We start from the raw sequence: 144179 nt of genomic DNA, 5'->3' as shown, positions 1-144179 counted from the left end.
AGGGTATCTGAAGACCTTCGTCTTGCCAGCTGAAATAACTGCATAGATCAATAAATAATTAATGATAATAATGAGTGCCAGTATATATCTTCCAGTTATCGTCCACACTGTGGTGTTGAAACTTCGTTCTGTCACACCAGTAGCTGCATGGGAGCGGGGAGGGGAGGGGCAGAGCACCACTGCCTTCACAGGTAGGGAGATCACAAAACTCACACTGAAAACATCATTGCACGTAAGGGTTTGAAGTACATCCCACTGACGAGATCACGATACGTCACGTTCAAATTACATGTCACACTGCCGTGAAAACATTCGTGCCACAGGTTTCCTCTGGTGATCACATCTAAGGCAGGCAGCTTTCGCCAGGAGCAAGTCGCGAGGTGCCTCAGTACTCGCTGGGTACTCGGATTGAGTAATCGGAGAAAGGCGGGCCTGCCACCAAGAGGGCGGGCGTCTCCCGCAGACAGCGCAGCGGGCGTCCACATCAGCGTTACGCTTGCCACCCGCTACATGTAATGTTGTCACCTCGTGCCGCCGCCCCACCCTCTTTTCCCTCGAGAAGAAAACACCGGACACCGTGAAGGCTACGCCACAAGAAAAAGAAATGTGGGCCGTAAATGTCCGCTGTGATGTTTCTTTATAAAGTATACATTTTTTTCTTATTGAAATTAAGGGCAGAGCCTAACGTTACTACGTTTGTGCACTATCCTTCTTTAATTACGTATACACAAATTTCGTCTAAATCGCTACTGTAAAACGCAGATATCCCAAGAAAAATACCAATGATCTGTAATTTCAACTTCTTACAAAGTCAGAGACAGGCTATATAACTTTGATAAAACAAAAAAAGTAAATGTATTTCTATGTTTCTATTGTTTGAACGCTAGCTCCCTTCTACCTTTTCTTCCGTTTTCCGCGATACAGAGTTTAGTTATTCTGTAAGTTTCTGTCCGTGTAGGTATCTTTTGCTTGCTTTAAATACTAACTAGTATGTGTGGCGTGTTCTACTGTTGTCATTTATAGAGTACTTCCCTTTCCTCGAATTTTGACATACATATGCATTCATTCACTATTTTCCAAAACATTCAACGGCTGGAACAGCAAAGTCGATGCCGAATCGTAACGACCGAACACATACATCATATAAATACATAATTTGTCTTTTAGCAAAGTACAGACCAGCCCTGAGATACACTACCTGTCATTTAAAGTGCCTTGCACTAATTTTTGTGCAAGTTTTGCTGAGAATGAATCACTCACTAGTCTCCAAACAACGACGTCGCCGATCTTCAATACCAGTCAGACACAGACTCCCCCTTTACTTGTTCAATCGGTAGTGGTAAAGAAAGTCAAGTATTCTCATACTGCACTCTATACTGAACGTATGTACTTTTTTTTTTCTAAGCACGAACCTTGTGGGATAACAGACTCACGTACCGCCATCAAATAAAGTGTTGGCCTCTCGTAGCGGTTGTTCTCTTCCTGTGATACATACATGTTATTTAATGTAATTCAGTTGAGTCGCGTCTCTGAAACTTTTCCCTGCTTCATAGCTAGGGAATAGAGCAAACACTTCACCATTACTAACACAAATCAATCTTCATAGGCATTGTGAACGTTTGCAGAATGAATTTTGACTCTGCAGCCTATTGGCGCTAATTTAAAACTTCCTGGCTCAAGTTACTGCGGAGAACTTTCAAATCAGTGCACACTCCACTTCAGAGTGAAAATTCGAGTTGAAAAGAATCCCTTAGGTTGTGACTAAGTCACTTGTACACTATATTCTTCCTTCTAGCAGTGCTAGTCCCGCAAGGTATGCGTAACACTTCTGTGAAGTTTGGAAGTAAAGAGGTCTCGGCGATAGTGAAGATCTGTGTGCAGATCGTGAGTGGTGTTTTGCTCCCTCAGTCGGTATAGGACTTATCGGATTAAGGCACAGGTCTCAGATTCGAGTCTCACTCTGGTACTGTTTTAACCTGCCAAGAAGTTTCGTCCTGTCTATCAAATATCGGTAAACTTAACATCGAAATTGTCGACTACAAAGAATACGAAGTTAAGTAATTGTACTACCTTGGAAGTAAAATAACAGTTGATGGACAAAGCACGGAGTGCATAAACAAGTAGATTATCATAGACGCAGAGGCAATTCCTGACCAAAAGAAGTCTACTAAACATTGCCGTTAATTTGAGGAAGACATTTCTGAGAACGTATATTACCAGTACAACTGTGGACGTTAGTGAGTCATGAGAATCGAAGCGTTTGAAATGTGCTGCTATATAGGGGTGTTGATAAGTGAATTGGTAGGATGAGGAGTCAAGAGGTTATCGGTTTCTCCATGTTCGAAGGGTGCTGTTATTCCGCACCTTTATTCAATTAATAGAGCCGCTTCATTTGCTACTAGGTACTTTATTAAGTCGACTACTGGTTCCGGCCCTTACTTCAGGCCATTTTCAAATGGAATTGAAAACTGTGTTTTTCATTGACTGAACGAAGAGCTTCTCCATAGTATCAGCTACGAAAGGAAGATACGAAAAACATTGACAAGAACACGGGACAGAATGAGAGAACACGTGTTAAGACATCGGGGTATAGTTTCCATGGCACTAGATGGAACTTGAGATTCTAAAACCTGCAGGTGAAGACATAAAATGGACTGTCCAACAAATAAGTGAAAGTGTGAGGTTACAAGTGCTACTCTGAGATGAAGGGATTGCCAGAAGGCACGAATTCGTGGCGTGTCGCATCAAACCTAACAGAAAAACTAACACTCAGAATAAAAAATAATAATGGCAGGGTTTATTACTTGATTTGCAGCGCCAAGAAGTCACGCCGCACAGTAGCTTACAATTGTGGTTACAAATAGACTTTAGATGGTTCAAAATAGCTCTAAGCACTATGGGACTTAACATCTGAGGTCATCAGTCCCCTAGACTTAAAACTACTTAAACCTAGCTAACCTAAGGCCATCACACACATTCATGCCAGAGGCAGGATTTGAACCTGAGACCGTAGCAGCAGCGCGGTTCCGGACTGAAGTGCCTAGAACAGCTCGGCCACAGCGGCCAGCTTAGACTTTAGAGACAGGTCCTTTAGTAATAAATAGCTGGCAGTATAGACTAATTCGAATAAAAAATTCTATAAACAGGTGTCCAGCTTTAATCGATTTCGGAGATACAGCTGGTTACAAAGATAAGTCTTCGTTTCACGTGTTGGTATTCAAGTTGCTATGGGTTCATTTAACGACTGTCATTTTTGTATTGAAGTTCCAGTTGTCAACTGTGATTGTGCCTGTGTTTTGTTGGTCAGTATAACAGTATTGTTGAAGCATGCACCGAGCGAGGTGGCGCAGTGGTTAGCACACTGGACTCGCATTCGGGAGGACGACGGTTCAATCCCGTCTCCGGCCATCCTGATTTAAGTTTTCCGTGATTTCCCTAAATCGTTTCAGGCAAATGCCGGGATGGTTCACTTCAAAGGGCACGGCCGATTTCCTTCCCCATCCTTCCCTAACCCGAGCTTGCGCTCCGTCTCTAGTGACCTCGTTGTCGACGGGACGTTAAACACCATTAACCTAACCTAACCTTGAATCATGCATCACGTGTTGACAAATACTGTGGTATTTGTATACGGGTTTTGTAATGGAAACTTTGCTGCAGCTTGTAGGGAATACAGCAGCCGATTTCCTAAGTGCAGAGTATCACATGTATTAATGTTTTGAAATGTTATTACTAAACTGCGTGAGACTGGCAGTGCATTCAGCAATGCAAAAGAACGGACATGGAAGGTATTATTCAGCTGGCAGAATTTACTCCTTCAACAAGCACACGCAGACTCTACAAGTATCAGTGCTCCACATACAAGAATATGGCGGTCATTTCGTATGCGCGGCCTCTATCTTCATCATTCATAGTAAATTCATCACCTTCAAACAGGAGTTGAAGATAGACAATTGAATGTTGTCGTTGGATAATTTAAAATCAGAGGGTAAATCCAATAATACCGTGTACTAATAAATGACTTTCACTCCTGACAGTATCAACAACACTCGTAATTCACATCGGTGGTTCGACGAATACCTAAATGCCTCTCTGTGCACACATTTTCAATAACGTTCTCCCGCAAATCTGCGGTATGCTATGACAGAGAGTCAGTTGATTGAGACTGTTTTGTTACAGCATCATTCTAAGGGCCACTTTCCCTGACTTACTTGATAACTAGTTTCCACTATTGTTGGAAAGGGCATGGATGTGTGTGATGTCCTTAGGTTAGTTAGGTTTAAGTAGTTCCAAGTTCTAGGGGACTGATAACCACAGATGTTAAGTCCCATCGTGCTCAGAGCCATTTGAACCATTTTTATTGTTGGAAAAGGTTCCTTTGGGTATAAGGATGGTATGTTCTACCAGCGTGACGGGGCCTCTGCACATTCTTGTCGTCATGTGAAACACCACCTAAATTTAACGTTCCCTGCAAGATGTATTGGCAGAATTGGTCACTAAGGTCCGTAGGCCTTGCCCCTTTTGACTTTTGCCTATGTGGATAGGTGAAAGACGGTATCTACAAAGAAAAGTAAACAAATGAGACGAACCGGTGATTCGCATCACGAATAGTACTGTACTCACACTCTGAAGCGCCAAAGAAACTGATATAGTCACGAGTATTCAAATACAGACATATGTAAAGAGGTAGAATACGGCGCTGCGGGCGGGCGGCAACGCCTATATAAGACAACAAGTGTCTGGTGTAGTTGTTAGATCGGTTACTGCTGCTACAATGGCAGGTCATCAAGATTGAAGAGAGTTTGAACATTGTGTCATAGTCGGCGCACAAGCGATGGGACACAGCATCTCCGAGGTAGCAATGAATAGGCGATTTTCCTTGACGACCATTTCACGAGTGTACCGTGAATATCAGGAATTCGGTAAAACAGCAAATCTCCATTATCGCTGTTGCCGGAAAAAGATCCTGCAAGAAAGGGACCAACGACGACTGAAGAGAATCATTCAATGTGACAGAAGTGCAACCCTTCCGAAAATTCCTACAGATTTCAGTGCTGGTCCATCAACAAGTGTTAGCGTGCGAACCCTTCAACGAAACATGATCGATATGGGCTTTCGGAGCCGAATGCCCACTCGTGTACCCTTGATCACTGCACGACACACAACTTTACGCCTCACCTGGGTCCGTCAACACCGACGTTGAACTGTTGATGACTGAAAACATGCCTAGTCGAACAAGTCCCGTTTCAAATTGTATCGAGCGGATGGACGTGTACGGGTAAGGAGACAACCTCATGAACCCATGGATCCTGCATGCCAGCGGAGGACTGTCCAAGCTGCTGGAGGCCCTTTAATGTTGTGGGGCGTGTGCAGATGGAGTAATATGGGGACACTGACTCGTCTAGATACGACTCTGTCAGGTGACATGTAGGTAAGCAGCTTGTCTGATCACCTGCATCCATTCATGTACATTGTGCATTCCGACGGACTTGGACAGTTCCAGCAGAATAATGCGACACTCCACATGTCCAGAATTGCTACAGAGTGGCTCCAGGAACACTTTTCTGAGGTAAAACACTTACACTGTCCACCAAGCCCCCCAGACATGAACATTATTGAGCATATCTGGGATGCCTTGCAATGTACTGTTCAAAAGAGATTTCCGCTCCCTCGTACTCTAACGGATTTGTTGAGAGTCTTGCAGAATTCATGGTGTAAATTCCCTCCAGCACTACTTCCGACAATAGTCGAGTCCATGCCACGTCGTGCTGCGTCACTCCTGCGTGCTCGCGGGGGCTCTAGACCATATTCGGCAGGCTTACCAGGTTCTTTGGCTCTTTAGTGTAAAAGAACGCAAAGCCGTTCTAAGAAAAGACAAAAGTAGCTTCTTCAAGAAAAAGCGAAAGTGCCTTAAAGGTAGATGTGCAATTTATAAACGAGAACTTTGGGCTTAATCATCTGTCTTTGTTTAATGTCTTCTGTGCGCATTTGTTTCGGTTACATTCTAACAGATGCAGCTCTGTAACCAAAGAAAACTGGATAGTTCTATATGTTGTACGGAATGCTACACTCCTGGAAATTGAAATAAGAACACCGTGAATTCATTGTCCCAGGAAGGGGAAACTTTATTGACACATTCCTGGGGTCAGATACATCACATGATCACACTGACAGAACCACAGGCACATAGACACAGGCAACAGAGCATGCACAATGTCGGCACTAGTACAGTGTATATCCACCTTTCGCAGCAATGCAGGCTGCTATTCTCCCATGGAAACGATCGTAGAGATGCTGGATGTAGTCCTGTGGAACGGCTTGCCATGCCATTTCCACCTGGCGCCTCAGTTGGACCAGCGTTCGTGCTGGACGTGCAGACCGCGTGAGACGATGCTTCATCCAGTCCCAAACATGCTCAATGGGGGACAGATCCGGAGATCTTGCTGGCCAGGGTAGTTGACTTACACCTTCTAGAGCACGTTGGGTAGCACGGGATACATGCGGACGTGCATTGTCCTGTTGGAACAGCAAGTTCCCTCGCCGGTCTAGGAATGGTAGAACGATGGGTTCGATGACGGTATGGATGTACCGTGCACTATTCAGTGTCCCCTCGACGATCACCAGTGGTGTACGGCCAGTGTAGGAGATCGCTCCCCACACCATGATGCCGGGTGTTGGCCCTGTGTGCCTCGGTCGTATGCAGTCCTGATTGTGGCGCTCACCTGCACGGCGCCAAACACGCATACGACCATCATTGGCACCAAGGCAGAAGCGACTCTCATCGCTGAAGACGACACGTCTCCATTCGTCCCTCCATTCACGCCTGTCGCGACACCACTGGAGGCGGGCTGCACGATGTTGGGGCGTGAGCGGAAGACGGCCTAACGGTGTGCGGGACCGTAGCCCAGCTTCATGGAGACGGTTGCGAATGGTCCTCGCCGATACCCCAGGAGCAACAGTGTCCCTAATTTGCTGGGAAGTGGCGGTGCGGTCCCCTACGGCACTGCGTAGGATCCTACGGTCTTGGCGTGCATCCGTGCGTCGCTGCGGTCCGGTCCCAGGTCGACGGGCACGTGCACCTTCCGCCGACCACTGGCGACAACATCGATGTACTGTGGAGACCTCACGCCCCACGTGTTGAGCAATTCGGCGGTACGTCCACCCGGCCTCCCGCATGCCCACTATACGCCCTCGCTCAAAGTCCGTCAACTGCACATACGGTTCACGTCCACGCTGTCGCGGCATGCTACCAGTGTTAAAGACTGCGATGGAGCTCCGTATGCCACGGCAAACTGGCTGACACTGACGGCGGCGGTGCACAAATGCTGCGCAGCTAGCGCCATTCGACGGCCAACACCGCGGTTCCTGGTGTGTCCGCTGTGCCGTGCGTGTGATCATTGCTTGTACAGCCCTCTCGCAGTGTCCGGAGCAAGTATGGTGGGTCTGACACACCGGTGTCAATGTGTTCTTTTTTCCATTTCCAGGAGTGTATATTGGAATTAGTCTATAGTACGACCGGCTCCAAAAATATTTACTGTCCCTGTTGAAACGTCCTGCATATGGAGTGTAGAAAATGACAATAAAAAAGTAATGACAAGCGCCATGTGATCACCCGGAGAATCAATCGAACACATACACACGCTGTTAATGACGGTATCTGTGAACCCTACAGAAAGCGAATGTCCTGTCTTTACGAAGTTCTCTGAGACAGAGTCTGGAATGAATGACTCTGGGCAGCAACAAACTTGTCGAGAGTATTCAGTACATCTTCACCGAGATTCAGGTAAGGTAGTCGAGCTGGCCTATCTGTCCACTGAATAGTCTGCTGTTGAAAATATACACCGATGAGAACTGTAGTTCGGCCATTGCCGTATCGTTCCAGGAAATCATCATCATCATCATCATCATCATCATCATCATCATCATCTACAATAAGAAATACAGATTCGTTAATGGTATCATCTCTACATACATTTGCAGTTACATTTCCACTTCATTTCAGTCTGCACGGTCACTAGAAAAACACACACTGATGACCATAACATACCGCGAGGTTGAATGCAGCTTTGTGGCATCACATCAGTGAATTTGTTGTAACTAGGAAACAATTCGAAATAGGGCATATCTCCATATGAAGTTTTTAGTTTAGAATCGCTAATGCTGTCACCCCTCAATACACCCCGGCTCACTCTGTTATACGGAGGATAAACGAATGGGGAATCATTCCCGTGTCTGCAAATGCGGAATCCACTGATATAAACGATTTTGGAAGAGCAGATTATTATGGCCCAGCGCTTGCGGACGAGCATTCAGGATTCAATTTATCTAAAAGTTAATCATTGTCCTGAGATTCCGAGCGCTAAAGTTCAATGAAACTGTCAGTATTATAGTTTGTCATGGATGCACCACAGCTATAAGAAGCCAAAAATAAAAATTCCCTGGTAAATTTAAGGTACCAGTATAAGAATCATAGACAGGACCCTAGAATTTACATATGTCTGCACTCAGTACAATGTTCCACCGCTATGGGTGCCGCTAACAAAGCCAAAAAATACCAAATGTAAGATAAACAACAAACAACTCCCTCAGATTTCGCAGCAATTAAAAAAAAACCGCACACTGTGCTCAACTGATTGCTGCTAAATAATCTCACTTTCACGTCAGTTCATTTCGTACAGGAAACAGCTGATCAATGAATTAAAATCTCTATTTTTTCTTCAAATAAATGTGCAGGTAACGAGCCTGTCTTCTACTTCTCCATCTTTTGCGTTTGTCCCACATCGGCGCTGATCTGACACTTAACTTAATGGATGACCAGATACCCACCCTGTCATCACCACTTTACTCTTCACCCAAACTGTCTGCGGTGCTTTCCATGTGAAAGTGTGCAAACGTTTTATAAATGTTCGTGCGAGTCGTGTAACTGAGGCACGACTTGGGTACCATCCCATTGTTCGCCCCGTTTGATGTGGAAAACCGCCTAAAACCACATCCAGGTTACGCGGCAGACCGGCCCTCGTTAATCGCCCATGCGAATTCGATCTGGGGCCAGCGCACGTAATCGAATCCCTGAAGTGGTATGCTAAAGCACTCGTCTGTTCGGGTGGGTCACTGGCAATCCGACACATAGGAATAATTTCCTAACAATCTTTAAGAAAATATTAATAAGAATTGCAATAGCTCTACTCTGGCGCAACAATAAACAGGCTAGAAAGAATGCAGTGCGAAGTCTAATACAATCTCCAAATTCCCTTGTTTCTGCATGACAACGACGAGTGGAGGATTCCATGGCCCTGGCGTGTGGAGCCGTTGAAATCCTGCCTAGAGTTGTGTAAGCCCCAGTTGATCCTATCAGTTCAATATTCGCATACAGTCATAAGATCCAGATTAACGAGACCAGAGATATCATGGAACGATAAACGACAATAGGATACGATCATTCTGCTGTTGTATTCCGGCAGACGATAGCGCACACTTCTCCATCTCACACAACGTACTTCTTACCCGAAGAATATCACAGCCTTCTCACAAACAACCAAAACTAAAATGTGATTACTGGGTGAGAAAACCGATACCTAATCTTTTGTCGTATTCAGTAGGTAGATGATGTTTCTCCTACCTACTTTTAGCAGCTGTGCTGAAATACTTATCATTTGGATATTTAAGTATCCTTCATACTAATTTGAGCGTGACACCTCCATAGTAGGAGAAACAAAGTGTTTGCGAAATGTGGCTCAAAAAGTTTGTATTATTGATATTGGTCCTAGTGATCCAAGGGAGTTACACATATTCATAGATTAGGTTGCGTCCTGCAGCTTCACCTTTGTGTACAGACCGCTGTATCAAATGTTGAGCCATTATAACCACAGAGCGAACAACATAGTGGGTTACCTAAAGTCTTCACAAACCACTGGCTGCCACCTGGACTGTGATCGAAAGTTCCAGTCAGCAGACTGTCTCTCAAACCTCACTGCTTTTATGTTTCAACAAGTGTTTGTTGCGAGCATGATAGTACGCAGCACAATCACTGACAGAGCGCCTTGGTAGTTTGGAGCAGAATCAAGAGGCAGCACTCTCTTGTAGCCCGGACAATTTGTCTGTATGCAGAGCCCGTTACGTAATACGGCGAAAAGCCGTTGCACAGCATTCACTCGCAAGTCCGATGGTTAATATTTAAACACAGTGCAGGTTGCAGCAACTTCGACGACGATGTACGAAAATTGAGGGAGGAGGACCATGACGAGAATCAAACAAGCAGTGTCCACGCTGAGGAGACAAAACTCACGGCACAGTGATATGCAAATATACATATGGCGGTAGAATCGAGTACACAATGTATAAAACGTCAGTGCATTGGAAAAGCTGTTATTTATACTTGGGTGATTTATGTGGAAAGGTTTTCGACGTGATTATGTCCACGACGGGAATATGAACGAGGAATGGTAGTTGGAACTAGACGCATGGGACATTAAATTTCGGAAATCGTTAGGGATCCACAGCGGTAAGAGTGTGCCGAGATTACCAAATTTTACGCATTGCTTCTCACCATGGACAACGCAATGTCCTACACTTAACGATCATGAGCAGTGGCGTTTGTGTTGAGTTGTCAGTGCTAACAGACAAGCAACATTGCATGAAACAGCCCCAGAGATCAATTTGGCGCTTACGACGAACATATCCGTTAGTGTGGCGAAATCTGCCGTTCATGCACTAGGGCAGTAGACGATCGACGCGAGTGCCTTTGCCAACGGTGCAGCATCGCCAGTAGCACCTCTCCTGAGCTCGTGACCAGATCGGTTGGACCCTAAAGACTGGAAATCAGTGGCCTTGTCATAAGAGTCCCAATTTCAGTTGGTAGCGGTTGATGGTACGGTTCAGGTGTGGCACGGACCCCACATAGTCATGGACCCATTTTGTCACCAAGGCCCTGTGCAAGCTGGTGGTAACTCCATAGTGGTGCAGCCTCTGTTTACATGGAATGGACTTGGTTCTCTGGTCTAAATGAACCGATCATTGGCGGTAAAGGTATGTTCGCCTATTTGGAGACGATTTGCAGCCATTCATGGACTTCATATTCTCAAAGAAGTATGTACCACGTCACTGGGCTACTATGATTCGTGAGTGGTTTGAAGAAGATTCTGGACAATTCGCTAGGCTAAAGCAGGTCCGGTTATTAGGAGGGATCCCATGACTTTTGTCACCTCAGTGTGTAGGTATTTTTGCAAGTCGTATGTACAGTACAGCTCTGGATGAGCGGAACTACCCAGTCACAAGGTTCTGCTGGTATGGAGTGGAATCCTCTTTGTTATGTTCACATTGACCGATAACTAAAACCAGGCCGAAGGCATCCTGCATGTTTTTGTCAGCGACTCCTGTAGTCAATTCCAAGTGTACGTCCAGTGCCTGTGCACCTGTCTTGGCAGCGCTCTCTCTGTTGTTTGTAGTATGACTTCCGAATTAATTCCATATTTACATCTTCTGGTCCTGGCTGCGATAGAAGATCCCTTTCCCAGTTAAGTCGCACACATAATTTATAATGTTCTATCCAGTGCATGTGCCTTGACGGCACGACAGAAATTGCTGGTGTCAAAGCTAGATTCTACACTGAAGTTGGAGCCATTCCAGAAGGCCCTTGAAGAAGCGTGACTGGAGTTGGTTGTAGTTAGATGATCCTCGCTGTTGATAACTGATTCTGGTTGGGTTTCATCGGTACTAGGATAGTGGTCTCCACACTGCCTTTGTTGGTGACTGTGGGACAGCTGGAAGGCAGGTAGTGCGCGATCCTGATGCCCTTTACCAGGATTAGAAAGAACCTGTACAGCTCAAGTGGCAACTGTGTCACTTCACTGGGCAGATTATGGTTGTGATCTCGCCATCCTCGGTACAGAGAACATACATGTTGCGCTCCTGACTCCAGATGATTATCATCAGAGTCCACCTGCGATGACACCATGTGGTAACCCAGGAACGTGGATTCTGCCTTTGTTGCAGGACATGGAAAACTTCAGCAGGGCTAAAAGCATAAAATGGCATCATCCTGTAAGTGCTATGAAACAATATTAACCCTACCTCCATTGATCTCTCTCCCATGGCCTTTGACCTTTCTTGACTGAACGTGGCCATTGTCCTTACAGCACAGACGTTAGATTATAGGTGTAAAGGTACCAATGTTATGTGCAGTACGCCATTCTGGGAGCAGAATTTTGTGAATATCTTCGTTGTATACTGAAGGACATTGTCTGTCACTGCGTTGCAGGGCAGGCCTTCTAATTATTAATATTTTTCTCAGCACCTAGAGGGAGGCTTCTCTGGTGGCTGACCTCATATGAACCATATACTGTAGTTTTACAATGCATCCCCCACTATGAGCGACAAAGAGTTTACGAAAGGCCCTACAAAGTCCAAGTGCATTCTGTCATACGTCACGTTCTAGCCACAGTGCGAAGTTTTATGGCGAGGCTGCTTGATATTCAGTGCACCTGGTATGTGCATGGGCCACACGGTGAACATCGATCTTCAGTCAATAAACATGTCAGCGCACTATGATATCCATGTAGGCCATTCCCTAGAGGACTTGACATAGACATTTAATGATTGGGAGCGACCAATGGGCTGATGGAACAACGCATTGGCGTTATCGTTGTTAGACACAATGAATTTTGTAGTTGGAGCTGCTGAGGAGCAAGGCACATCACTGTAGACGCTGTGCTCTCCGCTTTTATAGCCTACTAACTAAGTATCCAGCATTGCTCTGGTATGTATTTATTTCAGTCTTCTGTTAGTCCATTCCAGTCTTCCCTCTCTGTACACCTCCTTTCCTCCCTAATCTGCTCATCTCCTGTCCTTCTCCCTGTATGTCTGACCCTTCTCCATGTCTCTATTCACTAGATACTCCTCCGTTTATCTCCTCTTCCCCTCCTCTAAGTGACCTTTATTGTTTCTATCCATCTCATCCTCCTCCTCCTTCTCTCTGTCTTTGTCCTCCTTTTCCCTTTCTGTGTCCGCCTCCTCCTCCCACTTTTTGTGTCCATATCATCCCCCACCCTCTCTGTCGATCTCCTCCTACTCCCTTCTCTCTCAGTCACAAAGTTGTTCTAGCCTGCTATTTGTTGGGGGCTTCGTTGGCTGAAATCGATCCACAGCATAGCCAGAGTACGCACATATCACATATATTTCATCTAAACTTAAAATATTTCAGATATATTTGTACACGCATTTCTCCTGTATCTGTAGCCAACTCCACCTTGCAGTTTCGTTTACATGCAGATCCATCTTTATGATGTCATATATTCTGAACAATGTCTGGTACAATAATATAATGTTGCTGGTAAATTCAGTGGTGATTGTGTGAATACTGTCTGCAAAATGTGTCGTGAATGCCGGTAGTAGTAAAGGAGTAATGAATTAAAAGGTCATACCTGATTCGGACCGGCCAGGGTGGCCGAGCGATTCTAGGCGCTACAGTCTGGAACCGCGTGACCGCTACAGTCGCAGGTTCGACTCCTGCCTCGGGCATGGATGTGTGTGATGCCATTAGGTTAGTTAGGTTTAAGTAGTTCTAAGTTGTAGGGGGCTGATGACCTCAGAAGGTAAGTCCCATTGTGCTCAGAGCCATTTGAACCATTTTGAACCTGATTCGGCAGTTTTACTGCAAGAACAGCGAAAATTTATTGAGTGATAACCAATTTTTCTTTCATGTTCTTTTACACCCCCACCCCCTCCTTTGATAGGGAGGTAGTTCTTATCCCTGCAGTTATGTGTATACCAAGTTTGGTTGAAAGCAGAACAGTGGTATAGCAGAAGATGTGAAACATACATACATAAATTTTATAGTACATATGGATTACACTGTTGGAATATTGCCAGTAAGGGCTTATGGTAGTGATTGGCTGTAAGAATACTCAATATAGGTAGACGTGAATTTGATGATGCCACATACGATGGCTAAGGCCACTCATTCTCCAGGAGCAATTCTTCTGGACAGACATAAATGTTTTTGAAGCATACGTGATCGGCTGTTCAAACACTTAAGAGTTCTTTTGAGACAGTTCTACTCCATAGGATCATGCTACCATCTACGGTCAGTTGGGTCATATGTTCCTTTCTGCTTTTGTAGACACTGTCACCGCTATTTTCCATTTGTGCTATACTTCCTGTTTTCGTTGCTGGTTTCTAGTTTGAGCAGTGGTAGCTGCATGTAACATAAATTTCATGTAATAGTATTTTTGCCCATAATACTTTGCAGCTCTTTTACCCGTGAAAAACCGATGCAGGTGCTGGGTATGATGAGTGCCTGAAGACGTTACCAACCATCATGTGTATTGCCAACAATGAAATACAGGGGAGATAGTGCTATGGTATGGAGTTGGTATTCGTGGTTAAGGTGTTATCCCCTCAATAAAATGATAAATGTGTAAAGATGGGAGAACATTTTACAGTATTGTGTATTTCATACAGTAAAGGAACAGCTTGTAGACGATGACTGTATCAGTGTGTCAGTGCACCCTGTAATAAAGTAGAGTTTGTGAGCCAATGATAAGTGGACAATAACATTCGTGAAATGGACTGGCCTGCCCTAAGTCCTGAGCTGAACCAACAGAATATTTTTGGGATGAATTCGAACATCGACTTGGCTCCAGACGGCAGTGTTCAAAATCACTATCTTCTTTAGTTTTGGCTTCCATTCCTCGAAAGATATTCAGACACCCCACTGAAATTGTTCCTAGCAGAGTTCAAGCCATCATAAAGGCGAAGGGTTAGCACGCCTCATATTAATGTCCACTAATATGTGTCTGGATACTTTCTATCAATTAACATAGTTGCCCCAAATAGTCCATTTCGGCCTGAAAGAACGTCCTTTGATCAGCTTGCAGGATATCCTAGTCGCTAGAAGTTTCTTGAACAAGATTCATAGATCTGATAGATATTCCTGTTGATTAGCTTCTGTGATGATGAAGATGATTTCAAACTAGATTATGCATGATGGTGCGTTTCTTGTCAATTCTTCTAATATCTATGTAACACTGCTCGCACATTATTGATGTGGAAAGGCATGCACTGACAATGGTAGCGACTGAATGATGTAGTGATCACAGCTACTTTTCTAGATCCCAGGGGATCTGTAGGCATGCATCTATGAGATCAATATTTGAGAACCACTGGCCTCCAGAGAGCTTGGCTAAGAGTTCTTTGAGTTGTGAACTCTTAGCAAAATTATGTACAGTTAATACATCTTCCCAGGAGTTGTTTACACAGTTTGAAAAGGAGAGGCATCTTATGTCCATAAACAACCTCATACAGCGATAATCCTGTAGGCTGATGCACTTATGAGTTGTAGGCTACTACCACACACAGTAACAGAGCATCCAAACGAGTATGCTGACTGTTGACTTAATGACATTCTCCCTATGTTTCTATGCATCTACTCTGTCCTCCCATTAATTTGTGGATGTGGTACACTTGCCCACAGTTTCCAAATTCGTGAGAGTGGCCACAGCTGTTTCATTATTACAGCGGTAAAATTGTTACCCTGGTAACTTAACATGCTCTCTGGGTTCCCAACACTCAAAATCCGTTAGTTAACTACTGCTTGATCTACTATCTCTCCTTGATGATATGACACAGAAATCGAAGATAAATAGGGCAGAAAGTGATGAATTGTTATCAGAATGTAACAGTACCTCATCAATCTGTACGAAAAGAAGCCAAAAATAACCATACCAATTATTTAGAATAGACTGCTCGCCTTGATAATCTCTGTAATGAAATTTGCTGATGGCTTCGTTCAGGGTATGCAATTTTTAAAATATTTTTCCATATCACATCTACACATTTTCCATCAATAGTTTTCATCACGTAAGCTTACCAGCACAACTACACATTATTTGCACTTTGTTTGTTTGCAGAATAATCCATCATCAGCACAGAACCACTGAAAGCCTTAGGAGAAATGTCATCATATGCTTACGACTCGCTATGTTTGCGTTAACATGCATTTCCCCATTGTTGCGTATTATGTCGTAATTAATCTCACTAAGTCGTAAAGCGCATTGGGTTGAGCAGCTAGTTGCATATTTAGGTCCATCAGCCATTTTAATGCTGTGTGATGCGCTACAGCTTTAAAGTGCTTACCATGTACACTTATGAACCATGACATTATGACCACCTGTTTAATAAGTTGTTTGTCCGTCTTTGGAACGAAATACTTCACTGATTCTGCATATCAGGGATCTGACCGTTTGTTGCTAGGTTTGTGGAGGTATGCGACATTAGATATCAACGTACATTATGGGCTGCTGACTTGTGTACACGGTGATGGCACCTGTTAGCGACGCAGATGGGTTCCATAGGGTCCACATCAGACGAATTTTGCCGCTGAGATATCAATGTGAGTTCATTACAACGCTCCTCAAACGACTGTAGCACTGTCTGAAACATGTACAATTATACTGCTGGAAGATGATATCACTATCTGGGAAGACATCGAACATGAAGGGATGGAGGTGCTTTGCTCCTCTCAGTGTGTCTTCGATTAGTACCACAGGTACCCTGCAAGCACAGGGGAATATCTCCCATAGAATAAAACTACTCCCATCAGCCTACATCCCTGGCATGCTGCACATTTTAAGGCGCCATTCATCTCGATAGCGGCATTTGTGGAGATGAGCAGCGATCTAGTACAGAAAAAGTATGATTCATCCAAAGAGACGACACGTTTTCATTTATGGACAGACGAATCCCGATGGTGCTGTGCCCACTGCAGTTGTAACTGACTATGTCGTTGGGTCAACATGTCTGCTGCTGAGCTCCACGTTCAAAAATGTATGATGAATGGTGTGCTCTGAAAAACTTGTGCATGCATCAGCTTTCAACTCTTTTGGCAGACATGGCACAGATCACCATCTATCCTACTTTAGAGAGCAGACAATCAACCAAATCCCACGTTCTGTGAAGAGTCACGGATGTCCAACCAATTAGTGCCCAGTGGTAATTTCACTTACCTTGTACCTCTTTCCACAGACGCTCATGACAGTAGCACATGAACAGTCAACCAGCTTCACCCATTTCGAGATACACGTTCAGAGCCTCTGATTAATAATAATCTGCCCTTTGTCAAAGTTGCTTATCTTCATGGATTTTCCCAATTTGCAGCCCATATCTTTGGTAGGGCGTTCCGCTGTCTGTCTCTGCTATGCTTACATACTTTTGTTATCATATCATGTGTGCACAACGGTACTTGCAGCATCCAACATTGTGGTGGGCAGCAGTCATAATGTTTTGGCTTATCAGTGTGATTAAGAATGGAAATATGTAAGACTATAAATGAGACTAAGATCTCATTCTCTGTGAATGAGTAATGCTTTTATACCTAATTTAGTTGCCCAAAAGCATAGACTATTGGATGCTACACCCTGTCTGTTTCCTGGCTTAACGTGCACCCTAAGGTATGCTTGCTGGTATCACAAGATACCATGAATTGCTTGTCATAATCTGGGAAAGTGAAACCCGAGCTAGAGGTCACTAATCCTTCTTCACAATTCAGAGTACACTGAAACTTTATTCCCTTCTTTAATAGGCATTTAAAAGGGTTTGTTAATTCTTCAAGCTTTAACACAAATTTTCTGTAATAATTAGCGAAATCTGAAAAGGGCTGCAGGTATTTTTCTGTCTTGACAGCAATAAATTCCTGCATGGCTTGTAGGAGATCGGTGTCTGTTCGCACTTCATCCTGGATGATAATGTGACTCAATTAGTGAACTTCTTTCAATAGGAAATGACACTTTTAAAGACTGTCAGTTATACCACATGCAATCAACTAAAGCATGCCATATATGAACCATGCATTCTTGGATGTCTTTAGCCAATACTGTATTATTGTCTAAGTACACAATACACTGTCTCAGTATGAAGCTCCATAATACCCTGTCCAATAAGCATTGGACTGTATGGAACTGGAAATACAGTTTTGGTTCTGTCCTCATGCACTTCCTCCAACCGATAGTGTCCACTAACAACTATTGTTTTATTTCCCTATCAGTTACTTGCAAATTTGCTTGGTATGGTAACTTGCTGGTTATGGAGTGGCAAGCAGGATGCAGTACATAGGCAGGTCGCTTGTCCTAACCCTGTGCCAGCATATTACCACAAGTGGCTCTCTTACAGGAACTATCTCTTGCCCTTAGCACAAGCCGTTACAATGCTCGCCAAGACATACAAGACCAGTGGCCACCACAATCACCAAACATGTAAGCTGCCTATCTATCAGTGGTTGAGCTTGATGGGATCGGGTCTAGGTTAGGCTGCATTACCAGAAACATCCATTAACCACTGTGAGAATAGCAGACAGTAGTATGGAACACTATCCTCCAAACCCATCTGGTACATATGGTCGTTTCGTTTAGGGTACATAGCAGCTACAGAAAAGTTGCATAATATCAAATGTGCTGTACAAAAATATGTAAATAGGTGTATGACCTTTGGGTATATCATATACAGTATGTGAGTCAAGCTTCATGTAGCGTTGTTGCTTCTAAGAGTTCACAATTATTTTTTGTATTGTATTATACATGTGCCATTTGGCCAGCGCTGTAGGGTTATTCACCTCTTATATAAGTTTGCAATCTTTCGTTGCTGCTATTATTGACGGTCAGGTCACGACATAGTCCTCTTCGAGCTTCTTCTTTGTTTGACGTTCTTGTTCAGGGTTTCACTAGTGTTCCTGGACGGGTGTCGAAAGGACAGTGTTAATGGATAAAATATTCAAGCCGACAGTCGTCACTGGATGTGTGTTCAAAGCAAATATTGAAAGAGAGGGGGACTCTTATTATTTTTGTTGTGTCACCACAGTTTTTACTTTATGTTCCTTGCACTCCATGGCTGGGTGTTTAATTCTTTGATAGTGGGTAGCCACAAAGACGTAAGCCCGAGAGGTCGCCTCTGGTGAAATTTCATCCATTCTTCGGTATTTCGAATGCTTTCCTGAATTTCCTGCTATAAATATTATTAGGCTGGTGTATAAATTCCTAGCGTTTCTGTTTTGCATTTTGGTATTCCAGTTGCTATAGGTTTATTTACTGATTGACATTTTTTATTTGTAGTTCACTTTCGTTATTTGAATTTACATGTTGTCATCTTGTCATTTGGACATGGTGAGTGGAGCAGTGGACGCTAGAAAATGGAGTGCCGAGTCGAGAACTCGGAACAGTTCAGAAATATTGTTTCGGTTCAGTGGAGGGGTGACAGCAGCGGAGGCAGCCAGAAACATTTGAACCGTGTATGGGAATAGTGTCATTGGACAGAGAGGATGGCAAGAAAATGGTTTTCTCGTTTTAAGGAAGATCGTTTTGACATTAGTGACTCACCACGTTCTAGAAGCCCTTTGGGGATTGATGAAGATGATTTAAAAGAATTAATCCACAATGATGCACGTCATTATACTCGAGAAATGCAAATGGGATGGCCGCACGAGATTAGCCGAGCGGTCTCGGGCGCTGCAGTCATGGACTGTGCGGCTGATTCCGGCGGAGGTTCGAGTCCTCCCTCGGGCATGGGTGTGTGTGTTTGTCATTAGGATAATGTAGGTTAAGTTGTATGTAAGCTTAGGGACTGATGACCTTAGCAGTCAAGTCCCTTAAGGTTTCACACACATTTGAACATTTGCAAATGGGATGAACTGTGATAATTCCACCATCGTGCGATATTTGTATGCAGTGCGAAAGGTTCAAAAATCGGCTGTACTGATACCGCATGCTCTAAGCCAAAATCAGAAAAGGCAATGGGTGGTCATATGTGCATCTCTGGTAGCTCGTTATCAACTGGCTCGTGAATAACACCGACCATTTCCATAATGTAACGCTACTGGTGACGAGAAATTGTGTCTTTATGCCAACATAAGGAACATAAAGGACTGGTTGAGCCCAAACAAAGCGGCAACTCCCCGTACAAAGACCTGCGCGTATCTACAAAATGTAATGTTGTGCTTTAGGCTGAACAGCGACGGTGTGGTGTACTAAGATGTTCTTTTCCGAGGTGTAACCATCACTGCAAACATTTATTGTCACCAACTGAGACATCTGCAGGCGCAATCCGAGAACAATGACCAGGAATACTTCGTGAAGTGAAGCTACTTTACCATAACGCTTGCCCGCATTCTGCTAGACCGACAGAAAACACTGCACGTGTTGGGTTGGGAAGTCATTCCGCATCCACGTTATTCACCTGACCTTGTACCCTCAGATTTCAGCTTCTCTGCAATCTATAGAACAGCCTAGAAGGAACTTTCTTTCCAGATGAAAATGCACTCCTTCGCCTCAAAACTCGTGATATCTACCACCGCAGAATCGAAAACTTACGTCAGCGTTGTCAGACTCTTGTAAATAGTGAGGGAGAATACGTCTATAGCTTAAGTCTTTGTTATGTGTATCTGTTGTGAAAAAACGCTACGAACTCACGCACCAACCCAATAGTTTCTCTGGCTGGCAGGCTCATATTCTTGAGTTTCGTAATCTGGTCACGTTCTTCTTGATGCTTAACTACCATTGATTTTATATTTTTTGGCATTCGTACTCATCGGCCTGTTCCTTTATTGTCCTTTTAGTTTCATCTGTATACACCTTACTCCCGCTGTGTGGAGGTGGTTTTCTTGTATTCACTGAAATATGTAGTCTTTATACAATTCTTCTGAAGGCTTATGTCAATGCAGTCGGTTACTCTAGTGAGAATTGTTAACAGAACATAATGAACAGTAGGTCCTTCGTTCTTCTTGTTTACAATATTGTTGTTAGCATTTAGCTTCCATAGAAGTTGAGCATCAATGTTTCCCTCAGGACGTGTAACTTTGATCGCAATCTTTTGATCTTACTTATGTGGAGCGCACGCGAAAACAGAGTGCTAGGGGTGGCTTGCCTTTTGTAAGTCAGCGCCACATATTTCTAAATAGTGGGCAGCCATCCAGGGTCACCACTGTAATCCTGAAGGAGCGCAAAGCATTGAAGAAGTTTGGAAAGCAAACTGACGCGGTTAACGACTGGTAGTATTTCAACATCGATGTTCAATTTTTTGGAAATTTGTGGTAAGTTTATATGGGACCAAACTACTAAGGTCATCTTAATCTAACTTAAACTAACTTACACTAACGACAACACACAAACCCATGTCCCAGGGAGGACTCGAACCTCCGACGGAGGGAGCTTCGCAAACCGTGACAAAGCGTTCAGACTGCACGGCTACCCCGCGCGGCCATCGATGTTCAGTTCTTGTTGTCGTGGTTTGTGGAAATCTCACAACGCAGAAGAGTGAAATGTTTCAAAGACTGCATTTAGGAGTCGTAGACATCGAATTAGTCAACAAATTGTCGAAGAGTGGTGTGACGGAAAGGATACCGTTAATTGTACGTCTAGCTTATAAGACTTTGTAACTACAGCAAATCAATAGACATTTGATAAATGTTACCGATTATGAGAATATGAGAGGATTACACTTTATAAGAATTCGAACGTTCATACCTAAAAGAACATGATATTCGGAGTTGAAACGTCCAACAAAAATTAGAAACGAACAGAGACTTCACACTCCACCTCTCCACAGAATGAATCTTTTAAACTTTCCATATTACGACCATCATACTTTACTGGCATATCTGAATCACGTACTGCTCGTCTGTTTCCAGTACGGCAGCAAGCAGACCAAACTCTATAAGGCAATCATCAAACTGGGAGGAATTCCTGTAGCCACAAGCGTGACAAACCTTTTTAAGCTGTTATGTCTTCACATCGCAGTATCGCAGTATACGCTGTCTGTCAATGGAGCATCCAGGATGGAATGTAACAATATTATGAGAAGGAAAGTTGCTATTGGCCATATAGCGGCGATGCAGAGTCGCAGATAGGCACAACAAAAGGACTCTCACAATTAAAGCTATCGGCCATAAAGGCCTCCGTCAACAACAGACACATATGCACAAACACACACACACGCACACACACACACACACACAGGCGAACTGGATTCGTAGTCCACGAAAAACATTCGGACCACCCATAAGCTTTTGCTTATTAAACTGTCCAGCCAAGAAGCACTGCGCCGCCAACGGCGATGACATCCACGTCGCAAAGGCATTGCATAGGCACGTTAACACACAGTGAACACACAGACACGCACACACACACACACACACACACACACACACATACACACACACACACATAACACGCACGCACGCACGCAAACGCAACCCACACACTCGACGCTGACAAAGACGAAGCGCTTGAAAGGAGACGAGGAAACTAAACTTCAAACGTTGAGAATGTGTGTGGACGGTATTTCAGTGCTTACAAAATCGAGTCAGATGTATGAAGAACCGCAGTATGGGGCCAGTCATTAGTATGACGTTGCACATCTGGCCCGCATGTATGCACTGATTCGGTTGGCAGAGTGTCATATACAGGGTAATTACCTCACAATTGTTATAACTTTTTTATTTAACGAAGAGATTCGTCAAACAGTTCTGCAAATTGAGAAGTTATTTTATTTAATTTTTGCCACCATTTTCGGCAGTTCAATATGCACCTCTCAGAAATTATCGATATTGGCATACTTGGGCCATCTGTTTCGGAATATCGTGAATTCTTACCTCAATGTGCTTCCTTGGAAGACTTGACTGCGAGGAAGCACTTGAGGTAATAATTTACGACATCCAGAAACAGATGGCTCAAGTATGCCAATATCGATAAGGTTTGAGAGGTGTATATGGAACCTGAAGATGGCATATTGAATTGATGAAATCGGTGGCGAAAATTAAATAAAATGACTTCTCAATTTGCACGACTGTTCGGCGAATTTCTTTGTTAAGTATTTGACCAGCCGCTGTTCCACATTCGCAATGGATCAACAGAGACTGTTCTAACTGGTCCTTGATATTCTGAAAACTAATACTGGGACTGGGTTCACGTCCAAGCTGGATCTGTACATGTTCTGTTGGGGACAGATATGGATATGTTGCTGGCCACGAGAGCACCTCAACATAACCCACACAGTACATACTGATGTATTTCATGCGTGGACGAGCATTGTGCTGCTGGAAACAGCACTACGGTACTGCCGCGTGGACGTAACACGTGAGAATACAGGATGTCCAGGATGTACTTTTGTGCCATAAGGGTTCCCTCAGTCACTGTCAGTCGGGACCTTATAACACTTCCGTCCGCTACTGTTATACTATAACCTCAAAGCTGGAGGCAGTTTGTATAGTGAAATTATTTTTATTAAAGCAATTACAGTATAAAGAAGCAGAGCAGTGTCACCCTCTGAAAGGAATTTAGTTATGTTGACCGTGATGTACCTAACGGAGGTGGCTTATCGGAAGTGAAAGTCAGAATTACGTGAATCTTTAAACAGTAACAAACAATAATTTACCTATCCACAGTGTCCAGATGATAATAAAAAGGGTTGTCAGCCTAATTAGCATAAGAATGAGTAACATTCTTGTTCAAGAAACTGAAAATAAGTAACTTCAATGGGCAAACACAGCCTATACTTTGTAACACCTGCATATGTTCACGTTAAGGTCGGAGCTGACTGAGCAGAGAAAACTATTTGCGTAAGTATAACGGGTAACGATACACACTATTACCCTCAGAACTTAGTCAAACTGAATGGTGTCAATAACGTTACTATTAATATTCACTGTAGAATCATAAATTGGACATAGGTTCAGTATTACTTTTCAAACATTTTCCTATCTGACAAAAAATTGTAAATGTAGTTCACGGCATTTTTATGAACTGGATATAGGTTAAATCTCTCTCAGCTAAATACTTTTCTATTTAGAATGAAAAGTAAATGTACTTCACTAACAAACTACTTTCACACTGACCTTTGAATAAAAGAATCTACTGTTATCATAAATAATGGTCTTCCTATTAATCGCTATTTAGCTTAGCACAAGAGACAAACTGTGGGTCCTCTTACACTATTAATAAGCATGTTCAATACACACGAGGAACCCAATACTGTACAGAACTTAACAGGAATAGCATGAGTAATTGAAACTTTCTATAATTAAGTAACTTTGTGCATTTGGACTATTTTCAATGAGGGGGGGGGGCTGATCTTAACCACTGTAATAGAACAAAATAAACGCACATTCATTAATGAAACAAACGCTTAGCAAGCGTGAACATGTAACTCTCAACAGTTGCAGTTCTGAACTTTTACTGCAGTGAAACACAAAATTGAGATATTTGTAAGATCCTTTCAATAGCCGGCCGCGGTGGCCGTGAGGTTCTAGACGCTTCGGTCCGGAACCGCGGGACTGCTACGGTCGCAGGTTCGAATCCTGCCTCGGGCTTGGATATGTGTGGTGTCCTTAGGTTAGTTAGGTTTAAGTAGTTCTAAGTTCTAAGGGACTGATGACCTAAGATGTGAAGTCCCATAGTGCTCAGAGTCATTTTTTTCCTTTCAACAAACAATATCAATTTTAGCACACTCTATTGCCACATTAACTTTAATATGCTTGCAATAAAGGACACTCGGTAAGCACCTTAGCGTGGGAGGGACCCTAAATGGATATGTGACTGAGGATAAACCACGGTAGGTACAAGAGTGCAGTTATAATTTACCTTATATTTGAGTACACTATAACATCCAATGAGCTGATCCTTCACTGTACATTACTATAGTTCTTCTGTTCCATTACAGTGATTGCGCAATGTGGTGGCGAGTGCATGTTGGTAGGTAGATTTGCAGGTAGAATTGCTGGACTCTGTCATTTCTTGGTGGCGATGATAGATATCAGTTCCAACATAATTCCAACTAGTTACTGCATCCGTCCGAGGCTTTGGCACGTTGGAAAACGGCACAAAAAGCCCCTCTCAGCACCAGCACAATTCACAACCTTTTCGTGAGCTAGCTGTTGGTGGTTCCGTAGCTCATCCCCGACTGACGCTTAATCCATCTCTTCTATCCACGCCCATCACATTTTGCGCGCGCTACACAGTTCCGTTCCCGAGTGGAACCACACCACCTTTTACTTACAAAATAACTAAGAACTCTAAGTGAAGGTCAGCAGTTTTTATAACAGCAACCAAACATATTAAATAAAACAGAACATTTGCACATATTGACATTTCTACAAAATTATTCAACCTCAAGGATAACCAAAGAGATTATGTGATATGAAAAAACATATCATTTGCTCATATTGTGCATATTACAGAGATTACACTTCATTACAGTATTGAATTAATCATACACTAATTACAGAAGTTCAACGATGGGATGTTGAACAAAACAGAAAGCTAAATGAATCAACAAAAGGTATGTTGTGTATAAACCATGGTGTTACAACCTGAAGTCATACCCGGTAGCTCACCCCACTATGGCGCCGGAGTAACTCCTATATGCCTGTCCAAAGTATTGGAAGAATGGAAAATCTAGCCAGATCGCCTCCATACTAGTCGGTGATGGTCATCCGATGTAGTGCCGAACAGTGATTCATCGCTGAACATAATGCGATCACAGTCAACAGCAGTCTATGTTCCCGGTCACCGCATCACTGAAACCTCATCCCATTGTGTTGTAGCAGCCTAAACATGGAGTGATAATTCTCAAATTCGGGTGCTTCTAGTCTCCGACCAATGGTGTGGGATACCGGAATGTTGCAAGGAGCCCATTACTTGTTCTCGGGTGGCAGGTGCGTATATGAGGGGTTATGATGTTGTTGGTGCACAATAAAAGGATCCTACCTTGAGATAACAGACTTGTTTGGAACTTTAGGACATGTACATCTGCCCTCGCATCCTAAAACACAAAAAATCTGGATATTGCACGATTAGACCAGCCGGCCAAGTGGAGAATCACAATGAGGCCCCTATCAAACTCAGTCAGGTGCTGATAACTCACGAGTCTCTCACGAGTACTCTGGACCTGAGTGTTCTTCACAGTAATCACTAAACATCTGATGCTGCTCACCCCTATTATACTCTACGAGATCTGATAACAATACTAAAAGCGAACAGCTCTTATGCGCTCTGATAGCTGTTCTACAAGTCACACAGAAGTTCAAGCATAATTGTTTACTTATCCACCGACGGCGCATACATGTACGAAGTTTTATTGACATCCAGACACCTTTCTGGGTACCTCACTTTTTTGTTAAGTCATGTATTTTCAAGAGGCAGGCTCTTATCTCGAGATGTGAAGACAGCGAACCACAGTACCGCATTATTTGATTGACCCCACAGGTGTGCACTAGTCAACTGATGCCAGAGGAAGCAACCGCTTGGGCCGGCCGAGCGGTTCTAGGCGCTACAGTCTGGAACCGCGCGACCGCTACGGTCGCAGGTTCGAATCCTGCCTCGGGCATGGATTTGTGTGATGTCCATAGGTTAGTTAGGTTTAAGTAGTTCTAAGTTCAAGGGAACTGATGACCTCAGCAGTTATGTCCCATAATGCTCAGAGCCATTTGAACCAAGCAACCGCTTCCACTCATTTTCATAACTAGTGACTTTTCACAGCGATCTCTATCCCTGTTATGTATCTCCACAAATAAAACATGAAAATATTATTATAAATGAAAAATGATTTCCAGGCACTAAGAACCTGGGCTTAAGAATATTGTATCGGATGATAAAGAAATAATAATAAGAATGAGAATAAGGAAGTCTACATGTACGTATTATTCGGAGTGTCCATGCTGAAAAGTAGTGCTTCCCAAATTTTATGTGCAAGCTATTAAAGTTGTTTGGATAAAACAAAGGTTATTAACATTCTAAATCCTTGTTCTTTATGTCTACATATTTATTTCACAACACAATCACCCTGGCGACGAACACATTTCCCCCAACTAGAGATCAGTTTCTTGACACTGTACCGCAGTATTTTTGATTTTACGAGCTTGCAGCATGCTGCAAGTGAAAAATAGGTCCGCAATATCTATTGCAATTGAAATAAATTGTTGTAGTTCCGTCATAAGTTGCAACTTAAGATGGAGCTACAACCATTTATTTCAATTTTTATTGTGTTGTCGGAGCCACAACCTCACCTCTTGCACCGCTTCATCACAATCAAAGTGAACTTCTCGAAGAGCTTTCTTAAGTATTGGAAACAGATGAGAATCGGGTGGTGCCAAGTCGGACTGTATACAGGTTAGTCGGTAACAGCGAACCCAAAGCGTCGAATTTTTGCAGCGCTAGTGTGTGGTCTGGCACTGACAAGCTGAAGAAGAGGGTCTCCATGTGTAGACGAACTCTTCGAATTCTAAACTCGATTACAGGACGCCGTTTCTCACGCACCGACATAGTCACGTTATACACCGCAGTGATACACGCCATTATTCGGAGTCTTCTAGCGGCAGAGGGCTGCAGATACAGTATGTAGACATGAGGAGTAACTACGTAAAATGTTAATGACGTTTGTTTTGTGTAAAAAGCTTTAAGATTTTTCACATAAAAAAATCCGGAGACATTGCTTTTCAGCACGCTCTCGTAATTGAGAAGGAGAGTGAGTGGTATAGAAACTTTGGTGTAAACATGTCGAATGAATATATAACCTGTAAACATAATAACAGTGTAGAGTATGTAGCTGAGTAGTTAGAGGCGCGTGGAGTGGCCGCCCGGTTTGAGGCGTCATGTCACGGATTGTGCGGCCCCTCCTGCCGGAGGTTCGAGTTCTCCCTCTGGCATGGGTATGTTTGTTGTTCCTGGCATAATTTAGTTTAAGCAGTGTGTAAGTCTAGGGAACGATGATGTAAGCAGTTTGGTCACTTAGGAATTCACACACATTTGAACATTTGAGTACTTAGAGGCTAAATAAGCAAAATAAAAATTTATTCTCTTTACTTCAGTTGCTATTGGTTTTTCAGCTGTCGAAAGAGCAAAGCTCATCTTCAATACCACTTTTAGTGTCTCATTTCCTAATCTAATTCCCTTATAAGCACCTCATTTAACTCGACTACGTTTGTTGATGTGCTTCTAATAAGTGTCAATGTTATGGTTGTAACACCAATATCGATGTTACTTATCTCATTTAAGTTGTTTGTCTACTTATATTTAGTGTGAGTTCTGTATAACCAAGCTATACGGTGTAACATGCATGTGAATGTTTTACTCATCATTTACAACACTTTATGCCAATATAATGAATCTATGGCCGTAATTTTAAAAATAATGTTCTATAAAAGAATGGAAGTGTTAAAATTTTGCTTGTAATACTGCACGTAAAAAATAGGTTTGCAATCGTGTAAAACCTGGAGGCAAGTCCCTTCACAACGAAACTTCCTTGGCAGAAATAGAAAAGGTGGAATTGGTGGTTGAACTGCAAGGTTCCATTATGGAAAGAGTCAGTCGGTGGCAAGCAGGCAAAGCATTCTCATCTTGCGAATGGAACCAAGAAGAGCAAGAAAAATTATTTAATATAGAGCCTCGGATGTAAAAGTAACACTACTTGCATATATCTTGCCCCATGAGACTACAAAGAGCAATCAGTAAAAACAATATAATTACCTGGAAACCTTTTCAATGGCAGCATTTTCCAATATGTGAACTGAGAAAAGAACTTCATGTCCACGTTAGTGGTGCTCCATTACAAGCAAATACATATTTTACTTGTAATGATCATTGTTTTGATGCTTTATTATACAGATAGTAAGTCTTGTTGAGAGCCAGTGGTTCCAAAAACGGTTAATATTCCTGCTCTATTGTACATGCCAAACTACTGTTACATTGCTTGCTAAAGAGTACTATAGTCTCCTGTCATATTTGCAAAACAGAATTTCAGTATCAAGTATAGACAATCGCAATAGTTAACTTTCTTTATGAACGGCGCTAGGACTTAGTACAACTTTGCCTAATTCGCCTGGCGACCATTCTCTTTTACGTAACTGCAGTTTACTTATAAGTAATAGAATCTTGGCTCGAGTCCCGTTTGCTCTGCTATTGCTTCCTTTCAACAGCAATCTTTCGAGAAACGAAAAAAGTCTGATACTTTTCGTCATGTACGAACACGGTGAAATTAAAATCCTTTCACAGGAGTAACATTATCGGTCCACTGCTAATTTAATAGTAGGCGATAATGCTATATGTGGCTTTTCCCGTGACATGACTACGAGTATCGTAAGGAGGGACTGTTATGTGGTCTTTAGGACGACGAGTGGTCTCATGCAGGTCTCCACGCTAGTCTGTGCAGTGCAAGCCTCTGTATCCCTGCATCTCTACTTCAACCTGCAACCATCTGAACCTGCTTACTGTAGTCAGTCATTCATCCCCTTCTACAATTTTTATCCCCCACTCTTCACTTCGTTACGAAATTGAGGATTCCTCTATGGTTCAAGAAGAGTCACATCAAACGACCCTCTCTTTTACCCGATTGTGCCATAAAACACTCTTCTCCACAATTCGAGGCAGTAGATTGCCGTTAGTTATTCGAGCGCTCATCTCAGCATTTCTCTGTGGCAACACATTTTGAAAGCATCTATTCTCTTCTCATCAATACTGCATGTCACTCACGTTTCACTTCCGTGCAGGGCTACAGTCCAGTCAGTACCTTTTGCAATAATTCCTAACATTTAAATTTGTGTTAGGCGTCAACCAAGTTCTCATTTTCAGAAACCCTTTTCTTACCGTCGCCATTCTGCATTTTATATCCCCCTTACTTCGCCCATCATCAGTTATTTTACTGTCCAGTTAGCCCAAACGTCGATTGCTTTTACAGTACCATTGCCCACTCTAATTCCCCCCACCACCACCCGCTTTAAGTCAATTGCATTCGTATGATGTTCCAAATTCTTTGCAGTCTGACTAAAACGCAATGGCATCAGCCAAACTTAAAGCCTTTTTTTCCCTTTTAGTTCTACCTCTGCCCTCCACAAGCCACCTTACGATGTTTAGTGGGGTGTTCTTTCTTCTGGTACCACTACCTTTTTGCTGTGTTTTTCACCCTTACCTGCCCCATTTGCGAATGTAGCTTGGGAACAATTATCTCGTTAAATTTCTTTATTAGCCAGAATTTCTTTGATTTTTTCTGGTTTCTGACATTTCACTGTAGGTATGTGGTGGGAAGCAATATGTTGCTTGACAGTTCCTGAAACGTATCATCTCGTAATTTCAATAGCATACCTATCCTATTGCAAAAGACCTCTCTTGTATCGTCTGCCACGCTTTAACGCTGACTAAAGAATCATGTGGGGAAACTCTGATCAAGAAACCACCATGAAAACTCTGTATGCAGCAGCTAAATGGTTCTGGACTGAAAAAGAAACACGGCAAGATTGTATATTGTCACATAATTTGTTCAATATGTATGTAGAGCATGTCATGAGGAAAGCCGCATTAGATGAAGAATGAATCGGAATTAAAATAGGTGGGATGAATAAGGATATGTTCGTATTTACGAGGGGCAATGATTGTTCCATAAAATTTCGGGCGTGCAGGGGCATAAATCTCACATCTTCTTCTAATATTTCGGCTGTATTCCGTCCAGCCATCTTCAGACTGAGCCGAGGTTACTGACGCTCCAGCACTTGCTCCGTCCTTTTAAATCCACGGACCGCTCCACTGGGCATGCGGCCACGGAAACACAAGGAGCCATAGACGCTGATCAGCGGCAAAGAGGTATTACATACGCATGGAATTAGATCTATGGCTGCGCGGTCGATCCACGCGGTGCACCGTCATAACGTCTTTGTGAGTTTATTACAAAATCTGCCGGATTCCGTGATTGGTCAAAGATGGAACCGCTATCTCTTTTAATTAAAAAGAGTAGAGATAGCAGCTTTAGCTTGGACGAATCATGGGATGCGGCACTGTTTGTAGATGACGCAGGAGTTGTCGTCCCATGATGTCCCATGTGTGCTCGTCTGGATCGAGAAGGCCTAGGCAATATTTCGACACTCTGTAGCAACAGCGGTATGTTGGCCGAGCGTTTTCCTGTTGGAAAACACCCGCTGGCATGTTCATGAATGGCAGCACAATAAGTCGAATCACGAGATGTGCAGTCAGGGTGCGTGGGATAACCACGAGAGTGCTCCTGCTGTCATACGAAATCGCAGCCCAGGCCATAACTCCACGTGTGAGTCCAGTGTGTCTAGCATGCAGACACACTGGCCCTCAACTGCTCTCCTTGTAACCAACACACAGCCATATCAGTGGCACCGAGGCAGAACCAGCTTTTATCAGAAAACGCAAGAGACCTTCAACCTGCCTTCCAATCTTCTCTCGATGATGATGATGATGATTATTATTAGTGTTTTAGGGCGCACAACAACGAGGTTATCAGCGCCCGTTCCCAAAAGTTCAATTCAGAGCCGAATTTTGAGAGAATTGGTATCGTTCGAATTGCAAGATGGGACACAGCACATCAAAACAGGGAGATAAAACTAAAAATAAAATAGCAGTACAAACAGGTAAAAATAATTAACGGTGGCTGAGTGACCACTTGCAAATAATGGGTGACCAAACCACTGGACAGCACGTTAAGACTTCAATCCCAATATTTTGGGAAGAAGGCCAGACATCACACAAAAACGTAAAACACTAGCGCTCGACACCACTGAAGTCGCAAACGATGGTGGTTTGGGGTCAGTGGACTGCACGCTACTGGCCGTCTGACTCGGAGCTGTCCTTTAAGTAAACGATCTATAACAGTTCGTTGCGCCACTGTGGTGCCAACTGCTGCTCAAACTTCTGCTACAGATTGCGTGATTTCAAATAAATTAAATGATGTGCGGTGTGTTGGCCCTCAACTACGCACCCTCTGACTCAGAGTTGAAATATTAGAAGTTTTGGCTGGTTTCATTGTCTAGGGGCTGGGATACGTAGTAGCCGCATTACAAGCCAAGTACTGCTGAGTCTACAGTATACAATATGAATATGCACATGAATCGAATGGTCGTAGGTTCCTATCACTCTGCAACTGCGAATTTTGAACGTGACATACACATTTGTAAATGAAAGATTGCAATTAAATAAAATCTGCAGGTACTATTTAACGACTCTAAATCATGAGTACGATAGCAGAAGTACGAGGGCAGTTCAATAAGTAATGCAACACATTTTTTTCTCGGCAAATTTTGGTTGAAAAAACCGGAAATTTCTTGTGGAATATTTTCAAACATTCCCGCTTCGTCTCGTATAGTTTCATTGACTTCCGACAGGTGGCAGCGCTGTACGGAGCTGTTAAAATGGCGTCTGTAACGGATGTGCGTTGCAAACAACGGGCAGTGATCGAGTGTCTTTTGGCGGAAAACCAGGGCATCTCAGATATTCATAGGCGCTTGCAGAATGTCTACGGTGATCTGGCAGTGGACAAAAGCACGGTGAGTCGTTGGGCAAAGCGTGTGTCATCATCGCCGCAAGGTCAAGCAAGACTGTCTGATCTCCCGCGTGCGGGCCGGCCGTGCACAGCTGTGACTCCAGAAATGGCGGAGCGTGCGAACACACTCGTTCGAGATGATCGACGGATCACCATCAAACAACTCAGTGCTCAACTTGACATCTCTGTTGGTAGTGCTGTCACAATTGTTCACCAGTTGGGATATTCAAAGGTTTGTTCCCGCTGGGTCCCTCGTCTAACCGAACACCATAAAGAGCAAAGGAGAACCATCTGTGCGGAATTGCTTGCTCGTCATGTGGCTGAGGGTGACAATTTCTTGTCAAGGATTGTTACAGGCGATGAAACATGGGTTCATCGCTTCGAACCTGAAACAAAATGGCAATCAATGGAGTGGCGCCACACCCACTCCCCTACCAAGAAAAAGTTTAAAGCCATACCCTCAGCCGGTAAAGTCATGGTTACAGTCTTCTGGGACGCTGAAGTGGTTATTCTGTTCGATGTCCTTCCTCATGGTCAAACGATCAACTCTGAAGTGTATTGTGCTACTCTTCAGAAATTGAAGAAACGACTTCAGCGTGTTCGTAGGCACAAAAATCTGAACGAACTTCTCCTTCTTCATGACAACGCAAGACCTCACACAAGTCTTCGCACCCGAGAGGAGCTCACAAAACTTCAGTGGACTGTTCTTCCTCATGCACCCTACAGCCCCGATCTCGCACCGTCGGATTTCCATATGTTTGGCCCAATGAAGGACGCAATCCGTGGGAGGCACTACGCTGATGATGAAGAAGTTATTGATGCAGTACGACGTTGGCTCCGACATCGACCAGTGGAATGGTACCGTGCAGGCATACAGGCCCTCATTTTAAGGTGGCGTAAGGCCGTAGCATTGAATGGGGATTACGTTGAAAAATAGTGTTGTGTAGCTAAAAGATTGGGGAATAACCTGGTGTATTTCAATGCTGAATAAAACAACCCCTGTTTCAGAAAAAAAATGTGTTGCATTACTTATTGAACTGCCCTCGTACTTTTGAGAATGCCGTATATTTCTTCAAAACACTTATTGGTGTCGATGGTCCAGCAGTTAAATAAAATATAAGTTGAATAACAGGGAAACAATGTAATTAGTTATGAACGACAACATAGGTCGCTAGATATTCACTTCTAAACACATACTACGTCTTCACTGTAGAAACCGCGGAATTCTCACAAGTTCACAAGTCAGCACTGCGAAGTATTTCTATCCCTCGCGACCACATTCAAACCGCTCCACTCTCCAAATCTCTGCCCCGCGACTGTGCGTCCGTAATGTCGAGGACCGTCTCGTGTCCTCTCCCGTACTGTCCCTGTCCTGTGCCGACCTGCTCAGAACTCTTCTCCCGCTTCCATCCAGTCTCTGCATTCACGAGCACTGTGATTGGCTAGAGCGCTCGCGCCATGTCTTCGAGCCACGCACCCACACAAACATAATGAAACACATTCGAAATACTGGATTTACATTTAAATAACTTGAAATTAGATAAATATTCCTACGGCTGGACCATAAATACGCTCTAACACACATTATTAGATACATACACAAATTAAATAAACATATATCAAAGGAATAGAACAAGAGGTAGGCCAGTAGCCTAATGTCTCTGTGCTTTCTAAAACACAGTTAATATTTAACCAATTTCTTCAAGAATACTATATATATCGGATATAAACAAAGACGTCAACGAATAAATATATTTATAAGCATACTGCAACCGTTTCTTCGTGCCACTATGGAGTACTTACGACCTGACGCGATCGATAGTAATCGGCCACTTTAACCTCCAATAACTCATGTACTATTAAAGTTTCATGTCTGTAATTTATACCAATTTAGGTTCACACTAATACCTTTCTAAAGATACATCGATCGACATAATCGGATGAACCGTAGAGACTTTGGAAATTCGTTGCTGGATGTTACTTGTATAATTTACAGTCAGATACTAAACTATAAACTAATAAAGATATTGAAAATATGATTACACCATCAGAATCGTCGTGCAAATAATGGTAATGTACATGTTTCTTTTTGAGGTATCATGAATCCTCTGGCTACTATTAATTTCTATATGACCTGTGAAATGTCTGCCATAATGGTGTCAAAAAGTCCGCCATCTTTGGCTCTCTTGGCGTACAAGTCTCTTTCACCGAGACAGCGTCACCGAGGCATTTCCAGCCACGTGCTCGATGGACCACGTGGTCCGGCCGTTGTGCGGCATCACGTGCTTGCTAACGAGCAGCGGCTTGCCGAGCGACCCGAGCTGTGGCCGCCAACTTAGAATATTTCCAGGGCGCCACAAGATATAGTACGATCCGCCAGAGCTGTTCGCCGAACTCGATGGTCTTCCTACTTGGCAGTGCCACGTGGCCGTCCGGAGCCCGGTCTTTCTGCGACTATAATTTCTCGTGACCGCTCGTGTCAGCAATCATGTGCACTGGCTATGTTACTACCAAGGCTTTCTGCAGTATCGCAGAAGAAACATGCAGCTTCTCGTAGCCCTGTTACACGACCTCATTCAAACGCATCGAGGTGTTGATAATGGCGTCTTTGTCGCCTTAAAGGCATTCTTGACTCTAATCAACACGTCCTACCTCAAACGTAACTGACGCTCCTGACCTTTACAGCTTTACAGCGCGTATTTAAAGCAAATCTGATTTGCATACTGATAATGGCGTTGCTAGCGTCAGTCTTATGCAACTAGCGTGACATTTGAACAGACGTCATCTTTCAGAAGTACAAAGACGCCTACCAACTTTCGTTGATGTTGTACAACTCCTTTTTGGTGTCGCGATTTTTTGTCCGTCAGGGTAGTCAGGGTAGTAAGAACTGTGGTCTTTCCGATTGTGATGAACAGGTGTGCGACGTGGACCATAAAAAGGCGGAACATAATGTAATAGTTTTCTGTGAATTGTGAATTCGAGGTATTGAAAAAAAATGGTTCAAATGGCTCTGAGCACTATGGGACTCAACATCTTAGGTCATAAGTCCCCTAGAACTTAGAACTACTTAAACCTAACTAACCTAAGGACATCACACACACCCATGCCCGAGGCAGGATTCGAACCTGCGACCGTAGCAGTCCCGCGGTTCCGGACTGCAGCGCCAGAACCGCTAGACCACCGCGGCCGGCGATGTATTGCAAAGAGAGCGAATTGGTCAGTATTACAGATTGTTCTTGGATGGCCTGATGCTGCAGCAAAAACTGACCTACTTTGGGGACATTATGAGAGGACATGATTCTGTGGAAAGGACGTTAATGCTGGGGAAGATGGAAGGTTCAAGGAGAAGAGGACGGCTGAGGATGAGATGGATTGACTGACATCACAGAACTAATGGATTGCAAGCTCTAAGGTCTCCGATAAACAGTGTTGGGCGGAAGAAATTTACGTTCTTCAGTTCATGGCGTCTCGGATATGCAGAATCGGCTCAATAACGAGAAAGAGAGACAGAGAGTGATTCCCCTTTAAGTCGTTTCAGGTGCTTTTTCCTAGGTATTTTGCAGTAGTTTCTGTTTCCGTCGTAATGGATTAATAGTGGATTTACTTGCTTATATACACCGTACCATAAAAAATATGCAGACAGCCCTACGTTACGCGAAACTGGCCACTAGATGTCACTAAAGGTGCACCTGCCAGTATAAAGGGAGACAGGGAATATTGCGGTGCCAGTAGAAGCAGAATGGGGTGACCAGGAGAGCTCAGTAAGTACGAACGTGGAGTGGTAATTGGATGTTACCTAAGTAGGAAATATATCCCAGACATTTCAACCATTCTAAAGCACTCGAAGTTGAGGATGCGATGATTGTGGAGTGTAGACAGGAAGGAAGAACCACAGCTGTCAGGTCCAGGTAGACGTCGCGTACTGACGGACAGTAGCCGCCGAATACTGCCGAGGGTGCTTGTAAGATGTCGCAAGAAACCAGTGGAACGAATCACTGACAGGAGTGCTACCATTATTCCAGCTAACTCGGCGACTTTGAGCTGGGAGTACAAACATCGATAAGCTTCTCAAGAGACAAACACATTTCTGCGGTCATTTCTAAAGGACGCTTGAGGTTATGTAAAGGGCGACGCCACTGTACAGTGTATGATTGAAAAGAGTGTTCTGGAGAGATGAATGAGGGTATAACCTTGTGAGCCGTGGTAAAAATTGCTGTTTTGAAAAGTGCGCCGCAGCGCAAAGTGTGAAGTAGTCGCCTGCCGTTGCTGGCGGTGGCGCCGCTGTGGCAATCGCAGCTTTGGTGTCTCCCTCTGGTGGGAAAGGGGAAAGGTTGCATGTTCACGTGCATTTATGGGGCACTATGAGCTCGCCAGTCGGTCAGTTGGAGTCAGTCTGGGTCAGTCTCTCGTCCCCAGCTTGCTCGTCTGTCTCTCGTCCGCATTTGTTAGGCAGTTAGTGTCTGTCTGTCGTTCGGAGCTGCCTCTGTCATGTTTGTCGGATTTGGTGTGTTAACGAATTTATTGCTTGGATTGTAACGGCCTAATTCCTGAAACATGTTTTGATCTTGTCTGTCATCTTGAGAGGTGGTATCTGTGTACTGTAGAGCATATTAACTTGTTTGGCAAACCCTGTATAATTTTATATAAGATAAGATTGCATTTCATGGGCTTTTATTTAAATGATCATTTTAGTATATAAAGTTGCCATCCTTTCACCATAAGACTTTCTTAGAAGTTAAAATCAAGTTGCACCTTCGGTGGCAAAGTTAATATTTTAATTGTTAGTGTTTTGCACCATTTCTATCCCTCCTACGGGGGTGCATAGTTGGTGTGCTTGTGTAAATTGTTCAAACTTTAAGTTTAAAGTAATCTGGTGTGTTTCACATTTGCACCAGTGTAGTCTTTCAGAGGCTCTTGCGAGCGGTCGTAACTACGGCCGCGTCAAAAGGGAGCGGCAAGGTTCTCTGCCCGAAAGCTCATACAGTTAAAACTTGTTTCCTTCTGCCTCTGAATAAATTGTAACTTTATATTTAGAGGGTGCTTTGTGATAATAATTTCAAATTTGTTCTTAAAAAATGCTTTTAGGCACTATTAAAGTGAATAAAACCCCCATTTGTTAAAAGGAATTTGCTTATGATTTCATCAGTTACGCCCTGGCAACTACTTCCATGCTCACATAGTGTGATTACATGTGTTAATGTTCTTGATGAATCGCTAGTAAGTGGAAGTGTCTGGGTTTGGCATCAGATGTAGAGATAACAGTGAAATATGGGGAGACGACGTTATGGTGCGGGGGATTTTTTGTGGTGAAGGTGTGGTCCCCTTAAGAAAAAGCTGGCTGTAGCCGTGGAACAATATGAGAATAGCTTACAGCACTGTGGACTGAGTACAGTAGAAGAAGTTCCGGAGACGATAACTGCTTGTATTAGCATAAAGCAGCATGTGTGTGGCAAAAATTTGTGGACAGTAACAGTTCTGAAACGGACTTTCCAGCCCAGAGTTCTGACCTGTACGGAGCGGAACGCCGTTGAGAAGAGTTAGGACGTCGAATTCGCTCCAGACTGCTGCGTCCAACCTTCTCAGGTTTCGGCTCTTGAGCAAGAATGGGCGACCATTCCTCCATAGAGATTCAGACGCCTCCTTGAAATTGTTTCCAGCAGAGTTCAAGCCGTCATAAATGCTAAGGGTGGACACAACCCACATTAATGTCCGTAATAGGTGTCTGGATACTTTCGAGCGGGTAGTGTATGCACTATTAAATTTAATTTACTTTCGAAACTTGTGCTGGGTTCGGTTTCGTTAGTGACAAGATGTAAGGGCTGACCGACAGGAATTCGGTCTGCCTTTTGTACAGTGAGCGCTATAAGCCGTTAGGTGCGCTCAGCGGCGGGTCGCTCCGTTTGGAGGTTCGCACTCGACCCTCGGCGCGGTCCAGACAGCAGACAGGCGGGCGGCCACGCAGCCTTCGGCTGGAGCGAGGCTGCCGGGAACCGGTCTGCTCTCGCACACTGCTCTGGTTTCACTTTCGCCGCCCCCAGCTCCCCCTATAAGAGGGCGGCGCGCGGCCGCCGGCGAACGCTCTTCGCTCCGCGCAGCCTCCACTCGCCAGCTCACCTCACAGCTTCCTCCACCTCAGCTGACCAGGAGCACGCTACGCGGCGGGGCTTCGCCATGAACAACACGCTCAAGGTCAGTAGTGACTGCGCCTGTGTCTAAAATAGTGCCGAGTGCCCGTCAATAAGTGTTTTATCACCACTAGTATTTCAGAAGAGTCTTGGAAAAAGCACCGACGTGTGGCAGTACTCATAAAAAAGTACCTCCGCGATCAGATCCAGTGCAACATCTGCCGCCGCCGAAACATAAGCCAATATTATATGTATCGATCACGCACTCAGTTGTTGCAATACGTATTTGCTGCAGACTTATTTCCGCTTAGTGGGAGGAAAACAAGAAAAGTGTTACTCGCGAGGAGAACACGGCAAGTGCCATAACCCGATTTCCAAGAAACTTCGCTCGGTGGAAGAGGCATCAAAATAAGAGAAGGCGTGTCTCGGCTTATCCGTAGATACTCGACCGTTTCCAAGAAACCGACGGTCAATGTTTTCGAGGTACTTCATATATATATATATATAAGGCTCACCGGCCATTTGACCATCTTCTTCTGTGCGGTGCACAAACAGTGCCCGAACTCTTACGGGAATCGGCAAAAAGGGACAATAAATTGAGAATGTGGGTCTCACGGGAGGCGTGCCAGAGATAAGTCCCTGCAGTCGCGCTATCCTCTGTGTCCTCGGTGGCTCAGATGGATAGCCGGCACGGTAGCTCAGCATGTTCGGTCAGAGGGTTTAGCTATCTTCTGTAATAAAAAAAAAAAATTAAAAAAAACTGAGTGAACGGATCAACGAACAACCTCACCGAGTGTCATCGGACGTCCGTCACTAACAAATTCATCGAACAATATAGAACAAAATAAGATAAAGAAAGGATGGATAGAGCGTCGTCTGCCATCTAAGCAAGAGATCCTGGGTTCGAGTCCTGGTCGGAGCACACATTTTCACCTGTCCCCGTTGTCGTATCTCAGCGCCTGTATGCAGCTAAGAGTACTGATGTAATTGCAAATTCATATTTCATAAGTAGTTTAGCAAGGAAGTAGCTAATGGAAGCGGCGGCTCAGTGACTACCGTCGCAGATTCACTCTTTTGCACTCTGTGTTCAAAACGTGACTTTTTTTTTAATTTTTACTTTCATGTACCTACCCATATCCACAGAAGATTACTATACGAATGTCTTCAGATGTATATTGAAATAATGTTCTCCGTATTCGTCTGCCAATCGTATGGTGAATGAATTAAAAAAAAAAGGCAACAAATGAATGGAAAAATTATTTGAAGCTGTTTTTGGTGAAATTTCTATGGTGTATCTTGATTTATAATCAACAGCAAGAGTCATTTTTCGGAGAATTGGGCCGTTATGCGTGGTTTGCGCTAAATTAGTGCTGACGCGAGAAATCTTCAGCAATATTAACAACGTTTCTTTCCCGAGAGAGATTCATAGTAAATGTCGCTGTGTCAAACCTGCCTTCGCATGGTGCACGTGTTGGTATGAATTTATATGTTTTGATGATTTTACGATCGGTCTCACCCAAGAGAATGCATCAGATCCTTGCAGAATAAACATAACAATAAAATTTAAGAATTGATAAGAGAATGAAATATGGAAATACGAAAATTTAAAAAGATTTTAACCGCTGAAAATAGGTAACATATATTATTTAATCAATATATGACCCTATTGTCAAACACAGTTGTAATTTTACAATTCATATAACGCAAATCCATCCCCTAACTTTATAAGAAACATGGGTACATAAATGAAATAATAAACAAATAAAAACAATAATCGAGTTTCGAACACGGGACGCAAACAGTGAGAGGCCGTTTCGCAAACCACTGTGCCACGAGTTGGGCTGCATTCGTTGCCTCCTAAAAGACACCTAATTTGAAAGGGAAACTTTGACCGTCGTTTTTCTCAAAACCGGTCGAGTATCTACGGATAAGCCGAGACACGTGTTCGGTTATTATGACTTCTCTTCCACTGAGCGAAGTTTCTGGACAATCGTTTTATGTCATTTGCCATGTTCTCTTCGGCAATATTCTTGTTCTGGTAACAGCAGTAACGTGTGATAGCAAGTCAGAAGTGCGCTCGCATTCTGCATCTGATTTCCCTCAATATACAGAGTGATTATAAATTACCGTGATCCCCTATCGCGTGTCCACATATCCATAGATGGTCGCATTGTATTAATATGGAATCATGGCAGAGGACAACTTTGAGCTAGTGTGACTATTCTTTATTATTTGTTCCGCGGTGTCTGTGTATGCACCACCGTTTTCACAAACGAGTATGGTTCTGCTTTATGCACGATGTGAAATTCTTCTGAACATTGATGGCGTGGTGGCAGTAAATTCACACCGAACAGCATTCATAAGTTTGCCAACTGTCTCGTAACGTATGGCAACAACCTTCTGTTTTATGAACCACCATAACGCATTATCTCAAGATGACAGTTCAGGACTTAGCGGTGGCCACAACGAACATGCAGGCAAATGGACAGAATCACGTCCATTTACCTGAGAATAACTGTAATAGTACAATAGGCTGGTGCCCCATCCTGCTGGAACCATACACGACCGAGCAGACCCCGAGCTTGCAGAAGTGGAATCACGTAACATGGTGAGACGTGCTGTGTCATTCACAGCACCGTCAAAGAAATATGGACATATAAAGTGGATTGCAGACACTGCAGTCCATTTCATGAAACGGGGTGGGTTGCGTTCAAGTTCTTGATAAAAATATGGGTTTTCTTTACTCCATAGATAAACGTTTCTCGCTTTTGCACTGTGGTACATTACACAATTGCCCAAGAAAACACCATGCCTCCTGATGGAAAAGTTGAAAAGTTATCAAACATTCCCCAACAAGCCTGATGACGTTTTTGCTCGTCATTACCATTAATTCCGGTTACAAACGTACGTTTAAATGTCTTTAACTTCAAATAGTTCTTCGTATGTTTTTGTAATGTCGTGTATGGAACTCCCAAATCTTGTGACCGCTGACGAGTGGACGTTTTTGGCGAACGTTCGACAGACTCTGCAGCCGCCACACACGTTTCCTGTCGTGTTGGTGGTCGTCCTCAGCCGGGCTTGTCTTTTATGCAACCAGTTGCAAAGAACTTTTTCTCCCACCGTAAAACTGTTGGTTTTGGCGGGGAAGGTTTCTGAAACCTTGCAGTGAAATCATGCTACCTCTCATTGATTATTCTGTACAGGACTGTCCGTAAGACCATGTGCTCATTACCATCCGTACCTCCATGTTGTAAGTAGATATTATACCAGTAGATATTGTACCAGCTGATCACTCCTTCGAACGGTTGCTGCTCATTCGATTAACTCCTCAGTTGCTGTCACGAAACTTAGTTTTTCCAGTTCCAGCCCTTCCACCAATGCTTGACTCTATTAGGAATTGAACACGGATCTGCTATATGCCAGTCCGATAGATTTATCTATCGACAGACGACAAAACTCATAGGGGCTGAAAATTCCGCTGTTCGCGTGGTGCTGGGTTTCTTTTCTTTCTCCCGTCTCTTTACTGTGTAAGCACTGAAACAACTTTGTTGCCTCTAACGGTATTATGAGAGCTCTTAGAAAGGTTAACAGAGTGATATGACGCTACGGTCAGTTATTCCTAATAATGCGCAGAATGAGAGAGAGAGATTAACTAGCACGACAGCCCATTCTTACCGTACTGCCATGTAACCATCGCATAATGGAGCTCCACCTAGCTCCTTGTCCTATCTAGATCTAGCAACTGTGTATGCGACCTTCATGGACATTTTTATATTTTTTTTCCTGGGAGACATTAGCGAACATTGCATCGACGTAGTTTTCTTTTTCTAAAGCTTTGCAAAGACTTTACAACATTACACTGTTAGCAGCTCGGAAGCTAAATAAATTTTGTGTAATAAACATCATCCTTACAAATTCTTCTTTGAATACTAACGCTTATGGGGAACTTGTTTCGAAAATTTTAACCGTTTCCGAAAGAAAACAATTTCAGGTACTTTGAGCACTTGTAATCGTATAATTGGAAACTGCAGACTTATAAGTGCAGAAATCCGAACAGATAATCAACGCTTTGGGGAGCTATTCTCCTGTGAATCCAATATAATTTTTGCGCATTGCTGAGTGCCATTCTATAAAAACATCAAGTAAAACTATCAGCTGACTCTACGCGCAACCAAATATAATGTGGAGGCGCAAAGATTCCATTTTCATGGAATTCCCCTTTTGACATCCTGAAATATCTGGGGACTTGGAACACCCACAGAAGCCTGTTTGTGGGAATGAAGTTCTCTAATTGCGATTCATTGGAAGATTGTTAAAGGATTGTAATCAACTTATGGAAGGGATACTTCACGATACTGTCCTCCAGTCGACTGTGTAAAGTTCTTCATCACCCGGAATCCTAATCACTTTCCATTAGAGAATAAACAGGAACTTTTCAAATAGCTCGTGGTCTCGCGGTAGCGTTCTCGCTTCCCTAGCACGGGGTCCCCGGTTCGATTCCCGGCGGGGTCAGGGATTTTCACCCGCCTCGAGTTGACTGGGTGTTGTTGTGTCGTCTTCATCATCATCATTCATCGCCATTACGGTCAGAGGAAGGCAATGGCAAACCACCTCCGCTAGGATATGCATAGTGCAGCGGTGCGGGTCTCCCGCATCGTCCCCTACATTCTGTCAAGGACTATGGGACTTCATCATCATCATTTCAATCAAAGAAGATATCTGCGTTTCTTCACAGGTATACTTGAGAAGTGAGGGCGTGATATAAATCGTCAACAAACTCTCACGCGAGGCACTGACGGTAAGATACAGTGTTTCGCGGGGAGAGTTGGCCATAAGATTTGAGAATGCACGCTATGAGTCGAGATACGAATTACTTCCTCATATATGTCACACATATCATGAAACAACCATGATGACAATACCTTCGAGAGTTTCGGATAGCCAGGATGAGATAGGAGGAACAAAGAGAGGCGTGGAACACAAAGCTACTGACGCAATGAACGCAATTTCGCACACACTATGTGGCGAGCAGCGTAATAAAGATTTAAAATCTAGCTCTGACGCGTCCTGAAAGCGTGTCGTGAACGGAAATAGTCTCCTCGCTCATATAAGTACTACGCTTCACATGTACGACATACATGCTAAGAAAAAAAATTTAAAAACATTAAGATGTGGTGTCACGAAGAAATTATTCGAATGGAAAGAAAAGCGGTAGATGTGATTTACATGCACAGATAAACAAATTATTACACTTTCGTAAAAACTGAACGGTTTATTCGAGAGAAACAACCTCAAAAATTGAGAAACTCAATAGCGCGTTGGTCGACTTATGGCCCTTACGCAAGCAGTTATTCGGCTACTTAGTGATTGATAGAGTTGTCGGATGTGGTCCTCGGGGATATCGTGCCAGATTCTATCCAACTGATGCGTTAGATCGTCAAAATCCCGAGACCATTGGAGGGCCCTGCCCATAATATTTTTAAGCGTTCTCAAATGGGGAGAGATCCGGCGCGTTACTGGCGAATGTGAGGTTTGACTAGCACGAAGACAAGCGGCAGAAACTCTCGCCATGTGCGGACAGGCATTACCTTGCTGAAATGCAACTCTAGGATGGCTTGCCACGAAGGGTAACAAAACATCATCGACTTACCACTGTGCTGTAAGGGTGCCATGAAATGAAACGGCACACGAGACCGTCACTCCTGGCGTAGGGCGGGCGACAGATTGGTATCGCACCGCTGCTCATTGGGGTCAGTTCGACGCAGGACTTATCACTGAAGACAATTCTCATCCAACCAATGAGATTCCAAGCGGAATGTGCCCAACACACTGCAAATAGGCTTATTTGGTGTACAGAGACCAATGGCAGTCAGTGCAAGGGGCGCCATAACCTCAGCCCACTTACTGTGAGCTGCCTATTAACGGTCCTTGTGATCACTGAAGCACCTGTTGAACGTCGGATCGATGATAATGGAGAAATCGGGGCTCTGAGTGCCCCTCTGACCATTGCTCGATCCCCTCGTTCTGTCGTCTCTTTAGGTCGGCTGCTTCCCTCTTGACGCTGTATTCGCCCATGGTTCACTTACCCATCACTGAGCCCAACTAAACTTCCTCTTTCGAATGCCGACATCTGCGTATATTGTCCACGAGGTGTAGTTATTGTCCAACTGAGTACAAAATTCGCAAATACGTTATGCCCTGGTATCGACACGTCCTCTGTTTATTATCCTTGCCAACTGCGCGATGAAACTGCGCTGCAGCGTTACACATTCAATTTAATATTTTGTATTTTTCGTCGATACATGTATTAATATCAATTTGTCATCAATTTGCGTAAATCTTCCGTGGCACAACAAAGACACAAATTACGTTCTAAAGCTCTGTGCCTCAATATTTACTAACTTTGATTCGAGTGCGATTAATTTGCATGAGACACTGGATTTGTGTTATTAGGGAGCACGGTCCAAATAAGTGTAAGGCCACCCTTAATTAGTATTACCGAAGTTTATATAAATAACTTCATTGCAGTCCCCACGCGCCATTCGCGAGTGGAATAGGGTAGGGGGTGATCATCAGTTAGTGGCATCAGAACTACCGTCCGCCACACACCATTAGGTGGCTTTCGGAGTATGATGGAGGTGTAGATGCAGACGCAATTTCTTCAAGTGCTCACAGACGAATCATTCCTCATTTAAAAGGTCTAACCCTATAGTTCCTTTCGTTCCTTCTGGATGTTGCTTTTAGGCCATCTCCAGTCTTCCATTCAAATAGATCATTAACGCATTTAGCATTAAACGGTTTGTTTGTTTCCTCTTGATTCACATAAATTTCGAATCAGAAGCCGTGCTTATTACATAGTTTCATTTCAATATTCTGCCTCTGTTTTATAAAGCAGTAATTTTTTAATATTCTTGTGCCACGTTTACTCTCAGTAAACGTGTGTATTAAGTAACGTATAAAGAGGTTAATCTCTGCAACTCTACGAACTTCTGTTCATTTTCTGAAAGCTGAAGTGCTTTGGGAAGCATCCAATATAATTTTTGCGCCATTGCTGAGTGGCATTCTATGAAGTCCAAATAGTGTTACTTAAATCTAAAACCAGATCATTAATAGGTCTTAGTCTGTTCGATACTTCAGGAATCACTGTCGAGATGGGAAAGCTCATACTTCATTGTAAATTAGACACTGGCTATTTCGTCCTATGACGTATTTGAGTAAACTGCCACAACCAATGCAGTAAATAGACAAACCCCGATCCTTAACATTGTACCCCTAATTTTTTCCGTCAAAAAATTTGCTTGAAGGAAAGAGGTGGGGGTGTTGAAAATGAGCACTTACGATTTGTCTGTTGGAAGCCAAAGTTCAGAAATGACTACCAGAGTTGCCTCAATGCTTGACTGAACAACATTCGTTGTTGCTCCGCGAAGTACCGTCCACGTCTCTGCGAAGCGTAACGTGCAACTATGTGGCTGTGAAATTATGGTTCCTAACAATTCGCATGTTGAGCGCACCAGCAAATTGACAAGGAATTGCACAGTTACCAGATTGGAAAGCACAGTTTCATCCAGCAGTAGGCAAGATCGTAGGATATCACTCCGCTCTACTTTTCTAGCGGCCGCTCACCGAGTCGTTAGTGTAATTAACGTAAGTATAAATTTGAGAGATACAGTTATTGCCAAGTCACTAGATGGCTTTCAGTTGGCTGTCTAACAGATACAGGTATCCAGGACAAAGAGAGGGTAAATTCCGTACGCTCTAAACACACATTTAGACATTTCTTGTGAAACCCAAGTCTCAACTCGTGCTTTCCTCACATTGTTATTTTTCTTCGGACGGCAGAAGTAATTTGCGTAGTTGGTGAGCTGTGAATCCATTGTACTTATTGTGTCATCTCTGATTCTGTATCCTCTAATGACATTACCTAAAACAAACCAAGTCATCAGCTGATTGTAGTTTATCCATTGTGGAACTAGCTCAGGAATGAGTGTCGATACCGGAATGTTCTAACTTTACTGCCAGTTAAACAATGGGTGTACTGAACACCATGGATCAGAGTGACAGGAGGATGCAGTGTTTCTTGAATTTACATTCCACTTGACTCGGAACGACTTCAACGCCTATTAACGAAAGTACGATCATATGCAGTACCAAACGAAATTTGTGATTGGGTTGAGGATTTGAGGCTTTATTGGTAGCGAGGAAGTGCGTTGGTACCTTTTCCGTTCATGTTGTGCATTAATAGCCTGGAAGGAAATATTACTTGTTCCACAAGCTGCGACATGGTCGTGAATTGAACAGTGACTCGAATATAGAATAAATTTTCTTTATTCACATCTATGGTCACAAATTTTTGACATCAGACTACCGGTTTCGGTCTATAACAACCACCTTCAGATCTGTTTTATATAAACATGTTCTGATACACGGGAGCCATAGTGGCATCGTCAAACGCTAAACACAAAATCAGCGCCAGCACAGTCAAATATATATAAATAATAGTATACACAAGAGTCATATTGTCAGCAGCACTGATGTTCAAATCACTTACTTGTAACGTCAGAATTTTTGCACGTGATGAAGTTTCATTTGAAAAATGTTGCCCAAATATTCAGTCAATTCTTGACAAAATTTCAAAACAGAGCAATGATTTGCAACTCGCTTTAATGTTCAGAAATGTAGAAGTGTGCACTTCGCAAATGATTATAATATCAACGAGTCTTAAATGGAATCGGGCAACTCATATAGATACCTTGCTGTACCAGTTTGTTGGGATATGAAATCAATAATGACATTGGCCAAGTCTCGGTTCATTGGTAGAATACTAGGGAAATTCAGTCGGTCCACATGATTACTAGCAAAATATTAACGCGATCCATCCTAGAATACTGTTCATGAGTGTACTATCCATACCAAATTTTATTAACAGGGGACATTGAACGTATACAGGGAAGGGCAGCGCGAATGATGACAGGTTCATTAGAAACACAGGAGTGCGTCACGGAAATCCTGAGAACTTGAAATGGGATATAGACGTTAACCAGCCCGCGAAAGCCTATTTACACCGTTTCAAGAATCTCTATTGAGAAATCTAGAAATATACTACTACCTCAGACGCATCGCTGCCGACAAAATTAGGCTAATTATTGCAGCGCTTCGTAAACGAATGGCATAATACTTGGTACGATGGAAAAATTTGCGGAGCATAGATGTAGATATAAATGCAGCATTAAGCATGGTTACTCGAAGCCGTATACTCTTCATGGGTATGAACGTGTGCGGAAATGCCTTAACTGATCAGACACACACAGCGTCAAGCGAAAAATTCTTTTGGTTAAAAGCGCACTTGTTTTTCACAGTAGTTCTCTTTTGGGCCATTGCACACTGAATGGTTTTCCATTACCTGCATTTCATATACGACGTATCAGCTCGGAAGTTCTCCACAGCACCAATCGACGGCCACTGAACAATCATCATTTTCTTCAAATGTAAATCAGATGAAAGTCAGATGGCGCCAAATCAGGTGTACAACATCCATATCTAACAAATTCGTATCTAAAACCGCCCCGATTGTATCACTGCCAAAACATGCTTGTGCACAGATACGTTCCTCTCATGGAAGGTCATTACTTTTAATTTTGAAATTTAGACTACTTCTACGTGTTTTCCACCTAGTTGGTCCAGAAACTTTATATGGTAAAAATAATTGCTTTTGCATAATAGAAAACATCGGTCATAAAATTTTCAGTAAATGAACTCAGCTTTTCCGTTTTTGGTATAGACATCAAGAACTGGACCCACGGCTCCTTAACAAATCGAACAAAATTCACTGGTTGTATTTTAATCGTTCTGAATATAGACGATAAAATTCTTTTTGCACTTGGTTTTTCTCAACATAAAACAAATGCTGGAAACTTATCCGCAGTTAATTCTTCAGTTACTTCGAGCATCCTTAGCTGGTAATAGTCCTATATTATAGTATTCATTTTCCTAAGTTTCTCGTCTGAAGTTGCCGTCAAATTCAACATAAGTATGTTCACATTTTAATTGAGTCACCTGTTTCTGAAAGAGGATAATGAAGGAGCAGACCCCTTCTTAACTTTGTGACGAAACTCGGTTGGCAATATACTCTCCAAATCAAATTTACTTCGTTTCAGCGTAAAACAAACTACTCGCAGAACACGTTAATACTTGGCTTAAGCAACTGCGTTGCATTCATCAACGTAACCAAAACAAAATCTGATTGCTGTGCCAGGAAGAGATATATTCTGGTATGTGTTAGATCCTGTTTTCTTTTGATTGATGTTAACTATTCAATTTTTTTTCTTTTTTGTTTAGATTTGTTTATGCATGGGACAATTATGTTTTTGTCTGCTTGAAATACAATGCAGCTACAATCGTTGTCCCACGTTATTTGTTAACATGTTATCTGGTAAACCGGCCCTTTTCACCTTTCGTTTCCTGTGTTAAAGCAGCCAGTTTTTTACCCTTCTGTCGTCTGTTTCGTTATGAACTAACAAATTAGAGAGAGCCTATGGTTATCGATGTGTTACATTATTCAGTTACCTAGCTCAGTATCTAATGTGCTACCACATTTAAGGAAAGTAAGATGGCTGAATAGATAGTCTTGAACTGTAAAATATTTGATTTTACAAGAAGATTCATCCAAATTCACAAGCCTATACCTTCTACGTCAATGAAGATAGGAACTTGAGATAAATTTAATATACGGGTAGGACCAAAAGAAACATTCGATTTTACAAGGACATATCTTTCACATGCATGCACATACAACTTAGGATGCATTTCACGATTACGTTTAGATTATTTATTGTTGTCTCAATCGTATATAATCAGACTTGGTAACTAGTTTTGATAACATTTATAATCATCTTCAGATCTTATCTACCACGAGCTGTTGGAAGCATTTTTTTTTTAAAGAAACAACACAGTCATTAGCTGTAAATAATCGGAATAGCAGTACAGTCCACTAGTAACAACACAGCGTGGCATCTAGCATTTTACTAAACCCACATTGGATCATACAGATCCATGTGTCATGACTGGAATAGTCAGTGTAACTACTAAACCAACACGAGTTCCATGGCTGTCTCTATTGTGTAATATTCTACCACTATCAATTAGATGAGAAACAGAAGCTGCGATAGATTTCCAGAAGTGTACCGCTCATCATAACTCACTTCTGTATAACCCGCTACAGAATACATCTGCCACCAGACTTACGTCCAGGAAACCACCCCAGCCAACGCAAGATGCGCCTCTTCTTTCTAGTGCGTACCAAGAATGGAAAGAAGTTTGACAGAAGTTTCCTCCAGCACTTAGTCTCCCTATTAGTGATACTGAATGGATTTGGTCTTCACAGGAAACTACGGACATCTCTGAATCGATCCCATAGAGGGCATGGAAGGTGCGGTGCCTCTTTGTAGACGCGCGGGGTAGTTGCGCGGTCCTAGGCGCCTTGCCACGGTCCGCGCGGCTACCCCCGTCACAGGTTCGAGTTCTCCCGCGGGCATGTGTGTGTGTGTGTGTGTGTGTGAGAGAGAGAGAGAGAGAGAGAGAGAGAGAGTTGTCCTTAGCGTTAGCTAGTTTACGTTAGATTAAGTAGTGTGTGTGTGTGTGTGTGTGTGTGTGTGTGTGAGAGAGAGAGAGAGAGAGAGAGAGAGTGTTGTCCTTTTGTTTGTGTGTGTGTGTGTGTGTGTGTGTGTGTGTGAGAGAGAGAGAGAGAGAGAGAGAGAGAGAGTGTTGTCCTTTTGTGTGTGTGTGTGTGTGTGTGTGTGTGTGTGTGTGAGTGAGAGAGAGAGAGTGCTGTCCTTAGCGTTAGCTAGTTTAAGTTAGATTAAGTAGTGCGTGAGCCTAGGGACCGATGACCTCAGCAGTTTGGTCCCACAGGAATTTACCACAAACTTCCAAATTTCCAATTGCCTGTTTGTATGAATGGGGATCCAAGGACGCCCTGACGTGCGACTGTGGGGTTGCTGTGCAACGTACGCTACGTGTGGATGAAGAGTATTTATTACAAAAATTTCCCGGTGAACTGATATGTTGCATTTGGTAACAACAAGCTCTGTGGACTGGTTAAGAGATACAGATATTCAGTTACAGAATGTTGGTGTCTTTGTGTACGTTATGTTTTTACGAACATTTAACTATGTTGTATACGAAGTTTTTATATAAGAATGTAACATGTAAGCTGTACGATAGTAATAATAATACACCTTAAAATTATCTGCTTTCTACAAAAATTACTTTTCGCAACTCATGATTAACCATATGTGAAGATGATAATTAATTGTGATCCATATTATTTGTCAAGTGTGATTAATTGCATGTGACAGTATTACAATAAATATTTCGAAAAAAATTTATACGGCAGCTTTCGTGACAATATGTCAACATTATTATTACATTTACCATCCACAAAATGTTGAATTTGACCTCCACCGAACTCGCGACATACATCTAAACGATGACTAAACTCATCCCATACTTTTATAGGTATTATTTAATTGAAAACCTCTCCAGTCGCTCTGCAGAACTTCATTTAATACGCTACCGGTTTGTCTTCACCAGTAAGCCACTTTCAAGTATTTCTGAAAGCAGCAGTAAATATAATAGATGTATACACATGTAGATAGTGAAAGAAGAAAAACTGAAGTTTACATATGTGTAACTACAGATAGAACTTAGATTATGGTATACAGGAACAACATCCAAATGAAAAAAATATATGTCTGGTGGATTTAAAATCTTACATTTCCAATGGTATCATGAGAAATGTGGGTATCTTAACGCAGTATGAAATACAGGAAATAACTCCATCTTCACAGCTCATGTCATACAAGAGAATCACAAGGTGTACAACATCGAAAATCATCTCGAAACCCTTCGTAAAATGAAGAAGGGACACTTTATGGACATAATGAAGACACAGAAATGTACGGCCACCTGAAAAACTGCAAATCAAATACGCTCAATGAGCAATGCACACTTAAAAGCACGAGATTCTGAATATCTGCGGCCACGTTATTGATTACTTCTTTAATTCCACAAATTCTTAACTGTATCTAGATGTTTACCTAGACCTTTGTTAATATGCTCTGTAAGCAGTCCACGATCCATCATAGCTGCGCTACCGACCTCTGTAGTTCCCTGTAGCTCAACGTTTGCACCCTAGATAATTAACTTCTTAAATCCAAACTTCTTAAACGCAATAAGTGCTTATAATGTAATGAATTATGCAGTCTTGAGATGCACATATTTCTCACTATATCATTGGCCACGTAAGATTCTAAGCTCATTAGCCTTGTTCTTTTATCGTTTGGACGTTGCTTCTGTACATTATAATGTACGTCTTATGCTCTATCTGCAGTTACACATATGAAAGCATTACTTTTTCATATTCTATTATGTACATGTGTATGTGCCTACCATAGTTATGGCAGTTTTCAGAACCACTTGAAAACTGCTTAATAGCAAAGCCGAAATAGGTAGCGGACCAAATAAAGTTCTAAACAGCAACTAAAGTAGTTTTACATTAAATTAGCAAGCAGTTGCGGAACACGCGGGGAAACTATTAATTTTGTGAACATTTCTGGAGTGATTGTATTCACTGCTGCTGCTAGACGTCGCACAGTTTACACGGAATTGCTGAAAGCGAAGGCACATAGACAGAGTCCGCCGCAAACACACACATACACACACACACACACACACACACACACACACACAGAAAATCAAATACCACGTGATAGGGCGACCTTGGACGCCAGTGGTGCAACGCGAGTTGTACGCCCTTTACGGCTGATCCATTGTGAGGTCGTACTCTGGACAAACAGGGTGCCTCCCAGTTATAATTGAACTGAGTCTATCGAAACGGAGACCGCAAAACGCCTTTTGTTGCTATGTTATCGCAATCTGACCCAAAGCATACTGGGTAATAAACGAACGAGCTACACCTTAACAACATCCACCAGCAACCACATGAATCGGCAGCTTAAACTAGTGTGAAGGCAAAGTTTCGACGTGTAAACTAAAATTAACTCCAAGTTTTTACCTTTATTATGGACCACAAAATTCCCACGGTTAATTGTTAACATCCACTGTTAGTCATTAAAACTGCAACACTAAGGCAGCGTGTAATATACTTCATGTCGCCGCAAGTTTCACCATATGCTTGGATACGCAAGTAATTAGCCTTTCAGCGCAACCGCACAAAGAAGAGAGAAGCAATGCTATCTACTTTTTTTTCCCCACATTTGTGGTAAGACCTTATGGGACCAAACTGCTTAGGTCATCGGTCCCTAAGCTTACACACTACCTAATCTAAGTTAAACTAACCTACGCTATGGACAACACACACAACCATGCCCGTAGGAGGACTCGAACCTCAGACGCGGGAAGCCGCGTGGACCGTGACAAGACGCCCGAGACCGCGCGGCTACCCCGCGTATCTACGTTCTGTACTTCTGTACTTACCCAGTGGGTTTCTCACCCAGAAATATTATTTGACTGTTGTTTGTCCGTGAGAAGATCGTGGTATACCTCGTGTAATAAGTAGAATTCGCTACCAGTACACGTCGTAGGGGAGCAACGTATCCTACAGAGAATATGGGTTATCATTCCACGATATTGCTGCTCGCATTCGTCGTTGTGCTGCAAATATCATGCGAATATCCACTCAGTGGATTCAGGATGCTACGGTCGCAGGTTCGAATCCTGCCTCGGGCATGAATGTGTGTGATATCCTTAGGTTAGTTAGGTTTAAGTAGTTCTGAGTTCTAGGGGACTGATGACCACAGATGTTAAGTCCCATAGTGCTCAGAGATATTTGATTCAGGATGGGCATACTCAATGGTTTGCCAGATCTCAAAGACAACAAGCAAATAGCGCCCGATATGGCACGCGTTTTGTTCGCTCGGCTGTTTGTGATCAGGGACAACCGATAACTCATGGAACACTACGGACTGTCAGTACGGTATACTATCTGGAGGCTTTACTTGACGCGGCAGCAGTGAGTGGCGCGCCGACGTGCTGTGCCCAAGAACAACGCAGGACACACGAGTTGGCCCATGTCTATCTCCGTACACTGTGGCGATGGACGTGTCTGTGTGGCCATTCCTAGGAGGACGAATGTTACCAGATTGCATTCTTCATGGTTATATAGGCCCACCACTTCAGCTGATAGTATGGCGTGCCCTTGGGTGCACAACACGAGAACTTCTGGTTCGCATAGCCATTAATTTGCGCTGGAGATGTCATATTTATGGCGTGTTAAGACCGTTTGCTGTGTCATATTTTTCAGGTTATCGTGATGTTATCGTTTAACAAGATAATGCAAGACCTCGTGCTCCTCATGGTGGTCTGACCTACTTGCATACAGAGTATGTTCGACTGTTGCCGTGGCGCTGGCCTCAGTGGCCGAGCGGTTCTAGGCGCTTCAGTCTGGAACCGCGCGCCGCTACTGTCGCAGGTTCGAATCCTGCCTCGGGCATGGATGTGTGTGATGTCCTTAGGTTAGGTCGGTTTAAGTAGTTCTAAGTTCTAGGGTACTGATGACCTCAGAAGTTAAGTCCCATAGTGCTCAGAGCCATCTGAACCATTTTTTGTTGCCGTGGCCGACAGCTTCGTTAGGTATCTCACACATGAGAATCATCTGCTCATGGGTTCTCCATAGAGTGGCACAGAACCACACGCCAGTCAATACTACTTTTCAACGTTTGCATAGATTTAATCGTGATGGAATGTGATACCCGTATATTTCATCCAACCTGAGATCAGCTCGATACCCAAATGGGATAATCCGTTGTTGCCACCAAAGTGCGCACCAGTGTCTTAAATTTCGCATCCTATATACCCATAAATCACCTCAGATTTAGTCATTTATTGTTTCTACTAACCTTACACTAGTTAAAATGTAATTATTTGCTACCATTCCTGCTGTCGTCTTTAATGTTAGAGTAGCATATGAATTCTACACAACTTCTACATTCTATTGCATGTTCTTATCGCTGTCTCTCTTATATTCGCCTATGTACTCATAGAAATATATCGAGGATCTCATTAAAGAGCTGCGGGTGCTCCACTTGAAATCTTCAGCTTCTTCCATCGATCTCTAACCGTTATTTAATAGGTAGTCCGTGGCCAACAGAGAAGTAGGGGAATCGAAAAAACAACAATGTACTGTACAGACTTTTAAGTGTCACTTTGCGGAGGTACAGCGCCGCTTGTCGAAAGCAGCCGTTCCGTTAGCCAAGTCGAAGGTTCCAGTGGCACAAGTAGGCTGCTGCTTTCAAACGAAACCCGAGAAGGCGGTACGAAGCTTTTCTCTGGAAGTAAGCGAGGTCGTCGGATTACGCTCTCCATGCTACGTGCTGGAACGACTTTACATTCAGCAGAGGTATCGAGTGTACAGTCTGACCGATTCTAAGTGTCAAAGTGAAACGTGGGCCATTAAATACCCCTCGAAAGACATTACTCTGCAGAATAAATGTACTTTTTGTTTAGGCAGGTAACGTTACAACGTAATACCTGTTGAACACTGAGAATGTGCTAACTGTATTTATTAATATTTATTTATTCCGGCAAAAGTGGGGCCACTAGCAACCCCGCTCACATCTTACCATGCACTTTCCTTATAAACAAAAGAAGATTATGGTCTAACTCTGCTGTAATTTGAAACGGGGTAAACATTCGGTCTGATTTGACCAATAGTATCCGGAGATGTATTAGCGGACATTAAAATGGGGTATATTCACGTTTCTCCTTTATGACACTTTGAACTCTATTGGGGAAACGTTCAGTTAGATATCTGAATATCTGTGGAGAAATGGGAGTCCATTCGTCCTCACTATCCGAAACTAGAAAAGGTAGTGATATTGAATGCTAGGGTGTGGAACCAAAGTCGACGTTTAACTGATCCCAAAGTATTTCATTGTATTCAGATGGGTCCATTTCAGGAATATTATTGTGCACATACCATTTCCTCACAGATGCTACTTTAAGACTCTGTCTTAAAGTAGCATCTGTGAGGAGGAGGAGGAGGAGATTTGCGTTTAACGTCCCGTCGACAACGAGGTCATTAGAGACGGAGCACAAGCCCGAATTATGGAAGGATGGGGAAGGAAATCGGCCGTGCCCTTTCGAAGGAACCATCCGGGCATTTGCCTGAAGTGATCTAGGGAAATCACGGAAAGCCTAAATCAGGATGGCCGGAGGCGGGATTGAACCGTCGTCCTCCCGAATGCGATCTGTGAGGAAATGGTATGTGCACATTGTCATCGAGATACAAACATCCTCTCTGAGTTGTTCCTCTACTATACGCATTACATAATACTGTAAAACGTGCACACATCATTCTACGTACATATACCGGTTTCTTTAGGAGACCAAATCCTAACTACGAGGGACACCCACATACCGCAACACCACCTCCTCCATACTTCACTCTTGACAGTACAGACGACGCCTAGTAACGTTCCCCAGGCTTCCATCATACCCAGGACCTTCTATCGAATTACCACAGGCTACAACTTGATTCAGCATTACAGATCTCTTCTTATGATTCATGCACTGTCTTGGCTTCGCTCTTTATACCACTATAAGCGTCGCTTATCATTGACTATAGATGCGTGTAGCTTATGAGGAGTTGTACCCCACTCTTTTTAACTCCCTATGCAAAGTCATTACTGCTGGTAAGACTCAGGAGTCATCTGACTTTTTACAGCCTTGCCGTGCGGGATAGCAGTGCGGTCTCAGGCGCCTTGGCACAGTTCGTGCAGCTCCCCCCGTCAGAGGTTCGAATCCTCCCTCGGGCATGGGTGTATGTGTTGTCCTTAGCGTAACTTAGATTAAGTAGTGTGTAAGCTTAGGGACCGATGACCTCAGTAGTTTGGTCCCATAGAACTAGCCACAATTTTTCAAATTTTTAGAACCAACCTCCGAAATACTCAGTGACGTACATAAGTACTGCCTGGTCGTAGTTTGGCTGTGGTTGTTCTTTTGCATTTCCGCTTCACAATCACACCACCAACAGTCAGCTTTAGAGGGCCTGACTTGTCCCTGATCAGGTGCCACCCAGTGACTAGTCCACGTCAGAAGTCACTGAGCTATCCTCACCGACACACTCTGACGATGCTGTTTCTCTTCTGACAAGTGAAGATGCTCCGCGTTTATTTATCCTTGGGAGTCTGCCTGACGTTGTCAGTTTCGCGTAACATAAGGGTGTCGTGATGCTCTTCATCAGATAATGTAGATTAGAGGAAATCGGGCGTATTCTATCAAAAGTACTCCCGCGTCATTCGCATGAAGTGATTTAGGAAAATCATTGGAAAGTTCGATCAAGCTGATCAGATTGTGAATCCTGCCGTCCCGACAACGGCTCCAATTTCTTATCATTACGCCCACTTTTCTCGGTAGAAATTTATTGACACTTTGGACAGAACAGTTCAGAAATATTTAACAAAAGTAGCTTTTTTCCCTTTTGTAATTTAAGGCGGACAAACTGATACGTCACCAAATGAACACGTACTTACTGCGGTTGACCCGTCATCAGCGGCACTGCTGAAATTGCTGTAATGCCATAGTCTCGTTCATAGCAGATTTTGGAAATGTTAAGCCTCAAAGAAAACAAAGAGTCACCACTGACTGAATGCGAAATAATATTAAGTGTGTGACCGAGCGCAGCGGTTAGCACACTGGACTCGCATTCGGGAGGACGACAGTTCAATCCCAAGTCCGGCCATCCTGATTTAGGTTTTCCGTGATTTCCCTAAATCGCTCCAGGCAAATTCCGGGATGGTTCCTTTGAAAGGGCACCGCCGACTTCCTTCCCCATCCTTCCCTAATCCGATACTCGGTATTTCGAATTCCTTGTAACAAACATCTAGGAGTGATAGATCACGTGACGTGAAACAACTTTTGGACACAAAACGTTCGCTAACGCTTCCCGGGGATGCTAAACGTCCTTTAGTAAATTGTAAATTTGTGGTAAGTTCTTTGGGACGAAACTGCTGAGGCCGTCGGTCCCTAGGCTTACACACTACTTAATCTAACTTAAACTAACTTACGCTAAGGACAACACACACACCCATGCCCAAGGGAGGACTCGAACCTCCGATAAGGTTGCCGCCCGAAATGTGACAGGGCGCCCTAGACCGCGGGAGACCCCACGCAGCGTCCTTTAGTACTCGCCGCCCTGGGATGAAGAGGTTGCACCGAACTAACGAGGTCTCCTAATCAAGTGTGCCGCGTACTACGTGCCCCATTAAATAGATTGAGTTATTTTCTACAGGAAAACTATATGACTTGGTACCTCTAAGCGGAGAAAGATATTTTACAAACGAATCAGGTCCAGCATTTTTTTACGCCGAGCGGATGACTGGATTATAGACAACGTCCATTGCACAGGCGCGCAACACAGTGCCTACGCCCTGCCACCTATCAGGCGTTGTAGTTCTTGTGGTCTTCAGTCCGAAGACTGGTTTGGTGCAGTTCTCCGGGCTACTCTACCTTGTGCAAGCCTCTTCATCTCCGAATAACTACTGCAAGGTCCATCCATCTGAAGCTGATTACTGTATTCATTTCTTGTTCTCTACGATTCTTAGCCCCCCCCTCCCCACTCCCCCACACACACACTTACCTAAACAAAACTGAGTACTTCGTCATTAGTTGCGCTAGGTACCGATCTAATCTTCAGCATTCTTTTGTAACACCCCAATTCAAAAGTTTCTATTCTCTTCTTGTTTAAATTGTTTATCGTCCAAGTTTCACTTCCATCCATGGCTACTCTCCAGATAAATACCTTCAGAGAAGACTTCCTAACACTTGAATCTACACTCTATCTTAATAAAGTTCTCTTCTTTACAAACGCTTTTCTTGACATTAGCCAGTTTACATTTAATGTCCTCTCTTCTTCGACCATCATCAATTATTTTGCTGCCCGAATAGCATAACTCATTTGCTACTTTAATCGTCTCGTTTCCTAAACTAATTCCCTCAGCATCACTTGTTTTAATTCGACTACACTCCATTATAATTGTTTCGCTTTTGTTGGCGTTCGTCTTATAACCTCCTCTCAAGACATTGCCCATTCTTTCAAGTCATATTGCAGGCCCTTTGCCGTCTCTGACGGAATTACAGTGTCAGTAGCAAACCCCAATGTTTTTATTTCTTCTACTTGAACCTTAGCTTCCACTCCAAATTTTTCTTCCATTTCCTTTAGTACTTGCTCAGTGTACAAATTCAATAACATCGGAGATAGGCTACAACCCTGTTTTACTCGCTTCTCAACCACTGCGTCCCTTCTGTTCCCCCGACTCTAATAAATGCCGTCTGATTTATGTACATTGTAAGTAGATTTTCGAAACCCGTACTTTACCCTGAGGGGATAATCGATACGAAAGACTCCTAATGTCGCCGGGAAGCGTCAGCGCATATTTTGTCTCGAACAAAAGTTGTTAGCCGTTACATGATCTACCATCCTTAGACGTTTGATGCAAAGACTTTGAAAGATGCTAGCTGGACATGATGGTAATGGGGAAGGAAAATGGGGATTATGTATTCTCATGTCACTGTCATCAACTCAATATCCGCAAAACACAGAAAACCAGAGGCTTATAACACAAAACTCCGAACACTGTGACTGTCTGCTGTTTCATAGATGAACTACATATTTTCACAGATGAGCTTTGAAATAATGAGCAAATTTTGTCTCATTACTTCTAACGAAGGACAAATAGATCACCTTTATCTTTGGAGTTCTCCTCAGTGACTTATAAGGTGCTTGTTCGCCCGATTCTTGATTATTATTCGTCTATCAGGTAGGACTGATAGAGACAGAAGATTCAACGAAGAGCGGCGCGTTTCGTCACGGAATAGTTTAGCTGGCGAGACAGCGTTACGGAGATGCTAACGAATTCCACTGGTAGAGGTTACAAGAGAGGCGTTGTGCATCACCGAGAAATTTACTATTGAAATTTTGGGACAGCATTTTTCAGGATGATTCGGTCAACAGATTACTTCCCTCCACGTACATCTAGCGTATTGACCACGAGGACAAAATACGAGAAATTGGAGCCAATACAGAGGCTTAACGATAATCATTCTTCCCACGCACTATTTGGAACAGGGTTGGAAGGATCAGATAGTGGTACTGAAAGTACCCACCGCCACACACCGTTAGGTGGCTTTCGGAGTATGATGTAGATGTAGATGTAGATTATACTGCCGTTTTTGGTTTTAAGGAACTAAGTACTGAACGATCTAACCGATAGAGAGCTTTGTTGTTATCTCATGTGATAACATTGTAGCTGCCAAAGAAGAGTAATACAAAAAAAGATCCACACGAGCTTACATGTGAAGTGCATATCTCTTGTAACTAGTCTTTATATGGAACAGGGAACCATTATTTAGAAATACGAAATGTTCAAATTGGTAGGGGAAACTGCTGTATCTTGTGAAGCCTTCCAGACTTTCACACATAGCCAACTCTGTAACAGAAGTTTAATGTGTGTTCTTGTTCTATTTTCAAATGATGGTGTTTAATTTTTGTGTACTATATTCTTTTCTGGAATTAAAAAATTTCTCCGGTAAAGTAAGATTTAATTAAATGTGAAAAAGTGTTCCAAGACACAATATGGTCATGCACATGGAAACTGATAGCACATTGAAATTTAAAAATATTACAATGGATTTTGTCAACACTGTGTTTAATATTTCATCTGTTACATCATTAGTCTACTACATTCGAATAATCTGCAAGTGAAAACAATTTAGGTTCATTCATAAACCAAAGAAAACATTATGACCACCACCCACCGCGACGTTGGATGGCGTTGCGGCCAGGTGACGCGGTAGCAAAAATACGAGGGCTATTCGGAAAGTAAGGAACGATAGGTCGCAAACTGGAAACCACAGTGAAAATCAAAACTGTTTCATTTGCAACAGTTAGCTACAACTTCCAACTACTTATCTCCATAGTCGCCGATCCGACTTAGACGTTCGTCGTAGCGTTGTACCAACTTTTCAGTACCCTCGTTATAGCAGGCAGCCGCCAGTGCTTTCCGCCAATTCTCTACACTGGCCTACAGCTCATTGTCTGTGCCAAAATGTTGTCTTCATAGCCAGCGGTTCATGTGAGCAGAGATAAAACTCGGAGGGAGACAATTACGGGCTGTATTGTGGGTAACCAAACATTTCCAATTGAAAACGATGCAGTAGAATCTTCATTGGCCCTGCAGAATGCGGCTGAGAATTGTCTTGAAGAAGAAAGCGCACGACAGTTATGTAATGTTGGCTGCATAGCTTCAGGTGAAATTTCTCACCAGGCCCTCGTAATTTGCTGGAGACACTATTGTTCTAGGACCGAGCGGGATGGCGCAGTGGTTAGACACTGGACTCGCATTCGGGAGGACGACGATTCAATCCTGCGTCCGGCCATCCTGATTTAGGTTTTCCGTGATTTCCCTAAATCACTGCAGGCAAATTCCGGGATGGTTCCTCTGAAAGGGCACGGCCGACTTCCTTCCCAATCCTTCCCTAATCCGATGAGACCGATGACCACGCTGTCTGGTCTCCTTCCCCAAACCAACCAACCAACTATTGTTCTAGGTATGTTTATGTGCTCCCTGTGTGCTCAGAACTAAAAAGAACGACGTAATGCGATCGACAGGCCTACCAGAGACAGCACCCAACACACCTGTGCAAAACTTCATCCGACTTTCAATGTGGTTTCCATCTCGCGACCGATCGTCCCTTACTTTCTGAATAACCCTCGTATGTAAGCTGAATGGACACGGATGGGCGACCACCATAGCGTAGATATGGCCTGCAAATGGGGAAATCCTTGAGATAAGCGACTCTGACAAAGGCAGATTATTATTACGCGGAGCCTGTGAAAAAATATCTCGAAAACGGCGAAGCTGGTCGAATGCTCACTTGCTAATGTCGCGAGCATCTACGGAAAGGTAGGACAGTAAAACTACCAAAAGCCGCTAAATAGTTGGACGTCCACTACTCTTCACAGAAATTGGAGTTCGGGGTTTGTCTGCTCTGTAAAGAAGGACAAATGTTTATCTGTGGCACCTCTGCCGATAGAGCACAGTGCTTGCGCACCCACAGGTGTACCGGAGCACACCATTCATCGTACAATGTTGAACATGGGGCTCCACAGCAGATCACCCTCATGTGTTCACATGTCGACCCATCGACATCGTCAATGACGATTGCAGTGGGCACGGGACATCGGGATTCGACCGTCGATCGGCAGAATCGCGTCGGCTCTTCGGGCGAATCACATTTTTTCTACACTAGGCCGCCGGTCGTCTCCACAAACGCCGTCATCGAGGTGAACGGCGGCTCAAACCATGCAGCGCGCTAAGGACGCAGGCTAATGGTAGCAGTATTATGTTATAGGGGACATTCTCCTGCGCTTACATGAGACCTGTGGTACCAATCGAGGACACGCTGACAGCGGCGAATCACCGGCATCAAGCTGGATGTCTTTCCCGACGGTGATGTCATCTTTCAGCAGTATAATGGTCCGTGTTTCGGAACCAGAGCCGTGCTACAGTGGTTTAAAGAGCATTATAGTGAACTTACTTTGATGTCTTGGAGACGAGATTCGCCGGCCTGATGTACGAGGGCTGTTCAGAAAGTAAGCTCCGATTGATCGCGAAATGGGAACCACAGTGAAAATTAGAAATGTTTTATTTTTAACAGTTAGCTACACCATCCAGCTACTTCTCTACGTAGTTGCCGTTCTGACTAAGACATTTGTCGTAGCGTTGTACCAACTTTCCAATACCCTCATCATAAAAGACAGCCGCCAGTGCTTTCCTCCAATTCTCTACGCTGGCCTACAGCTCGTTTTCTGTGCCAAAATGTTGTATTCATAGCCAGCGGTTCATGTGAGCAGAAATGAAACGCAGGGGAAGTCAATTACGGGCTGTATTGTGGGTAGTCAAACATTTCCAATTGAAAACGATGCAGAAGCATCTTCATTGCCCCTTCAGAATGCGGCTGAGAATATTGCCTTGTAGAAGAAACTGCACGACAGTTATGTAATGTTGGCTGTATAGCTTCAGGCGAAATTTCTCACCAGGTCCTCGTACTTGGCGGGAGACACTATTCTCTAGACAACTTTACGCGATCCCTGTGAGCTCAGAAATGAGAGGAGTGACGTGATGCTATCTAGGGTCATACTAGAGACACTGCCCAACACATCTGTGCAAAGCTTTATCGGATTATCATAGTCGTTTCCATTTCGCGATCAATCGGAGCTTACTTTCTGAACAGCCCTCGTAAATCCTATGTAAACCACTAGCTCGCTATCGGGCGCCATAACCAAGTACACAAATCAGCGGTCCGTTATTTACGTAAATTATGTGACCTGTGCGTAGACATCCACTGCCACATACCTCCGTAAACCTACAAAAACTGTCGGATCTCTGATACGCAGAATCAGTGATGTATTTCGTTCCAAAGACGGAGAAACAAGTTATTAAGCAGGTGGTCACAATGTTTTGGGTCATTAGTGTAGAGGTATTACCAGAAACCGGTTAGAAGTTAAATACGTGTTGAAATCGAAAATATTGGAAACCCTCACAAATTTCCATTTCCAGAACAAGTAAAATTGTTTAGACATTACACCTTACATCCTAAAATTGGTCACTAGATTGAAACACCGAGTAGGAAATATAATGCGTCCCTAGGTGTATTTTCCTCAGGGTATAACATTCTCCCTTCCCTCTATTAGTTCTGCGTGGCCTGCGGAACTTTCTTTTCGCAGCACAAAAGCGTCTTGGATAACTCTAGAGACCAAGCCATGGAACTAATTACTGCGCACAGTGTGTTGGTAGACGTCTGGATCAGCCAGGAGGACTGGCACTGTCTACAACGGGGGCTATTGTAATTTAGTCGTTATTTACCAACTCTGCAACCAGCCAGTAACGATACTGATAATCAATAATTACATGAGAGTACTAAACGGATAGAATACATTCTACTCAAAATACAACATTAATACAGTTGTTGTTGTTGTTGTTGTAGTCTTCAGTCCTGAGACTGGTTTGATGCAGCTGTCCATGCTACTCTATCCTGCACCAGCTTCTTCATCTCCCAGTACCTACTGCAACCTACATCCTTCCGAATCTGTTTAGTGTCTTCATCTCTTGGTCTCCCTCTATGATTTTTACCCTCCACGCTGCCCTCCAATACTAAATAGGTGATCCCTTGATGCCTCGGAACATGTCCTACCAACCGATCCCTTCTTCTAGTCAAGTTGTGCCACAAACTTCTCTTCTCCCCAATCCTATTCAATACCTCCTCGTTAGTTATGTGATCTACCCATCTAATCTTCAGCATTCTTCTGTAGCACCACATTTCGAAAGCTTCTATTCTCTTCTTGTCCAAACTATTTATCGTCCACGTTTCACTTCCATACATGGCTACACTCCACACAAATATTTTCAGGAACGGCTTCCTGACATTTAAATCTATACACGATGTTAACAAATTTTTCTTCTTCAGAAACGCTTTCCGTTCCATTGCCAGTCTACATTTTATATCCTCTCTACTTCGACCATCGTCAGTTATTTTGCTACCCAAATAGCAAAACTCCTTTCCTACTTTAAGTGTCTCATTTCCTAATGTAATTCCCTCAACATCACCCGACTTAATTCGACTACATTCCATTGTCCTCGTTTTGCTTTTGTTGGTGTTCATCTTATATCATCCTTTCAAGACACTATCCATTCCGTTCAACTGCTCTGCCAAGTCCTTTGCTGTCTCTGACAGAATTACGATTGTGATGACTGGGTGTTGTGCGATGTCCTTAGGTTAGTTAGGTTTAAGTAGTTCTAAGTTCTAGGGGACTGATGACCGTAGATGTTAAGTCCCATAGTGCTCAGAGCCGTTTGAACCATTTTGAACAGAATTACAATGTCATCGGCGAACCTCAAAGTTTTTATTTCTTCTCCACGGATTTTAATACCTACTCCAAATTTATCTTTTGTTTCCTTCACTGCTTGCTCAATATACAGATTGAATAACATTGGGGAGAGGCTACAACCCTGTCTCACTCCCTTCCCAACCACTGCTTCTCTTTCATGTCCCTCGACTCTTATAACTGCCATCTGCTTTCTGTACAAATTGTAAATAGCCTTTAGCTCCCTATATTTTACTCCTGCCACCTTCAGAATTTGTAAGAGAGTATTCCAGTCAACATTGTCAAAAGCTTTCTCTAAGTCTACAAATGCTAGAAACGTAGGTTTCAAAAATGGTTCAAATGGCTCTGAGCACTATCGGACTCAACTGCTGTGGTCATCAGTCCCCTAGAAGTTAGAACTACTTAAACCTAACTAACCTAAGGACATCACACACATCCATGCCCGAGGCAGGATTCGAACCTGCGACCGTAGCAGTCGCACGGTTCCGGACTGCGTGCCTAGAACCTCGAGACCACCGCGGCCGGAATCATAGGTTTGCCTTTCCTTAATCTAGCTTCTAAGATAAGTCGTAGGGTCAGTATTGCCTCACGTGTTCCAATATTTCTACGGAATCTAAACTGATCTTCCCCGAGGTCGGCTTCTACCAATTTTTCCATTCGTCTGTAAAGAATTTGCGTTAGTATTTTGCATCCGTGACTTATTAAACTGATAGTTCGGTAATTTTCTCATCTGTCAATACCTGCTTTCTTTGGTGTTGGAATTATTATATTGTTCTTGAAGTCTGCGGGTATTTCCCTGTCTCATAATTCAGATCGTAGGGTTTTGTCAGGACTGGGTCTCCTCAGGCCGTGAGTAGTTCTAATGGAATGTTGTCTACTCTCGGGGCCTTGTTTCGACTCAGGTCTTTCAGTGCTCTGCCAAACTCTTCACACAGTATCGTATCTCCCATTTCATCTTCATCTACATCCTCTTCTATTTCCATAATACTGTCCTCAAGTACGTCGCACTTTTATAGACCCTCTATATACTCCTTCCACCTTTCTGCTTTCCCTTCTTTGCTTAGAACTGGGTTTCCATCTGAGCTCTTGATATTCATACAAGTGGTTCTCTTTTCTCCAAAGGTCTCTTTAGTTTTCCTGTAGGAGGGAACTATCTTACCCCTAGTGAGATAAGCCTCTACATCTTTACATTTGTCCTCTAGCCATCCCTGCTTAGCCGTTTTGCACTTCCTGTCGATCTCATTTTTGAGAAGTTTGTACTCCTTGTTGCCTGCTTCATTTACTGCATTTTTATATTTTCTCCTTTTCATCACTTAAATTCAATATTTCTTCTGTTACCTAAGGATTTCTACTAGCCCTCGTCTTTTTACCTACTTGATCCTCTGCTGCCTTCACTACTTCATCTCTCAAAGCTACCCATTCTTCTTCTACTGTATTTCTTTCCCTTTCCCCCATTCCCTTTCTTAACTAAACATTAACACATTACAAGAGTTGTATGTAGTAATGCGTTGATAAGGAAGGGGTCATCTGGAATTTCACGTTGCTGGTGTCGGCATCAGATCTTATCCTTCCCCAGTTCAGTCTAGTCAACCTGTGCAGGTAGTAGCGGAAAATCAGTATTCAGAAACTGTACATACTAATACGAGGGCCGTTTGATAAGTAATGCGACATATTTTTTCTTCTGTCAATTTTGGTTTAAAAAAATTCGGAATTTGTTGTGGAAAATCGTGAATTAGTTGCATGGAAGTAATAAATTAAAACGTTCGTGTTTCATGCGGCAACCTTACTGCATGAGCAGTGAAAATGAAGTAAGCGTTAAACTTTTTTACTTCCATCAGTTTGTGGAGGATGTCAGGGAAGAAAAGTTTCGTAAAGATTTGAAATTATGTGTAAGGTTTGTTGCAAATTACTACGTGCTATCATTCTTATATACTGGATGAAGGTATTCTGGGTATTAACGCGTCTTGTACTACTATTCCCATTCACCCCCAACCCTTTGATATATATGTGGTTCGTACCTCCACAGTGTTTCTTTGCTGACAGTGTATGTTGTGTGTACCAAGTTTGGTTGAAATCTGTCTAGTGGTTTAAGAGGATTAACATCTGAGATGATCAGTCCCCTAGACTTAGAACTACTTAAACCTAACTAACCTAAGGACATGACACACATTCATGCCCGAGGCAGGATTCGAAACTGCGACCGCAGCAGCAGCGCGCTTCCGGACTGAAGCGCCTAGAACCGCTTGGCCACGGCGGCCGGCGTTCAGAAGAGATACGCAACATACATATGTACATATCTATAGACACATGTACATGCATTATGGGAAAAAAATTTGAGATGGAGATGACATATAGTAAAATGTTTTAGATGAAAGATGTAGGTGGTAATGAGGGTGACGCATTGCCACTAATGGTCGTGACCTTGAAAGTGATTTTGAAGGTGATTTGAAGGTTAAAGTGATTTATTTAAATGGATACCCTAATGTTTGATTCAATATTTGAGAAGATCGGCGATTTTCACATCTAAAATAATAAATTATTCAAGGTCATGGCTAGTTCAATGAAGGGCAAATAAGCAAATATGTTTTATTTCTACTAGGGATTAACTTAGAAGATAGAAGGTATACAGCAAAATGCAATGTTAGATACAAATTAGAAGGGGCATCCCAGCGAATGAGAGTCGAGGGGACTCATTCAGCGACTTCTAACTTAATGATCTGGCTCGGATACACTGTGCGTATTTATTGTTAACTCGTTAATTACTGGTAATGATACGTGACTCCTTATGCCCCTTCCAATCTGCATCTAACATTGTATTTCGCTGTGTCCCTCTATTCTAAATTAATCCATAGTAGGACTAAAAACATATTTACATATTCGACCTTGATTGAACCTTGCCATGATGTTGAATAATGTATCATTTTATGCGTGAAATTTGCCGCTCTTTCCGAATCTTAAATCAAGTTTTAGACTTCGCATTAAAAAATCACTTTCACCTCGAAGTCACCTTGAAAATTACGTTCAAGTTCATGGCCATTAGCAGCAACGCGTGACCTTCTTTTCCACCTACAATTTTTATCTAGAACATTTTGCTGTATCTCATCCCCATTTTGTAGAGCAGGTGGATGTTATATGAAGTGCGTAACTGAGAAACGTGCTTTTCTGTGTTTTATAATCCTTTGACCTGGTTAATTTATTCAATTAGATTAGATTTACTTTCACTCCAATTGATCCGTAGTGAGGAGGTCCTCCATGCTCCATGATGTGAAACATGTCAGAAAAACAACAACGCATGACAAATATTTACAACTAAAACAAATAAGCTAATGTACCATTCGACAGGTCCCAAGTGGAATTATCATCATTTTTTAATGAACACTGTATGAAAGAGTCATTTTACAAATACTAATGAACTGAATTTAAAATTAAAAAGTTTTTTAATTTATTTATAAGGTAATTAACTTGTAATACGACTACTATAATACTTATTTACAATCAACACATTACTGCACTGAAATGGTGCTGAAGTTAGATTGTAGTTACACACACACACACACACACACACATTTACAATGAACACTTTACTGCACTGAAATTGTGCAGAAGTTATATATATATATATATATATATATATATATATATATATATATATATATATATATATATATCAGTTGCTTTTACTGAGAAATTCATCAATGGAGTAGAAGGAGTTGGCCACCAATAAATCCTTTAGGCTTCTCTTAAACTGAATTTCATTGGTTGTTAAGCCTTTTATGGCTGCTGGCAAGTTATTGAAAATGTGTGTTCCTGAATAATGCACACCTTTTTGTACAAGACTAAGTGAGTTTAAATCCTTGTGAAGATTATTCTTATTTCTAGTATTGATTCCATGAATTGAGCTGTTGGTTTGAAAAAGTGATATGTTTTTAATGACAAATTTCACTAAGGAATAAATATATTGGGAAGCTGTAGTTAGTATCCCTAGTTCCCTAAACATGCTTCTGCAGGATGTTCTTGAGTTCTCACCACATATAACTCTTACTACACGTTTTTGTGCCCGGAAACTTTAGCTTGGCTTGATGAATTACCCCAAAAAAATAATCCCATATGACATTATGGAATGAAAGTAAGCATAGTATGCCAGCTTTTTCATTTTTATATCCCCTATGTCTGACATAAGCTATGCAAATGTGTTCGTTTAGTCATCTCTCAACTTTGACACCACAGACTTCACAGCAGTGTTATGTTAAGCCTGAAGTGGAGACAAAGGAGATCCGGTGCCCTACTGTGTGCTTGTCACGTTGCAGGTGGTGGTGTGGGTGGCTCTGGCGCTAGCTGCCAGGGCGCGCGCCGGCGGCGTCACCTACGTGTCGGCCCCGCAGCCGGCGCCGGCAGCCGCGCCCCAGCAGTACCAGGTACCGGCGGCCGTAAAGTTTCTAACCAGCGTTCTGTAAACCGTGAACTCACTTCCAACGTCCCACTCCAATGCAAAAGAATTAAAATTCAGGCAGAAGAAGTAAAACGTTTGAGATTTGGTGATGATATTGTTGAGAGGCACCCACATGCCTTGCTCATACTGTGGCATCAAGCAGTCAGGCCTGCAAGATGAGTGGTCTGCCAAGCGAGTGGATTCATTCTTATTTATCAAGTAAAATGAGCTCCAGTACTCAGAATTAAGCTACAAATCATTCTCATGTTTGAATATTATGCAACGGAAACGTATAACGCACATCTATTAGTAATTTACAAAACTCTGACTGTTCACTACGCACTGGCAATACCACATTTTCTTTCTTACCCAACGGCTTTGATCAACACGTGGCCATCGCACTGAATATGAATGGCGCACACATTATAAATTCTGGATATCATGACAACATACTGTTCGAAGGAAAAGGCCACCAATCTTTTTCTTTTCACTATCTTTTTCATTCCGATAAATTCTATAACTTAAACACACCATTACATTTTCCACAACAATTACGCACGAGAAACTCCGCCCAGTGGTCATGGCTTTACATTGGTCTCGTAATTATCTAACACTACAGTGCACTTTCTGGATAGGATGGTGGATCTTTTGCTATATCTCACACTTCGAATCTCACACCCATCATCACGAAAATTTCCTCCAGACCGAGAGGTACAAAAGGAACGTGCATAACCCACTGCCTCTGTACCTATCTTGCTCCTCTCCCATGCAAACCACACGTACTTAAATTACATGAAATACACCACACTGGCAACATGGAATACAACACAAGGAATAGTCACAACGTTATAATCACATCGCTTTCAGCTTTTCCACTTCAATTAGTGTTCATCCCAGTTTCACACGACACTGCCCCACTTCGTGGCTTTTCTTTCCTACTATGAACTGTGGAGGATATATGCACGTCTTCCTGTGCAATGCAAGCCAAGTGGCGTTGCTGGATAGACGGCTGACTCACCTTGTTTCACTCTCAGAGTATTATAGTTTGAATCCAGCGTCACACGGAAACATAACACGCAAAGTAATATTAAGAACATATTCGTCACATACGCGAGTCCTCAACTGATACCATGGATTTTTTATTTATTTATTTATTTATTTATTTATTGTTCCATGAGACCAAATTAAGGAGAAGTCTCCATGGTCATGGAATGAGTCAATACATGAAATTATAACACGATATTAGAAACAGATAAAATGAAATATAAAAAAAACATATTCAGGTGACAAGTAGTAAGTTTAAATGAAGAAAATCAACAATGTAACACTGGAATTTGCTTAATTTTTTAGCTCTTCCAGGAGCTCCTCGACAGAATAGAAGGAGTGAGCCATGAGGAAACTCTTCAGTCCAGACTTAAAAGAGTTTGGGCTACTGCTAAGATTTTTGAGTTCTTGTGGTAGCTTATTGAAAATGGATGCAGCAGAATACTGCACTCCTTTCTGCACAAGAGTCAAGGAAGTGCATTCTACATGCAGATTTGATTTCTGCCTAGTATTAACTGAGTGAAAGCTGCTAACTCTTGGGAATAGGCTAATATTGCTAACAACAAACGACATTAAAGGAAATATATACTGTGAGGGCAATGTCAGAATTCCCAGATTTTTGAATAGGGGTCGACAAGAAGTTCTCGAACTTACACCACATATAGCTCGAACAGCCCGTTTTTGAGCCAAAAATACCCTTTTTGAATCGGAAGAATTACCCCAAAAAATAATACCATATGACATAAGCGTATGAAAATATGCGAGGTAGACTACTTTTCGTGTTGAAGTGTCACTTATTTCAGATACTGTTCTAATGGTAAATAAAGCAGCATTTAGCTTCTGAACAAGATCCTGGACATGGGCTTTCCACAACAGCTTACTATCTATCCGGACGTCTAGGAATTTGAACTGTTCCGTCTCGCTTATAATATGCCCATTCTGTCTGATCAAAATATCGGTTCTTGTTGAATTGTGAGTTAGAAACTGTAAAAACTGAGTCTTACTGTGATTTAGCATCAAATTATTTTCCACAAGCCACGAATTTATTTCATGAACTACATTATTTGTTACTGTTTCAATATTACACACAAGATCCTTCACTATCAAGCTGGTGTCATCAGCAAACAGAAATATTTTTGAATCACCTGTAATACTAGAAGGCATATCATTTATATAAATAAGAAACAGCAGTGGCCCCAGCACCGACCCTTGGGGAACGCCCCACTTAACAGTGCCCCATTGGGACTGAACATCACTACCACTCTCAATATTGCGGAGAATTAGCCTCTGCTTTCTGTTCTTAAAGTAAGAGGCGAACCAATTGTAAACTACTCCCCTTACTCCATAATGGTCCAACTTCTGCAGTAATATTTTGTGGTCAACACAGTCAAAAGCCTTCGTTAAATCAAAGAAAACACCCAACGTTCGCAACCTTTTATTTAATCCGTCCAAAACCTCACAGAGAAAAGAGAATATAGCATTTTCAGTTGTTAAACCATTTCTAAAACCAAACTGAACATTTGACAGCAAATTATGTGAATTTAAATGCTCCAGTAACCTTGTATATACAACCTTCTCGATAACTTTAGCAAACACCGATGGTATAGAAATAGGTCTAAAATTGTCAACATTATCAATGTCTCCCTTTTTATAAAGTGGCTTCACTACCGAGTACTTTAATCGGTCAGGAAACCGACCACTCCTAAAGGAAAAGTTACAGATATGGCTGAGAACTGGGCTAACATACATAGAACAATACTTCAGTATTCTGCTAGATACCCCGTCATATGCATGAGAGTTCTTGGTCTTTAGTGATTTAATTATTAACTCAATCTCCCTTTTGTCAGTATCATGGAGGAGCATTTCAGGTAACAGTCTCGGAACACTTTTTTATAAGAGCGCTATATGATTCCCTGTTGGGACTAGGTTTCTATTTAGTTCACCTGCTATATTCAGAAAGTGATTATTAAATACTGTACATATATGCGACTTATCAGTAACACGGACATTCCCACTACGCACTGATTCTATATCCTCGACCTGTCTCTGCAGACCAGCAACTTCCTTTACGACTGACCATATGGTTTTAATTTTATCCTGAGACTTAGCTATTCTATCTGCATACCACATACTTTTTGCCTTCCTAATAACATTTTTAAGCACCTTACAATACTGTTTGTAATGGGCTGCTGCATTTAGATTTTGACTGTTTCTAACGTTTTGATATAATTGCCACTTTGTTCTACAAGATATTCTTATCCCTCTAGTCAGCCACCCAGGCTGCCTGTTTGTGCTAGTACCCTGTTTTAAACGTTCTAACGGAAAGCAACTTTCAAAGAGCACGAGAAAAGTCTTGAGAAAAGCATTATATTTATCGTCTACTGTATCAGTGCTATAAACATCTTGCCACTCTTGTTTCTTTATAAGGTTTACAAATATCTCTACAGCAACTGGATCAGCTTTCCTGAACAGCTGATGACTATATTTAACACGTGTTGCAGCATAAAAATCTTTTAAAGTTAAAATTTGCGCATCATGATCTGAAAGGCCATTCACCTTTTTGCTAACAGAATGCCCTTCTAGTAATGAGGAATGAACAAAAATGTTGTCTATGGTTGTTCTACTGTTCCCTTGCACTCTCGTTGGAAAGAATACGGTTTGCATAAGATTATATGAATTAAAGAGGTCTACCAGCATCCTCTTCCTTGCACAATCACTTATACAATTAATATTGAAGTCACCACATATAACAAACTTTTTGTATTTCCTATAAAGTGAACCAAGAACCTCCTATAGCTTTAGCAAAGATGTTGTGAAATCGGAGTCTGGGGATCTATAAATAACAACAGTTACAAGTTTAGCTCCGTTAAATTTAACCACACCTGCACAACATTCAAACACCTTTTCAGTGCAGTACTTTGAAACATCAGTTGACTCAAATGCGATGCCATTTTTCACATACATGGCTACTCCCCTACACGGCAAAGAGCTCCTCGAAAATCAGCCAGCCAACCTGTATCCTGGTAAAGGAAGCCTCTGAATTATCTCCTTATTTAAGAAGTGTTCAGATATACCAATAATTTCAGAATCAACATCTATAAGCAGTTCACTAACTTTATCTCTAATACCTTGTATATTTTGATGAAATATACTAATTCCCTCATTACTCGGATACCTAAGCTTTGTCAAAAGTGATTCCCTTGTTAGAGAGACTTCCCTTAAGCAGGAATACCTATCAGCTGACTTCAATCTAAAAAAGGTGCAGCTCTAACACCCACTACTGCAGGAATTTTCCCATGAGTGATCCCACCAACCCCACCTATGCTGTCACCTATAAGCTTTGCCAACCTCCCCTTCCCATACCTGTTGAGGTGCAGGCCGTGTCTAGTATGTCTCTTTCTCCTTTGTCTCATACACAGATTGAGACTCACACAGTACTCACCACGTGGAAGTACTCGTATCTAATTTCAAGTCCTGCACTCGCTATTTCTTAAATATTTCCAACTTATAGTACACACGCCAGTAATTCAGCTTAACTTAAGCACTCGGAAGTATTTCAACTTATTGCTACACATGGTTTCATTGTGACCGTTGGTCACTTCGAAGATTACTACGATCCCCTTAATATTACCTGCCTGACATTTAATTCTCCCCACAAAAGTTCCTGAAATAGAGAAATTATTATTCCACATGCATACCATTCTCTACACTCTTTTGTCTTTACGGAGCACACCTAAGACAGGTCTTACCAACACAAGATCCACCGCCAGAATGCTGAAAACATGGCCGTTCTTCAGGTCAGCTCGCACCTCCATCAAGGTGGGGGAGCACCTTGCTACCGTATTGGTCAGCCACATTTCAGGCGCTCAAAGCTCAGATAAATTTCATCTCTTTGGTTCCACCAAAGGTGACCAAAGGACCGTCTCAAAGATGATCATATATTGCACATTCAGTATCTGCGGTTAGCAGACTACCATACATTCATTCATATCACAGATCTCACCAAACTGGATGTAGGGATTTATTTTGTGGGAGTGCACATGTGATCAATTAAATAAATAAATTGTCCTTCTTTCCGACACTGGAATCCGGCTTCAGTGTATTAAGTGAAATTGAGTTATTATTACAAAAAATTTACTGTTCTGACAAGAATAACGAAGAATGTTGTACCTATTTTCAATGTCGGGCGGTACTGTACCCTTTCATTGTAATTCTGTATATATGGTGTCTCTTCGTTCGGACATGTGGGATAGAACAGACACCATTCTCATCACGCAGACACCATGAATAAAGACACAATGGAATTAAATACATTAGCTGCCAGTGGGCATTGATCTAGATCAATGGAGAAAGGGTTCCGGCACAAATTTACGCCTGTCCCCATTGGTGTAAACCAATGCCCTCTTATAACGTCGCGAGCCAAACCGCGATAACTTTATTGTAGTAAGTTAATTCTCAGAACAGCCTGTAGCATTGGAGCCATTGGCTATGAAAGAGACAGCCAGTTGTGTCTTAGCAATGACTTATTTGCACCTGTCGCTATGCAAGCTGTGGGAAGCGGTATCTGTGTCACTTTGAGCGACTGAATATTCAAACCCTTAAGAATCTAAATAAACTATATTAAATATTATTTAATATTGTTTAAAGTCGATACACTGCCTTTTGTTATTCAAGAGAATATGGTATAAAGATTTCAGTCTTCTATCTGTCGTAGCTTCGGAGTTAGAGAAATTACCTAAAACAGCCCAAACCAACACTTAGACTAAAATCCTTAGTTAGGAATAATAACAGTTTGTCTTTTAGTATCACTTGAAATAATTACTGGATTTCACAAAATGTTGCGTCAATTAATTATTTAATTAATATCTATTTGTTTTGTTGAAACTTCCTGGCAGATTAATCTGCCAGGAAGTTTCATATCAGCGCACACTTCGCTGCAGAGTGAAAATCTTTTTTTTTTTGTTTTGTTGTTGTGGAATAAATGAGAATGAGTGAGAGTGTGTAAGTGGGACATACGTAGAAATTCAATATTGTATATTGTACCACATTATGTAACTGTGTAGTGGGAAAGTTGTGTTTTCCCCTCATTGCTGATTACGTATGTCTAAGAGTACTTGCTTTTGTAAGAAGGCAGCCAGAATAGCCGTTTACAGAGTAATAGTTTTCTAAATAAATCCCCAGATTAGTTTTCCTATGGTTTGGTTTTGTTAAACATTATATTAATATTTGCATATTGAAACGACGTAAATGCGACTGGGAATAGTGATTGGCGTAGGACAGTTTTGCCGCGAGAATGATCTCGAACGATTGTTCTGATTGGCTGGTCATTTTGATCAACCAATCAGAGTTTAGCAGTTCCCGCGCACTGCCAGGTAGTTATAGCCTGTGAAAGGAGCAGCAAGGAGGAGTCGCTGGGTAGCTATTGAACGTGCAGGTCATGTTTAACGTGTCCGTCTGCATAATGTGTAAAATGTAGAAGTCATTGGTATTTCGCTTCCAGATTGTGTTGCCGTAGAAGCAGTTGCATTTACGGACAGTTTCGTGAAGTTCGAAGTTCTAGAAGTGCTTTGTTGGAAAGATAAAGGCGTGTGAACTTTCGGCCTTAGTAAAATTCTGTGTGGCATGTTTTGTATCCATATATGGAATATTTGGAAAGCAATTTCTTTAATAGAAATCCACTGTAAAGGACTGAATCTGAAACTCAGATATAGTAGCGGAGTATTGACTGTGAAATCGCGTAATTCTTCGGGTTGGACTTAAGTACATTTCTGGTTGCCTTGCGTGTGTTCTCGGTTGTATCAACCGTGAACTGAGGACAGTGATGTTCTTCGCTAATTACATGTGGGCTGACGGCAGGTTTTTTTTTTCTCTTAACTGGAATTGAATAAAAGACTCGTTTCAGACTTTTGAAATTTTACTGAGAGAACGAAGCAACCACTTTCCGCCCGAAAAGTATTATAAGAATTTACAGGATAGCTTGCTACTAGAGTTTACGCGGACTTTGCAACGTAAGTATTGCCGGCGTTTTCTTCAAAGTTGCTTTTACGTCGTCAGCGCATTACATACGTATGCAAGGAACGGGCTGGTGATCTGCCGCCGTACGTATGTGGTGGAACTTTTGTCGTGATCAGTACCACGAAAGATAGTGTCATTCAGTACGAAAATAAAACCTGCCCCGCCGCAGACTGACAGCTAATATCTTTAATTCCTTCATACATTGTACTTCTATCAGTGACAGCAAAGAACTTGGAAGATATGTCGAATGGAAGGAATAGTGTCTTCATAGAGGGTATAAGATGAACCTCAACAGAAGTAAAGGCAGGATAATAGAGGGTAACAAAATTATGTCAAGTGATACTGAGGGAATTACACTAAGGTGGCAAAAGCCATGGCTTACCAATATGCACATATCCAGATGGCAGTATCATCGCGTACGCAAGGTATAAAAAAACAGTACATTGGCAGAACTGTCATTTGTACTCAGGTGATTCGCGCGAAAAGATTTCCGGGATGGTTATGGCCTCACGACAAGAATGAACACACTTTGAACGCGGGATGGTAGTTGCAATAGATGCATCGGACATTCCATTTCCGAGATCGTTAGGGAATTCGGGTATTCCAAGACCCACTCTTTCAAGAGTGTGCCGAGAACACCAAATTTCAGGCATTACTTCTCAATCCTGACAACACAGTGGCCGACGGAATTCATTTAAGGACCGAAAGCTGCGGCGTTTGCGAACAGTTGTCAGTGCTAAAAGACAAGAAACACTGCATGAAACGACCGCGGGAATCATTATGGGCCGTACGTTGGAACTATCCGTTAGGACAGTGCGGCAGTATTTGGCGTTAATGGGCTACAGCTGGAGACGACCGATCCGAATGCCTTTGCTAGCAGCGCGACATCGTCCGTAGCGCGTCTCCTAAGCTCGTAACCGTTTCGGTTAGTCAGATGACTCACAACTTCAGTTCGTAAGAGCTGATGGCAGGATTTGAGTATGGGGCAGACGCCAGGAAGTCATGCACCAAAGTCGTCAACAGGGCCCTGTACAAGATGGTGGTCGCTCTATAATGCTGAGGTCTGTGTCTACATGGAATGCACTGTGTCCTGTGGTCTAATTGAACCGATCATTGACTACAAACAGTGATGTTCAGCTACTTCAAGATCTTTTTCAGCCATTCATGGACATATTGTTCCAAAACAACGATCAAATCCTTATGGGAGACAATGCACCATGTCACCGGGCCACAATTGTTCGCGAACGGTTTGAAGAACGTTTTGGACAGTTCGAACGACTGATTTGGCCAGCCAGATAACCTGACATGAATCCCATCGAACACGTGTCGGAAGTAATGGAAAGGTCAGTTCGTCCATAAAATCCTGCTCAGACAGCACTTTCGCAACAGAGATGGCATGGTTCAATATATCTGCGCAGGACTTCCAGTGACTTGAGTCCATGCCACGTCGAGTTGCTGAATTATACCACGCAATTGTAAGTCTGACACGATATTAGGATGTATCCAATGGCTTTTGTCATCTCACTACACAGAGCAGGCGGCTACACGGGTAGAATGGGTTGTGTGACATGGACTGGGCGGTTTTTTAGATTAGATGGCCTCGGGCAAGTACAGAAAGGCAACAGCCTCAAACGGTTCGGGGCAAAGTCATCACATGCGAAGACCAGGCAGCAATCGGTATTGTAATTGTAAACTGTCGAAGCTGCATGGGTAAAGTACCGGAACTTCAAGCGCTGATAGAAAGCACCGAAGCTGAAATCGTTATAGGTACGGAAAGCTGGCTGAAGCCAGAGATAAATTCTGCCGAAATTTTTACAAAGGCACAGACGGTGTTTAGAAAGGACAGATTGCATGCAACCGGTGGTGGTGTATTTGTCGCTGTTAGTAGTAGTTTATACTGTCGTGAAATACAAGTGGATAGTTCCTGTGAATTATTATGGGTGGAGGCTATACTCAACAACCGAGCAAGGTTAATAATTGGCTCCTTTTACCGACCACCCGGCTCAGTAGCATTAGTGGCAGAACAGCTGAGAGAAAATTTGGAATACATTTCACATAAATTTCCTCAGCATGTTATAGTCTTAGGCGGAGATTTCAGTTTACCAGACATATACTGGGACACTCAGATGATTAGGACGGATGGTAGAGACAGAGCATCGAGTGACATTATACTAACTGTATTATCCGAAAATTACCTCGAGCAATTAAACAGAGAACCGACTCGTGGAGATAACATCTTGGACCTGCTGATAACAAACATACCCGAACTTTTCGACTCTGTAAGCGCTGAACAAGGAATCAGCGATCATAAGGCCGTTGCAGCATCCCTGAATATGGAAGTAAATAGGAATATAAAAAAAAGGAGGAAGGTTTATCTGATTATCAAGAGTAATAGGAGCCAGATTTCAGACTACCTAATAGATCAAAACGAAAATTTCTGTTCCGACACTGACAATGTTGAGTGTTTATGGAAAAAGTTCAAGGCAATCGTAAAATGCGTTTTAGATAGGTACGTGCCGAGTAAAACTGTGAGGGACGGGAAAAACCCACCGTGGTTCAACAACAAAGTTAGGAAACTACTGCGAAAGGAAAGAGAGCTTCACTGCAAGTTTAAATGCAGCCAAAACCTCTCAGACAAACAGAAGCTAAAAGATCACGTAAGGAGAGCTATGAGTGAAGCGTTCAGTGAATTCGAAAGTAAAATTCTATGTACCGACTTGACAAAAAATCCTAGGAAGTTCTGGTCTTACGTTAAATCAGTAAGTGGCTCGAAACAGCAAGTCCAGACACTCTGGGATGATGATGGTATCGAAACAGAGGATTACACGCGTAAAGCTGAAATACTAAACATCTTTTTCCAAAGCTGTTTCACAGAGGAAGACCGCACTGCAGTTTCTTCTCTAAATCCTCGCACGAACGAAAAAATGGCTGACATCGAAATAAGTGTCCAAGGAATAGAAAAGCAACTGAAATCACTCAACAGAGGAAAGTCCACTGGACCTGACGGGATACCAGTTCGATACTACACAGAGTACGCGAAAGAACTTGCCCCCCTTCTAACAGCCATGTACCGCAAGTCTCTAGAGGAACGGAAGGTTCCAAATGATTGGAAAAGAGCACAGGTAGTCCCAGTCTTCAAGAAGGGTCGTCGAGTAGATGCGCAAAACTATAGGCCTATATCTCTGACATCGATCTGTTCTAGAATTTTAGAACATGTTTTTTGCTCGCGTATCATGTCATTTCTGGAAACCCAGAATCTACGCTGTAGGAATCAACACGGATTCCGGAAACAGCGGTCGTGTGAGACCCAACTCACTTTATTTGTTCATGAGACGCAGAAAATATTAGATACAGACTCCCAGGTAGATGCCATTTTCCTTGTCTTCCAGAAGGCGTTCTATACAGTTCCGCACAGTCGCCTGATAAACAAAGTAAGAGCCTACAGAATATCAGACCAGCTGTGTGGCTGGATTGAAGAGTTTTTAGCAAACAGAACACAGCATGTTGTTATCAATGGAGAGACGTCTACAGACGTTAAAGTAACCTCTGGCGTGCCACAAAGGAGTGTTATGGGACCATTGCTTTTCACAATATATGTAAATGACCTAGTAAATAGTGTCGGAAGTTCCATGCGGCTTTTCGCGGATGATACTGTAGTATACAGAGAAGTTGCAGCATTCGAAACTTGCAGCGAAATGCAGGAAGATCTGCAGCGGGTAGGCACTTGGTGCAGGGAGTGGCAACTGACCCTTAACATAGACAAATGTAATGTATTGCGAATACATAGAAAGAAGGATCCTTTATTGTATGATTATATGATAGCGGAACAAAAACTGGTAGCAGTTACTTCTGTAAAATATCTGGGAGTATGCGTACGGAACGATTTGAAGTGGAATGATCATATAAAATTAATTGTTAGTAAGGCGGGTGCCAGGTTGAGATTCATTGGGAGAATCCTTAGAAAATGTAGTCCATCAACAAAGGAGGTGGCTTACAAAACACTCGTTCGACCTATACTTGAGTATTGCTCATCAGTGTGGGATCTGTACCAGGTCGGGTTGACAGAGGAGATAGAGAAGATCCAAAGAAGAGCGGCGCGTTTCGTCACAGGGTTATTTGGTAAGCGTGATAGCGTTACGGAGATGTTTAGCAAACTCAAATGGCAGACTCTGCAAGAGAGGCGCTCTGCATCGCGGTGTAGCTTGCTCGCCAGGTTTCGAGAGGGTGCGTTTCTGGATGATGTATCGAATATATTGCTTCCCCCTACTTATACCTCCAGAGGAGATCACGAATGTAAAATTAGAGAGATTCGAGCGCGCACGGAGGCTTTCCGGCAGTCGTTCATCCCGCGAACCATACGCGACTGGAACTGGAAAGGGAGGTAATGATAGTGGCACGTAAAGTGCCCTCCGCCAGACACCGTTGGGTGGCTTGCGGAGTATAAATGCAGATGTAGATGTAGACTGGGAAAGAATATGCTAGAAGTAGTAGAGCAGGTTTGTTATTTGGACTGCAAATTGCTGACGATGGGCAAAACAGATACATTATGAAATTCTTACTGGCAATAGAAAGACAAGGAATTGAGAAATAGAGAAATATGTTACCGTCATACATCAATTTTAGTGTTAGGGGGGTATTTTTTCGTAATGTAGTCTTGTACAGAAGTAAAATTTAAGTGATGAACAGTTCTGACATGAAGAAAATAGGAACTTTTGAAATGTGGTGCTATATCCTAATCTGAAACATTAGATACGTACGTTGAATAGCTGTTGACGAGGTACCAGGTGGCAGCAGCTCACCAGCCAGTCGAGTTCAGGTGTCTAACTGTGTTGTCTGCGTCGCAGGCGCAGCAGCAGGCGCTGTCCGCCGGGCAGTACCAGGCGGCGCTGGCCGCTGCTCAGCAGCAGGCGCAGTACCAGGCAGCGGCAGCTCAGCAGCCAGTCCAGTACCAGGCGGCGGCGCAGCCCCAGTACCAGGCAGCAGCGCAGCCCCAGTACCAGGCGCAGTACCGCGCGGCTGCTCAGCAGCAGGCACAGTACCAGGCTGCAGCGCGCCTCCAGCCTCAGTACCAGGCTGGAGCGCAAGCTCAGCCACAGTACCAGGGCGCTGGTGGACAACCGCAATACGCAGCAGCTGGGCCGCAGCCACAACCTGGTAGGCCGCAACTGCCTGAGGACTATGACGTGAGTACCACTCAACAGGTCCATAATCTTCTCCACGACACTAATGCAACTCACTATAGATACACAGCTGGCATGACTCCCCAGCTATTTATATATTTAAGTTTTTTTACAGCAGATTGAAAGAGGCTGGTGTCCTATACTGGTAGGTTCACGATGCCACCACCTTGACACCAAGTACGGTCCTATGGGGGCACCATGGCCTGACTGCCTCTGCACTTGATGTGCAAGGTATAAACAGTTAACTGTTTTTAACGTACCACAATGGTGGTGGGAAAGTCGACAAGAAACAATTTGATACAGGACACTTGCAGTCTATCAAGCTGGGAAACAACCTCAAACTGACCTACAGGGTCTGCGAGCTGCGCATGATTTTCCTCTCGCTGCCTTACGCTACCGGCTTAGTAGATTACTTCGTTAACATTAGCAAATTAATGAAAGAAAACGACTTTTGCAACTCTTACTCAAACGCTAGTTACGTTTAAAGTTTGATTTAAGCTTAACCCTTACAGGTCAGACAACAAAACAATTTAATTGTTCATTTAACTTTTAATTTTACGTTGCTAAAATTCACAATATTGTGGGGTAAAATTTACACAAACATAATGTCACATTTTGTATGGACGATAACAGGATATTTTCAATATTCAAAGACCATTTGAGCCAAAATCTTGCGTGGCACGCATGCACTGTATCTTAGCTGGCTTTTGTAGACAGCTTGAGACTGGTTGCCAGCTTGATAGACCACAAGTGTTCTATCACTTACACTACTGGGGTATGTTATAAACAGTTATCGTTTGCACCCTGCATATTTCCGAGTAGCCGGCCGGGAGAGGTTCTAGGCCCTACAGTCTGCAACCGCACGACCGCTATGGTCGCAGGTTCGAATCCTGCCTCGGTCATGGATGTGTGATGTCCTTAGGTTAGTTAGGTTGAAGTAGTTCTAAGTTCTAGGGTACTGATGATCTCAGAAGTTGAGTCCCATAGTGCTCAGAGCCATTTGAACCATTTTTTTTATTTCCGAGTTGTTTGCATTTAATACTGTTTCACGCTTCGCAACCCCCGTAGTTCACGATTTTCTTAACTCCTCTTTCGGAGATTCCTGGGCTCCACAACTTCCTTGACAGCTGTGACCCATCCTTTAAGGGGTCGAACTTGTTTCCCTTTTCCATCTTGAATCAACGTGCATACCTTCACTTGATATCTATTTATTGGTTGTCGACGATTACAGAATAGCAATTTCTTCCTTTGAATAGCTTCCATCATGTTCCCTTTCGCTCCAATCATTTTCATGATTTCTTCATGTACGATAAGGCCTAACCTTCAGCATATTGTCTCCACTAATCCATTTCCATTATTAGCAGTTGATTTTATTCTGTTTCTCTTATTGACTAAACTTTGGAACTACGATTCATAATATACCTATAGTGGCTGATTGGGGCACTTCCAAAGAATATTAACAGCAGCTTATCGCATGTGTCATATCAATCTCAATGTGTTATGGTGAACAGCTGCTCATTCAGATTTCCAACAGGATCTGCATGAGCAGGTGGAAAAATTTCATATGTCACTTAAATTTTCCACTTTTGTTATTTACAAGTCTCGTACCCTGTAGGAACTAGGGAAACAATGATATCAATCATTTCTGAAAGACCCTAATTTCCAACCGGTGGACCGCATGGCTAACTTAACGGATGAATATTCGTCATTTTCTAAGAACGCGCTGCATTACAAAGAACTGTTCGGCTCTGGTCTGCTACACCTCAGAGTTAAACTATCTCTCCTGTTTTCTTGTTCTCTGTTCTGTAAAGCCTGTGAACATATCGTGTCATGTGTCCACAGCTATTCACCAACATAATTAGCAGTAAAACATGTCGTTTATTTACAGACAGTTCAAATGGTGACGACCTATGCTGATTTGAAGCCATACTCGCAGTTTTACACAGATAAGAGAACCGTCGATTGACGTTTTCTAGGATCTTCTTTGTGTAACCAAATGATCCCTTAACGCCATAATGTCGTGAATCTAGTATCAAACGAGTCGAGAAATGTTCAGCTGTGCGTAATTGAAGTAAGTATACTGTCCACATGAAAATGTGAAAAATCGCCAGAACATTCATGGATGACAACACGTTCGATGTCAACATACGTCACCGCGGCGACATCGTGCACAGCCGACGCAAGGGTGAACACATCTCCAAGCTTCGGCAGGCACAAGCGCTCCACTACGAAAGTTGTGCACCAGGAATACTTCTGAAAGCTACCGACAGCTGTCTTCTTGATGATTACACGCGTTTTCACGAGTACTGTAGATTGCAGCGAAGGATAGAAAGACCGCTGTCCAGCAAATCCTATGATACAGTACTTCAGCCGATGGGTTGAGGCGTCTCCTCCGAACGAGGTGTAAAAACATTTCTTGAGATCCAGAGCTTGGATACAAGAGCATCACATCGGACACTTGATTACAGTTAACTGCATGAAGCTACACATACCAGTTGCCAACATGGCATCATTCAAGCAGTGGAAGAATTATTCATGTTTGGACAATATTTTACGATATACAGGGTGGTTCATTGATTGTGACCAGGCCAAATATCTCACGAAATAAGCATCAAACGAAAAAACTACAAAGAACGAAACTCGCCTAACTTGAAGGGGGAAACCAGATGGCACAATTGTTGGTCCGCTAGATGGTGCTGCCGTAAGTCAAACGGATATCAACTTTTTTTTTTACATATGAACCCTCATTTATTATTACATATTCGCTTTGTGACAGATAGAGCTGTAATAGTCACAAACGTATAAGTACGTGGTATCACGTAACATTCCGTCAGTGCGCACGGTATTTGCTTCGTGATACATTACCCGTGTTAAAATGGACCGTTTACCAATTGAGGAAAAGGTCGATATCGTGTTGATGTATGGCTATCGTGATCAAAATCCCCAACGGGCGTGTGCTATGTCTGCTGCTTGGTATTCTGGACGACATCATCCAAGTGTCCGGACAGTTAATCGGATAGTTACGTTTTTTAAGGAAACAGGAAGTGTTCAGCCACATGTGAAAAGTCAACCACAACCTGCAACAAATGATGATGCCCAAGTAGGTGTTTTAGCTGCTGTCGCGGCTAATCCGCACATCAGTAGCATACAAATTGTGCGAGAATCGGGAATCTCAAAAAACGTCGGCGTTGAGAATACTACATCAACATCGATTGCACCCGTACCATATTTCTGTGCGCCAGGAATTGCATGGCGACGGCTTTGAACGACGTGTACAGTTCTGCCACTGGGCACAAGAGAAATTACGGGATGATGGCAGATTTTTTGCAAGCGTTCTATTTAGCGACGAAGCGTCATTCACCAACAGCGGTAACGTAAACCGGCATCTACATCTACATCTACATCTATACTCCGCGAGCCACCTTACGGTGTGTGGCGGAGGGTACTTATTGTACCACTATCTGATCCCCCCTTCCCTGTTCCATTCACGAATTGTGCGTGGGAAGAACGACTGCTTGTAAGTCTCCGTATTTGCTCTAATTTCTCGGATCTTTTCGTTGTGATCATTACGCGAGATATATGTGGGCGGTAGTAATATGTTGCCCATCTCTTCCCGGAATGTGCTCTCTCGTAATTTCGATAATAAACCTCTCCGTATTGCGTAACGCCTTTCTTGAAGTGTCCGCCACTGGAGCTTGTTCAGCATCTCCGTAACGCTCTCGCGCTGACTAAATGTCCCCATGACGAATCGCGCTGCTTTTCGCTGGATCATGTCTATCTCTTCTATTAATCCAACCTGGTAAGGGTCCCATACTGATGAGCAATACTCAAGAATCGGACGAACAAGCGTTTTGTAAGCTACTTCTTTCGTCGATGAGTCACATTTTCTTAGAATTCTTCCTATGAATCTCAACCTGGCGCCTGCTTTTCCCACTATTTGTTTTATGTGATCATTCCACTTCAGATCGCTCCGGATAGTAACTCCTAAGTATTTTACGGTCGTTACCGCTTCCAATGATTTACCACCTATGGCATAATCGTACTGGAATGGATTTCTGCCCCTATGTATGCGCATTATATTACATTTATCTACGTTTAGGGAAAGCTGCCAGCTGTCGCACCATGCATTAATCCTCTGCAGGTCTTCCTGGAGTACGTACGAGTCTTCTGATGTTGCTACTTTCTTGTAGACAACCGTGTCATCTGCAAATAGCCTCACGGAGCTACCGATGTTGTCAACTAAGTCATTTATGTATATTGTAAACAATAAAGGTCCTATCACGCTTCCTTGCGGTACTCCCGAAATTACCTCTACATCTGCAGATTTTGAACCGTTAAGAATGACATGTTGTGTTATTTCTTCTAGGAAATCCTGAATCCAATCACAAACCTGGTCCGATATTCCGTAAGCTCGTATTTTTTTCATTAAACGTAAGTGCGGAACCGTATCAAATGCCTTCCTGAAGTCCAGGAATACGGCATCAATCTGCTCGCCAGTGTCTACGGCACTGTGAATTTCTTGGGCAAATAGGGCGAGCTGAGTTTCACATGATCTCTGTTTGCGGAATCCATGTTGGTTATGATGAAGGAGATTTGTATTATCTAAGAACGTCATAATACGAGAACACAAAACATGTTCCATTATTCTACAACAGATTGACGTAAGCGAAATAGGCCTATAATTATTCGCATCTGATTTATGACCCTTCTTGAAAATGGGAACGACCTGCGCTTTCTTCCAGTCGCTAGGTACTTTACGTTCTTCCAGCGATCTACGATAAATTGCTGATAGAAAGGGGGCAAGTTCTTTAGCATAATCACTGTAGAATCTTAAGGGTATCTCGTCTGGTCCGGATGCTTTTCCGCTACTAAGTGATAGCAGTTGTTTTTCAATTCCGATATCGTTTATTTCAATATTTTCCATTTTGGCGTCCGTGCGACGGCTGAAGTCAGGGACCGTGTTACGATTTTCCGCAGTGAAACAGTTTCGGAACACTGAATTCAGTATTTCTGCCTTTCTTCGGTCGTCCTCTGTTTCGGTGCCATCGTGGTCAACGAGTGACTGAATAGGGGATTTAGATCCGCTTACCGATTTTACATATGACCAAAACTTTTTAGGGTTCTTGTTTAGATTGTTTGCCAATGTTTAATGTTCGAATTCGTTGAATGCTTCTCTCATTGCTCTCTTTACGCTCTTTTTCGCTTCGTTCAGCTTTTCCTTATCAGCTATGATTCGACTACTCTTAAACCTATGATGAAGCTTTCTTTGTTTCCGTAGTACCTTTCGTACATGATTGTTATACCACGGTGGATCTTTCCCCTCGCTTTGGACCTTAGTCGGTACGAACTTATCTAAGGCGTACTGGACGATGTTTCTGAATTTTTTCCATTTTTGTTCCACATCCTCTTCCTCAGAAATGAACGTTTGATGGTGGTCACTCAGATATTCTGCGATTTGTGCCCTATCACTCTTGTTAAGCAAATATATTTTCCTTCCTTTCTTGGCATTTCTTATTACACTTGTAGTCATTGATGCAACCACTGACTTATGATCACTGATACCCTCTTCTACATTCACGGAGTCGAAAAGTTCCGGTCTATTTGTTGCTATGAGGTCTAAAACGTTAGCTTCACGAGTTGGTTCTCTAACTATCTGCTCGAAGTAATTCTCGGACAAGGCAGTCAGGATAATGTCACAAGAGTCTCTGTCCCTGGCTCCAGTTCTGATTGTGTGACTATCCCATTCTATACCTGGTAGATTGAAGTCTCCCCCTATTACAATAGTATGATCACGAAACTTCTTCACGACGTTCTGCAGGTTCTCTCTGAGGCGCTCAACTACTACGGTTGCTGATGCAGGTGGTCTATAGAAGCATCCGACTATCATATCTGACCCACCTTTGATACTTAGCTTAACCCAGATTATTTCACATTCGCATTCGGTAATAACTTCACTGGATAGTATTGAATTTTTTACTGCTATAAATACTCCTCCACCATTGGCGTTTATCCTATCCTTGCGGTATATATTCCATTCTGTGTCTAGGATTTCGTTACTGTTCACTTCCGGTTTTAACCAACTTTCCGTTCCTAATACTATATGCGCACTATTTCCTTCAATAAGAGATACTAATTCAGGAACCTTGCCCTGGATACTCCTGCAGTTTACCAATATTACGTTAACTTTTCCTGTTTTTGGTCTCTGAGGACGGACGTTCTTTATCAACGATGATAATGTCCTCTCTGGTAAGCCGTCAGGTATTTTATCGTTTCGCCCAAGGGGGGGGTCCCTCTAACCTAAAAAACCCCCGTGTGCACGCCACACGTACTCTGCTACCCTAGTAGCTGCTTCCGGTGTGTAGTGCACGCCTGACCTGTCTAGGGGGGCCCTACAGTTCTCCACCCAATAACGGAGGTCGATGAATTTGCAACCATTATAGTCGCAGAGTCGTCTGAGCCTCTGGTTTAGACCCTCCACACGGCTCCAAACCAGAGGACCGCGATCGACTCTGGGCACTATGCTGCAGATATTAAGCTCAGCTTGCACTCCGCGTGCGATGCTGGTTGTCTTCACCAAATCAGCCAGCCGCCGGAAGGAACCAAGGATGGCCTCAGAACCCAAGCGGCAGGCGTCATTCGTTCCGACATGTGCTACTATCTGCAGCCGGTCACACCCAGTGCGTTCAATAGCTGCCGGAAGGGCCTCCTCCACATTACGGACGAGACCCCCCGGCAAGCACACCGAGTGCACACTGGCATTCTTCCCCGACCTACCCGCTATTTTCCTGAGGGGCTCCATAACCCGCCTAACGTTGGAGCTCCCTATAACTAATAGGCCCGCCCTCTGTGACTGTCGGGACCTTGCCGGAGAATCGGCCACTGGCCCAACAGGCGAGGCATCCTGTGGTGGCTCGGAAACGATGTCATCACCACTAGGAAGCACCCCGTACCTGTTGGAAAGGGGTAAGGCAGCTGCCACGCGGCCAGATCCCACCTTCGCCTTTCGGCCAGGCACGCGAGAGCCCACCACTGTCCGCCATTCACCCTGGAGTGATGGCTGACCGGTAAGATGCTCACTGCCGGAAGACGCAGCGACATCAGGGGTTCCATGTGATTCCAAGGCCACCGAAGTAGGCATAGGTCTCACCACAGTTGCCCCAACGCCACTACGAGCCGACGCCTGCGCCTCGAGCTCGATGAGCCTAACAGACAAAGCCTCCACCTGCCCCCGAAGAGTGGCCAATTCTCCTTGCGTCCGCTCACAACAACCACAGTCCCTACACATGACTGTTTACCCTACCCTATACGGTGACAAATTCCCAAGATAATCTTCTGATGAGCTACTCTGATAATCAAGAAACACTCACTGAAATACGAGACGCGAAAACTACGCTAGGTTTTCCCAGAAAAACTATTTAAAAGCTAAGCGCAGCAAATAAGTACAAAAACGCTTTATACAAACAGTACTCGCTGCTGCTGGTGCTCTCGCTGTCACAAGACAACTGCTGATTCAAGTGACTAGTGGCTAACGGCCGCGAAACAAACAAATGACGGTTTTAGGGCGCTTTCTGTTCTAAACGATCAAGAAAACACTAAGAAATCTAACACGAAAACTACGTAAAGTTTTATCAAGAACTGTTAGTTACTATGCAGAGCAGATAAACACAAATAGAATCCCTTCCTTAGTGGAAGGTCGTAAACAAAATGCAAAATAAACGCTTTATACAAACAGTACTGTGCTGCTGCTGGTGCTCTCGCTCTCGCTGTCACAAGACAAGTGCATAATGTGCACTAATGGGCAACGGAAAATCCACGATGGCTGCGACAAGTGGAACATCAGCGACCTTGGCGGGTTAATGTATGGTGCGGCATTGTGGGAGGAAGGACAATTGGCCTCCATTTTATCGATGACAATCTAAATGGTGCAATGTATGCTGGTTTCCTACGTAATGTTCTACCGATGTTACTACAAGATGTTTCACTGCATGACAGAATGGCGATGTACTTCCAACATGATGGATGTCCGGCACATAGCTGGCGTGCGATTGAAGCGGTATTCAATTGCATATTTCATGACAGGTGGATTGGTCGTCGTAGTAGCATACCATGGCCAGCACGTTCACCGGATCTGACGTCCCTGGATTTCTTTCTGTGGGGAAAGTTGAATGATATCTGCTATCGTGATCCACCGACAACGCCTGACAACATGCGCCAGCGCATTGTCAATGCATGTGCAAACATTACGGAAGGCGAACTACTCGTTGTTGAAATGAATGTCGTTACACATATTTCCAAATGCATTGAGGTTGACGGACATCATTTTGAGCATTTATTGCATTAATGTGGTATTTACAGGTAATCACGCTATAACAGCATGCGTTCTCAGAAATGGTAAGTTCACAAAGGTACATGTATCACATTGGAACAACCGAAATAAAATGTTTAAACGTACCTACGTCCTGTATTTTAATTTAAAAAACCTACCTGTTACCAACTGTTCGTGTAAAATTGTGTGCCATATGTTTGTGAGTATTACAGCGCCATCTGTCACAAAGCGAAAAATGTGGTCCAAATAAAACATTCATATTTCTTTACGTACTAGACGAATATGTAATAAAAAATGGGGGTTCCTATTTTAAAAAACGCAGTTGATATGCGTTTGACCTATGGCAGCGTCATCTAGCGGGTCAACCATAGCGCCATATGGTTTCCCCCTTCAAGCTAGACAAGTTTCGTTTTTTGTAGTTTTTCGTTTGACGTTTATTTCGTGAGATATTTGGCCCGGTCACGATCAATGGACCACGCTGTATATCTCTGTATTTGAATACGCATGCCTGTACCAGTTTCTTTCACCCTTTAGTGCTTGTTTAAAGCAGGTTAATACCAACGTCAAAAGCACTCGATTTTGAGGTGGCGGTGAGGTCATATGTTCAGTGCTGTTGCATTGCGAAGTCGTCCAGTGGTCTGTAGGCGTCCCCTGCTTAATGAAAGTGTAACGAGCCTGCACCGCGGCTACTCGCCCCGGCCAGTTGTGTCGCCCGCAGCCCACAATTACCGCTGTCCGGCGAGCAGGGCGCCCCTCGGCGCAGCATTGATGTGCGCTAACCTCGCACCGTGTCGTAACGCCTGCTTTCGCCGAGGGGCTTCGCTCTCCGCGGCTGCCCTGCGCTGGCAGCAGCCGCACCGGGCCAATGGCAGCAGTTGCGCAACCCGCAGACTCTTTAACTGTGCCGCCGCCGTGAGCTGGGCCGAGCCGAACGCAGGCCAGCGGCCGGTTTCTCTGCACGACGCTCCGTACCGGGCTACGGGGCAGCGCCGCGTCGCTTCCGCTTCCTGTCCCGCCGCGTCCAGCCGCCGAGAAGGCGGCCACGGGCGCTCGGGTCTCCTAGCACGCTCTCGGGGCGGAAGCCTTCCAACTGGTCTGACGTGGCCCGACACGATGTCTTCTCGCGTGCCACTCTTGTCGTTTCAAAGTAGCACTTACACTTGTGTGTACTCCGACCAGATGTTGAAAGGCGAAGTGGACACACCAGTCTGTATTATTTATTTTAATAGTCCTGATCGCAATAAAATAGAAAAATTACAGTTCGTTGATTATTGGTTTTGGGTTCATTAACAAACATTTTCAAACCATATGAAACTTCCTGGCAGATTAAAACTGTGTGCCGGACCGAGACTCGGACTCGGGGCCTTTGCCTTTCGCGGGCAAGCGCTCTACCAACTGAGCTACCCAAGCACGACTCACGCCCCGTGCTCGCAGCTTTACTTCTGCCAGAATCTCGTCTCCTACCTTCCAAACTTTACAGAAGCTCTCCTGCGAACCTTGCAAAACTTGCACTCCTGAAAGAAAGAATACTGCGGAGACATGGCTTAGCCACAGCCTGGGGGATGTTTCCAGAATAAAATTTTCACTCTGCAGCGGAGTGTGCGCTGATATGAAACTTCCTGGCAGATTAAAACTGTGTGTCGGACCGAGACTCGGACTCGGGACCTAAACCTTTCGCGGGCAAGCGCTCTACCATCTGAGCTACCCAAGCACGACTCACGCCCCGTCCTCGCAGCTTTACTTCTGCCAGTATCTCGTCTCCTACCTTCCAAACTTTACAGAAGCTCTCCTGCGAACCTTGCAGAACTTGCACTCCTGAAAGAAAGAATACTGCGGAGACATGGCTTAGCCACAGCCTGGGGGATGTTTCCAGAATGAAATTTTCACTCTGCAGCGGAGTGTGCGCTGATATGAAACTTCCTGGCAGATTAAAACTGTGTGTCGGACCGAGACTCGGACTCGGGACCTAAACCTTTCGCGGGCAAGCGCTCTACCATCTGAGCTACCCAAGCACGACTCACGCCCCGTCCTCGCAGCTTTACTTCTGCCAGTATCTCGTCTCCTACCTTCCAAACTTTACAGAAGCTCTCCTGCGAACCCTGCAGACCTTGCACTCCTAAAAGAAAGGATACTGCGGCGACATGGCCTGGGGGATGTTTCCAGAATGAGATTTTCACTCTGCAGCGGAGTGTGCGTTGTGAGGACGGGGCGTGAGTCGTGCTTGGGTTGCCCAGTTGGTAGAGCATTTGCCCGCGAAAGGCAAACGTCCCGAGTTCGAGTCTCGGTTCGGCACACAGTTTTAATTTTCCAGGAAGTTTCATATCAGCGCACACTCCGCTGCAGAGTGAAAATATCATCTTCAAATCATGCTTTCTAAACAGCCAGTAGCCTACCTACACTGATAAGCCAAAACACTATGAGGACTGCCCTCCGCGACGCTGGATGCCGCCTGGTGCCGTTGCGGCAACAAAAGTACGGGGGCTGTTCGGAAAGTAAGGTCCGATCGTTTTCGAAATGAAACCCACAGTGAAAATCAAAATTTTTTTATTCGCAACAGTTAGCCACCCCTTCCAGATACCATTTTAAATGGTCGCCGCTCCTGCTTAGACATTTTTCGTGGCGTTGTACACACTTTCCAGTACCCTTGTCACAGAAAGCAGCCGCCTGTGCTTTCCGCCAATGCTCTAAGCTACTCTGCCTTTCGTTATTTGTGCCAAAATGTAGTCTTCGCTGCCAGCGGTTCGTGTGAGCAGAGATGAACAGCGGAGGGAACCAATTAAGGGCTGTATTGGGGGTGATCAGACACTTCACATCGAACACTCTGCATGAGCGTCTTCATTGCCCCTGCAGAGTGCGGCTGAATAAAGAAACGCATGACATTCATGTTATGTGGGCTGCATAGCTTCAGGCGAATTCTCTCACCATATCCACATAATTGGTGGGAGACACCGTTGTTTTAGGCATTTCTATGTGGTCACTTCGCGCTCTGACCTGAAGAGAGCGACATAAAGCGATCGACAGTCATATTAAAAACACTGCCCTATACATCTGTGTAAAATTCCATCGAATTTTCACAGTAGATACCATTTCGCTCCCGGTCGGACCTTACTTTCCGAATATGCTTCGTATTTATGCGGAACGTACATGGACGGGAATCATGCTAGCGAAGATATGGGGTGGAAATGGAGAAATCCATTGAGATAAGCGACTTTGACAAAGGGTAGATTATTATTACATATGGTTTATGAACGAGTATCTCGAAAACGGTGAAGCTGGTCCAATGTTCACGTGCTACAGTCGTGAGCATCTACAAAAAAAGGTAGAAGGTCTGTGAAAGTACCTTTGCGCGCTAAGTGGTTGGACGTCCACGACTCTTCACGGAACGTGGAGTTCGGACGCTTCTCTGCTCTGTAAAGTAGGGTAGGCGGTGCTGATCTGTGGCATATCTACCGAAAGAGCACATTGTGGTGCACGCACAAATATTTCGGAGCACATAGTTCGTCGTACACTGTTGAACATGGAGCCCCTAGAGGACCACCCCCCACATGGTGGCTTAATGAAGTCGGCAGTTAGACTGCAGTGGGTACGGGACCACCGGTATTCGACCGTCGAACAATGGAAACGTGTCGGTTCTTCGGTTAGGGTGACCTGTGGTAGTAATCGAAGACACGCTGACAACTGACAACCACCTACATCACTTTACGCTTGACGTCTCCCCGACGGCGATGTTATCTTTCAGCAGTACAATTGTTCGTGTCTCGGAGCCAGAACCGTGTTACAGTGGTTTCAGGAACATTATAGTTAAATCAGCTGATGTTTCGGAGACCAAATTCGTCTGACGTATATCCTAAGGACCCCATCTGCGTCGCTATCAGGTGCCGTTACTGCGCACGCAGATCAGTTGCCCATTATTTAGGCAAGGTACATGACCTGTGCGCAGACATCTAATGCCGCATGCCTAGACAAACATACCAACAAGCTGTTGGATCCCGATCAGCAGACTCAGTGATATATTTCGTTCCAAAGACGGACAAAGAAGCTATTAAGCAGTTGGTTGGTTCAAATGGTTCTGAGCACTGTGGGACTTAACTTCTGTGGTCATCAGTCCCCTAGAACTTAGAACTACTTAAACCTAACTAACCTAAGGACATCACACACATCCATGCCCGAGGCAGGATTCGAACCTGCGATCGTAACGGTCGCGCGGTTCCAGACTGTAACGCCTAGAACCGCTCGGCCACCCGGCCGACTAAGCAGGTGGTCATAATGTTTTGAATCATCAGTGTATGTACACTGTTGGTCATAATACCATTGTAACAGAAAAGGGCACCGCACTTACTCTTGATCACCGATTTCGGCCAAATGTGTAGTACATGCACGGATTGGCCGGAAATGAAAGTGACAGAAGTGGCCAATTACACTGTGAGGTGCCGTGGTTGTGCTTGTAGATAACACACCCCTGAGAAGCAAAATTAAAGTCCCAGTGATCGGAAAACGGAATAAAGCTCTCTATGCAACAATGCAAATACAATTTTGAAAGGTAATGAAACAGTCGCGCAACGGATAACTCCTTATTAAATCTGAGTTTATGAGTGCTAGGCCCACTTTTAAAAGTTAATAGTCATGCATGAAGTACACAGGCCAACGCCTGTCCGATTAGCCGTGCTGTGTGACGCACTGCTTTCCGGGCGGGAAGGCGTGCCGGTCCCCGCTCCGAAGCCTCCCGGCGCATTAGTGTCGAGGTCCGGTGTGCCGGTCAGTCTGTGGATGGTTTTTAGGGCGGTTTTCCATCTGCCTTAGCGAATGCGGGCTGGTTCTCCTTATTCCGCCTGTTACACTATGCCGGCGATTGCTGCGCAAACGCCGGCCGAAGTGGCCGTGCGGTTCTGGCGCTGCAGTCTGGAACCGCGAGACCGCTACGGTCGCAGGTTCGAATCCTGCCTCGGGCATGGATGTGTGTGATGTCCTTAGGTTAGTTAGGTTTAACAAGTTCTAAGTTCTAGGGGACTAATGACCTCAGAAGTTGAGTCCCATAGTGCTCAGAGCCATTTGAACCATTTTTGCTGCGCAAACACTTTCTCCACGTATGTATCATTACTCTCTACCAAGTAAACATTGGGGTTACATTCGTCTGATGTGAGACACTCTCCCGGTGGGGCGGGGGAGGGGGCGGTCCATTGGCGGCCGAACTGCACAATAACAACGGGGTTCGGTGTGTGGCGGCGGTGGGGTGAGTGGACTGCTGTGACATGTTTTGGGGTTGTGAACCACTGAGGGCTACGGCGGAGACGAAGCCTCTCCGTCGTTTCTTGGTCCCCAGTTCCATACAATACACAAGCCAACGACCACATGACACCACAATTTAGTTAGGTGAGGCATCTAACTAATGCATGACAATACACGCTTATGAAACACGTTATTTATCTCCCTTAACGAAAATTCATGAGCGAGAGCCTTGAACAAGATAGAAATGAATACAAAGGTAGAGAAGAGTTTTGTTTAATTTTGATCTTAGTAGCAATTTTAGTATCGGGTAAAGAATATTGCCAGTGGTCAAGCAAAGAGCATATCAGAAAGGGCTAATGATAAGTGAACTGGGAAAAACAAACACTGGTCACAAATGCAAAGTATAGTCTGCAAATCAAACAAGTATGTGTGATAATCAGTTACTGAAACGACTAACCCCTCAGACTTAACGTCACTTTAACGATTCCACGGAAAAGCATTGCTTCCAGAATCTCACCAAATAAACTCCCAGCACTCGGCTGCATGCGTGCCGGCTGTGAGCGGCAGTCAATAGCGTACTGGACTCATCTTCTCCTTTGCGGCCCGCGAGGATGCCAATAAGACCGTCGTCTGTGAACACAGGAGGGAGAGTGTCTTTTTAGAGCTCCCAGTCATCCACCAGTGACGGTAGTGATTCCGAACGCCATCCAACCTGCAGCTAAGTTTTGCCGAGACTGCAGCCACTGCTCCTATGAAATTTGAAGATTGCGCTGGAGCGCCTGCAAAAGTGTGACTCTTTGTTTTGGGGAAGGGAGCATGGGCTGAAGCTAACCGTCTTTCTAGCAACGTTCCAGAGCAGCCTTTGAGACGCAAAACTTCCAACTGCCGTTTTTTTTAAAAAAAAAAAAGATAAAGGAGAATTTCCTCCACGTTGGTCTTTGCGTGAGCGCTTTCTAGCCTCCCAACACGTTATCTCCCATTGCGTTGACGTGGCGAGCCCCGAGTCGGGGGAAGCACGATTGTGGAGGTACCATCTCAATTACCCATTAATTATGTTAATGGGTCTGGGGAGTACTATTAGAGCACAAAAATGTAAGTAAAATATGTAGGGTGCCGCTACATGAATAATGAAGCCTCCTTACAATTGTCAGAAATGGAAGAACACAAGTGTGTCCCAGATGTTCAAGTATCTGGAGAAAATATCATTTTTATTGCAGATCAGACGAGAAGCACCAATTTATGTTGGCTTACATTCCAGGAAACGGATGGCGCAGAACCGTAATTCGAGAGTCGTAGAGTTTATCCCTATGGGAACTTTTATTTTTAATTCTTATAGTTGTTACACTGAAAATAAACCGAAATAAATTTCAATACATTGTACTTACTAATGTTTCATAATAGGCAAAGGAAGATTTGGAAGGGGAAATAAATTTCCAGGAAGAAATCATAAGGCGTAGACAACTTCGCATATAAAATTACTTTTATTATTTTACAGTTGATGATTTTTACGTACTACGGTGGCATTCATCGTAAAAACAGGGGAAGCAGTAATTTTTTCGACATCCTGCACACGTTATAAACGCCAAGTTCTAACAATTAAATGATTGTTTTAAAGTGTCTATAGAAAAACAAACTTTGTTTACATTCACGAATGGTTCTCACTCATCGTACAGTTTGGCACCAAACAACACATAATGCACCATTTCGCTACATATTGACGAGAATAGCTTGCGATGTGCAATTGAGTGTATTTTGGTGTTATCTTCTGGGGATATTACGACGATATAAGAGCAGTTTCCAGAATTTTTGATCAAATTCTTCACCTGACCACAAAATCGAAGATCGCAAGATTGCACTAATGGAGTTCCGCGCCGTATGCGAGTGGGTTACTTTGTTCATACTTCGATTATTTGCAGTGTAAGTAACGTAAAAATCAAAAAAATGTAATTATGTATATATATTCCACATAAGGACTCGAACCCACAACCCTCGTATTACCACTGAGCACTCTTTGCGCTGCGCCAATCGCTCCCTCGAAACTACGCTAACATAAATGGTTCATGCGCTGCCCGATCCGTGTCTAAAATGTTATTTTTTCATAACACTTGGCCAATCCCAGTATATGCTATAAATCTGGACGGAATTGCCTACTCATTACCACCGAGTTCGTTCAAATTTATGATATGTGCTGCGCTTGACTAGAAATGAAAGTGACAGAAGTGATCGCCTTGTAAGTGTAATTCATTTCACGCTTACTAAGAAATCTACATGGCCAACACTTTACTTACGTACTGTCCTTTTATTAAACATGATATGAATTGCACTTAGTAAGATGTTGTTGTGGTCAACATTGTACGAAGGTACTATTTCTTTAGAAAGCATGATCTGAACGTTGTTGTTGATTAACCGATCTTTCGTTGGCATCTTCGGGTTTGTATGAACGGTGTTCTACCGAAAGTAAAAAAAAAAAAAAAGAAAAAAAATGCCTCAGGAATGCCTGTGTCACTGTTGACAGTGATCATACCTCCTTTGACTCTTCTGTTAACATTTCAGCAAAGCGTGGGTGTGGACTGGCGCCTGGTTTACGTCAAGAAGCTGAAAGTTTAGTGCCAAAGCTTGTGACTGAAAGTGAACCGGTACCATACGAAACTGATGAGGACGATAATGCACTGAGATAAATTTTTGCTTCTTTTCGTAATACATGATAAATATTTCCACAATTTGCGATAGAATTTGGGACGATTCTGTTACTAACACCCATCGATGTTGTATCATACTTGTTACTGCGAAGGGCACTTTACTTGAGTCACTGATTGGGCGGTTTAATACGTGTTTTTGACCCATGTTGAGTTACAGACATCAGGAACGTGAAACCCATGGAGACTGATAGCCTATTCCTCTTGATTAGCACCGAGAGGGCAACCGAGCTTAATATCCGTATCTCACATACGGACGGAATAAACAGTGTCATGTACGTGTTTGGAAAGGTTTTTGACTTAGCCCAGGACACGCGGACGTGGCAGTCAGGCCTCAACCTCTTCCATCTGCAGCATTCATACATACAGTACGTCTGCAAATTACGGCGAGAACATGTAATGCCATTTCACGCCTTTACGGAAAGAAAAATAAATTATTGACGCAAGAGGTTATGTTATTGTAGAACAGAAATAATTTGCCAATTACGGCCATCGCTGTTTCATGCCTCTCTTTCTCTCTCTCTCTCTCTCTCTCTCTCTCTCTCTCTCTCTCTCTTTCTCTCTCTCTTTTTTTTTCGAGACACCATTAATTACTAATGGTTAGTCTTCTACAAAGCAAATACGAAATAGGTAACGCAACTATGGGTAATCAACATTATTTCATGCTGTCAGAGCAGTTTTTCAGTCAAGGGCAATGGTGTCGTTGCTAATTTCACTAGCCATCACTTAACATGGCTTCGGCTTCACGAATAGTGTGTATGTAATCAAGCCACTTCAGTCCGGAACTGCGCTGCTGCTACGGTCGCAGGTTCGAATTCTGCCTCGAGCATGGATGTGTGTGATGCCCTTAGGTTAGTTAGGTTTAAGTAGTTCTAAGTCTAGGGGACTGATGACCTCAGATGTTACGTCCCATAGTGCTTCGAGCCATCTGAACCATTTTAATCAAGCCAATTCAATCGGTCTTGCACGAAACGTTACAGGGTTTCGTAAGAAACTACAGGCATTGAGTAATTAACTTTCCTTAACTTGGATGGGAATACACTATTTCCTAAAATTCAAAAATTCGTCGATGAATTACCACTGCATCTACCAGACATCTCCATAACGTTTGTATTTACCAGTAATGAAGTACGAGGTGTGCAAAACATAACGACGCAAGTAACTTTCGTGTGATATGTCACTGCCAAGTGTTATAGCCCTATGAAACTTGGTCCGTGAGTACAAAGAACTGCTGCAATAGTACAGAGGTTAACTGAAAGAAATACGCTGTGAGACGAACACAAATGACAATACTTATACTGAAGTCACCGCGATTCATGATGGCCCCTTGGGCTGAGGTGAGTGATCACCACGGACCGCAGTACACTTTGATAACTTGGCCCCATGCTGGTCACAAAACTGGCAAGGAGTTCTTGTGGTAGAGAGGTTGACAACTACTGGATGGTGGTTGGTTCACGTGGACGTGCCGCAATACTTCTTCCCAACACATCTCTCATCCCATACCTGCTCGATGGCATTTACGAGGTGCGACAATAAAGTAATGAGACTGATGTGAAAAAAAATGTTACTTACCATTTTGGTCAAGTTTAGTGTTGTCTCCTTCAAAGTATTTCCCTTCTGATTGCACATACTTTTTCCAGCGCTTCTGCCATTGATGGTAACATTTCTGGAACTCATCTTCTGTAATAATCTCCAAGACCCTCGTCACAGCTTTTTGGACATCCTGTGTTGTTTGAAAATGGTGTCCCTTGACCGCCGTTTGGACTCTTGGAAATAGAAAAAAAGTGAATAAGTTGGCTGTGGTAGTACTGAAATTTGTTTTGAGGTTAAAAATTGCTGTCAGAATCCAATTATCAGCAATGTTGGCACGGACATGTAGAACTCATTTACGAAGTCTCTCTAAAATTTCTTTGTAGTAATTTTGGTTAACTGTTTGTCGAGGAAACACCCACTCTTTATGAACAATTCTCTTGGAATCAAAGAAGCACGCAAGCATGCACCACTTTCGACTCTGACATGCGAGCATTTTTTGGTCTGGGTGATCCCTTTGAGCACCCTTGCGAACTTTGGCGTTTTGTCTCTGGATCGTACTGAAAAAACCAACCTTCATCACCAGTGATAACACGACTCAACAATTCTGGATTGATTTCCGATTGCTCTAACAGATCGGCTGCCACATTTTTCCGTGTTTCTCACTGTTGTGGTGTGAGCTTTTTGGGGACATTTTCGCACAAATCTTTCTCACACCAAGATCTTAAGTTATTATCAGATGAACCATTTCTCGATTGATGTTCAGTCCTTCTGCAATCATTTTCACGGATAATCTTCGATCAGATCGTGGGAGTTCACGCACCCTGGTCAAGTTGACATCCGACCGTGAGGGTGATGATCATGCGCTGCAGTCTTCATCTTCAACGTTCGTTCTGCCTTCACTAAACCTTTTATGCCAACGAAAAACTTGAGCTCTTGACATAACCTCCTCTCCAAAAGCCTTCTGAAGCTTATCGTAAGTTGTCATCTCGTTTTCACCCAATTTAATGCAAAAAGAAATGGCATACCGTTGCGTAATATTATGCGGTTCCATTTCCGTGACGAGAGACACAAACACGTGTTAACTTATTACAGCACAACTCACCATTGAGCAGTTGCCTCGATGTGCCGCTTAGATTAGAAGTAGCTTGTAGACCAGGGTCAAATATATTGTGCCTACACAAGCCAGCAGGGTTGTCACATCTTGCAAAGGAAATCAGTCTCCTTACTTTATTGTCGCACCTCGTAAGTCGGGGGGAATGGTAGATCAGTCCATTCGCCGCATATCCATTCGCTCCAAGAGCTGTTGCATTTGCGTTTTCGATCTGGTCGCACACTGTCTTCCATGAAAATGAAGTCTTAACCGAATGGACTCATGAAAAGATGCACTTGGGGAAGCAGTACAGCGTCACATTAACGACCAGTGACTACCATATTCAAAGATCTGCAGGTCTGCAACATTATGCCTCTCGACACTAGGATGTATAGACCATCAAAACGATCATTGTCGACAACGTTCAAAAATGGTTCAAATGGCTCTGAGCACTATGGGACTTAACTGCTGTGGTCATCAGTCCCCTAGAACTTAGAACTACTTAAACTTAACTGACCTAAGGACATCACACACATCCATGCCCGAGGCAGGATTCGAACCTGCGACCGTAGCGGTCGCGCGGTTCCAGACTGTAGCGCCTAGAACCGCTCGGCCACCCCCGCCAGCGACAACGTTCCCCGGTGCATTACGTGTGCCTACCCTCGCCATACGAGAGTATGTCCGACATTGTCTGGGAAATATAATGTTCCACGGGCATACTGACTCCGAATCTTTGAACACGGTATATTCGTCGGTCAACGTTATTGTGACCCAGTACTCCCCAAGCGTGTCTTTTCAGAAGGGCGTTCGGCTCAGACATAATTTTTATGGATGACAATGCACGGTCGCATTGAACAACGCAACTAGAGGAGCCCTAGGATCGAGAGGATATTCGGCGAATACACTGGTCTTCCCCCCCCCCTCCCCCTACTTACATCCTATCGAGCAAGTATGGGAAGCGTTGGGTAGACATATGGCAGCATTCCACGCGAATCAACAGTCATCAAGTAGTTTTCAACCGCGCTGGAGGAGCAATGTAACACCCTAGCCGAATAGCTCCTTACCAACATTTTGGTCAGCATGTGGCCGCGTTACAGAGCGTTCATAACCATCTGTGGTGTTCACACACTCTATAAGAACAATGTCTCACCTTTTGCAATATCCAAGGGAGCTTCATGAATCGCGGTGACTTCAGTGTATTTATCGTCTTTGAATAAGAGTACCATTTGTGTTCGTCTCATTGCATAATTTATCGATTACTTCCTTTACAATACTGTAGCAGTTCTTTCTATGTATGGCCCAAGTTTCATCGAGATATGTTACTTGGCAGTGATATATCTTGCGAAAGTTACTTTCGTCCTTAAGTTTTGCCCACCAGTGTAATTGGTGATTATGACTGTTTACGTCGGCTCATTACACAGCAGAAGTGACGGAGCGTCAGACAAGTAGGCTGCCGGGACCGGCTGGACGGCTGGACGGGCAGGTTGCGGGGTACAGGTTCCCGCAGGAGCGGCCACGCCCACGCCAGGTAGCGGCTTTCGCCGTCGCCGGGCGACTTTCGCCGCTGGGCCGACCCGCGCCTCGCCGCCTTTCTGTCCCCACACCTGTTCCGGAAGCACGTGCCGCGCCGGCGCCCGCTTGCAAAATACGCACCTTTTCACCGTCCATCGGGCCAACTGGTTCAGAGAAAGGCTCTGGACCTGTTTTCTGCTCGATTCTGAACGCTGTCTCAGTTGCGTGACATAAATTTCAGTAACTAATCAGCCGGAAGCTGTGGCGATAATGAGCAAATGCTGCCGTCTGCTGCTTTCCACTACACCGACCACTGCCATCACACACTCTCGAGCTGTGAGTACTTCTTAATATCCTGAGAAACAGCTGTTTGTAGCACACACATCCAGATCACTACATGGAGACTGAAGAGCCACAGAAAGTGGTAAACTTGCCTAATATTGTGTACAGCCCCGCGAGCACACAGAAGTGCCGCGACACGATGTGGCATGGACTCGACTAATGTCTGAAGTTGTGTTGGAGGGAAATGACACCATGAATCCTGCAGAGCTGTACTAAATCCGTAAGAGTACGAGAGGGTGAGAATCTCTTCAGAACAACACGTTACAAGGCATCCCAAATATGCTCAATAATGTTGATATCTGGGGAGTTGGGTGGCCAGCGGAAGTGATTAAACTCAGAAGAGTGTTTCTGGAGACCCCTGTAGCATTTCTAGACGTGTGGGTGTTGCATTGTCCTGGTGGAATTGGCCAAGTCCATCGGAATGCACAATGGATCAGACAGGATGCTTATGTACGTGTCACTTGTCAGTTGTATCTACGCGTATCACGGGTCCCATATCTAACTACACACGCCCCACACCATTATAGAGCCTTCAACAGTTTGAACAGTCCCCTGCTGATATGCAGGGTCCATTAAATCATGAGGTTGTCTCCATAACCTCACACGTCCACATTCTTGATTCAATTTGAAAGGAGACTCGTCCGATCAAATAACGTGTTTCCACTCATCAACAGTCCATTGTGGGTGCTGATGGGCCTAGGCGAGACGTAAAGCTTTGTATCATGCAGTCATCAAGGGTGCGCGAGTGGACTTCGGTTCCGAAAGTCCATATCGATGATGTTTTGTTGAATGGTTCTCACACTGACACTTGTTGATGGCACAGCATTTAAAGCTGCAGCAATTTGCGGAGGGGTTGCATTTCTGTCACGTTCAAGGATTCTCTTCAGTCGTTGTTGATTCCGTTCTTGCAGGATTTTTTTCCGGCCGCAGCGATCTCGGAGATTTGATGTTTTACCGGATTCCTGATATACACTCGTGAAATGGTCGTACGGGAAAATCCCCACTTCATTGCTACCTCGGAGATGCTGTGTCCCATCGCTAGTGCGCCGACTATAACACCACGTTCAAACTCACTTAAATCTTGTTAACCTGCCATTGTAGCAGCGGTAACCGATCTAAGAACTGCGCCAGACACTCCTTGTCTTATATAGGCGTTGCCGACCGTAGCGCTGTATTCGGCCTGTTTACATATCTCTGTATCTGAATGCGCATGCCTGTACCAGTTTCTTTGGTTCTTCAGTGTATTATAACTGGAATGCATTCTACGAAATTCCGGAGCATAATAAGTACGTCAAGTAGTCCACAGGGTCTCATACAAATTTATATATACTTCTAGCTCTTTCGTAAAGCACATTACTTTGTTGAAATGCTCAGCTCTGTGGATGAACGTGATACCTGAGGGTTCATTCGTAACTTAATAGTCACGAATCACATCCACATAGGTCAGCTGTCCTACACAAGCCAAGAAAATATTTCCGAGGCCACCTTGATTTCTTCACCTCCGTGTGCTGCTCCAGAAATGGCTTCTTAGGGTCCGACTTTTCTTGCCTAACACGCTAACGTTCGTCCATTCTACGAAAATGAAAATGTCACACGTAAAGTACAGCACTGCCAATGACGAGGAGGCCAGTTTCGATACTCCCGAGCAACTTTTCACCTTTCTCATCAATGTACTGTCGTTACCAGAAGATAAACGGTGCTTTTTGAAAACACTGACTCCGATAGCCCTAGAGCTTCGCGTCAAGTAAGTCGCTTCCTTCCCCATTGAGCAATGTGCTTACAAGAGGTCAGCACACGTATTTCGCCAATCTCGTCACATTCTATTGGCATCGGATTCCTGATAGAATCGTAATAATGGGACTAGACAATGTACTTCCAGCAATTCGTTTACAGCTGCAACTGTTTATAGATGAGTGTGACGATGCAGGATGCAAGATATATTAAACCTGTGCCTCAGCGCACACAGTCAAAGAATATTATCCTGTAAGAGAAAAATGATCTCTTTTAAAACAGAGTGCAATATTTCAGCACAGCTGTCTTCATAACCAAGGATATAATATATTCCAAAATGTCGATTATATTACTACGTGTTCGCTTAGCTTTGCACTTTTTTACGAGAGATCACTTTTCTCCTACAGGATGTTATCAGCCCAACGAGATAAGTAAGTGTGGATGTAACAATAAAATAATTTTCGATAAATTTGGCAGTTTACACCCGCAACTCAGACGTTGAAGAATCATCCTTACGTACCCCAACTTTCCTACCCTCATCCCCAGAAACAGTGATGTGTGGGTGTGTGCACGTGTGTGGTTGGGGAAGGGGGGGGGCTTGGCGGGGGAGTGTTTTTGCGTACAAATAACTTAAAGAGGCTGTTAACATAGAGGTACCGATGGAGAAAGGATGGGAGAAGCGGTGCATTGTACGCATAGCTCTTGAGTGCCTGGAGTAATTAAGACTATCGGAATAAAACACGTTTAGCTCCTTTAGGCGCGGGGTGCGGGTGTAAAGAAGGCGACATGCAAACACAATCTGAAATTATTACGGAGCCGAAACCAAGGTTTTAGTTGTCATTGGCCCGATGATGCGTGACAGTCCTGATACCACTTAACCCCTACATGTGTAGATGGTGGTAGAAAGAGTTAACATGTAAAGCACAAAACAGAAACGTTGGAAGCAATTTCACCAGAACCATTTACATTAGGATCGTTCAATAAATAACAAACAACAATTTCTACGGGCGTTTAGACACACTGCCTGACAAAAAAGTAAGGCACAGGGAAGGCACTGCCGGATTCCAACATAACGTCGTACACGCACACACTATTGGAAGGTATGTAAATGTTTAGGGTTGCAGTTCTCTGTGACACGTTGATCGCTCACGATGACTTTACTGCTGTCCGTGTTTCGTGATCTTCGTGTTTAGTGTTGTCACCGGACCTAGTAGGGTACATAGGGGCCTCAACAGCCTCAGACGTTGAGCAACCACTGTGAGATCCGGCGTCCTCGCGTCATCAACACGTGAGAGAGTTTGAGAAGGGCCTCGTTGTGGGTCCCCATACGGCCGGCTGGTCGAATCGTGCAATATACAGATTTGTAGGACATTCTCATCATACTCCGCAAGCCAGTGTGGTAGAGGGTACTTTTGGTACCACTAACTGATGCCCCCTTCCCCGTTCCACTCACGAATGACGCGTGGGAAGAATGATTGTCGGTAAGCCTCTGTATTGGCTCCAATTTCGCAAATTATCTCGTCGTGGTCATTTCGCGAGATGTACATGGGAGTAAGTAATATGTTGTTCGGCTTTTCCCGGAAAGTTCTCTCTCGTAGTTTCAATTTTTAACTTCTCCATGATGCACAGTGACGCTCTTGTAACGTCTGCCACTGTAGTCTATAGAACATCTCTATAACGCTGTCGTGCCGACTAAACAGTCTTGTGACGAAACGCATCGCTCTTCGTTACATCTTCTCTATCTCTTCTATCGAGTCCTATTCAGCAAGAATTGCAAATAGATGAACAACAATCAAGAATCGGCGGAATAGGTGCCTTGTACGCCATTTCTTTCGTGGGTGAGTTACATTTCCTTAACATTCTTTGTACGATTCTCAGTCTGGCATCTGCATTTCATACTGTTTGCTTTATGTGTTAATTCTATTTATGGTATGAGCAGTTGGAGTTATTTCAGGCCAATGGTGATATCCTTCTTCACATATCGTATAGCTGGAAACGAAAAAATGATCACTGGAGAAACATCACCAGGAGTCACAAAAAAAGAAGAAATTCGAGGTAGCTGCCTCTGCTAACAAAATCAAGACGCCAGTCTTTTGGGATTGTGATGATGACATTCTCATGAATGTATTGCCAAAAGGAGTAACCATTAATTTAGAGGGTTCTGTGAAGACTCTGATCAAGTGAAAAACTTTTTCCGACAGGTCTGCCAAGAATTCAAAAGAAACCTTCCTCCAGAACGACACGGTACGCCCACATGCTTCAAACCCGGAAACACATCGCCAAATTGGTTCACGCATCATTGTCTCAACCACCCTATAATTTACAAATGGTTCAAATGGCTCTGAGCACTATGGGACTCAACTGCTGAGGTCATTAGTCCCCTAGAACTTAGAACTAGTTAAACCTAACTAACCTAAGGACATCACAAATATCCATGCCCGAGGCAGGATTCGAACCTGCGACCGTAGCGGTCTTGCGGTTCCAGACTGCAGCGCCTTTAACCGCACGGCCACTTCGGCCGGCTATAATTTACACCTGGCGCCATCTGACTTCCATCTGCTTCGATCACTATCAGATTCCCTACGTATTAGACACTTAGGAAATGATGACAGCGTAATTCTTACAGAGAAAACCTGGCTAAGAGCAGAGGACAATAGCTTTTGCAAACTGGAATATGTGCTCTTACACAATGATCGCCTAAGGCTGTAGAACATGAAGGCTACTATGTGGAAAAATAGTACATGTGAGAGAAATGTTGACTGATATTATAACCAAATCCAACTTTTAGGAATAAATATATTCCGATAGGAAAATGTTGGGATATTTGCTTATGTAGGCATATATGCTTATTTGCTGCAAAGTGGAGTCAGCATCTCTCTCCTTAATGAGTAAGATGTTGTGATCAATAAAAGGATAAAGTGTTAGTACTACACACTGCAGAAACGATAAAAATGGTAGATTGCCTAACTGTGGTGTGCAATAACAGAAATCTATTGTTATTATTACCATTACTACTACTACTACTACTACTACTACTACTATTATTATTATTATTAATATTATTATTTACTTACGTTACAATTTTACAAATTTTTTTATTCTTCTCTGTGCAGAATGTATTGCTAAACAGCTCGTTTTAACTGCCTTTTTAAACAAGTTTTTCTTGGTAATCTCTTTGAACAATTTTTTGTACAACTTCTTTATTTGGCAGAAAACGCTGTTTTGATTTTTATGTTTATTTTTTATCGGTGGCGTTAATTCAGTTTATATCGTGTTCCACGGACGGAGCTGTTTTTGAAGTTTTCGATAAATCTATTTTAGAGTGACAATTACAGGATGTCCCAGGAGGAACGGTGAATATTCAGAGGTATGACAGGAACGCACATCTGAAGCAAAAATATTCTCCTGGATATTTGTCCTATTGCGAATGGTTTCGAGTGATAGACCAATTTTTAAGGTACACATATTGCTAGGTGGAGCCATTTTAGAAGATGAAATGGCGTGATGGAATTACTCACACTTTATAGAAAATTCGTTTATTGAACACCTTGAGGACGTTCCTTTAGCCATGAGATGTAACACCTATATCGATTAGAAGTAGGTTTATATTATGTAACTGTGTATCTGTGATTATGAAGTGTTTGTTCTTCGTTACTTAAGGTCATTGGTTTGTAACTGGAAATTTAAAGTTCGTAATGTATGTAGGGAAAAAAGTAAATAATGTTTAAAGTAATGAAATTTTATAATATATTTATCTTTATAAAGAAATCATTCCGTACTGGAAGCTGGTTCATGCTTAGGACACTTGTATCGTATAACGTAAAAGATGTAGGGTACTCCCTCCGTAACGGAAGTGGCTTGGAGCGATGTAAAAGATGGTTTTAGCGGTCGGACTGGGCGGCTCCTTGGTGGGAACGGCACGCAGTCAGTGGCTGGCCGTTGCACGGTACACATCGAGGGTGCCAAGGGAGGCATTTGGAAGCCTTTTTGCAATGAATTTTGCCTCGAATGTGGAATTGTCTGTGGTGTAGTACTCTAGGCAATGAGGAATGGCTCTAACACGTTAAAAATCTGTCGCTAAGAAGAAATTGTAAAGAGCATTCAAACATTAAGAGCCGTGAGAACAGTTTGCAGCCACGTCGCTTGCTACCACTACTTCGCTACTGCTCCACCAACTTCATGCATACAGATGAGTATCAGAGCATGGACCAGTTAATTTGTGTGAGTGATTTAATAATAATCCAAGTGCTATAAACCTGTGTTTAGAGCCGTATCTTTATCCTAATCATGAACCTATGCAGGTCCACTGCAAAGTGTTGAGAAAACTAAGTGTCCTGTTTCAAACAAACTAGTAATTATTTCTGTGTATTAAATGTGCATGAATTCAGTGCCAGACTGTGTAAATCTTGCTGTCAAAAATACCTGCTTCACAGGTGATGAAAGAAGGCAAATAAGTTATAATCATTTGAAAGTTAAATTAGCTTTGATTACTATCATGAACGATTTTTTGTACTTAATTGGGCATCAGTGTTGAATAATTTGCTTTAAAAATAGTAAAACCATAAATTATTACAAGTGAAGTTAAGAATTAAATTTAGTTGAATTGAATTTTGTTGCTGAAATAACCATAGAGTTTGACTAGTGACAATGTCAGTTGATGGGTCCCCACCAAATTCTTCTCATATTGCGAAGATAATTGGAATATTATTGCTACTAAGGAAATCTGATATGTTTCTATAAATGGGAGTATAAGCAGTGTGATTTATTTCAATTGTGGTATTTATGTTTTAGTTAAGTCAAAAGTCCCTCCTGCCCAATTTTAGTTCTGCACTTCCTACAGGAATATTTCAGTAATGATCCAAGTAACAATATTGAGTGTAGCACTTATTAGTGTAAGTTTGGTACGATTTTGCTTTATATGATTACTACTATGTGTATAACTGGTAACTACTGCTACACACAGCTCTGAGTGCCCTGCGTCCGTTTGTATCCTGTGTACTATCCAAAAGGGAATATTAATGAAAGTAATTTCAATAACTAATATTTAATTTTTTAAACGTATGTGCCCAAATTCATGTGCCTAATTGGACTGGCGACCGTTCATTTTTTTCATTCGTATACGAAATTTGCTTTTATTAAACCCCAAAGTTTAAAGCCTGTTTAGTTTTTTCTACTAATTGCACTGTCTTCAAAATTAAAGTCCGATACTTTCGTCCATTAGACACACGCGCGGTCAAAACTGTAAATCCTCCCAGAGGGTAACATTAGCTTATGCCACAGTAGGCTAGGGTTATACGTGGCTTTTCCCGTGCCACGACTAAATGTTCCGTTGTTAGGGAAGAGTGACGTACCACGGGCTAGTGACGTATAACAAGCTAGTGTTATAGATACTGTAGTAAATTTACAGCACAATGGAGCCGCTACATATTTTTTACCAGCCATGTGAAGGAACACCACAACTGCACTTACCCTACTCGCTGGATTGGTCGTGTTAGTATAATTAACTGGCCACCAAGATCGCCAGAACATACGCTATTATGTTTTTGCCTATGAACTTCGATAAGTCTGAGCTGCACAAACAATATGTAAATACGCTATATGAACTGCTTGGTTGCATTGTGGGCGCTGCTGCGTTCGATAGGCAACTTGAAAAGGCACTCAGAACACAACATGTTCTCCCTATAGTGCACAAAGGCAGTGAAGCTGAGCGTGGGATATTCGAGCCTTTATTGTGAACTGTGCAACACCTGTTGAGGGACATGTACGAAAGTCCCTGGACGTCAATGTGTTAAAAATACGTACACTTCTGGAAATTGAAATAAGAACACCGTGAATTCATTGTCCCAGGAAGGGGAAACTTTATTGACACATTCCTGGGGTCAGATACATCACATGATCACACTGACAGAACCACAGGCACATAGACACAGGCAACAGAGCATGCACAATGTCGGCACTAGTACAGTGTATATCCACCTTTCGCAGCAATGCAGGCTGCTATTCTCCCATGGAGACGATCGTAGAGATGCTGGATGTAGTCCTGTGGAACGGCTTGCCATGCCATTTCCACCTGGCGCCTCAGTTGGACCAGCGTTCGTGCTGGACGTGCAGACCGCGTGAGACGACGCTTCATCCAGTCCCAAACATGCTCAATGGCGGACAGATCCGGAGATCTTGCTGGCCAGGGTAGTTGACTTACACCTTCTAGAGCACGTTGGGTGGCACGGGATACATGCGGACGTGCATTGTCCTGTTGGAACAGCAAGTTCCCTTGCCGGTCTAGGAATGGTAGAACGATGGGTTCGATGACGGTTTGGATGTACCGTGCACTATTCAGTGTCCCCTCGACGATCACCAGTGGTGTACGGCCAGTGTAGGAGATCGCTCCCCACACCATGATGCCGGGTGTTGGCCCTGTGTGCCTCGGTCGTATGCAGTCCTGATTGTGGCGCTCACCTGCACGGCGCCAAACACGCATACGACCATCATTGGCACCAAGGCAGAAGCGACTCTCATCGCTGAAGACGACACGTCTCCATTCGTCCCTCCATTCACGCCTGTCGCGACACCACTGGAGGCGGGCTGCACGATGTTGGGGCGTGAGTGGAAGACGGCCTAACGGTGTGCGGGACCGTAGCCCAGCTTCATGGAGACGGTTGCGAATGGTCCTCGCCGATACCCCAGGAGCAACAGTGTCCCTAATTTGCTGGGAAGTGGCGGTGCGGTCCCCTACGGCACTGCGTAGGATCCTACGGTCTTGACGTGCATCCGTGCGTCGCTGCGGTCCGGTCCCAGGTCGACGGGCACGTGCACCTTCCGCCGACCACTGGCGACAACATCGATGTATTGTGGAGACCTCACGCCCCACGTGTTGAGCAATTCGGCGGTACGTCCACCCGGCCTCCCGCATGCCCACTATACATACGCCCTCGCTCAAAGTCCGTCAACTGCACATACGGTTCCCGTCCACGCTGTCGCGGCATGCTACCAGTGTTAAAGACTGCGATGGAGCTCCGTATGCCACGGCAAACTGGCTGACACTGACGGCGGCGGTGCACAAATGCTGCGCAGCTAGCGCCATTCGACGGCCAACACCGCGGTTCCTGGTGTGTCCGCTGTGCCGTGCGTGTGATCATTGCTTGTACAGCCCTCTCGCAGTGTCCGGAGCAAGTATGGTGGGTCTGACACACCGGTGTCAATGTGTTCTTTTTTCCATTTCCAGGAGTGTCTTTTTCAGTTGATACTTTGTAAGACGTATATTGCAATTTTTACTAACTGTTGTACTGTGTAAACCTGACAATGTGGTGAATAATACAGCAAATAAATAACATCGCACATTGGAAGCCATTCAGTGTAGGGCATATGTCCATATGGAATTTTTTGCTTCAAGAGAGCGTTACTGTCGTATCACCGAATACTGTCCATTCCTCCTGGGATACCGTGCATGTTCTGGAAGTGTGGATTATCCGTGGACGCTAAATACCTTGGGTAGCAGTGTAGATTGCCAACGGCCTTGCCGCAGTGGTAACACCGGTTCCTGTCAGATCACCGAAGTTAAGCACTGTCGGGCAGGGCTAGCACTTGGATGGGTGACCATCCGGTCTGGCGAGCGCTGTTGGCAAGCGGGGTGCACTCAGCCCTTGTGAGGCAGCCCTTGTGAGGAGCTACTTGCTTGAGAAGTAGCGGCTCCGGTCTCGGAAACTGACATACGGCCGGGAGAGTGATGTGCTGACCACATAACCCTCCATATCCACATCCAGTGACGCCGATTGGTACCTTTGGGCCTTCATTAGTTGCACACAAGCGACCAATGTTTGCTTTTGACTAAGCGCGGGCCGTGAACTACGAGGCGCATTCAAGTTCTAAGGCCTCCGATTTTTTTTCTACTTAACTACTCACCCGAAATCGATGAAACTGGCGTTTCTTCTCGACGTAATCGCCCTGCAGACGTACACATTTTTCACAACGCTGACGCCATGATTACATGGCAGCGGCGAAGGCTTCTTTAGGAGTCTGTTTTGACCACTGGAAAATCGCTGAGGCAATAGCAGCACGGCTGGTGAATGTGCGGCCACGGAGAGTGTCTTTCATTGTTGGAAAAAGCCAAAAGTCACTAGGAGCCGGGTCAGGTGAATAGGGAGCATGAGGAATCACTTCAAAGTTGTTATCACGAAGAAACTTTTGCGTAACGTTAGCTCGATGTGCAGGTGCGTTGTCTTGGTGAAACAACACACGCGCAGCCCATCCCGGACGTTTTTGTTGCAGTGCAGGAAAGAATTTGTTCTTCAAAACATTTTCGTAGGATGCACCTGTTACCGTAGTGCCCTTTGGAACGCAATGGGTAAGGATTACGCCCTCGCTGTCCCACAACATGGACACCATCATTTTTTTCAGCACTGGCGGTTACCTGAAATTTTTTTGGTGGCGGTGCATCTGTGTGCTCCCTTTGAGCTGACTGGCGCTTTGTTTCTGGATTGAAAAATGGCATCCACGTCTCATCCATTGTCACAACCGACGAAAAGAAAGTCCCATTCATGCTGTCGTTGCGCGTCAACATTGCTTGGCAACATTCCACACGGGCAGCCATGTGGTCGTCCGTCAGCACTTGTGGCACCCACATGGATGACACTTTTCGCATTTTCAGGTCGTCATGCAAGATTGTGTGCACAGAACCCACAGAAATGCCAACTCTGGAGGCGATCTGTTCAACAGTCATTCGGCGATCCCCCAAAACAATTCTCTCCACTTTCTCGATCATGTCGTCAGACCGGCTTGTGCGAGCCCGAGGTTGTTTCTGTTTGTTGTCACACGATGTTCTGCCTTCATTAAACTGTCGCACCCACGAACGCACTTTCGACACATCCATAACTCCATCACCACATGTCTCCTTCAACTGTCGATGAATTTCAATTGGTTGCACACCACGCAAATTCAGAAAACGAATGATTGCACGCTGTTCAAGTAAAGAAAACGTCGCCATTTCAAGTATTTAAAAGAGTTCTCATTCTCGCCGCTGGCGGTAAAATTCCATCTGCCGTACGGTGCTGCCATCTCTGAGACGTATTGACAATGAACGCGGCCTCATTTTAAAACAATGCGCATGTTTCTATCTCTTTCCAGTCTGGAGAAAAAAAATCGGAGGCTTTAGAACTTGAATGCACCTCGTAACAGTTTGTGTGTATGTTTGTCGCAGCCGAACCCGCAGTACCAGTTCGCGTTCGACGTGCGTGACGACCAGTTCACCAACTACCAGAACCGCAAGGAGCAGCGCGAGGGCGACAAGATCTCCGGCAGCTACAGCGTCGTCGACTCGGACGGCTTCATCCGCACCGTCAAGTACACGGCCGACCCACTGGAGGTGAGCTTCGCTTTTGTGCAAACACCAGCAGCCCGCGCACGGCGGGCTGGACATTACGCCCATGACTGGCTTCCACACAACGCTCTACTTCAGGCATGCACGCTCAAAAATAAGACTAGCAGGCGCTAGGGTAACACGAGTTCTGGTCTTAATAATTAACTCAGTTAAGCGAGAAAAGGACCACGGTCACAGAGCTATCAAGCGATGTTGATTGCTACGTTTCACCTGATGTTTCGAGTAGTTCCAGTCATTAAGATGGAGTGTACACCTTCGTGTTTTGGTGGTGCAATTATTGCTACATTAAATTTCTGCGCTGCAGGTGCACAAATTCCGCCTCTTCTTCTAATATTTTGGCTGTATATCGTTCAGCCACCTTCAGAGAGAGCCGAAAGACTAATACTCTAGCTTTTTTTCTCCTTTGTTGTTCTTTCATCCACCCTTGCCCAGTATGGGCAACGGTACAGTCAAGCCGCTCTTCAGCCAGTTGCCAAAAAACTAAATGAGAAGAAAAAACACTAACAGGACGGTGAGATATTTACAACAGATTTCAAAAATTTTAAAGGGAAAATTAAAATGGATATTTTTATATATAAGATATATAACTTCTTTCACTTTTAGTTAACAACAATAATAGTAAAACGCAAAAACGAAATACAATAAGAGTACCTTTAAAGACGTTTGGAACATGGTACAAAACACTGACGTTAAAAAGAAGCGCTTCACTGGCCCTGAAACAGGAAGGACCTACCCCCTACCCTGGGATATGTACTCCGTTGTTGAAGGGAAAGGTGGTGAGGTAAGGATGCAGCACTGGGATAGAAGTGGCAGTTGTGATACAAGACGGCGGGGGGGGGGGGGGGGAGGAAGTAGATATTGGTGAGGCTAAAATCTGAAGAGGTAAAATCGGGTGGAGAAAGAAGGGTGGAAGGGGAAAAAGGAAGGGAGAAAATATGATGAGAGGGGGAGGTAGCCTTAATGAAGTGGAACCGGTGGGGAAGATTTAAAGTTTGGTAGAATGAATAAATTCTGGGCGAAGATCATGATCTGGGAGGGGGAGATGAAGTTTGTAAGAGAAGGCGTATAGGTTTAAAAATGGTGGGACGCGTAGGTAGTGGTGCGACAGCGTATGGGGATTGGAAAGTTCACGGGAAACCAAAGGATTGTTGGAGTCGAGTTTGCGAATGGTGTAGGTTGTTTGGAAGAGCGGTATGAGTGAGGAGAGGTAGCGATGTGATGAGTTCGTAAAGGATCCTCATGCTGACGCTGTAACCGTCTATAATTACGAAACTGTTGCTGGGGTAGGATTGGTGCTCGAACTGACCTCTATTATGTCCCATAAATGCTCGATGGGATCAGTGTCGGGTGTCGGTTTGAATCCTGCCTATGGCATGGATGTGTGTGATGTCCTTAGGTTAGTTAGGTTTAAGTAGTTCTAAGTTCTAGGGGACTGATGACCTCAGAAGTTAAGTCCCATAGTGCTCAGAGCCATTTGAACCATATTTTTTATTTCCGAGTTGTTTGCATTTAATACTGTTTCACGCTTCGCAACCCCCGTAGTTCACGATTTTTATCTTCTTGTGCCAATTTTACTTACACACATACCTGTTACATCCAACATCTTCTACTGCCTGTTTTGCATCTTTTCGTCTTCCTGTTCCTCTATTGATTTTTCCTCTGACAAACCTTCCAGCTCCAAATTAGCTATTCCTCGATACCTTTCGTGGCTGCAGTTCCTATATATCATGGAAAATGCCCCGCTAACTTTTTCTCTTCCGTTATGGGTCTTCCAAAGATCCCTTCTCTTACCCAATGTCTTAATACTTTCTAGTTGGTACTTCACATAATTGGTTCTGTATATATTCATTTAACTTTTAACCGTATTCGGTAGCAACGTGTTCAAACGGTTCCAGTTTGTTGTTCTCTTGACTTCTAAGGCTCCACGTTTCACTTTCATAAAATCAGTATCTGATGTAAGAAGAGGTCTTTTATTGAATAACTTTTACATTGCAAGCATCAATCTTCTGATTTTTCGGCCATACTGTATAATCATGCTTCCTTGGATAGAGTTTGACCGTTGTGGTCTTTAGTCCGAAGACTGTACTACTGCGCCCTTCATTATGTCGCTACGCTGTGCACATGTCTAAGTTTTCCTCTACACTTCTTACACCTCCCTCCCCCGTCTCCTCCCTCGCTCAGCCAATGCCCCCCCCCCCAACCCCCTCCCTCCCCCAACCCAATCCGCCCCAAACACTCACACACAGAAACATTTCCTTCCAGAGTCAGTATTACATGACGTCGTAGGATTGTCGTGTCGCTTGATCCCTTCTTTTAATCAAGATGTATCATAAACTTTTTTTTCCAGTAATCGATTCAATACCTCCACATTAATTATTTAGTCTACCAATACAATTTCCAATATTCTTCTGTAGCGCCACATTTCGAAAGTTTCTGTTCTTGACACTGCCGGCTTTTATTTTATGTTCAGCTGCCACTATCGGTTATTTTGTTGCATAAGTAGCCAAACTCATCTAAAGCCTGTCGTGTCGTATTTCCTAATCTAATTACCTCACCGTCGGCCAATTTAACTCGACTATGTTCCATTACTCTTGCTTTACTTTTTACAAGACATTATACTTTATGTTCAACTAATCTTCCTAATCCTTTGCCGTCACTGTCACAATTAAAAGTCATCCACAAATCCTATAGTCTCGAATTCTTCTCCCTGATTTTTAATTCCGTGTCTAAATTTCTCTTTGGTTTCCTTCACTGTCTACTTAATGGACAGACTGAATAACGTTGGGGATAGGTTACAACCTTGTCTCAGTCCTTTCTCAACCACCACTTCCCTTTCATGCCCTTCGACTCTTATAATGGCAGTCTGGTTTCTGTAAAAATGGTAAATAACCTGCTGCTGTATTTTGTCCCTATTACCTACAAAATCACAAGGAGCATAGTCAATTCAGTATTGTCAAAAGCGTTCTCTACATCTACAAATGTTATAAACTTGGGTTTGCCTTTTTCAAACCTATCTTCTAACGACAAGTGGTAGGGTCAGTATTGTCTCACTTGTTTCTATACTTTATTTCCAAGGTAGATATTTGGTTAATTATCTAATAAATATTAGAGTCTAATATTTGTATATTCGTACCCCAGTCGGTAAAAATGGAACACTTACAGTATCACTTTGTGGTCCTTCTGTCGCTCGGTCTGTTAAGACCCATTTTTCTCAGGAACAGTTCGAGATACGAAATTGAAATTTTTGTCAAACACTGAGATCTACTGTTCCTGGGCGTTGTAAGAAATGTAAGCTTCTAAGTCAATTCAGTCTAATGATACGGACATTATGCTACATATTTTGAGACTCTCATCAATTAAAATTTGTAGATGAACTATGTATACACACTCCAAGCCAAAATAAATAAATAAATAGTCGCACCACGAGGGAGTTACGCAAATTGGTCCTAAATTGATCTTGATACAGGTATCGACGGAAAATGCCAAATGTAGACTTCGGCGGCCGATGGATGAATGTGTGACGCTGCAGCGCAATTGGAAAGGTTAGTGAATAGGCGACATTCGACGCCACGGCATAAAGACTGCGGATTTCATTCCGTGTACTCAGTTGGACACGCGATGAACAATATACACAGATGTCAAAATTTGATAGGGGACATGTATGTGGTCACAAAGAAGTCGGTCGGGTAAACGGCGAATCACTCCATATTGAAATTGGAGTGAAGCCAGCATTCAACCATATTGGCAGGAATAGTTGCACCAGGGCCGAACACAGCGTCGAGGTTCAACTACAGCCAGACAATCGAGCAATTGTCAGAGAGGCACCCAGAGCTCCGGATTCACCATTAGCATCGATCCGACTTGCAACTGGTGCTTTAGTGACTACAAGGACTATTAACAGGCGGCTGACAGAAAGCGGGCTAAACTCACACCGCTCCTAACGGTGACTACCGTTGACCTCTGTACATCAACAAGCTCCAGAATGAGATTTTCACTCTGCAGCGGAGTTTGCGCTGATATGAAACTTCCTGTCAGATTAAAACTGTGTGCCCGACCGAGACTCGAACTCGGGACCTTTGCCTTTCACGGGTAAGTGCTCTACCAACTGAGCACCCAAGCACGACTCACGCCACGTCCTCACAGCTTTACTTCCACCAGTACCTCGTCTTCTACCTTCTAAACTTTACAGAAGCTCTCCTGCGAACCATGCAGGACTAGCACTTCTGAAAGAAAGGATATTGCGGAGACGTGGCTTAACCACAGCCTAGGGGATGTTTCCAGGATGAGATTTTCACTCTGCAGCGGAGTGTGCGCTGATATGAAACTTCCTGGCAGATTAAAACTGTGCTAGTCCTGCATGGTTCGCAGGAGAGCTTCTGTAAAGTTTGGAAGGTAGGAGACGAGGTACTGGCGGAAGTAAAGTTGTGAGGACGGGGCGTGAGTCGTGCTTGGGTAGCTCAGTTGGTAGAGCACTTGCCCGCGAAAGGCAAAGTTCCCGAGTTCGAGTCTCGGTCCGGCACACAGTTTTAATCTGCCAGGAAGTTTCATCAACAAGCTCATTTGCAGAAATGTCGGGCACATTTGGCCTGTAATCTCATTGGCTGGAGTAGAATTGTCTTCTTTGACGGCTCCGCTTCGAACTGACCGGCGACAGCGTGTCTGGAGACACCCCCGTCAGCGCTGGTATACCAATTTGACTGTCCTTCGCCATATGGGCCGACATCCTCGTATGGTGGTCTGGGGTCCCATGTCACTTTTCTTAAGTTGTAATCACTCGTTTCTTTGTACATGTACATCACATCTACCAATTTCCGCCCTGTTGGGATAATTCCTTCGTGGTGCGTCGTTTCTTTCTTTCTTTTTCTTCTTCGAGCGTACATATTTCAGCTGACACCGAGTCGTTCACGCACTTGCTCGATATATGTCACTGTCTCCCTCCCCCCACCTCAACTTCCCATTCCTAGCGTGTAACTACCCTGTGGTTGGGAAACACTGGTTCATTGTATCTTTGTGTAATAATAAGAAGCACAGGCGTGGCAGTGACATATCGGGACAGACGTAGAAAACTGAAACGCACACCATCACCTGGCGACTGTAATCTCTACCAGCTGGGTGACGCCCGCCGTGCCGTTGTGTTGCAGGGCTTCAAGGCTCAGGTGACGCGGGAGCCCACCGACATCGTGGTGAAGATCCCGACGCCGACGCCGCCTCCGCAGGCGCAGCCGCTCTCCATCCCAGCGGGGCCGCAGTACATACAGGTACGAAGCAACCTTTACACGCCACAGTCTGTTAATAACGTGCATCGCACGACTACAACTTCCTGATGCAGAAAAACTGTCGTTTTCACTGGTAACCACCTTTCTAGCTGATAAGGAGGCATTTCTCCATAAATTGATCCCGCACGAATATTTGGGCCATAATTCTGGTAGTACGAAGTTATGACCTTCTGCAAGTACTTCAGTACTTTCAAACTTCCACGCGCACCGATTGTCACTGGATGATGATGATGATTAATTATGATGAAGATGAATTAAGTCAGGTGATGCTGAGGGAATTAGATTAGGAAATGAGACACTTAAAGTAGTAAAGGAGTTTTGCTATTTGGGGAGCAAAATAACTGATGATGGTCGAAGTACAGAGGATATAAAATGTAGACTGGCGATGGCAAGGAAAGCGTTTCTGAAGAAGAGAAATTTGTTAACATCGAGTATAGATTTAAATGTCAGGAAGTCGTTCCTGAAAGTATTTGTATGGAGTGTAGCCATGTATGGAAGTGAAACATGGACGATAAATAGTTTGGACAAGAAGAGAATAGAAGCTTTCGAAATGTGGTGCTACAGAAGAATGCTGAAGATTAGGTGGGTAGATCACGTAACTAATGAGGAGGTATTGAATAGACTGGGGAGAAGAGAAGTTTGTGGCACAACTTGACCAGAAGAAGGGATCGGTTGGTAGGACATGTTCTGAGGCATCAAGGGATCACCAATTTAGTATTGGAGGGCAGCGTGGAGGGTAAAAATCGTAGAGGGAGACCAAGAGATGAATACGCTAAGCAGCTTGCACAGGATAGAGTAGCATGGAGAGCTGCATCAAACCAGTCTCAGGACTGAAGACCACAACAACAACAACGATGATGATGATGATGTTTGGTTTGTGGCGCGCTCAACTGCCCGTACAAATTCCCAATCTTTGCTCAGACCAGTCTCACCACTATCACGAAATTGTCACTCGATCCGCCCCATTTCCGTCTTTCAATCCCCGAACGCGAAGTACTGCGATGTGGAGAGAATAAGAGATTTGTGAATTACTGTCCTGACACTGGTATCTTGCTTTGCTCATTGTGTCAAAGTGCGCATTTTCTAACCTGTAACTGGTGTCAGAAACCTCTCTGCTTTCAAAATATTTATGTCGCAATTATCAAATGCAATGTAAATGTTTGAAAACATTAGTGTATCACCAAAGAATTAACGTATCGCTATTTAATCACGTTATTATTTTTGCATTTTAAAAATGGCACTGTTAAAGTGAAATACATTTGCAGATGCCCTACTCTTCGACGTTATTTGCATCATTAAATCGTAAGTTGGAAATCACGAATTTCATTACACAATAATTTTTCAACTGCTTAGGTTAATTCACTCTGATTTTGAAGTGTATAAACAGGGTGAATGACTAAAACTTGCACCGAAATTGTACAGAAATGGAAAGTACTATCGATATGTGATCTTCACAGAAAGGTTTGGTAGTCAAGGGCTCGTATTGTTAGCGAATCAATAGACTCTAATAACACTTAAAAATTGAATTTTTTTTTGCAAAGATGTACTTTTTTAAATGTAACAATGTCTATTGACATAAACGAAATAAAAATAGGGTAAATTAGACTGTCAGGGGTGTTTGTTGCAGGAGACCAGTGCGAGTCCGGTACGAGATATCGTATTTTGAAAGGTTCCCACATCGACACTTGTACAATACCTGTGGTATCACACACTAAAGAATGACACAAGTGCATACAGTAGTTATGCGGATTCTCACCACTAACGAGACAATTGACCATCACAGATCGTGTTCAAAATGACCACCGGCAGCGGAAATACACGCTTCCAGTCTGGTACGGAACCAGTGCTGCACACTTGGCTAGCGTTTCATCGGAGATGTCCAAACGGGCTGCATTAATACGTAATTGTATAACATCAGGTGTTTCTGACATGTCCTTGACAGTGTTTTTCAGTTTTTCCCACAGAAAAGTCTACATGCGTCAAAACCGGGAAATGAACAGATCATCCACGTCGAATACAACGATTTGGAAAACATTCTTGAAGACATGCTGTAGTACTTCTTGCAATATGGGCTGGAGAGCCATAATTTTGGTATCACAGGTTCTCCTGGTCTGCAGCACAACGCTTTCTAGTAACCGTGGAAGATGGTCCGTAAGGAGGCTGCGAAACGGACGAGTGTTCCGTCTATCAAAAACGGGCTTCTGTGCTGATGGTTCATTCTCCCACACCACACGTTTACACTTCATGGACGCTGACGTCACACATGACGAAGCCAACGGGGATTGTCAACCGACCAGCAGTGCATCTTCCGCGTTTCGCCTGGCCATGAATGGCAAAAGTGACTTCATCACTAAACAATATACGTTATACATCTGGAGTATTCTGTCTTAATTCCCAAGTACAGAAATTACCACGATTTTCATATTCGTTTTTTATGCAGCTCTTCATGGAGAGGGGTATGACAGGGACGGAACTTATGTCGATGCAGAATGCGTGGACACTTGCCTGACTCATGCACGTCTTCGTGCGATTGCGCGGGAGCTAATAAGTGGATCAACTGCAACTCCAGCAGGAACATTAATTTCCCCCTCTTCTGTCTTCACTAGTAACTGCCAAGAAACCTGACTTTTATTGAGATATCTTGCGCATACACCGTATTTTGGGTATTGTAAGCATAATTTTGTTTGTAAAGCTGCTTGCTATTTTTACGTAAAACCTGGTCATACAGGGACTTCGTTTCATTATGACGGGGAAAACGGAGTAAGTATACACATGCCCTCATTTAGGACACTTCTCCGCTGCGAGTAGTTGCAGGAATGCAGCCAGGTCGGCACTTCCTTTTTGTTCGCAGTATTCCAATAGCTGACTTCGTTGTCCTTCTTGCTTTTATTCCCTAACCAAGAGGGCATGTGAGGTGTTTTAAATTCGGGTGGTTGTAAATCTTTCCTATTTTCGGAGAAGACCCAAATGTAGACAGGGGGTGATGTGACTTTCGTGTGTGTGTGTGTGTGTGTGTGTGTGTGTGTGTGTGGGCGTGCGTGCGCACGCCCATGCGTGCCTGCTCATAAAAACTAAGGGAACAGCAGACGCAAAAACAAAAGAAAGACGATCGCATTCCATGCGATAAAAATAAAGTACACGAGATGAACGGGTATTTACAAAACAAAAAATTATAGTTAATGCTAAGTTCAGTGAAGTGTAGTCTGATATAAGTCGAACACCTGTGTGTAGCAGATCGTTAGCGAGTGATGTAGGAGCGAAAACAACGTTAATAATAATAGTAGGTTAAAATATAAGAAAGTTAATGATCTCACCTAAAGGATACGTAATAAAGACGACAGTTCCTACAGTGACCACCTAGGCTGCTTTAAAATAAAGCGAAACGCTTCTGACATAAATAAAAGTTATATTACAGTCGCGAAGACAGAAAATATCCCACATTATTAGTAAAACAGCGAATGCAGAAAAGAGACCTAAAACACGTCACAAGAGCAGCTATAGGTTGCTCCACTAGGTTATACGGGCTCTTCTGGAGTGCGCCTTTTGAATTAATGGCAACGTATCAGTGAGTCATATTTTCTACTAAATGGAGCATAGAATTAGAAATTCTTCCAGTTCATATGTGGCTTACAGCAAACCAGTGCTTAACACTATTGGTTAAAAACAATCTTTGTTGCAATTTTAGTTTTTGTAGTTGTTTTTCTTTTTCGCTTCCATCTAGAAAAGTTTTTACTGAGTTTAACGATGGCGATGTTAGCCTGATATATTCTACGATGCCCTTTGGCTACACTGACTAAAGGATCCTACTAAGAAATACAAAATTAAGGTAACCTGTAAATGCCTAAATAAGGCGAAACGCGTAGTTGAAAAATAAAAAAATAAAATTGCAACCAAGAATGTTTTTAACCAACACAGAATTAGTATGTAATGAAAGGTTATTTGTATGTACCTCAAGGGTTTCAGGAGACGATCATGTCAAAACTTCAAGACTTACATCAGAAGGGCGCCTATCAGTGGATAGAGCATCTCTTCGAGTTTCGATTCATAGAAAGCTTTTTGTCGTAGTTCTAGAGCTTGCCACTATGGGGAAAATGTTCAAGAACATGCAGAAAAAATATATTGTCGCAATGAATTAGTACGAGTCTGCAGATAGGAAACCCTATAACAGATTTTGAAAGCAGTCTGCTGTAGTTGTGGATTCCTAGATGCAGCAGCGACTCCAGTGGCTTGTTCGCACTTATTAATGTTTTCCAAGTCACAAATGCTGTCCGTGCTGAGCACCTGTAATGTGAGTTGGAAACTTGGAGAGAAGCTCTATACACTGATAACTGATAATCGTCTGTTATTATACACTCCTGGAAATTGAAATAAGAACACCGTGAATTCATTGTCCCAGGAAGGGGAAACTTTATTGACACATTCCTGGGGTCAGATACATCACATGATCACACTGACAGAACCACAGGCACATAGACACAGGCAACAGAGCATGCACAATGTCGGCACTAGTACAGTGTATATCCACCTTTCGCAGCAATGCAGGCTGCTATTCTCCCATGGAGACGATCGTAGAGATGCTGGATGTAGTCCTGTGGAACGGCTTGCCATGCCATTTCCACCTGGCGCCTCAGTTGGACCAGCGTTCGTGCTGGACGTGCAGACCGCGTGAGACGACGCTTCATCCAGTCCCAAACATGCTCAATGGGGGACAGATCCGGAGATCTTGCTGGCCAGGGTAGTTGACTTACACCTTCTAGAGCACGTTGGGTGGCACGGGATACATGCGGACGTGCATTGTCCTGTTGGAACAGCAAGTTCCCTTGCCGGTCTAGGAATGATAGAACGATGGGTTCGATGACGGTTTGGATGCACCGTGCACTATTCAGTGTCCCCTCGACGATCACCAGTGGTGTACGGCCAGTGTAGGAGATCGCTCCCCACACCATGATGCCGGGTGTTGGCCCTTTGTGCCTCGGTCGTATGCAGTCCTGATTGTGGCGCTCACCTGCACGGCGCCAAACACGCATACGACCATCATTGGCACCAAGGCAGAAGCGACTCTCATCGCTGAAGACGACACGTCTCCATTCGTCCCTCCATTCACGCCTGTCGCGACACCACTGGAGGCGGGCTGCACGATGTTGGGGCGTGAGCGGAAGACGGCCTAACGGTGTGCGGGACAGTAGCCCAGCTTCATGGAGACGGTTGCGAATGGTCCTCGCCGATACCCCAGGAGCAACAGTGTCCCTAATTTGCTGGGAAGAGGCGGTGCGGTCCCCTACGGCAGTGCGTAGGATCCTACGGTCTTGGCGTGCATCCGTGCGTCGCTGCGGTCCGGTCCCAGGTCGACGGGCACGTGCACCTTCCGCTGACCACTGGCGACAACATCGATGTACTGTGGAGACCTCACGCCCCACGTGTTGAGCAATTCGGCGGTACGTCCACCCGGCCTCCCGCATGCCCACAATACGCCCTCGCTCAAAGTCCGTCAACTGCACATACGGTTCACGTCCACGCTGTCGCGGCATGCTACCAGTGTTAAAGACTGCGATGGAGCTCCGTATGCCACGGCAAACTGGCTGACACTGACGGCGGCGGTGCACAAATGCTGCGCAGCTAGCGCCATTCGACGGCCAACACCGCGGTTCCTGGTGTGTCCGCTGTGCCGTGCGTGTGATCATTGCTTGTACAGCCCTCTCGCAGTGTCCGGAGCAAGTATGGTGGGTCTGACACACCGGTGTCAATGTGTTCTTTTTTCCATTTCCAGGAGTGTATGTCTTGTACTTTTCACACAGTTATTTTCTGACACTCCAGAGGTACTTCTGAATAACCTTGTACAACTAATGCAAGAAATGCACTAGGACAGAATCTACAGGGGATGGATAAAAATATGGAAACACTTCGAGAAATGCGTCCTTGAACAGAAATGCAGATGTTAGCTATGATTCCAATTTACGCTGTTGTACCTGACGAGGAACGTCACCTGTGCATTGTCCTTAATACGATGCAAGTCGGCGCCAGAACAGTCTTATATGTAGTCGTGAGTGCATAATGTGCAATCTAAGTGAATTCGAATGTGGGCAAATTGTTGGTGCTCATTTGCTTCCATAACAAGGGAGCAGAAGTTTTTGGTGTTTCAAGAGGCACCGTATCGAAGATTTATACTCCATACGAGGAAAGCAGAAAAGCAATCAGAACATGGATGAAAGGGTGCGTTGAGTGATGGTGACAGACGGTTATTCAAAAGGACTGTGATGAAAAATGAGAGGACGACTGCTGTAAAGGTCGCAAAGTCATTGCTGAACTGAATTTCGTACTCCCCAACCCTGTCAGCAGCAGAAAGAACTTAAATGAACCTCCGTAAGCAGGGAATTGCTGGACAGGACGGAAAATTACAAAACCACTGGTCAGTGGTGCAAAGGCCCATAACAGGAAAATATGCTGCGCGAAGCCATAAAGATTGGACAGCGGAGCAACAAGAATGTAATTGGTCGGATGAGTCTTGTTGTGAAATTTAAAATTTCACCGGCGTACAGACTGTTGCATAAAATTTAGGACGAACTGCTGGTATCTGCAACATCCTGCCACGATACTGAAAATATTCACAGCTCAACTGCGTACATCATGCATGTGCTGGCGGGGTTTTATAAGCGAGAGTTCAGTGCATTTCCGTCAGTATTCACCTGAAGATGGCCAGGAGCCTCTACACGGAAATATCGTGGAAGGAAGTTGCAGATATCCCACACTTCGCCGAAATTTTATGGAACGAGGATGAGCCCCGTTTCACTCTGTTTCCGAATTCTGGTCGAGTTTGCACCCCAAGAGAGGGATACGGCAGGACTCAGATATGACGTTTGCAGCCATATCGTGTTATTCCATGGGCCCATGATTACTCTGTAACGTCGTATTACTGCCATGCATTACGTGACTATTATGTTTTTGTTTCCCAACGCTGATGCTCCGTTCCATGATGACTGGACCTCTTTTCACAGCTCGCATCCTGCAGGGTTGGTTCTACAAGCACGAGGATGAACTGTTGCAGCTCTCCTGGGCACCTCGGTCACCAGATCTCAATACTGTATTGCAGTCTTCTTTTCAAAACCCATTTACACTGCTGGCCATTAAAATTGCTACACCACGAAGATGACGTGCTACAGACGCGAAATTTAACAGACAGGAAGAAGATGCTGTGATATGCAAATGATTAGCTTTTCAGAGCATTAACACAAGGTTGGCGCCGGTGGAGACACCTACAACGTGCTGACATGAGGAAAGTTTCCAACCGATTTCTCATACACAAACAGAGTTTGACCGGCGTTGCCTGGTGAAACGTTGTTGTGATGGCCCTTGTAAGGAGGCGAAATGCGTACCATCACGTTTCCGACTTTGATAAACGTCGGATTGTAGCCTATCGCGATTGCGGTTTATCGTATCGCGACATTGCTATTCCCGCTGGTCGAGATCCAATGATTGTTAGCAGAATATGAAATCGGTGGGTTCAGGGGGATAATACAGAACGCCGCGCTGGACCCCAACGGCCTCGTACCACTAGCAGTCGAGATGACAGGCATCTTATCCTCATGGATCCCTCATGGATCCCTGAGACAACATACGGGGACGTTTTCAAGACAACAACCATCTGCACGAACAGTTCGACGACATTTGCAGCAGCATGGACTATCAGCTCGGAGACCACGGCTGCGGTTACCCTTGACGCTGCATCACAGACAAGAGCGCCTGCAGATGGTGTACCCAACGACGAACCTGGGTGCACGAATGGCCAAACGTCATTTTTGCGGATGAATCCAGGTTCTGTTTACAGCATCATGATGGTCGCATCCGTGTTTTGTTAAATCGCGGTGAACGCACATTGGAAGCGTGTATTCGTCATCGCCGTACTGGCGTATGACCCAGCTTGATGCTAGGGGGTGCCATTGGTTACACTTATGGGTCTCCTTTGGTTCGCGTTCACGGCACTTTGAATAGTGGACGTTACATTTCAGATGTGTTAAGACCCGTGGCTCTACCCTTCATTCGATCCCTACGAAACCCTACATTTCAGGAGGAAAATGCATGACCACATGTTGCAGGTCCTGTACGGGCCTTTCTGGATATAAAAATGTTCGACTGCTGCCCTGGCCAGCACATTCTCCAGATCTCTCACCAATTGAAAACGTCTGGTCAATGGTGGCCGTGCAACTGGCTCGGCACAATACGCCAGTCACTACTCTTGATGAACTGCGGTATTTTGCTGAAGCCGCATGGGCAGCTGTACCTGTACACGCCATCCAAGCTCTGTTTGACTCAATGCCCAGGCGTGACAAGGCCGTTATTATGGCCAGAGGTGGTTGTTCTGAGAACTGATTTCTCGTGATCCATGCACCCAAATTGCGTGAAAATGTAATCACTTGTCAGTTCTAGTATAATATATTTGTCCAATGAATACCCGTTTATCATCTGCATTTATTCTTGGTGTAGAAATTTTAATGGCCAGTAGTGTATTTGCCAATGTCGCTATATAAACACAATTACTGGATTGCTAGTTTCGGAAGTATGTATTGCCATCCTCAGGGTCCATAAAACTGGGCAATTGTAGCTAGATAACACAGTGCTTACACCAAATTGTCACATGACGAGTATACAACATGTGTAAAAGAGTCGCAGCATTACAGCGACGTATTCTTGAGCCTTTGTGGTCTACTTTACAGAATGATGAATGATCTCTAGCCGTCTCTATCAACGACAGCTTAACCTCCTAGTATTTGAAAATCATACAGGTCCTTTATTTAACTGTTCCGAGACGACTCGAAGCTGTTTTGAATGGCAATGGTTTTCCTACACCATGTTAGGGAGGGTAACGTGTTGTATTTTCGGTGTTTCCATATTATTGTCTAGCCCCGTCTGTAAATCGTACCGCTGTTAGACAGGGAACTGGTTCGTCGATGTCTCGTACAGCAGCTGTAGCATTATCCCGGAAGACACTACAGCTACTGGCTTTTCAGTTTACAAGCAGGCAATATAGTATCCAACATTGGAGGACAACTAAACAGAGTCTTCAGTGAGTGAGCTTAGAAGCAGCTCCATAAGAGATGTGCCGTCCAGAATCAGCGAGTGAACAGCAGTAACGTCAGCGTCTTCTGTCCGCAGGGTGGATCGGCAGCCGCGTATCAGCAGGCGCAGGCGCAGGCGCAGGAGCAGGGCCAGGCGGCGGCGCAGCAGAGGGCGCTGCCTCCGGGGGCGGGGCTGGGCGTGCTGCCCCCGGGCGCCCGCGCCAAGGCGGTCGGCTACAGCGCGCAGCAGCCCGGCGCGCCGCCCGTCCACTTCCAGGCCTACCAGCAGTGAGCGCAGCCGCGCCACGCCGCCTCGTCGCCACCTCATCACGCAGTCATCTCCAGTAGAATCACAACACGGTGTAGCACCCATCATCTGTCAACCATACCTGCAGTCCAGTCCAAACAGTTATAAACTATTAACGACTGATCCGTTCCTTTAATAATTATCTCTGCTATTCTTTATCTCAGAAACAATACCCAGCAAGCTTCAACGTTGCCTCTAATGTCTATAAATTCAGCAGTTGAATCCTCACGTTGCCATTACTTTATCTTTGGACCTTCACACTGCCGGGAAGTAAAAATGTATCACCGTCAAGGACGAGGTCATTTTAGTGACAACTGACGTGACGCGTCATTGTAAAAGTATACGGTAACAAATTCAGACCAAATGAAATGCACAGGTCACAGTAAAGGGTGGCCAAACTATCGCATCAGTACACATAGAACCCCCCTCCCCCCACCCCCACCCTCCCCCACCCTCCCCCGCCCTCCCCCACCCTCCCCCACCCACCTGGCGGCAATGCATGAAAATGATTGTGGAGGAGCCAGTTAGCATCCTACGATAGATTGTTTCAAGCATCATGGGCGGTTTGGTGCAACTCAACAATGGTTCCTACAGGCCCCGGAGAACAAGTAAGCTCCGTCTTCAACATGTCCCAATTGACAAAGTTTTAAACATGGCTGCTTGGTTCAGCGACCGTTTCTAAATTAAAATTGAAACAAATGAGCCCTAGGTCACTATTATTTTTAGTCTTATGGACCAGGTTTCAACACTTCTAAGAGTGCCTTCATCGGAATTAAAACAATTAAAATGGCCTATAACATAGTTACAAATTTATAGCAAAAGACATTTTTATATAAAAGTGTAAGTACTGACTAACAATAAAAGACAGAGGCAGTACTTACATGTCATATATAAAATAATTAACAAGCCAGAAGGGCTTTACCAGAAAATATATAAAAAGGAATGTGTGAAGGCGATCCACTGTGGCGACGTCACTGGTCAGGGCAGTTGTAGCCCATGGAGAGCACCTTGCATTGCAGCACCTGTATCCAGACAGGCTGATGGAAAAGCACATCACGCTTCCAGTAGCATGGGTATAACAGCCTGTGAAATGCAGCTGGCACTGGTTACTTTTCCATGCAGGAACACGAAATGTGATCGCGAGTCGTAACTAACGTACCACCACACCATAAAACCTGGGACGGAGCCTGTGTGTCTTGGGCGAATGCGTTCTGAAACAGGCAGCTCAGTTCAGCTACGCCGTTCACGTGCACGTCCATCACTCGCTTGCAGGGGGAACATACTCTCGTCACTGAAGGCAACGCCATTCCAGTCTCTAGTCAACTCTTTCATAGCACCAGAGTAGCCATGCTTGGCAGTGTTGTCGCATCAGTGCTGGCCAGAGGCAGACGTGATATTAACCCCAATCGTCATGGTGTCACAACAGATGTAGCATGTGTCTAGATTCCTTCCCTGGATAATGTTCGGTCGGTCACCACTGCTTGCACCATGCGTCGATCTTGAGGTGCGTCTGTACGACTGAGACGTTCAGAACCTGCTCTATGGGGGTGAGGATGTTCTCCACACTACAGTTGAGATCAGCAACATACCAAGTGATACACTGTGTCCAACATGTGCAGCAATCCTTCGACACGTTTTCCAGTTTCCTGCAGGCCCACAATGCGACCCTGTTCAAATGGCTGATGCTGTTCAACAGGAGTGTGTACTCATTGGTGGGGCATGACTGTAACGTAGGGTGAATGTTGCAAACACTGTTCACCTCGAAAATCAGCACAGTTACTGCCTGCAGGATCAAAACGGAGGGTGCACAGACAGTCCACCTACATGCTATCTGATCGTCGATGACCGTGGAAAATAATAGTGCCATCTCTCAGTATCGACACCTTATAACCTGGTGTCAGCGGACACAGTCCTTGAGGGTGCTATATTTTTTCCGGCAGTGTGTATTATGTCATAACAAATGCTACACTTCCGTTTTCTTCTTTCTATTTTTGTTCATTCTTTGAGCTTTCTATCACCAAAAATCTACTCCATTTTGAAGACTAAAATAAATAACTGTAGCTATGGCGTGTGCCTTACCAACGCTTGAACCTCTAACAACGGATGCTTGTCACTCTGAATCATAGCAGGGTACGCCACTATTACGTTCTAGGGCTCCCAGCATTCCTCTATTTACTAAAACTCTTCAAAGTTTCAGACCATATCCTCCCAATGTAGCAGCCTACTTGTATTGTCAGAATAACTATGAACTTTTCAAACTGAATTTCTACTCTTAAGTGCATGTGCTACTTTTGAGTCACACAACCTATGCGGAAGGCATTATCTAGCAGAGCACATATTGTGACGAGGCCCTAAATAACCGTCCATAATTTTTAACTGGCAAGAAGATAAAGTGTGCTCCAAGACGTGTTATTGTATCAACTTTTATCAGGTTATTTCATTAACAGATCATTGTCTCCGATGTACAGTTTTTATGTATTAGTCACCTACCTAACACTACCTGCTTCCCAGTTCTTCATTTAACTGAACCTACTGTCACTTTAGAAAACAGATTAGTCTCCCTCCGATGTAATTTGTTGATATTTTCTAATGCTTACACAGTTGCAAGACCGGTTTGATTAATCGCGTTTTATTTTCATTATCTTTGAAGTTACACAAAATTTTAATCAAACAATGCCTAAATATATCCTGCAAAGGATTTTGCTCAAACTTTTTAAAATGTAGCCACTGTCACGATCATATGACAAACTGTGTGATGAGAATCTACTAGTCCTCAAAGAACTGCAATCCTCTCTGAATATTATGAGCAATTACATAGCGGCTTTCTCTGATTTAACAGAGTTAACAAACTACAGATGTAACAACTAGAAAATACCACTATAGCCTCATCGAACTAATGACGTTTATAGCTTTCCACTCCTCTGATGGATTCTTTGAAACATCCATTCTCATACATCAAATATCAATCGACGTCATTGTATCTATGGAAAACATTGTTTGCATATGTAAATACGAATGAATCGTGTGTGAAACGTTATTTTGATTGTGTAAAATTGTAGTGTAATGTTGTGTAGAGATATTTTTGTGAATAAAGAAATTTTCACAAGTTTTTGTGCTTGAATTATTGAGACCCAAGTCTGTATTCTAATTAAATTAACTGGTTATATTGTTTAGGTTCGTGCAACTCATGTTGACACAGCAGAGGTGTTATCTGAATGGTGACATGTGTAGACTGAATATTGGTAGTGCGATTCCATTAGTGCGCAGTTTCAGAGAGTATAGTATAGCCCATAAAGCTGACACATTTGTTCTACTGAACGCTCGTCTATCATCCATTGTTAAGATATAATGGGCTGACCACATAAAAGTGCAGAACGTGCTGGACCACGTACACAACAGCTTACAGCCAGCTTACTCGAAAACACAGTCGAAAAGTGCTCTGCGGTGATGATCACAAAATAAAAGGATATTTTAATCCAACTAATGAACAGCCAATGGGACAGATTGTTATTCCTGTAGCCACATTTCGTCACCAACGTCTCTGCTGACAAGAAACACCTAGGAACCGCTGAGGTCAGTATAAACAGGGGCTCTAGTCCTAATCACACACAAGTCACGCATACCTATTACCACAACTACTGAAATGACTACAGTACCAATTCCAGAAACGGTATTCATTCAATGACACATGAACATTTAAGCTCAAAAGGTCGTTGTAAAATATTCCCAGTGTGTGACAGTCGTGCTCTGAGGCAACATCCCATTCTTACACGCTAGTCTCATTTCAGGCATAGGCACTGTCGTGGTTGTGTCGCGTTGTCGAAGAACGGTGGATCCTTCTTCGGACAGATGAGCTGCCATGAACAGGAGCAGTAGAGGCGACAGCGAGTGAAACTGGAACTTTGCTGTCTCTCGCTGGAACTCTTTTAGCAACACTCTCCATCATATTTGCCGTTAAGCCACGGAGTACGGCTTATATCATGGTGTATATTGATCCTAATCTCTGCATCAATTGTTCCAAGTGATGCACGACGTAAAACGTAGTTCCGATCTTCTGCCGAGCGCTGCCGCAGGCTGCAGAATTTGCTCACGGGCTGCTCACCTGACGAGTCGGCCGCCCCGCGTAGTTTACGTTGTTTGAGGGAAGTCTAACTTGCAGGAGATGCGACTCACGGTCGCAACAGACAACATTCAAAAAATTCGTCATGTTTGTAGATACTTTCTCCAAAATAACGAAATATAAATTTAGTAACTCTAATTACCTTGGCAAAGAGTAAAAATTGTTGCAAGAAGAACGATTCAAACCACGTGCGCGTTATTCCGACTGCTAATACACGTCCTAGTTTGGGGAATTTTTCTTCCTCAGCTACATGCGCAATGGCTCGAAATTCCTACCTTTGCGATTTCTCGGAAACAGTTCACCTGCGGTCGCGATATGTTTAAATAAAATTTCGTTGGTTTCTGGTGTCCAGTGGAACGGGTCCCGTTTGTCTATGAACGATGATACAGAGTATAGTTTATGGAATTATGGCAGTGTGCCTTACCGTCACTACCACAACTTCGTCCGATACCCGATACAGTCTAGCTTTATGTCTTTAATTCCATGAAAATGTGCATGTGTGCCTCATTTGAGGAACAATATGGTAAATGAATGAAAATTATTTTCGATATTTAGTTTCAGAAAATGTCGTGAAATTCCGGTAATGAACTTCTCCGTCGTCCAGAAAACCGACGATACTGTTTAAACATGCACTCAGCTGCGCTAGCGGTTGTGCTTGACTTTAATACGAAGGTTGTCTGGAAAAGTAAGTTCCGATAGGTCGCTAAATGTAAACCACAGTTAAAATCAGAAACATTTTATTTGCAAGAGCTAGATACACATTCCAGATACTTCCCCACATTGTCGCCGCTCCGACATTTTATACCAAATTTCCAACACCATCGTCATAGAAGGCAACCGCCTGTGCTTTCCGATAATTCTCCACGCTGGTCTATGGCGCGTAGCCTACGGCCAAGTGTTGTCTTCATATCCAGCGCTTCATGTCAACAGAGATGATACTCAGGACAATTAAGGCTGTGTTGTGGGTGATCGAACACTTCGCATCGAAAAGGCTGCAGGAGCGTCTTCACTGCCCCTGCAGAGTGCGGCTGAGAATTGGCATGAAGAAGGAAGTGCGTGACAGTTGTGTTAGGTGGGCTGCATTCATTAAGGCGAAGCCTCTCGGCGGGCCCTCACACTTGTCGGGAGACATCGTTGTTGTAGGCACCTTGACTCGTTCACAGTACGCTCACAACTGAGAAGAGCGTTTTGATGCGATCGACGGTCATACTACCCAACACATCTGTGCAAAGCTTCACCATTCTGTGGTGTCTATTTCACGACCGATCGGAACTTACTTTCTGGACAACCCTCGTATTTTGCACATTAATGTAACATATGATTTTACCGGTAATCGGCGTACTTTTCACTAACATACAGTTTAAAGCTCCATCCAATGCCTGAAACACAAAAATATTTTTTTTGTGTAAACACTTGTCCTCGAAATATTAAAAACAAAAGACGTTCAAATGGTTCAAATGGCTCTGAGCACTATGGGACGTAACATCTATGGCCATCAGTCCCCTAGAACTTAGAACTACTTAAACCTAACTAACCTAAGGACATCACACAACACCCAGTCATCACGAGGCAGAGAAAATCCCAGACCCCGCCAGGAATCGAAGCCGGGAACCCGGGCGCGGGAAGCGAGAATGCTACCGCACGGCCACGAGCTGCGGACCACAAAAGACGTTCTTCTAACACCTCTCAGATTAAACATTTTTTCATTCACATCTAACCAGTTGAATGAAATAACATCGTAGGCACAATTCAAATAATATTCTCCTTAGACCTATTTGGTTGTCTGTAACGATGTTACAACTTTCAGCAATGATGGAGAAGGGTTATGTATCAATCTGAGGTAAGGAGCTATAGTCCGGAAACCTCCGAGTCGGAAGATATAAGCGAAAATCTACTCCACCTCAACATCGTGCAGCGCTCTTGATCATAATGTACCGAATTCCTCCTGAATATACCCTCCAACACCTCCAGATGATTTCTCGTACTAATGGTTCAGGAACGGCGCACGTAATTTGACGCTAGAAGACCGAAAATTGTAAAACTACGGTACAATAATAATGAACTCAATTTACTTGCACAAGTTTCACAAACAGCTATATTCACAACAGCTGTCCTAAATAGCGTCTCCCAGCGTCAATGCAGGCATGGAATCGTCGAACAAAATTCGGTCGTACGCATTCTAATACCCCCGCTGTAGTTAGAGTAGTGCCAAACGCAGTGAGAATTCTTTTCAGGATATCATCTTCAGTCTAGACAGGCGTCTCGTACAGAACGATTTTCACATGGCTCCACAAAAAGAAATCTAGTTTGGTGAGATTAGGTGAACTTGCTGGACACGAAATAGGATCTCCTTTTCCTATCGACTTGTCAGGGGAAGTCGGACTCAGGTGTTCACTAACCTTCAGTCCAAAGTGAGTTGGAGCTATCAGATTGGACCCACATACGTTGACGAATAACAAGTGGGATATATTCCAGGAACCTGGATAATATGTCTCTGTTAAACACTGTATACAGTGGTGCTTTAGGCTAAAGGAAGGCGAAACGGGCATAATATGTAATCAGTGACTATACCTGCCCTCACATTATCTACTAATCTGTCTTGATGACTCTTCAAAATCGTAGCGTGAGAATTCTCCTGGGTTCAAAGATGACTATTTAGCATACTGTCTCTGGTAAAACAGGCTTTTCCATAGGAAAATGAATACCGGCTGTAAGACACTGCAACAACCATTAGCTGAACAAGACACGAGGTCAGTCAGTAGGAGTCAAAGCATGTGTGTGGTAGGGCTGTGGCTGCACGTCCCGAAACACTCGCCACACACAGCTCTGCGAAGCATTCAGTTCATGTGCTACTGATCAGGTGCTAGTGGCAGGCGCCTCATCCCCTCGAGATAGCACTGCATCTTCTAAGTCAGTGGTCAAAGTCGTTCGTTCTCCTCTTCGGTCGTTGTGCTGAGGTACCATTTGTCCTCTTTCACTTAATCGTTGGAACAGTCTGGGAAACATGGTGTGATCCTCTACAACCTTTCCGCTTCTCTGCTGCTTCCATTTGCTTGCCCATACAAGAAAATCACATCTGCGAGTCCTGTCATCGGGCACAGTTCCATTCGGTCAGAGGTGATCAACGTTAATACTAGCAAATGGAGACAGTCTATAACGGTATAGGCATTGTATACTACGACTGCTCATGTCAGTGTGCAGTACGCCATTTGCATTAGTTGAGTTACTATTCCACCTCCACACCAAAGTATTCGTCGAGATACCTTATTCTCCCGTATCTTCAGATGTTGTGTCTATCGTAGGCAACGCCTTCGCATCGAAATGGCTCCGCCATCTCTTCCGAAGGGAAGAGGAATGTAGCGCACGGCTCGCGCCTAGCGATCCAGCCACACGCCACACAACGCAGTGTTGCGGGTTGCCGCCATGTAAAGACGCCAGCAGGTCGAAGCAGTTCAGCTTGTCTGCGCCAGTAGCTGCAGTACTGAAGTCTCAACCACATTCGCCGTATACAGCCGTCACTAGCTCGTTTCCGTAGGCCACATGATATGAGACTATGTCCTGGTATGCCTTCGCCAGGCAGCCCTTATAGGACACAGCCAAGCAGCTCGCCAGCCAGTGCACATCCGGCCTCGACTTCGACGTATACTTCAGAAGTATCGCGAGCCTCTTAATCCGAGAGTAGTGCATTAAATAAGAACCAGGACATCACCAATGTAGCCTATACTGATCATGACTGCGGCAGTGATTCTCCGACTGTGAAAGACTGACGAGGACAACACGGCAAGTGTCACAACCAAACTTCCCAGAAACTTCGCTCAGTGGAAAAGGGATTAAAATTGTCTCGGCCTATCCGTAGATATTCGATCGTTTCTGAAAAAACGGCGGGCAAGATTTCCGAGGTATTTTCCATGTACCTTATGTGCCTTTTACCGCACGATATCCTCAGTCGAAATGGTGGCACAGTGGTAAGCGTCACGCCTTCTTAGTTTTGCTTCCCATGTTCGAATTTGTTATTAATTTATATACTCATGCCTGTAGAAGATTAATAAACGAATGATATCCAATGTTTACTGATATAAGGTGGTCCTTATTCGTCTACTAATTCTAAGTCACATGAATGATTTTTTTTTAAATTAGAAAGTTATTTGAAATTGTTTTCGGTGAAATTCTTTCGTGATTCATTACGAACTGCAAGCGCCAGTTTTTGGAAAAGTGATGCGTTGTGTAAGTTTTGACGATAAATTATTTCCAATGAGCGAAATGTTCACGAATGTTAACGACGTTTCTTCCACTAGTCAGATTTGTGCGACGAAATGTCACTGTCGCAAACCTGCCTCGCGACGCTCCGGAATATCTGTGTTTCGAATGTTTCTACAATCGGTATCATCCACGGGAATGCAGCAAATCTTCCTGAAGAATAAACATATGAATGCAATATAATAATTAATATAACAGTTGATATGAGAATGAAAGACAGGCGGCCGGTGTGACCGAGCGGTTCTAGGCGCTTCAGTCTGTAACCGCGCGACCGCTACGGTCGCAGGTTCTAATCCTGCCTCGGGCATGGATGTGTGTGATGTCCTTAGGTTAGTTAGGTTTAAGTAGTTCTAAGTTCTAGGGGACTGATGATCTCAGAAGTTAAGTCCCATAATGCTCAGAGGCATTTGAACCATTTTTGAGAATGAAAGTCAGAATAGGACAGTTTAAAGAGACTGTAACGCATCACCATAACATATACCAATATATTTAATAATAAATGTATGACACGTATTGTGAAATCCAGTTCTAACATAACGCCCTGCATACCCTAATTTGACAAGAAACATTCGTGTAGTGCCATTCTAAGGACGTGGGCAGATAAATGAAAACAAAAATAAAGTAAAACAAAATAAATGGAAACAAGATTCGGGTTTTGAATACGGGGCCCAAAATTAAAAAACCACGACACCAACCACTGAGTCACCATTTCGTCTGAGGTTATCGTCCTTTTTTCAGAAACGGTTATTTACGGATAAGCCGAGATTAGTGTCTGCTTATTCTGACTCCTCTTCCACTGATCGAAGTTCCTGGGAAATCGGTTGATGGCATTTGCCGTGTTCACCTTGTGAGTGCTCACTTACACCTTCCGAAACCATATTTTGTTAGTAACAATGATTTCTCTTCTTGTGCGTGCATTACCAAAATGGGATACTTTCTATCCTACCATTTTAGCAGCAACAGTAGCGGTACACGCATTCCACTGTCAGAGATATCAGAACGATTTTCGTTTATAACTTCCGGCTCGATCGTTTCATCACGGAACCACTCTGTATAAAGCAGTTTGCATCGTTCAAAGAATATTATTTGTTTTTAATAAACATTTTAACTGGGTCTATTCTCACCAAAAGTATGCAATAGTAGGTCAAGTAATAAAAGTCTTAAATATATCTAAGATCATATACATAATAAATGCGAAATTTTGTGTGTGTTTGTGTCAGTGTGCGTATTCGTGTGCGTGTCTGTTTGTGTGTTTGTGTGTTACTATGTTTGCCACTCTTTCATGCTCAAACGGCTGGACAGATTTGGAGGCAACGAGGACTGGAGACAGCTTATACCCTGAATTAACACACACGCTATCTTTCTTATACCTACTTATAAAGGGATGGGGGTGCTCGTAAAAAAGAAGTGAAACCCACGACGCGCGAATAGCCATGCTTTATCCATCCAATATTTGGGAATGAAACGATGAAAAAGTAAAGTTGTGGCTTAGAACGTCTTCACCGTAAATGCAGTAAAATTACCAATGAAACACGACCTTTTGCTTTATTACTTCTTTTCTGTTACCTATATTCGCGACAAATTTTGCAGGCAGTATTCGCATATACCCCTGAATGTACCAGCAAAATTATACCGTTGTACGACACATAGTCAGGAGATATGACATTATAGAGACTAAAGGTATGTGAAAATCAAATTGCAGCGCGAAATTCTCAAGAGATGTAGGTGGAATATTTGTACAAATACGTGAGAAATATGTTAAATATATGTGAAAGATATTTGACATGTGTGGGCGCGGGCAAAGCCATGGGTGAAAAGCTCATCCTAAACCGCTGGAACGATTGTACCAGATTCGGTACAAATATTAGTTAGGGTCTGGAAAGAAATTCTTTGGGGGTAAGAACCACCAGCCTCCTACTGTGGGGGAGAGGGGGGTGATAACGTGGAGAGAGATGGGGGTGGAGCTAGGCAGACAGCGAGAGGTAAGGAGGAGATGGGCACGACTAGGGTGTAGAGAAGATGGACAGAGAGAGAGGGTGAAGGAGGAGATGGACAGGGAGAGGGTTGAAGGTGAAATTGACAGATAGTGTGGGGAAGAGGAGGTGGACAAAGATAGGGGAGGAGGAGGTGTAGAGAGAGATGGGACGAAGGAGATGGACGAAGTGTGGGGAGAGGAGAGGAGGAGATGGACAGAAAGGGGCAGAAGGAGGAGATGCACTAACAGAAGACAGTATTATTTTATAAACATCTGTTTAACGGCGGGTAGCACAGCGGGGTGCACCTAGTTCATTCCATAAATGTGAACTTGATTCCAGACTCAGCAAGAAGAGGCTCAATACGTTTTAAAGTCATACATAACATTGCACACTTGTTCCACCACCAGGTGATAACTGCCGCAGGAGATATGGCAAAGCTCCAGACTTCTTACTGTGATGTACACCTGTCGATCACCAGGCTACCGTATCCAGTGATGAGTTAAAAGATGCTGTGTCAAGTACAGCTTTCAGTGCTCGGCAGTTCTCTGCGTCATACATGTAAGAAGTAAAAACGAAATAGTTTGTAGTTTGCATTAAACACAGTTATTATAATCATAAACTCATTACCTTAATTATACACAGTACCACACAACGTGTGGGGGACAAAGTTCTCTATGATACTACGCAACTTTTGAAACACTACAAGTGTTCCAAGCGGTCCGTTTTGGAAACGGGAAGAGTAACTTTCAAGAGATCTCTGGTTTTTCTGCTGGAGCTTGTCCGAGTTATTGAGTTCCAACGCCTGGGCTCTGTTACGCTAAAAAACAAAACAATACAAAGAAAAATTATTAAATAATGTGAGGACATTGTATCTTTAGACAAGGTGAGCATGCAAGCATTGTAGTGAGTAAGACGAACGGTCAACTTCGGTTTATTTGGAGAATTTAAGGAAAGTGTGGTTCATCTCTAAAGGAGATCGCATGTAGGACACTAGTGCGAGCCATTGTTGAGCATTGTTCAGTATTTGGAATCCGCACCAGGTCGGGTTAAAGCGTGACATCGAATCAATTACGAGGCGGGCTGTTAGATTTGTTACCAATAGGTTCGAACAATGCGCAAATATTACAGAAGTACTTCGAGAAATAAAATGGGAATTACTGGAGGGAAGGTGACGTTCTTTTCGAGAAGCAATTCTGCGAAAGAGTACCGGCATTTGAGGGTGAATACATAACGATTGTACCGCCGCCAACGTACATTTCACGTGAGGGCCATGAAAATAATATTACAGAAAGAAGGGCTCGGAGGGGACTGATGACCTCAGATGTTAACTCCCATAGTGCTTAGAGCCACTTGAAGGGCTCGTACAGATAGTCGTTTTTCAAATTGGCTCTGAGCACTATGGGACTTAACATCTATGGTCATCAGTCCCCTAGAACTTAGAACTACTTAAACCTAACTAACCTAGGGACTGCACACAACACCCAGCCATCACGAGGCAGAGAAAATCCCTGACCCCGCCGGGAATCGAACCCGGGAACCCGGGCGTTGGAAGCGAGAACGCTATCGCACGACCACGAGATGCGGGCAGTCGTTTTTCCCTCGCTATATCTGCGAGTATAACGGAAAAGAAATAGCTAGTAGTGGTAGGGGGTAGCATACGCGAAGCACCATGGAGTGGGTTACAGGGTATGTATGTAGATGTAGACGTCGAAGTTAGCAGAAAAATAATATTTTTATTTGTGACTGCAATGAAACAAGCAATGAAGGAAAACTAGAATATTATTCACATACCTAGAAAGAGCCTTCGACGAAATAAATTGGAATAGGCTATCATGAAATTCTTAAAGATGATATGAACTAAATGCAGAGACAGATAAGTTACAATGCCTAAAGAAGCTGAGCAGGGCATACGTAAGTCTTAAATAAATAGCATGTATTACGAACGGTGTAAGGCAGGGTTGCAGCTTATCGACATTTTTGTTCAATCTGTGTTTTAAAATTTCACTAAAACAAACTAAAGATGCTACTTCAGAATTGTAGCAAAGGGCAAGGTATACAGACATCAGTTCTAAGTTTCGAAAACAATTTACATCAGATTGAGAGCGAGAGATTAAAAACATGATTGACGACAAAAGTGTGCTGGATTGATTACTATGCAGTGAAGGTGTCGAATTTGCAACTCAGAGAGAATGAATAGGACGTATATTAATATGTATGTTTTGTTAAAGAGCGATTTACAGGCAAGTCCTAACGCATCATCGACACTCATGTTGGGAAAGGAGCAGTAAATCAGTTGGGCTGAAGTGGGGCTTGCTGATGTAATCGTTCCATGTTACGGAGGATTATTACAAACGACACTAAGCGCAGAGTACGAGGTTGCGCAGGGTGGGTTCCGAAATACGTTTAAATAAATAGACAAACCAGACTATGGCTATCGCACTGAATTTTTGAAGCACTGTCCCAACGAAAGAGGTTCAGCACTGACACACGTACCTGCTGACGATGAAATGGTAGACGTCCGATCACTCCCGCAGTCTCCAAAGTTTTATTCTGCTGTGACTGTCGCCACAATGTGCAGTTTTGCACGCAAAAGTTAATCCCTCCTTCTATCAAGGAGGGTATACAAAACACAAAGGGACATAACTAATAAGGGCTCACCGCAATCGGATAATTGTAATTTTTTATATTTATGGTAAGTGAAGTTCAGAACTCCAAAAATAGTTCGACGCCACTGTCAAAAATTCTCGAGGGAAACGACTTTGAAGTTTCCCGACCGCCGTTAACACGCTAAGGTTCAAATGGTTCAAATGGCTCTCAGCACTATGGGACTTAACTTCTGAGGTCATCAGTCCCCTAGAACTTAGAACTACTTAAACCTAACTAACCTAAGGACATCACACACATACATGCCCGAGGCAGGATTCGAATCTGCGACTGTAGCGGTCGCGCGGTTCCACACTGTAGCGCCTAGAACCGCTCGACCACTCCGGCCGGCTACCCACATGTCACCCCTCATTTTGACGTCTCTGAAATATAGGTCAGAACCATGACTCCCAGCGCTGAAATCACGCGGATTTATTTTGGGTGGTCGAGGAAAACATTTCAGGTACACCATCGCTTCAGAGTCGACACGAAAAGGCCTTCGTGGGTGGCATAAAGAGCGTCAATGAAACCACCCCTTTCCTTGGGGCGTTTCTTCCCCAACATTTCGTGGTCGGAAACGACTTTTCACCGTATGATGAGCAGCTGGACGACATTCCTAATAGCCTTTGACACTACTGTCATATCCCTAACAGTTTAACTCTTTCTAGAGACATCGTGGGCCACCAACATCTTTGAAAATAGTCGCAGTGCAACGACTATTTTTTCTCTGATGTACGAGGTGGAACTATTAGAAACGGTTTAAAACCGTTCGAAGAAATTTGAATGCAGCAAAGGCTGATTATACTTTTTCAGCTCGCCTAACATCAAATGTGTGTGAAATCTTATGGGACTTAACTGCTAAGGTCATCAGTCCCTAAGCTTACACACTACTTAACCTAAATTATCCTAAGGACATATACACACACCCATGCCCGAGGGAGGACTCGAACCTCCTCCAGGACCAGCCGTACAGTCCATGACTGCAGCGCCTTTAGACCGCTCGGCTAATCCCGCGCGGCTCAGCCCTCCTACTTCGTGACCTCCAGTGACGTGATAACAGAGAAATGTGACGTTGACACATGCATGAATAAAGCGGCAAAGGTCCCTCCTAGGATACTCACAGTTTGGCAACACCCTCGGTGACACCTGTTCACCTTTGTTGAACACTTTAAAAATGTACCTAACGAGAGTTAACCAGTGACGAAGTCCTGGGCGCTTACAGACACGCAGCCCTTCCAACAACCCTCCAATCCTGGATGGCCTACTAGCAGGCGCAAGAGCAGTAGCGTAACCTGACTGCAGCCGACTAGGACTCATGTCGTGCGTTCTGTCTGTAATGGTACATTTTTGAGCTGCTCATTTTTAAGGTGTTCAGCAAAGTTTGTCTCGTGGCACTGAGAGTCTTGGCAAACTGGATGATCTCCGAGGGACCCTCTGCAGTTTTGCTGTTCCTTCTTTGTTTTGTTTAAAATATTCATGTAACCACTGACGTAATTTTTTGTACCGGTTATACCTTCTGGGCATGGCAATTTTAAAAGTGTCGAAAAGTAAGTCGAGAGTTCCAATAAACTTTTGTCTACAGCTGGTTGGATGATTCTATCAACCTCTCCAAGTTTATTGTAGTACAGTTGCTGAATTTACAGTAATGTTTTGGATTTTAATTGCTAATGGTGATGAGGTGCAACACTTTCTCGTATTCTTTTTTACACCAACTCCTCTTCCTTTTTTTCCTGTTTTATTTCTCACGTTGACTTTTCGTAGATGCTGTATATTCCATGGCTTTCACCTATAATGTATCTTTTCCATCCGATGTGCATTTTAAATGAAAATAAGATAGTACAATGTTAACAAAGAAAGGATACATCATATTGTCAGCAAGAAAGAAAAACATATAGCCATGAAAATGAGAGGGAAGACATTGAAATTTTACACTTTTCTTGTGGAATAAAATGATTCTGTAACGGGTTACTTCTTCACTCATGCCAATTGTGCTACGGGCCCAACAGTTGTAGTTTGAAAGCAGCAAATTTACTGGCGATGGACCGTGTTATTGTTAACTGTCAATACAAATAAATGGTCTGGACAGTAATAATAATAATAATAATTAGAATCGGAAATCGTTAGAAACATAGACTGTAGTTTCGATCTAAAAATGCAGAAATTTGAAAATGATAGCTGTGCCACCAAAGTGACTACTTTCAAAAAATTTAAAGGGCCAAAAAAGTACATAAAATACTTAATTTTACAGGGATGAATGGTTAATGCACTCAACTACCAATATTAAGTCGCTTACGACTTAAAGGATGTTAGTATTTCACAACGGAATTCGTGAATCAAAAATGATACAAACTTCTAGCAGCGGAGCTCGACGACGAACATTGAAGACTGAATATCAGTTGTCTTTTTTTTCAGAAAAATAATCTAAAATTTCATAACTAATTAAGACATCGAAATAAATTCATACTTTGAGAAATAATCTTATCACCAACATCGCTGAAACATTATGATTTGCTACATTGCCCCCTTGAATGGTGGTGCCAATGTCTGTTACAGTACATGGATGCGCCATTCAACGCCGTTTTACTTACTTCACTCAGGGGATGAAATAGCCGACTTACAATAATAGTAATCACGTAGCTAATCTCTTGTTATAGACTCAAAACAGTCTTGAAAACAGTTCAGTAAATCAGTATGATAAGGCTTGATCTCTAAGTCATCATATTCGTCGAAGTGATATGAAGGCCACATATCTGCTAAAGTTTTCCTGTAGGATATTAAGTGTCACAACTTAGGTTTAAATTCTGGGTTTATTTCTGCACTTAGGACTGTATTTAATTGAATTTACTCCCCTAACCCCCCCCCCTCCACTCTGCCTTCATTTTGGCGTAGTCAACAGGAATCCTGAGAAAATTTAACAGATCCTTACAGGATTAAAGAGATTATAGTTCACTGTAAAGTGAATTCTTACCGTTCAAGATTCTGTACGAAATACAGTACCAACAGTGAGTCTTTTAGGTATGGTTCTTCTGGTGTAAGTTAATTTAACACAACATACTATTTATGGTATTTATTACACGTTTTAAAAGTCTGCAAGTGTGCAATTTATATTCGTTTGAATATTTCTCATTTTACGAAACAAGTATAGATGTATGTCTTTCCATGATGTCTTCGAGTTCGTTTGCCGACACGTATGGTATAGCATAAGTGATGGATTACATGTAATGTAGGTACCATGTGGAAACTATATCAGTATATATTCGACGTCAAAGGGAGTCGGGAGTTAGAGATGTTGAATTGTGGTGATGGTTGGATGATTCAGCTGTGGAAAACGAGATAAGATGGATCGAAGGACAGGATTTAGGCGACGGTTGTCGGCTGCATAAGGACCAGCCGTGATGGCTAAGGCTCAGAGAGTGAGGTCGATGACCGGAACAGTAGGTAGGAGATGCCTCAGTGTAGTTTGGTTGCATGTCAAAGAGGCATCAGATGGTCCCTCATTATCAGGTAACATGTAAGAGCTGTACAAAGGAATCAGTCCTACGTAACACACGGTTTACTTAAGTTGTGCTGAAATAACAACTTTGTTAACATACAAGTAATATTTCCTGTAGATACTAATAACAGAGAATGACGACAATACATTAAATGGATCATGTTGGCAACCTAC

At 43.6% G+C, this 144179-nt stretch overlaps 1 protein-coding gene and 1 pseudogene across 1 annotated transcript; both read left to right on the top strand.

The window, feature by feature from the left end:
• The first annotated feature begins 38367 nt into the window (after window positions 1-38367).
• LOC126100564 (uncharacterized) lies at window positions 38368-127950 on the top strand. The gene is made up of 6 exons (XM_049911181.1): window positions 38368-38490; window positions 68694-68801; window positions 80719-81057; window positions 112704-112868; window positions 118025-118141; window positions 127307-127950. Exons 1-6 carry the CDS (start codon window positions 38473-38475, stop codon window positions 127499-127501), a joined length of 942 nt encoding a protein of 313 aa, XP_049767138.1. The 5' UTR covers window positions 38368-38472; the 3' UTR covers window positions 127502-127950.
• Window positions 111014-111131, top strand: LOC126102360 (5S ribosomal RNA; annotated as a pseudogene).
• Window positions 127951-144179: the final 16229 nt, after the last annotated feature.

The sequence above is a fragment of the Schistocerca cancellata genome, chromosome 9 (assembly GCF_023864275.1).
Source record: "Schistocerca cancellata isolate TAMUIC-IGC-003103 chromosome 9, iqSchCanc2.1, whole genome shotgun sequence".
In the NCBI taxonomy this organism is placed as follows: domain Eukaryota; kingdom Metazoa; phylum Arthropoda; class Insecta; order Orthoptera; family Acrididae; genus Schistocerca; species Schistocerca cancellata.
Note: the sequence above shows the minus strand (reverse complement) of the source record. Positions and strands in the feature narration are given on the sequence as shown.

What these genes read in the sequence shown, in the direction of transcription:
- LOC126100564 (XM_049911181.1), top strand. An exon ending in CCGCGCCCCAGCAGTACCAG is followed by an intron (nt 68,802 to 80,718) that starts GTACCGGCGGCC and finishes TCTGCGTCGCAG; the next exon opens with GCGCAGCAGCAGGCGCTGTC. An exon ending in CGGGGCCGCAGTACATACAG is followed by an intron (nt 118,142 to 127,306) that starts GTACGAAGCAAC and finishes TTCTGTCCGCAG; the next exon opens with GGTGGATCGGCAGCCGCGTA.